The sequence below is a fragment of the Pan paniscus genome, chromosome 18 (assembly GCF_029289425.2).
Source record: "Pan paniscus chromosome 18, NHGRI_mPanPan1-v2.0_pri, whole genome shotgun sequence".
In the NCBI taxonomy this organism is placed as follows: Eukaryota; Metazoa; Chordata; class Mammalia; order Primates; family Hominidae; genus Pan; species Pan paniscus.
Window position 1 is genome coordinate 41,387,382 of NC_073267.2, and position 144,179 is coordinate 41,531,560.

At 40.7% G+C, this 144,179-nt stretch overlaps 1 protein-coding gene and 2 pseudogenes across 1 annotated transcript; 1 reads left to right on the plus strand and 2 right to left on the minus strand.

Annotated features, from left to right (window-relative positions):
* The first annotated feature begins 26,693 nt into the window (after nt 1–26,693).
* LOC134729377 (vomeronasal type-1 receptor 45-like) lies at nt 26,694–28,970 on the plus strand (annotated as a pseudogene).
* LOC100995754 (tricarboxylate transport protein, mitochondrial-like) lies at nt 28,919–31,367 on the minus strand (annotated as a pseudogene).
* Nucleotides 31,368–50,756: 19,389 nt separating this feature from the next.
* Nucleotides 50,757–111,198, minus strand: LOC129394125 (zinc finger protein 85-like). The gene is given in 11 exon segments (XM_063598081.1): nt 50,757–50,921; nt 51,461–51,589; nt 51,671–51,784; nt 56,303–56,451; nt 74,277–74,580; nt 92,339–92,520; nt 92,523–92,807; nt 92,841–93,380; nt 93,383–94,498; nt 110,096–110,191; nt 111,034–111,198. Coding segments are annotated over 11 exon segments (3,192 nt in total). The 5' UTR covers nt 111,146–111,198.
* Nucleotides 111,199–144,179: the final 32,981 nt, after the last annotated feature.

Below are 144,179 nucleotides of genomic sequence, written 5' to 3' on the forward strand. Positions count from 1 at the left end.
TTCTTCAACCTCTCAACTCCTTTGGCCTTTAAAGGTAGGTTTACATTTACCTACTTATGACAAAACAACATCATATATATGGTCTGTCCATTTCTAGAACATTGTTATGTGTTTAACCAGTGTAATATTTAGCACAAAGTATAGTTTTGTATACGAATAGTATATTTTATATAGTGTATTTTATGTAGCTACTTTCTATTACACATCACTAAAATACATATTCAGTAAGTGCTCACTTAACGTCATTGATAGGTTCTTGGAAACTGATTTTAAGTGAAAGAAAAAACTATATATTATAGGAAATTAACTCTTATTTTTATCAATTAGCCAATGGTAAGATTGGTTTCGTTCACATAGTAATAAAAAGTCAGTTTCCAAGAATCTATCAACAAAGTGAGAATCCTGTAATTAGTATCATAGTATGTAGTACATTACAGCATTGCAATATTATAGTGTTATTGTAGTCTTAGCAGTTGGTTGCATAATGTGTTTCAGTTTCCCCCAAGATCACAGAATTATTCAGACCAACCAATAACAACCTCCTGTGGGAACCAGGAGCATCTCACCCTCTTGATATTACAAAGCCTTCCCCTGACACCTCCTGTTTGTTCTCTCTGCTCCCAGGTGCAATCCCTGTGTAGGTCTGTTTACCTTACAGTACTTTCCTCCTTTCATGATTATATGTAATGAATAACTGCTGTCAATCTTATCTGTCCAGTGATTGGTGCCATGGTTTTAACCCTTCCAGTAGCCCTAGGGTGGTAATTTCTCCCTCACTAACGGGGTAAAGGGGAGGCTAATCAAACAATTCACAACACAAACTGGATTAACCAACCATAACTGAGGACACCTGCTCAACTTTAACTGCTTTTGGCCTACTGGTTTCATGATACATTAAAAGTCAACTCAGTCAGAGCCACCAGTTGGTGGTGGGCTTTTGCTTTGGTCTAAATAGCAGTTTATGGCCTTTATCATGAGTTGCCTTCCCTGCCCACACTAAAGCACACTCATCACCTAGACATAAATGGTCAATTGACTCTGCTCCGGCATGATGTGTCATCAGGTTTAGCCTGTGTTTCGCAGGCAGTTTGCAAGACACTTGCCTGTCAAGGCAGTGAAAAGACAGAACCTTGATCAGTCAGTACTTCACTCCTGATTACCAACAGTCAGGGTATATCTCTGTGGTCACTTCATCTGGTCTGGTTATTATTACTAAATGCCTGGGTAGTCATCTGAACATTGTTTATTATTGCACAGTCTCAGGACAGGCTCAGGGATGGTCTTTTGTAAAACTGCAGAAACAAAAGGGACTTTTACTTTGGAGAGAATTATGCATGTCACTTGGTTGCTCTGACAAGTGCTACTGTCATGCAAGCAAGAATAGTGGCCTTTTCTAAGTTGCAGCTTCCTTTGCTGCTGTCATGTGCACTCTCATGATGAGGTGCACATTCCTTCTGCCTTATGGTTTAGAAACTGATGAGTAATAAAAAGAAAAAAACAGCATTTAACATTAGCCCCTCTCGAAACATGGTGTGTAATTCTCTCACTGTAAAACCCCTACCCATCGTGTCGGCTTTTAGCACTGCTGCTTACCAGTATGCCAAAGGTGCAATCTTAGGATCAGGAGTTTGATGGACTCAAACAAAATGACCATAGTGCATATGGATGCTAATCCCAGTGAGACTGAGTGGCAGTAAACACCTTCATCAAAAGAGAAGACAGATCACAATTAAACAAATAATGATATAACTTAAGAAACTAGAAGAGAAATAAATTATCCCAAAGTTACTAGGTGATTAAATTAATAAAAAATTAGAGCAGGAATAAATGGAGACTAGAAAAACAATAGAAAATGGAGAAAAAAGTAAGAGTCTTTTTTTGGAATCATAAAATTGACATATCTTCAGCTACACTAAGAGAAAATGCTCAAATAAAATCAGAATTAAAGGGGAGACATTACAACTGGTATAACAGAAATACAAAAGGTGATAAGTCTATTATGTACATACACTCCTATGTACAATTATATCCCAACAAATTGGATAAGGTAGAAGACATGGATAAATTTCTAGATGTGTACAATCTACCAAGACTGAACCATAAAGAAATAGAAAATATGAATAGATCAGTAGTGAGTAAGGAGTTTAGATCTGATGACTTGACTGCTGAATTTTACCAAACATTTAAAAAGAACCAAATCTTTGAAAAAATTGAAGAAAAAGGAATACTTTCAAACTCATTTTATGAAGCCAGCATTACCCGGATACCAAAGCCAGAGATGGTCATTACAAGAAAAAAAAATAAAGGCCAATATCCCCAATGAACATACATGCAAAACCATCCACAAAGTTGCAAATGAAATTCAAAAGCACTTTAAAAGGATCATTTATTATGATCAAGTTAGATTTATTCCTGAGATGCAAGAATATTTTAACATGTGGAAATTAATGAATGCCATAAATTTTATTTACACAATGAAAAGATTAAAAATCATGACTATTTTTATGGATGCCTAAAATTATTTTGACAAATTTTAAAATCCATTTCTAATAAAATTCATAACAAATTAGGTATAGAAAGAATATACCTCACAATAAAGAAGTACTTTCCCTATTAACTATAGGACAAGCCCATAGCTAACATTACAGAAAATGGTGAAATGTTGGAATCTTCTTTTCTAAGATTTATTTTAAGATAAAGATGCCCACTCTCACTACTTCTTTCAACACTTTAGTGGAAATCCTACTCACAATATCAGACAAGAGAAAAAAAGGGAGGGCATTTAAATGAGAAAGAACAAGATCTTATATTCATGGAGATTAACGCTCAGGTTTTTACAGATTAGATTTAACAGCATGAAAGCTGGTACCATCCAAGAATAAAAGGAACTGTCCCTGAGGACATGGGGCTTTAGGGACGTCAATTAGTAAGAGTCTCCATGAAAGCAGAAATGCTCCTGGATGTTTCCATTGTTTAGACATAAAGTTTCAACAGTTCAGCCCCAGCAAGTAAAGGCATATCCTGACTGCTGTGAGTGATGAGCTTTTCACCCAAAGCAGAGATGTGAAAACTGACAGGTATCAAAGACCCCCCACCCAAGTGCTCCATCCCTTGAAAGTCACTCCCACAAAGCTGGAGCACCATCTGTTCCTGGGGGATCAGGTCATCATCTGTGTCTTTGAGACACTGGCCAGTTAGGCTTCAGTCGACATGAGGCCAATGATTTTAAGTGTAAAATATCTAAACCATCATAATCTTTAGGTAGATATTTGGGGGCTTGCGTACTTAAATGGGTTGGTGAAATGTCACACAAGACACAAGGCTCGGAACTGGGATTTTCTCCTCTGCTCTTAGCAGCACCTCGGTAACCCAATAATTACCCTCCCTCATGCCTCCACTTCCACATCTGCGAAAAAGGCGCTGGTGAGGGTGACATTTTCAGGAAGCCACCGCCCATGCTCACTCCCTGCAAAGCTCTGAATTTGTGCATCCCCAGGAAAGGCAGTAGCTGTGAAGGGGGCCTGCCCCTCCACACCTGTGGGTATTTCTCGCAAGATGGAGGCGAGAGACTGAGAAAATAAATAAGACACAGAGGCAAAGTATAGAGGAAGAAAAGTGGGCCCAGGGGACTGGCGCTCAGCAAGTGAGGACCTGCACCGGCGCTGGTCTCTGAGTTCCCTCAGTATTTATTGATCACTATTTTTACTATCTCGGCGAGGGGAATGTGGCATGACTATAGGGTGATGGTGGGGAGAGGGTCAGCAGAAAAACATGTGAGCAAAGGAATCTGTGTCATAAATAAGTTTAAGGAAAGGTGCTGTGCCTGGATGTGCACGTAGGCTAGATTTATCTTCAACTTTACATAAACATCTCAGTGCAGTAAAGCTTAGCAGAGCAGTATTGCCGCCATGATGTCTCGCCTCCAGCCATAAGGCGGTTTTCTCCTATCTCAGAATAGAATGTATGGTCGGTTTTACACTGAGTCATTCCATTCTCAGAGACGTGCAGGAGACAGATGCCTTCCTCTTATCTCAACTGCACAGAGGCCTTCCTCTTTCACTAATCCTCCTCAGCACAGACCCTTTAGGGGTGTGGGGCTGGGGGGCTGTAAGGTCTTTCTTTTCCCAAGAGGCCATATCTCGGGCTGTCTCAGTGAGGGGAAACCTGGACAATACCCAGGCTTTCTTGGGCAGGGGTCCCTGCGGCCTTCCGCAGTGTATTGTGTCTCTGGTTAATAGAGAGTGGAGAATGGTGATGACTTTCACCAAGCATACTGCCTGCAAGAACATTTTTAACAAAGCACATCCTGCACAGCCCCAGATCCATTAAACCTTGAGTCAATACAGCACATGTTTCTGTGAGCACAGAGTTGGTACAAAAGTTACAGATTAACAGCATCTCAAAACAGAACAATTTTTCTTAGTACAGATCAAAATGGAGTTTCTTATGTCTTCCTTTTTCTACATAGACACAGTAACGATCTGATCTTTCTTTTCCCCACATAGGTGTCTTTCAAAGACAGCTGAACTTGCGCTCTGCTTGGAGAGAGTGGAGGACAGCAGCACGGTGGATAGCGTCTGGGACCTCAGGCCAGTTCCCACAGCCACTTAGGAAAGCAGGCGGCTCCAGGGGCTGGAGGAGGCGCGATGCTCTGGAAAGACCCCGGGTGCAGGTGGGAGAGAAAATCGCGCTAAGCAGCGAAAAGGCAGGTGAGTGAGGACAAGACACTCCCGATTTGGGCAAAGGCGGGGTGCACTTCGCAGCAACACACCCTCCTCACTGCCCAATCCAGACCTGCTCCTCAAGTTCCTCTCCTGACTCAATTCCCTGGGCGACGGTTTGGCATGGAATCAATGGCCAGCAAAGCTTTGGAAGTGAAGCCGCCTACGCCGCCCTGCCCCTCCCTCCAGGGCTGCGCCCCGCGTCCTCTCCTGTCTCAATCTGGGTTGTCATCCTGCAGCCCCGCCATCCACCTTGGGGAACCAGTGAAGACACTGCAACTCCTAGCATGCCCCGCGAGGCGCGCACCGCCCTGCCCCTCCCCAAGAGCTCCGCACTCCCCCAGCCCGGAGCAGGCCCACATCGCAGACCCTCAGCCCTGCGACCAACCGGCTGGGAGCGGACCAGACACTGTAACTCCTGCAATGCACTAAGACCTTTCTGCTCCCTGCCCCGCCCTTCCACGCAGCCCAGCCATTTCGCCCTGCGGAAGGAAGCCTGGCTGTTCCCAAATCTCTCCTGCCTGGTGAGACAGTGCAGCTAGGGCGGCTAGTTTCACCTTGAAATTGAGGCACCCTGTCTCCCGGAGCTGCGGGCTTCGCGCTTGTCATTTTGGAAGTTCGATTTCTCCAGACCAACATAGGGCGGGTCGCCTCTCATGGCCTCCGCGACAGGGTTGCCATACTAATGTTCCTTGGCCGGAATTGGGCACGCCCCGCCCCTTTTCTCGTCCCGCCTCTCCGCTCGGCCCCGCCCCTTCTCGCTCCTCCCCTCGCCACGCCCTTTCAGACACACGCGATGTAGCCAGTCCCTAGCGGTGGGGTAACTGTCCTGCCCTTTCAGACATGCGCAGTGCACCCGTCCCTAGGGTAATGGTCCTGCCCATTCAGACATGCACAGTGGCAGGGCGTCTCTAGGGATGGGGTACCGGGCCTGCCATTTCAGACATGCGCAGTGCACCCCTCCCTAGAGGTTGGCAAATGGCTGCGGACGCGACAGTTATCAGGCTTCTTGGGATCCCCTCGAGAAGCCCCCTCGCGAGTGTCTGAAACCGTCAGTTCACCGCCAGAAATGAAAACATCCTGTCTCTAGTCACCTGCCATTTGCCTTTTCAAATCCTCTGTTCTCTGGGCTGTCACAAATCCTCCTCTGCACCCCAGGAGCGCCCCTTGGATCCCCGGGCCGGCTGCAGGGCCCACGCCTGGGTCGGGTCTCTCACGGGGACGCTCCCGCCACTGCAATAAAGAGGAGAAAAAGTCCCAGGGGAAGGGCCTGACCCTGCTCTATTCAGTCAGAAAACAGCCACAGGAAGGGGCTTTGGGAGCTACATCCACCCCTTCTCTGACCCAACCCAGGCTTCTTCCTAGTCCTCCGGGTCCTAGTGTGAACCTCCCGGCCGTGATTGATCCAGGTCAGCAGGGCTACAGCGCCCCCTTGTTCCCTCCCAACACATGAGCGAAGTTTGTGTGGTGAGGTCAGGGACAGTGTCTGCGTTTCTGCCCTGAATACGGCTCCCTTGGAAAATCTTTTAATATCTCTTTTTAAATAGCCCCTTTGGACCACTTTTAATAATTTGCTGATAGAACGAAACAGTGATCATTCTCTTAATTCATGTTTCCATTAAGTTTTTCAGATTAAGTACTCCAAGACTACTCGCTGTTGAAACTGTCATAGGCACAGCCTCAGCTCCCTGAGGGTGGACGCATAAGAGCAGAATCTCCGTGGGGATTCTTTCTGGAGCATCAATATTACTGCAGGATTTGGAAGAAACAAATATAAATAATTTCTAAGGTAAAAAATGGAACATTTAAGACAAGGATAGAATAGTCATCTACCTTTAAAAACTCATCTGTGCCTCACATGTCAGACTTTCTCCGAGAAAAAAACTCTTAAGGAGAACCTATTTCCATTCTTATAAATAATAAAAATGATAAAGCATATCAAGTCAATTGACAGTCCTCCCCTGCTAGTTTCCTAAATCACAATATGACCTTGGTATGGTTTTATTTGTATTTTTGTGGGGGGTGGGGGGTTGGGGGTGGACCTTTGGATACAAAAATTTAGGTTTTTGAACAATTTTTGGAAATTTTGAGGTATTAGTTGTTGATTTACTTTTGTATAACATCTAATTCCTGTGTCTCTCTGCTCTCCTTCTCAGACGCAATCATTCCATGGGTCTCTAAGGCTCTGTCTATTTTCTCTAAATTTTGTTGATTTACTTTTGTACCCATTTAATTTTTTCTGTCTCTTCCCTCTTCTCAGACTCAATCATTCCACAGATCTGTAAGGCTCTGTTCATTTTCTTTAAGCTTTTTCTTTTTTTTCTTCCATCTTCAGATCAGATAATTTCTATTGCTTTGTTTTCTGTTTCTGATCTATAGATAAGCTCAAAATTATGACTTCATATTTTTATATTTGACTATTTTTCATTTCGCTGCTGAGGTTCAACATCTGTTCATTTATGGAATCTTTTCCTCTCCCCCCATGAGCATACTTATAATAGCTGCCTTCAAATTCTTGTCTTCTGATTACATCTTGGAGATGTCTACTGCCTGCTTTTTATCTTGTGTATGTATTACATTCTCATGTGTCTTCACACATCTCATATATTTAAAAATTGTGCACTAGAGACTGCATACAAGAGTTATAGAGACTTTGGATTCTGTTGCGTCCCTTCAAAGAGTGTTGTTTTTTAAAGAGGGTGTTAATTGGGCTGAATTCTAACTTCAATACTTATTTCTCCTACGGAGGGCACAGCTGAAATCCTCATTCAGTTCTTATATACATATATCTCATACATGTATTCTATATAGAAGTGTTTCTATAATGATATATACTATTTTATCCAGGATTAATCATTTTTCTCTATGAGAGTGTTACTTCAGCTAGCTGCTTTACCATTAGTGGAAGCCAGACCCTCAGTTTTGATTTTTGGATTTAATATAAATGAAATTATGTAGTATGGATAATTTTATATCAATTTTTATTGCAAGATTATATTCATGATACTCATTTACACTGTTGCAGATTTCTATAATCCTTGTTCATTTTAAAAAGTCCTTTTTTACATTGTGGTAAAATATACATAAAATTAATTATATTAACAATTTTTTAATGTGCAGGTCAGAGGAATTAATCACAGTCACATTGTTCTGCAACCATCATTTGCATTCATAGGGAATTTTATTCATTTTGCAAAACTGAAACTCTGTTCCTGTCAAACAACAGCCCCCCTTTACCTTCCCTTTGGCCCTTGGGAGCTACTCTTCCACTTTGTGTTTCTATGAATGGAACAACCATATGTACCTCATATGAGTTGAATCATACAATGTAGTAAAAAAACATGAGGAAGAATAATACACGCTGTATAACATATTTAGTAAATTAAATAACATGTTTTTTTAATTTAAATGAACACAGAGATCGGTAGCACATAGAGAAAGATAGATAAAAAAGAAAAAGCAGTTAGAATGCTGTGTTAAATTTATGACTATGGTGTCTCAAATTCCAGAACAGTGAGGCCCCTGCCCCAGACACAGGGCTGGTCATGGTGCAGCTGGGAGCCCAGTGCAACTGTCTGACTCCCAAAGCCCATGCTCAGCCTAAATGTCACGGAGCCCTGAGGCACTCTACCCCTGCCAGCCCAGGCACTCAGTGGCCCTGAGATTCACCATGGCCTGTTCTTGGTCTTCAGGGTGTTGCTGGCCTACTGGGATGAGGGCTTAACTGACAGAACCAGTAGGAGCTTCAGGAAATAGTGGCAGCTGTGAGGCTACCATAAGCCACACCTCAGGCTTCCCACTGCCTGCCCAGGGGTCCCCATGCAACAGGGCCAAATGTTTACCAGGGAGCCACAGCCACGGTCTCTCGAAGCTGGTTGCAAGACTGAGTCTTCTGATACCCTCTGCTAATCTGCTAGGCCCTCACCTTTTATTCTGACTGTCACACTTCATGCACTGGAACAAAACCCCAAATTCTTCTTCAGTCAGAAGATGACAATTCTCTCTTGTCACTGAAGCAGCTGCATTTCTTGGAGGATTTTGATCTGGAGACAGAAGAAAGGACAGGATTCTGACAGCTCCTGGGTGGAAGATGATAAAGGAGAATTGTAGGGGAGGGAGGAGGCAGGAGGCAGTCTCTGAGGCTTATCTCTTAAGGGGTCCCATCCTCCCCTCCAATCCCATGTAGCCCCAACCTGTTCTCAGAGTTGGATATAAACAGCCCCTCCTCTAGGAGCTTATAATTGATTCTAGTCCCCTAATCAAACCCTCCATTGGAATGGTTCTCCTCCTTCTATGTGTAACAAACCTTCCCAATAAATCCTAGATGCGGAGGATGGAGCCAGGGAGTGTCCTCCCCAGGGTGGTCTCTGACTTTTACATCCTCACCCTCACTCAAAGTGATGGCCCCAGCTGCTCACCTCAATCCATTACTTAGTATCAATTATATTTTCCTAGAAGTTATACAGCCAAGATCCCTCAGAAAGGCCCCCTGGCCCATGAGTAGCCCTCATCTTCCTATGCTGCACCACCACCAGGGCCACCAGTGTCAGGGCATGAGCATAAAACAGGACTTTGACCTTCACCACATTCTGGGCTCTATAGAAGGGACACTGAGGCTCAGTGATCTTTTGCCCTGATTCTCTGTGATGACAGACAGAAAAACTGAGGGCTTGGAAACAAAGAAGGTATTCAACCACTTAGGAACTGTCTGTCTTAGGAAGGGCCCGATTTCTCTTTTCGCCAGTGGGCACCACCTGAGGCAGAGGCTGAGACTCAACTCTGAAGCTTCACTACTCAAGGAACAGGGATTGGTGTCTTTGCTGGAGCCTCCATCACTCATAGATAAGATGAACCTGACACCCCCATTCACAGGGGCATCTGGTAGGCTCTCAGGAAAGGAGGTTTGCCAAGTGCTGCAATCTCAGGGCTCAGTCTAAGACTCTCTCCTCACCACTTTCAGGATCCTGGTCCCCACCCTGCCTGCCTGTCCCAGTCTCACTCACATCCATATAATCCTCTGTGGCAACTTCCAGCATCTGCATGTCAGTGAGAAGTGTACCCAGAGAGGGCACAGCTCCTTGTGCCATCAAGGTGGTAGCAGTGATGAGCACCAATTATCAGCTTCCTCCATAAGGCCTGTCCTTTGAACTCTCACCAGCCCATATCTCCTTGACCCCCTACCCAAGTCTTCCGCTTGGAGCCACCAAGGACCCTTACCCTCCTTACCCAAAATATTTCCCTCCTTTTTCCACAGCTGGCCTCCAAAGACACCAAGCACATCCTAGTTACCTCTATGGTCAGGTTTTAATAAATCACAAAGTCAGGTTGTCCCCAGCCACACTCTTCCCCAAATCCACTCTGAGCCCAGTTCTCCCAGGCTCTTCCTCTGTTCTCTCTAATCAAGGCATTCCAAGCACTGTGGCCACAGGAGGGCAGGGCCGGAGGAGGAAGACGCTCTGCTCTCTTGATGTGGAAAACTCCAGCTTGGAGAGAGGAGCCCTATCTTGACTTCCTGGAGCCCCTCCCTGCCACAGGCCAACTCACCTGCTGCTAAAGCCCCATCTGGACTCTCTAAAAATGTCCCTAATTAGCAGAGTCGGGAACAGGGTCAGTGAGACTGTGCTTCCCTCACAGTTACACCTCTGTTCTCCTGACCTCAGATCTGAAATAACCACCTGAGTCAGCTGGTGCAATGCTCCCACCACCTCCAGTGAGCCCTGATTCGAGATTTACTCCCAGCTCCAACACTCAATGCGTTCATAACTTTGGGCATACAGCCGGGCCTCCCTGAGACTGTTTCCTCATCTGAGAAGTGTGATGGGAACAACACCTTCCTCACAGGGCCTCCCAAGGACTCAGTCGCATGTGGCTATCACCATTATTCTCACCATCATCCCTCTCAGGAAAAGTCAGCCACAAAAACTTTTAAATTTCTTTCCTCCTTTGCACCTTATCATGACCCTGTGAGGCCTGCACAACAGCCTTCCTGAATTTTCCAGAGGAGGAAACAAAAGCCCAAAGAGGGCAGTGACTTGCCCAGGGCCCCACAGGAGAGGCTGGCTCCTCCTTGCACCTGGAGGGCCTTCCCCAGTTGCCTTTATGCCACACACCAGCACCACCACTGACCAGGGGCCAATCCTCTGGGTTCTATGGGTGTCCACATCCCCATCCAGGCCCAGCTGTGATGGAAAAGGGACATGGTGTCTTGGGGGGCCTGGTTGAGCCGTGCCAGCTTGTCCTAGCTTCACTGGAATTGCTATCCCACAAGCTGGGTTTGAGGTCATGCCAAGTACTTCACCTCCCTGATGATCCATCAAGGGAGTTTTCCACACAGAACTCTCTCTTTATCCACTCCCCACTGTTGGCCTGCCAGTGAAATCGTGCCGGTGTGGTAGACGGGTCTCCCACTCCACCCACCAGTTGCCGGCCTCCAGTGTCTCTGATACCCAGGGATGATCATGCCCGCCTTGGCAAGGCTACTGAGATTCAGGAGGACTTAAACAGATCTTTGGCTCAGATGTGTTGCTTCAACCTTGTTTCCTGGGCTGTCTCCCTTGGCCTTCAGAAGGCCCCTGCCAGCCTCAGTGTGCCAACCACTGACCCTAGCTGACTCTCCTTGGGGACCGCATCTCACCCACCTGCCATTGCCAGGGCTTCTGCTCAGCCCTTCTCACTTTCCCAGGACAAGCCTGGCTTCACACACACATCAAGATCCTGTGCATTTCTCTTTGTGGTGTTCAAAGAAATAGAATAATTTCCATTTTTTTCTAACTTGACCTACAACCTATTTATTGTGAAGATGTCCTGGCTGCAGGAGATCTTTACACACCCACCCAGAAGGCCTCAGCCCTTGTTTCAGTGCCTTCTTGTTTCACCTTGTCACTAAATGTTTATGACCTCAAGGAAATTGGGGGAAGCATGAGCAAATGCAATTCCATTGTTACCAGTGCTGTGTGGGCAGGGCCAGAAGGGTGAACCTCACTGGGATTATATAGAAATTTTATATAAGATAGACATTTCAAGTTTGCTTTGGAGAAATGCAGGGAGAACTAACTTTCATAAGTGACAGTATGCAGAAGTTAAGCTTCCTAACTGCCACGAGTTCTCAAGTCCCTCTTACTAAATTTGGCAGTGTGTGATGATGTCCAGATGGCCATAATATACATACATCAAATAATTTATAGCATTCATTTTGTGTTAGAAATTGTGCATTTCAGCCAAAAGTTTTTAATACATCATGGATAGTTTCCCACATTGCTTGAAGACTGGAAAAGAGAGCACTTTATGAAATGTCCTTTTGGACACATTTTCATTGAAGGTTCTATGTACCAACAGGCAATGAGACAAGTGATAGTTGAGCAGCCTCATTGTCTGGGGTGACACTTGAACTTCTTGGTCTCACAAGTGAGGAACTCCAGAATGCAGACATGCCAAGGGTGAGGTTAGATCAGAAATTCAGTAGGTGAAAGAGAATAGCTCTCTGCTGCAGAGAGGGGTCCTAAAAAAGGGTTGCCATTCTGCAGTAAAAGGCAAGGGTTTTTATACGTGAGCTAGTGGGAAGGAGTATTTTATCCACATAGGGTGTGAAAAACCGGTTAGGACCAGGCATGTCAGCTGCATAGAGCACAAATCTCTGACAGCCCACATCCCACCCTTTTATTATGCAGGCGGGTTCTTAGTCTGAGCTACTACAAGTTGCTCATCTCTTTCCTACTACACACGTGCAAAAAAGAGGGGTGGAGCCCCTCATGTTGCACGTGTCTGGTCCAAGGTGGTGGGTGCAGCTGCATGCATCCCTGTCGATGCAAGCTTTCAGCTTCCTTATCTGTGATTGCAGCCTGATCTTACAGGCTATTCTTTGTTAAAGAGAAGTGATTTCTTGGGCTGGTTTTTGTTAGAAGAGAAGTTCTGCCGAGGACTCTTTGCTCTATCAGCCTAGCTAGTTTCTTTCTTCATCCACTCTCAATGATAATAAATACTTGCTTTTAAGGGGATTCTGGGGGTGGGAACAGACAAATTTGAGACCACAAAGTACCTTAGAATAAGAATTCACCCTTCAGTCAGCTATAGTGTGAATTGTACATCTATTATATCAGCTTCATGCACTACTCAATATAACAAGAAGGGAAAATGTGTATCTTTTAAAAATCTAGATGACAAACGGACTTTCCACAGATTGTTTGTGTTTTCCTCTTTCTAGAACTTGGTCATTCCACTGTAGATTGTTTTCTCTGGAATCACAGATGATGAGTAAGCCTAGGCTGGCAAGCAGGACACAGTGGATTACTTGCAGGGGTGGTGTTTTTGCGGGGACCCTAAAGGGGCAGTCACTGCAGCCTGCAGGAAAGCCTTAGCAGCGATTCTCTCCCGCGCTGCCCCAGCGGGGTAAGGCAGCCACGCAAAGCTCTGATTCCCTGTCATGAAGGACGACCTTGGCCAGGCAAGCCCCAGCCTCCAGGAAAAAAGGGTGGACCAGGGAGCGCGCACCTTCCGGTCTTATCGTGAGCTGTGCCTACAGCCTGCACTGGGGCACGACTGGTACGCGGATCTGTTCTGGTCTTTTAGGAGGCGGAAGACAACTTTTCTCCCCAAGTCGATGCCCTGTTGGCCAGGCCTGGGATGGACTGCAGGTCTGCGTAGTGATTTCCGAGTCTCCAGCACCCAGTTGTCCCATTGTGATGACAAGGAGGATAGCCAGAAGTACCGGGGTGAGGAAGAGGAAGGGCTAGCAGGAGAAGGCGAGCTTCCAGAAAGAGACCCACTGCAAATGCTTAGTGCCTGGGTGGGCACGGGGATTGCTGGGTGCTGCTTGGGGGCAAGGCCACAGGCCCTGCTGGTGGTCGCCAGATAACCACCCCCTGCCAGAGGTCACCAGGGATTCTCTGAAAACCTTCGGAAATGGTACACGCAAACCTTCGGAAATGATCAGCCGCAGCAGATGATCCAGGCCAATGAGGGGTGCAGGGAGCCACACTGAGTACCCCTTGGACTGCAGCCTGTGAACGCAGCCTGGGTCTGGGGCACCAGCGGAAGTGCAGCCCACGCCTCCACCGCCCTCGCCCTCTCCTGCCTCTCTTCTTGTCTGGCTGTGCCAAGATTGTAACGGCCTGATCTCTGTACTGCCTGAGAAGTGTGCAAGTTTGGGGAGGCAGAGCAGAGGGACGTGACCGCCAAAAGCCCTGCTCCTGTGCTGGGCGCTGCGAGAAGACAGGGCAGAGGAGGTCATTTTGTTCTGCTCGGAGGAGAGGAGAGGCCAAAGCTCATGACACTTTTTTAGGGGGCCTCCCATTCAAATCCTATCCAGTCTCCACTGTCCTACACTTGTGCAGACGAGGAGATAAAGCTCTGGTAGATGGGCGTGGCCACGGAGGTCCACATGCCCACCTTGGCAGACCCACAGACTGACAGTGCTAGGGTCCACACCCGCAGGAGCTCTTTCCAGTCTGCCGGGTAGTGGACTCCCACATTCCCAGTAGGTGGCTCTTCCGCCCCATCCACCAGCCACCTGCCTCCAGTGACTAAGATCCTCATGGCTGATCAGGCCCCTCATTGGCAGGGCTGCTGAGATTCTGCACCAACTGGACAGATCTTTGGCTCAGATGAGCCACTTGAGCCTTCAGTGTACTGGGCCATCTTTCCGGGGCTTCAGAAGGTCTTTGCCAGCCTGAGTGGGCCAGGCCCTGACCATGGCTGCATCTCCCTGGGAGCCCCATCTCACCTGCCCTCCATCCCCAGGGCTCCTGCTCAGTGCTTCCCACTTTCCCAGGACAAGCCTGGCTCCAACAGACATGTCTAGACCCTGTGTGTTTCTCTTTATGGTGAGCAAAGAAAGAGAATGATTTCCATTTTATTTTTATTTTTTTCTAACTTTACCTATAACGTATTTATTGTAAAAAGTCTTAGACTGCCGGAGCCCTGACTCACCCACCCAGGAGGCCCCAGCCATTATTTCAGTAACTTCCCAACCCACCCTGTCTCTAAATATTTCCACCGTTAACAAAATAGGGAGAAGCACGAACAAGTGCAATTCCACTGGCACCAGAGCTGTGAAAATGGGTCCAGAAGGTCATGCCCATTAGGATTCTACAGGAATTCCTAGAAATAAAGAACTCAAGGTTTGTTTGGACAGATTGGCATGGAGAAGTAACTTTGCATTCACCTCTGGGTGCCCTCAACCCTGGAGCCACTTGTTCCTTGGAAGCCACATGCCCTGCTGTCCTCACATCTACAGCAGCCCACCTCACTGAGGGCCAGCACCAAAGTCCCCAGAGTCCAGCCGTGGCCTCCTCACTGCTCCTGGATCCCCCACAGTCCTGGGCCTCAGTCTCTCCTTCTGCAGTATGGGTGTCCCTCCATCATCCCCAGCCTGCCACCCAGAGCCCAGGCCAGGGATCTAGAAATCATTTTGATAGCCTGGCCTCTCTTCCACCCTGTTGGGACCTAGACCTTTGGTGTGACCTGAGGGAGATTGTCAACCAGGCATTGGTCTCTCACCTGCCTGTTGAGGACAGAGCCCCAGCCCAGCCTGTGAGAGGCACCTGGGGTTCTCCTGGGTCAGGTCAGGGTCTGAGCCCTGTGAGGGAAAGGCACATATTCCAGCAGAGAAGCAGCAGGCTCCTGGATATGGGCCATCATGGGGCCACTTCTCACCCCCACCCTCTCCTGCATTTCAGGTGCTCCATCCTTGGGAAGTGAGAAAGATGAAGAACAAAGCTGAAGACTCAGGTGAGACCAGCTTCCAGGCACACAGACTAGACAGGGATGGGTCCTGGGCCCACATGGGAGAGCAGGAAATGAGGTGAGGAGGACTCAGCTAGGGGAATGGAGTTGGGGGAAACCAGGGCAGCAGGTCCCAGGAGAGGAGCATACCCCGGGAGGGAATCAGAAATTTTGGCCTCAACTGAGCCCTCAAACCCTGCCCAAACCATACTCTCCAGTGACCTCACCCTGAGTTTCTACTTGCCCCTGCCCATCTGGCCATCCTAGGCAGGTGTTAGGTGTTTCTCCTATTGTGGACTTGAGCTGTGAGGGTTACCAGGCCACATTTCAGAAGGCACCATCTGGCAGTGGGCAGAGTTGAATTACTGTGGTATCCTTGTCTTAGAAAACAGCCCCTTCCACAGCCTGATAAGATGTCTCTGTCACCCAGGGGTCTCTGTCTCCCACCCCAGGAGGCTCAGGAGGGCAGCCCAGAGCCCTGGGAGGTGGCTCTTCCCAGTGTCTGCCACACTGCTCTCACCTGTGCCTCAATGTCCTCCTCCATGTGATGAGGATGTCCCTGTGGGTGGATGGCAGTGAGGCCAACTTGGGGAGGGGACTGCCTCCCTTTTCTTTCCTGGGCTCCTGGCACCTCCCTCCTGAGGGATGATATGCCAGCCTCCCCAGGAGTCCCAGCAGGAAGGCAGACCCCAAGAAGGAACAAACGCAAGTTGAGCTGTGAGGAAGTGGGTAGTGGCAGCCCTGGACACCGGGAGAGGAAGAGGTGGGGCCTCCAGGATGCCATCCTCACTCACCTGGTGCCTGTCAGGCCCTGGAGCTCTTCAGAGAGTGGGGTAGGGTCTCAGATCCTAGTGGGCTGATACCTCTTGGCTGCCTCTAAGTCTCCCAGCTCTGCAGGCAGCTGGGCTTCCCCTCCTAGCAAACTGCTTCCAAGGCCTGTCCTGCCTCATCCATTCAGCTGAACTTACCACTGGGTCCTGGGCCTGCCCCAGTGTGATTTCCTGGGTGGGAGGGAGCTCCCTAGGGAGATACCTCTATGCCCAGAAGGTTCCCAGGCCGGGGGGGAGCACATTGACCCTCTTCACAGGAGAAACCACCTGGGGGAAGCAGGCTGGGAGGGGTGGGGATACATGGCCCAGCTCTGAGAAGGCTCGAAGTTGGGGAAGGGCCATGCTGCAAAAAGCTAAATATAAACCAGATGTCCCTCAACAGGTCGATCAATAAACTGTGATGTAGCCATAGACTCAAATCCTACTTTTCAACGAAATGGAACTATTGCTTCACACCACGAAACTGATAAATCTTAAGTTTACTTCTATAAATGAAGGAAGTCAGATCCAAAAGGCTACATATTGTATGTTTCTATTTATATGATATTGTAGAAAAAGAAAATTATAAAGATCAAAAGCGATTAGTGGATGCCAAAAAGTGGGATGAGGGGAGGCATTGGCTATGAAGGGACAGCATGAGAGAATCGGAGGGTAATGAAACATTTCTGTATGGTACTGTGAAGGTGGATGTTACTCTGAACAGTTGCCAAATCACATTGAACTGTAGACCACAAAGAGTAAATGTCCTTGATGCAAATTGAAAAAATAACCAGAAAGTTGGGACATTTAGATGAAATGCAGTAGGTGATAAATGAGTTTAACCTTACTACAAATGTATGGCCTAACCCTGTTGAAGATGGTGGGGACGAAAATTCTTGACCTGAGTCACTTAGGAAAACAGTGTTTTGATTGAATGCTGTAATACTCAAAAGCTGTACACCAACACTGTGTTCTAGTTGGTTTTTTTTCCTGTAAAGCTATGGATTAGCAATTTTGAAACTACTTTACATATTAGTTTATATATTTATATATGATTGATTATTAGTGCCTGTTTCTCACTCTTGTTGAAAAAAGTTGAAAATAAAAACGGTATGCTAGAATGAACCCTGTTGTGCTGATCTGGAGCTGGAAATATCAGAATAAACATTTCTATTGCAATATATCCATCCAGAGAGAGAGAGAGAAAAGGAGATATGTGTGCACACCTTAGTTATATGTTTCCAAACCCTGTCTGCTAGTAGGGCCCAGAAGCAGTGACATTTCAGTATCAATGAGCACACCTAACTTTCAGATCTTGGTATCTAAATACTGTTCTTCAATAAGAAGAATCAGCGCTACTTGTAATAGTGGATAATTCTAGGGCAGGAGATAGAAAATACAAGTTGAGCCTCAAGTATCTTATACAGCCAGAAGGTCAAAAAGTGCTTTAAAAACATATAAGGGAGCATGTCAAAAGGAGCCACCCTGTAAGACCTCCCAATGGCCCAAGATGGAAAAATGTGAGCAGCAAAATAAATAATGATAGCATTAAATTATAACCAGATAATAAAATATATATCCACACATCCATACCAATATAGAAAAGATGAAATAAGGAAAGAAGGAAGAAAGTGCGGGAATGAGGAGGGGAGGAAGAAAGAAAATCTTTACAGAATTCCAAGTACTACATCTACCAATGTAGATGAATAATTCAAAACAGAAAATCACTACAAGAACACTCCAGTAATAACAACTGTAGGCAAAAGTTACTAAATAATTTTTAAATTGTGGGTAAAATTTAAAGGAGAAAAAATGTATTTGCATAGCCCCAAAGTATTGGCTTCCAAATGTTTTCAAAACACTATTTTCTCTTAATTTTATAAAAGACCAGTAATTACTTAAGGCAAAAAATTAACATTGTATTGTGAGATTTGTAATGTTTCAATGTAAAATTTACAAGAGCAGCACAAAGGATAGAAGGAGGAAAATGGAACTGTTCTGTAGGAAAGTCTTTATGTTTTACATGTATTAAAATGTATTAACTCTAAGTAGATTGTGATATGTTAAAGATGCATATTGTAATCTCTGGACCAATCAATAAAAAATGCAAAGCGGTGTCACTTAAATGCTGATACAGAAATTAAATTACATATAAAAAGTATTGCACAAGAATGTGTATAGACCTTTTAGTCATAAAAACCCAAAACAGAAAGTAACCTAAATGTTTTTCATAAGAAAATGGGTGAGCAAATTGTAGAGCATTCATACAACCAAGTACTACTCATCAACACAAAGGAACAAACTACTGAAGCACGCAGCCTGGATGATTCTCATGAACCTGCTAAATGAGACAAGCTACACATAAAATAATACATATTGTATGATTTCAGACAAAATGAACCTATGATTTAAAAAAATCAACAAAGAAATAAACTCTGAGGGAGAAAAAAATGCCCAGAAAGGAGTAGGAGAGAATTTTTTGGAGATGGTGAAAAATTCTATTCTTAAAAGTTATGAATGTTATATTGGGTATTTGTCTGTCAAAGTTGTACATTTAAGATTCATGCCTTTCAATGTACATATGCCCTCACAATGAAAAACAGAACTAAAAATAATAAAGTAGGGGTGAGCTAGGTTGAAGTATAGATAAAACAAAATGGCACATGATTAGTAGTTGTTGAGGTTGGGTGACTTTGTTTCTGTTGTACATGTTTAAAATTTTCTGTAATAAAACATTTTGTATAAAAATACAAAGTTACTGTACAATGTAGGCTATTAAAAGCTTAGCTGTCATTGGAAGGAGGGAGGGAAAGACTAATTGCCAGGGCATGAGTGAAGCTGGTTCTCTTTCTTGGCCACACAAGTGTATTTGCTCTGCAATAATTCATGGAGCTTTGCATGAATACTTTGTGCATGTATTTTTGTATGCCTGTTGCACATCACAAAGTGATGAAAATATTACATATTTTCACACAAAATCGAACCCAAAATCTCAGAATAATGACAGTATTTTGTTTCGGTTAAAGTCAGACATGTTCTCTCATGACATTATTAGGTGAGTTTGAATATTCAGAAGTCTATTCATGCCCTAATTATTGAGTAACACAAGGTCTTTTTAGTTTTACCTCAATTTGAAAAGTGGCAAGGTGTTAATTTTTTGAATGCAACACTTTTTTCCAGGAAATTTCTTTCCCCACAGTGATGCTTACCGAGGCCAGGGCATCTAGCACAGTGCCCTGCATATTATATGTGCTCAGTATATGTAGAACTGGGTTATGTTAGGAACAAAATGAGTCATAGATAGTGCTTACGGATAAGAGCCAGTTGTAGCAGAAGTAGATGCAAATGTACTTGATCTTTCTTTAATGAGAGATGCTCTTTGTTGTTTCAGGTGATGGGCTGGTTTGTGAAAAGCCCAGTGCCTTTATTTCCCCATTCACCCAGGAGGGGACAAAGCTGGGCAGAGATGAACCACCAAGCTCATCTATGAATACCCCAATGATGAGCACAGACACTAGCCCTGTTGGGGGTGGCTGAGAGAGGTCCTGGCGAGGCTGCAGAGGGGAATGGAGATATATCAGCTACATATCCTAAACCAAGCTTGTCCAGCCCATGGCCCACGAGGTACATGTGGCCCAGTATGGCTTTGAATGTGTCCCAACACAAATTCATAAACTTTCTTAAAACATTGCGTAATTTTTTCTGCGATTTTTTTTTTAGCTCATCAGCTGTTGTTAGTGTTACTGTATTTTATGTGTGGCCCAAGGCAATTCTTTCAACCTGGCCCAGGGAAACCAAAAGATTGGACACCCCCATACAGGAAAAAAAATGTGATCTGCTTCCTTATCAAACTTCTGTTCTAGGGCTCAAGACTCTCAGTTCAGACAGACACTGTCATCTTTCTCCAGAACACAGCGTACCTGAGAGCCACAGAAAACTTCTGTTCCACAGTTCTCCATGGGAGTGGCTATGGGGCAGAACCTATTAACTCAGCCCAATACAGACATTTTTGTGGTTCACCTGATCTTCCAGGCAGAGATGTTGCTGCTTTCTTTAGAGAGGCTGGGCTCTGCCTTTTGCCACAAGCAGGTGAGTGTCAGCTGTGGTGGTGTCAGTTGGTAGGGTCAGCCTAGCCAAAGACCCTGAGGTGCGTGATAAGGTGCCAGGAATGGTGGACTGGGCTAGGCAGTCTCCCAATCTTCAGGCTTCTAGATGGTCCTTTATACAGCATGAATGAGTCCTGGAGGTCCTTGACCTGAACTGGGCCAGTGAACTTGTCCTCAGGTCTTCAGAGTGCAGGTGTTGACTGTGACATGGAGAAGCAGGCTGGTCCCTAGGTCACCAGCAGAACTCTCAGGCAGGGCCAAGCAGAGCACTCAGATGGTGGGAACTCAAGGGCAGATCATAGGCCTGTGAGGGCTGGGCTCACAGAAAGTCTCCAGACCATGGCTAAAATCATCACATGGGAGGAGGGCAGCTGTGCTGTTGGCCTGTCCCAGGGAAGGCAGGGCCCCCTCAGGGGGAGCAGTGGAGGCAGGCAGATGCCAGGCACATTGCCCACTCACATTTTTCTCCTACAGCAGCAGCAGCAATATCCTTCATTGGGGTGTGTGACAGTACCTGGTCAACCATTGCCTGCCTGGCCCAGCAGTGGCCATGGCAGTGGCAGCAGTGGTGATGACAGTGGGGGCCCCAGGACAGAATGCAGACCACTGCCAGGCTGGAATCTCAGAAGACCACTGGGCAGCAGCCAAAATTCCTGGGTGCAGGCAGAGCAGCTGTGCTCCAGGGCTGTCACTGGTGAGCCTTGCCCCACTCCGTTGGTGGGAACAGTGAAGAGTGACTTCTGTGGGCATGTGACCCACTCACACTTCCCTCTTGCAAAGCCAGCCATGGATTTCACTGCTGGGTGCATGAAGGTGCCCAGGCTCCATGCTTTCTTTCAGGCCTGGTGGCAGCAGTGGTAGCGGCCACTATGACTGCAAGGGGAGCCTCAGGGACTATCACTTGCCTCTGGGAGCTGAGCTCTCAGAAGAACACTGGGCCAGAGCCAAAATGCTCAGGCAGGAACATGTCAGCTGCACTGTGTGCCAGGCCCTGTCTAGTGGGACTCACTTATCTCACAAGTCTCTAAGCCTCTGTTTATTTTTCTTCAAACTTTTATATTTTCCTCAGACTGAATAATTCCTATGGCTCTGTCTATATTTCTTCAATTTCTAATCAGCTGAGAAGCTCAGCAGTATTTTTTTATTTTGTTATCTTTCTATTTAATTATTTTATAATTTCTATTTCTCTACCAAGGTTGGATGTCTGTTCATTCATTATGAGGATTTATCTCTTTGAACATATTTATTATTGCTGCATTCAAATCCTTGTCTTCTAATTGCAACATCTTGGATATCTTGGGGATCATTTCTACTGCCCATTTTTTGTCTTGCGTATTGGTGACACTGTCCTGTTTCTTCATACATCTTCTACATTTTAAGCTTGTGTTCTAGAAACTATAAATGACAGCTGTAGAGATTTTGGATTCCTTTGTGTTTTTTTGAAGAGTACTGTTATATTTCTAGGATGGAGTTAACTTGGCTGGACTCAACTCCAATCCCCATATCCCCTACAGTGGACCAAGCTAAAATTATCATTCAGTTCTTACCCTTATCATGTCATATGTATTACACGGAGGGATGTTTGTATATTACTACATATAATATTTTATCAAGAATTTATGTTTTCTGTGAATGTATTAGTTCCACAAGTTATTCCACCCTTACTTGAAGACAGAAACTGAATGCTGTTTGCTTTTTGAAGTTTTAATAAATGGGATTAGATAGTATGCATATTTTTAATCTGGTTGAATTTCTGTAACATTATATTTGTGATGTTTATCCATCTCATTGCATGTGCATATAATTTGTTTATTAATCAGCAATACTACATTTGGTAATATTATATAAAAATAAAAAATGTCTGAAGTTATGATTATTCTTTAATTTTCGTTTTATTGATGAGGACTGAGCCCAGACAATGCACCTTACTGGGCAATGTTACTGAAGAAAATGAGCTCACTCATTACCAAGTTTAGGATCCTGCTGCTGCCACTCTACTTTTCCAGGAATTAGGTAAGTTCAGTTTTCTATTTGGTGACTCCCATTTCTACCAATCCCAGAGCCTACTGTCTTACTTCTACAGGTGACATGACAGTAATAAGTCCAGAAAGAAATGAAATGACAGCATTTATTCTTTATACCCATGTCTCAGGGACAAAAATTCATATACACAGAATGATTCCAAGACAAACCTCGGTATCTGTTTCTTAGCTTCATTACTGATGAATACTCAAGACTCAGGTGGAAAGTTGGAGGAGGCAGAATTTTATCAATGAGGTCTGTAATTTTCTCATGATTTTGCTCTCGTATCTCATTGAATTATAACTAACTGGTAGGTGTTTCTACATACCAGTTAGTTTATGTTATGAAAACATAAACTTAAAGATTTGTGTAAGAAAATGTGTAATTTTGTAATGTTATACTCTATTTGTAGTTTTATTTGACTATTTCTCATTTTACAACAAATTGTGCATTTATGAAAATTTTTATCTTGACATTAAAATATGAGCTAATTTATAATGATTTAATCGTATTTTAATTTTAATTTTATTTATTTATTTTTTTGAGACAAGGTCTCGCACTGTCACCCAGGCTGGAATGCAATGGTGCGATCCTGGCTCACTGTAACCTCTGCCTGCCGGGTTCAAGCAATTCTCCTGCAAGTAGCTGGGACTACAGGCACCCGCCACCACACCCGGCTAATTTTCTAATTTTTTGTATTTTTAGTAGAGATGGGGTTTCACTATGTTGGCCAGACTGGTCTAGAACTCCTAACCTCATGATCCGCCCACCTTGGCCTCCCAAAGTGCTGGGATTACAGGCGTGAGCCACCGCACCTGGCCATATTTTTATTTTGTTAAGTTTGAAGATACTTTAATATATCTCTAATACTTAAGAACTGTTTGAATAATTACGTGATAAAACAAAATTTTAAAATATTTTACAATAATGATATTTTAGCAAATGGCCATAAGGAACATTATGTTTAATTGTATTAGCGTAATTGCTAATAAACAGTTTTTTTTTTCTACCACAAAACTATCTGAAAACATTACCTTCTGCTGCGTCTGCTATAACTCTGTCAAGTGACTGAATACCTTGTATGCATGGAGGCTGGTGATATTAAGAATGATTTCAAAAATTTTCTTTTCTTTTTTTTTTTTTTTCCGAGATGGAGTCTTGTTCGGTCACCCAGGCTGGAGTGCAATGGCACAATCTCAGCTCACTGCAACCTCTGCCTCCCGGGTTCAAGGGATTCTCCTGTCTCAGCCTCCCAAGTGGCTGGGATTACAGGCATGCACCACTATGACCGAATCATTTTTACATTTTTAGTAGACACAGGGTTTCACCATGTTGGCCAGGCTGGTCTCGAACTCTTGACCTCGTGATCTTCCCACCTCGGCCTCCCAAAGTGCTGGCATTAAAGGCGTGAGCCACCATATCTGGCCCCAATATTTTCTTAAATTCAGTTTAATATTTTGTGTTTTGGAAATAGTCTAAAACTCATAAAATGTTTTATGTATTAGCTTGTATGAGATTGTTTAGTGTTGAAAGAATAATAATTTGCAAACTTGAATGACAGTATTTCCTCTTATAAAAATTATCCTTGAAACTTAGTAATTCTTTTTCTCAAATTTTCAAATCTTGCTTAGCTCAACAAAACACGTATTTACAAAAAGTGACAAGTGTATTATAGTTTAAATGTTTGAATTCACAAGTTAATGTTTTCTGACTTCAGTAGGATTATTGCCTTCTAGTGTCTATATGTTCTAAAATGGAAGACAGCGATGATGAAATTAGGATACTATTAAAAACAAAGAGGAATAAAATAATGATGTTAGAAATTGTCCATTTGTGGCTCATGTGGGCATCAAACCTTAAAAAACTTTATCAGTAGAAAACTCCTCTGTTCCTGAACACAAGACAATTTTAAGTTTGTCTTTAAATATTTCGTGTTAAGAGCTCTACATTTCATGTAGAGGAGAAATGTCTGAGATGATGAATCTGAACTGATCTTGCTCAGAGTTTCTGAGCAAGAAGGACATGCCCTCCATTCCTTTCCTAATACAATATTTTACACAGTTCACATGACTCTCATCTTCTTGTTACTTTGATACACACAGGTGTGATGGTAAAAGACGTCCATGACTTTAGAGAAAAAAGGTGTTCTATTTTGCTCATATGTTTTGGGTTTCGTGGTCAGAAAAATGTACTTGCACACAGGATGTTAAGGTTTCCAAAAATTTGTAGCACAAGATTTGTGATGAAGCCCCTCCAGTGTTTTTCTGTCTGCTACCTCTACAGCTACACTTCTGCCTAGGCTTTTCTTACATGAGCTGAGAATAAAATGTCTGGAGATCATGAATGCTGTCAGTAAGCATTGTGCTTTCAGCTGCACCTTACTCTAACTTAAATTTCCAGTGAGTAGTAGGTGCGTTTCAGTTTGTCAATGGTATCTGGAACTTGTCATAATAATTATTTTACTATTTGTACATTATACAAACAATTTTCCTGGAAGCGTTCGAGCTGGGAAAGATTATCCCCTTTCCTGACGATGCTAGCTGTGTTTCTCAGGTTGCCAACTATTGTCACCGAAAACAAACCTTCCTCCCTCTGAAGAGATCATCTGCAATTCTCACAATCACTTTGTGCTGTTGATGAATGGTCATATGTTTTATAATGCAGCTCACAGAATATGGTGAAAGTGATGATAAATATGACACTTTGATTACTATAATAAAACATAGGATGCTATTTTGTGATCTATATTCATACTTAAATGTATGTCAGGCAGAATGCAAAGACCTATATTAAAATGAGGTTGCTCATGAAGTATTACAATGCTAAATATTAAATAGTATTATAAAAATGAGGAAATGGGTTTTATCAAACTTTATATTGTTCAACATAACATTTTCTAATGCAAAACAGCGTTGGATTTGTATTGTACCTTTCTGTCTTACTTTACAATTTTTATTCAGACATCAGATCTTAGCCCATAAAGTCTATGATGAGTCTGTGATGCCTGTTCTATTTAGTGGTGTTGTTTTCTCTAACATTTCTGTGACTGTGCACATGACATAGGGTTTCTACTACTAAAAACTATGATGAAGTGAGAATAAGGAAGATGAACTTGATCTGCATTATCTGTCTCTAAGAGTTCTCAGGACCTTCACCCTAAGTCCAAGGACAAACTCACTGCTTCTAGCAATCTGAGGAGTAAATTCAGATTTGCACATATTTATGGTGTTAGATAGAACCCAATTCTTTTTTACTTTCAAACAACCCATATGACTTCTGTGAGTTTTTCTTCTGTTCAGTTTCTCCCAAGTCTATGTAATGTTTTTGGATGTCATGATTATTTCTTTGGTGAGGTAGTGAGATTCATAAAATAAACATAGAGGGCAAAAAAAGTTTAAAATTTAAAAAGACAAGAAAAAAATTTTTTAGTATAACTATAAAATACTTAGATTCTTAAGTATATGTTAAAACCATAGTCCTCCCCAGTCCAGGCTCAGCACCAATGCCCTCCAGCATCTCACCGGAGAAGGAGGCCATATGAAGATCTGGCAGAAACACACCTTTTTTAATAAGCAGCTGAAATTATAATAGAGAAATTATCCTGCATTATCAAAGTAGGCCCTACACAATTGCTAGTGTACTTAAATGAGGGAGAAAGGAGAACAATTGTCAGAGTACTATGATATAAGATCCACTTAATGGGTCATTTTTTCCAAAATGTTTTTGGTTATTCTTCCTCTATTAGCATAAAATTTACTTCAGTTCACTTGCAGAAACACACTTGATTTATTTTTACATGCACTCACTATTCTTTGTCATTAACATTGAATAAAGGAAAGTAAAATCTTAAAGTTTTCTAAATGAATGTTTCTTAGGCAATATAGGAGTATAGATAATGTGACTATACCTCTAATTGTTCATATGTGGGTGCTTGATGCATTGTATTAATAATTGGGTGTATGAAATAATTTCCAGGCCATATTTTTAAGAAATTATATGAGATACTCAAGATTAACCAAGATAAATGATTGGTAATAAAATAATGCTGGTGAAAATTTTACTACGGAATAAATAACATTGATGATGGGAGTTTTATTTGTTTTTGTTTCAGATATACAAAATGCTTCCTATTTTCCATTAAGATGAACACACTTGCTACCTATATTATCATTAAAAGTGTCTTCTTTTCCCAAGCTGGTATTGGAGTCTCAGCCAATGCCTTCCTCCTTTTCTTCTGCATCTTCACAGTTCTTGTGGATCACAGGCTTAAGCCTACTTACCAGACTACCAGTCACTTGGCCTTTGTCCATATCATGATGCTGCTCACCATTGTGTTCTTGCGTCTGAAGACATTTTTGAGTCACTGAATTTTCAAAATGACTTTAAGTGTAAGATGCTTTTCTACATGAACAGGGTGATGAGGGACCTCTCCTTCTGCACCACCTGCCTCCTAAGCGTGCTCCAGGCCGTCACCATCAGCCCCAGCAAGTCCTGGTCTGCAAGGATTAAGCAGAAATTCACAGGTTACATCTTTCACTCCTTCTTCTTCCTATGGGTTCTCAGTTTGTCTCTCAGTAGTAACCTGCTCTCCTCCACTGTGGCTTCTCCTAGTGGGACCAAGACCGATGTGCTAAGTATTAGTAAATACTGCTCACTTTCTTCCATAAGCTACATCATCCGGAGCCTGTCTTTCATGCTGCCACTGCTTACGAATGTCTTCTTTGTAGCAATCATGTTGCTCTGAAGTGCATACATGGTGATTCTCTTGTCCAGGCATCAGAGATGATTCCAATACCTTCACAGCACCAGCCTCTCTCCAAGAGCCTCCCCAGAGAAAAGGGCCACCCAGACCATCCTGCTGCTGGTGAGCTGCTTTGTGGTCACGCAATGGATGGACCTCATCATCTCATCCTCCTCAGCCCTGTTATGGGCTTGTGACTCAGTCATCGTGGGCTTCCAGAGGCTTGTGGGTAATTTCTATTATACTGTTAGCCCTTTTATACTAATTAGGTCTGATAAAAAATAATCAAAATTTTGCATAATGTGCAATATAAATATCACAGATTTTAAATAAATTATGAAAATAATTACCTGAAAAATAGATTTTTGACATCAAGTTATTCAAGAAATAGATAATTTGATACATAATTTGATTATACTTTTATTTCATCTAAATGCTTTTGAAACCTATGCTGCCAAGGACTTGGTGATTTCTTTAGTTCCATGTCCAGCATCATAGTCCCCTGTGTCCACAAGTTCCTTATCTTTAATTTTGATTCCCTAAACTTTAATAAGACAACTTTTCTATCTTCTTGAAGTGTACACTTAAGATGCTCCCATTCGTAAATAAAAATTTCTCTTTTTTTTTTTTAAGACGGACTCTACCTCTGTCACCCAGGCTGGAGTGCAGTGGCACTATCTTGGCTCACGGCAATCTCTGCCTCCCAGGTTCAAGTGATTCTCTTGCCTTAGCCTCCCGAGTAGCTAGGATTACAGGCATGCACTACCACGCCCGGCTAATTTTTGTATTTTTAGTGTTGGCCAGGCTGGTATCAAACTTCTGGTGATCCATCCGCCTCGGCCTTCCAAAGTGCTGGGATCACAGGCGTGAGCCACCGCGCTCAGCCAGTTATGAAGGTAGTTTAGTTTACCATTATTTATTTAAAATATGCTAGCTATGTATCCATGTTCATGCCTGGCTTTTAATTTTAGAAGTTGGTAAATAATTAATTTATTAGTGTGATTTATTATTTGTATGAATTCAAGTGAAATAATTGTGCTTTATTCCTTGTCATTCTATTATTTATATACAGATAATTACATTCATATTGCTATTATTTTGTTTCTCTTTGTTATATTCATTCTGCTGAAAATTCCAGTTCACTAATCCAGTTCACTAATTCTCTCATCAACTCAGCCTAATTTTATATTTAACTCACATCTTGTATATGAAATTTGTTTAAATTATTTATTTCTATTTGACTCTTTTCAAAATGTGCTTGCTCGGTTTAGTTTCCTGCTCTTCCAAAATTATTGTTTTGTGAGACAGAGTCTCACACTGTTGCTCAGGCTGGAGTGCAGTGGTACAATCTTGGCTCACTGCAACCTCTGCCTCCCAGGTTCAAGCGATTCTCATACCTCAGCCTCCTGAGTAGCTGGGATTACAGGGGCCTGCCATCACATCCAGCTAATTTTTGTATTTTTAGTAGAGATGGGGTTTCACGATGTTGGCCAGGCTGGTATCAAACTCCTGACCTCAAGTCATCCACCTGCCTGGACCTCCCAAAGTGCTAGGATTACAGGCGTGAGCCACCATGCCCGGTCTCAAAATTATTTTGATATTCTATTTTCTCCATTTGTTTTTACCTTAACATTTAAAATATATTTCCAATATGCAAAGTTTATGTGATGTCTAATTTCTTCTGACCCCTTTTCCTCAAAACTTATTTTCTTCTGTGCTTCATAATTTTCCAATTTTTTTCAACGGGATTCGGTTTATTCTGCCTTGGCAGGGTGGTCCTGAGAGTCGTGGGTGCCACCCTGTCCTGGGCCAACGGAGGTCCAGAGGGCCAATTAAGGCCATTGGTGGGTGAAGGTGGGGGTGCAGCCCCTTGAATGCAGTGAAAACAGGCCGAGGCCCGGAGGCAGCCGTGATAGGCCAGGGCAGGGTGGAAGGCACCGGACTGGGACCGGGTCAGACCTACAGAGCCAAGGACCCAGGCCACACGAGTACCCCCGGCAGGCGGCGCACAGTGTCACATGACACAGAACATGAAACACAGGCCCAGGCTCACAGTAAGCACATGGACAACTGGGCACAGATTCACAGGCCAGATGGACAGCCAGCCATGGCTGGGCCAGACAAGTGTACACAGTGGTGGTTTCACACACAGACCACAGGGAAGACATGGCACTAGGGGACACAGGGACTCGAAGCTGCAATGCACAGAGCAGGCCGCAGAGCTCAAGGGAGGTGGGAAGGGGCCTTTTGGCACTTCTGCCTTGGAATCCTGGGAGACAAGGGTGGCGGCCACTCTGGAGGTGCCTGGAGCGTCCCCTCGCAGCCCCTCTGGGCTTAGTCCGTTTTCCACACTTTGTTGAGCAGCTTCACCACCTCATTGTAGATGATAAATGCTATGGCCACATCCAGGCAGACCCGGTCAGTGACTGGCGGGGGCCAGTGCCCTTGTGAAGGCGTTGAGCCCCTCCTTCCTCGGGATCTGCAGCTGCAGTCCACTGTTCCAGTGTTTGTGCACGTCCACGCCGCGCATCCGGGTCTCTATCCCGTCCACAGGGGCATTTCCAAAGACGCTGGCTGCGCCCGCAATGGCTCAGAAGACCCCAGTGATCAGCGGGTTCATGGGTTTGTCCCTTCGGTACCAGTTGCTGCAGGGAGTTCAGGACGAAGAAGCAATGGCCTGGTTCCAGCCCTGCTTAAGCGCGGCGGCCGTGAGGCCCTGGTAAGTCCCCTCAGCTCTTGTTCCCGCACAGTCTCCCTAACCCCAAAGAATTCTCTGTTCTTGGGTTTGGGGAGGTCTGGTGGATGACCTTCACTTTGATGGTCTGCATGGGATGGACGACCACCACGGCCTCGGCCACGCCGGCGCTCAGGCCGCACAGCAGCCCGCGCCTGCTGTTCAGCTGTCCCTGGGCATCCCGCATCTGGGTGCTGAGGAACTCGAATGTCCGGAACCTGACGCTGCCTCGAGGATGGAGCCGCAGAGCAGGGAGTTGAGGCCGCGGTCCAGGCCCAGGATGCCGTGGCTGTGACTGTACCCCACAGGCCCCCATGCCCGGTACCCGGAGGGGGCGAGCGCTCGTCGGTCCTCACGTGCTCGGTGGGAAACGGAATATAGGTGTAGATGCCGCTGGCCAGGCCGCCTGCCGTGATCGCCTTCCCCGGGAGCATCCCCTCGGCCTTCCAGGACTCCGCGCGGCTATGGCGGGCGGGAGGGGTGACGCCTCCTGAACTCCCCACTCCTACCTTAATTTGGTTTTGACACAAACAAAGATCTCGCATAAACATAAAATGGGATGTCGTGGCTTGTAATTTTTGTTGAAAGCAGTAGTATTGTTCTACAGGATAGTGCATTGGGGGTAAATAGGTTTTTTATTTTTATTTTTTTCATCAGCCCACTGACATTGATAGAGGGTAGTTTTTAGGTTATTGATGAGCAGTTTTCCCTTAGGTACGCCTTAGGGTAGGGGTTTGTGGTAACGTAGTTGAGAGGTAGGCTGGGATTAGTTTGTTACGGCAGCAATATCCTTCTGAGAACCAGGGGATTCAAATCTTTCTCATGATACTTTGCTAATATCGCCCAGGTTTGCAGTGCCTTCCCTTTATGCTGCTTACCAGAGATGGTCTCTTGCACTTGGCCCAGCTATAGCATGTTCCACTGTTTTTATTCCGTGCTTCTTAGCCTGGTAGCAGGGGTGAGGGAATGAGGAGATATCTGATGTTCTGAGGAAGCCTCACACTCAGCACTGTGAACTGGGGTGTGGGGTTACTGACCTTCACAGTTTCCTGCCCCTCCTGTAGATGCAATGCCAGGACAAGAGCACATTCCCGTCCCTCCCTCAGTGGTAGAGAGGCTCCTGGTCCATGTTCCTAGCTTCTAGTTGAAGTGGGAGTGGGTCTGCAACGGTGCCCTGTAAAGTAACGCTTTAGTTTCTTTATGGGAGATGTATCTGGGCAGAGATGTGGGTGTTGACCTTGTTTCTCCACCATCAGCTGCAGTGAGTTTTTTCACAGTTCCCTCTGGCTCAGGTTTGGATGCTCTTTCCCGGGGCCTTGTGTTCTATAGGAGAGATGGGAAAGCTATGTCTCCAGAGTTGTAGCAGTGGGTGGGATAGTAGTCCCTCCCCATCAGCACCATGGGGGAAGCATTCTCAGGATTGTACCCCACCCTTCCTGACAGGCCTTGTAGGGTTCCTAGAAAAATTATATACAAAGGTGTAAACCCTATGTCTGTAGACTCCAGGATTTCTCATTCCCCTTCACCCACCCACCCACACACAGCCACCAGGAGCTAGTTCAAAAGTCCTGCTTTACTTTTACTAGTTTCCATGGTCTTCCAGGTACACATAAAAGCCTGGGGCCTGTGTGACCTGCAGGCTCCTGCATGCCTTGATGTTGGGTTTGTTGTCTCCTCTGTGACCTCAGTTCTCCAAAGGGCTCAGAACAAGCCATTCATTCATTTGCATTTTCTCCAGCTTTTTTGTTTGTTTATTGTAGAAGCAACTCTTTGTCAGGTCTCTACATCTATAAACTTAACTCAGAAACTAATATTTCTAAATACATTTCTTTCCTATCATACTTTCAGTGCTGCTCTACCTATGCTAATTGTTCTTCAGTATTTTTCTTATTTGTATGTCTCTATTTTAAAACCAGGTTTAATTCCTTCTTAAACTAATTTGTAACTTTTCTATTTTCTTCCATTTCATTTATTTCCCTCTGTGACTTTAATTCTTTTCAGACATTTAAAGCATTGATGCATAATTCCAGTGTAGGAGGTCAGATTATACACTGACATTTCTCCTTGATCACTGGTTATAACACTTCAGCCCTGATGAAAGTTATACCTGAAGCCAGAGACACTCTTGACATGTATTATTTTACTATTCAATAAAAATTAACTCATCATGAACTGTATTTTGTTAATATTTGTAGGCTTTATGGATCTGAAAATACAACAAATAAAAACCAAATTACATTACCTCAGGGGGTAAAATTTTTTTGATTAAAACATTTGTCTTCCTGTGATTTGCAATCTTGAGTGGTCACCTTGAAATAGGAACCAGAGTTGAAAATAAAGTAGCAGGTGTTGGTGATATTTGATGGATAAGAACATAGAGCTCATTTTGTAATTGAAAGAGAAATAAGAACACGTGTCACCAGTTCCATATGATCACAATGCATGGCAACAAGTGACTTACATTTTGAGAGAGAAGAATTGGAAATAAAATGACCAAGTATAAAGCTGACCCAAGGGCTGGGAGTGGTGGCTCATGTCTGTAATCCCAGCACTTTGGGAGGCCGAGACAGGTGGATCACCTGAGGTCAGGAGTTTGAGACCAGCCTGGCCAATAAGGTGAAACCCCGTCTCTAATAAAAATACAAAAAATTAGCCAGGCGTGGTGGTGGGCACCTGTAATCCTGGCTACTTGGGAGACAGAGGCAGGAGAATTGCTTGAACCCGGGAGGTGGAGGTTGCAGTGAGCCAAGATTGCACCACTGCACTCCAGCCTGGGAGACAGGGTGAGACTCAGTCTCAAAAGGTGAATGAATGAATGAATGAATGAATGAAGCTGACCCAGTCTGACTTGGATCTTTGTCTTTAACATATATCTGCAATACTCATGTAGGAAGTGTATAAATAACTTATCAGCAATATTATTAATGCCCAGGTTCTTCTTGAATTTTCAGGGTTTGGTTTCTCCAGTAGTGAGTGTGTTACTGAGCAAAAGGGGCGTGCTATCCAATGCACTAAAGTCAATACTATATGACACTGAATTTTTCTTTTTAGAAAAAAAAAAAAAGCTTTTTGTTGTAATTTTTGTTTTGTTTTAAAATGTTTTTATTTCAATATCCTTTAGGGTACAAGTGATTTTTGGTTAAATGGATGAATTATATAGTGGTGAATTCTGAGATTTTAGTGCACCCATCATCACCTGAGGAGTACACATTGTACTCAATAGGTAGTTTTTGTATCTCTCATCCACCTCCCACCCTCCCCTTCTGAGTCTCCGAAGCCCGTTATATCACACCATATGCCTTTGTATACTCATTGCTTAGCTCCCACTTATAAGTAAGAACATATGGTATTTGATTTTCCATTCCTGAATTATTTTACTTAGAATAATGGCCTACAGCTTCATTCAAGTTGCTTCAAAAGACATTTTATTTCTTTTTATGGCTGAGTAGTATTCCGTGTGTATGTATATCACATTTTCTTTATCCACTCATTGGTTAATGGGCATTTAGGTTGGTTCTCTATCTTTGCAATTGTAAGTTGTGTTGCAATAAACATATGTGTGCATGTGTCTTTTTCATATAATGACTTCTTTTCCTTTCAGTAGATACCCAGTAGAAGGATTTCTGGTAAATCTACTTTTAGTTCTTCATACTGTTTTTCATAGAGGTTGCACTAATTTACATTCCTACCAGCAGTGTATAAGTGTTCCCTTTTCACCACATCCACGCCATGTGTTGTTTTTTGACTTCTGATAATGGTCATTCTTACAGGAGGTGCAAGCAAGGTGGCATCTCATTGTGATTTTAACTTGCATTTCCCTGATGATTAGTGTTGTTGAGCATTTTTTTCATATGTATGTTGGCCATTTGTATATCCTCCGTGAAGTCTCGGGATACAAGATCAATGTACCTACCCTGTTGGTACATTGTACCAACACCAAGCTGAGAATCAAATCAAGAACTCAATCCCTTTTACAATAGCTGCAATAAAATTAAATAACTAGGATTATACTTAACCAAGGAGGTAAAATATCTCTACAAGGAGAACTACAAAACACTGCTGAAAGAAACCATATGTGGCACAGACAAATGGAAATACACCTCATGCTCATGGATTGGAATAATCAATATTGTGAAAGTCACTACTGCCCAAAGCAATCTGTGGATTCAGTGCAATTCCCATCAAAATATCATTTTTCACAGAGTTAGAAACCAAAATTTAAAAATTCATATGGAACTAAAAAGCAGCCTGAATAGCCAAAGCAATTCTAAGCAAAAAGAACAAATCTGGAGGCATCACATTACTGCCATTCAAATTATACTACAAGACTGTAGTTACCAAAACAGCATGGCACTAGTATAAAACTAGGCACATAGGCCAATGAAACAGAATCAAGAAAACAGAAATAAGCCAAATACTTACAATTAACTAATATTTGATAAAGCATACACGAATATGAATTGGAGAAAGAAGACTCTTAAATAAATGGTGCCAGGGAAACTAGCTAGCCACATGTAGAAGAATAAAGCTGGATTATTATCTCTCACCTTATACTCAAATCAACTCAAGATAGATCAAGGACTTAAATCTAAGACCTGAAGTCATAAACACTCTAGAATATGACCGGGGGGTGGGGGTGGGGGCGCTTTTCTGAACATTAGCCTAGACAAAGAATTCTTGACTAAGAGCCCGAAAACAAGTGCAGATAAATAAAACCTTATTTAAAAGCTTCTGCATAGCAAAAAAATAATCAGAGTAAACAGAAAACCCATAGAATGGAAGAAAATATTTGCAAACTATGCATCCGACAAAGAACTAGTATCCAGAATCTACGAGGAACTAAAGCACATCAGCATAAAAAAATAATTCCATCAAAAAGTGGGCACATGACAGAAATATATATTTTTATTGTTATGTGACTCACAAGTAGACAGGAGTCCATATCTTTCTCTCTGTGTAGGCCTCAAGCCAGTATTTTTACTAGAAAAGGTTCAGGAAGTGGATTTGGAGATTAATTGGTGATTGGTGGAAGGAAAGGGGAGGCCTGGAAAGTCCTTGAGCATGCGCAGTTATCTCTTCATGCTACATCATGGGTTGTATGTCAAATTCAGGGGGAGTTAGTACAAAACATTTGATTGAAATTTGGGCTGCAATGTTAGCAAACTTGTTCTGTGCAAACTCCAGCCACCTTGGTTCCAACCATTTTCAGTTAATTTTTTCTTGATATCACAAGTGGAGGGAGTTCAGCATTTCAGAAAGTTCTTTCCTTTCTTATCTGCTATCCTGCAAACTCAAGAATACCTGTTAATCATTGGTTTCTTACTCTTTGGGGCACAGTTTCAGTTTCAGCTTTTCAGCACATTTTCTCTGTTATCTGCTATCCTGTAAGCCCAAGAATTTAGTCATATATTTAACTATTTGGGGTATGGTTTTATCTGCAGCCTCCCTGCCCTAGGTACAAAATCTGCCCAGGATTTTGGACCCCAATAGGGCAGAGTCTATCACTGGAAGAGCCATGAGATGGGGCCTTTATGGGTAGTGGTGGAACACTGGCCTCAGTAAAAATCTGTCCCTTAACATGGGTCCAGGCAAGAAGGGGCTTCATCAACTCAGTCTTCAGCTGTGGTCACTGTGGGACCCACCAGACATGTGGGGTCCCCAGTCTAGGAGTGGGGAGCACTCTGCCCTCAGACATTCATGGACAATAAAATAGCCCTGGAGGAATGGCTGGCAGGCGAAGGGTGCCCTCCCCATTGGTCAGGAACAGGGGCTCTTTCTGCATGGCCCTCTCTGTCCCATCCTCTGGAGACATCATGCTCCCTCTGCCCCGAGTAGTCCCTGAAGGAACAGTCTCTCTGGGTGTTCTCAAGGACCACACCACTAGAGCTCAAATTTGCTTCTTTCTGGTAACCTGGGCAAATGAAGCCCCTTCCTGTACTGACAGCCCAGAACTGGGGAATCTGTTGTCCCTTTAACTAAGACATGATCTCCATGAGTGCAGAGGCTGGTTTGGAATAAACAGATCATTTCCCCCAAACCAAACATTTTCTCACTCAACTGGTTTTATTTCTTAAGCTGATTCACCAGCCACAGGGAGCTTTGAGTAGACCAAAGCTGTCATGAGATTTGTTTTCTTCAGAAAACTGGGAATTTTGTGGTCCCTGAATGATCCCAGGAAGCTGATCGTATAGAGGTCTCTGGCCCTTGACCCCACTGTGCCTCCAGGTGCCCAGAACAGCCCATCATAGGCCCTTTCCCCTTGGCAGGTGGACATTGTTCATCCTCCTGAAACAAGCATGTGCCCACCTTGGCGCATTTGAAGACAACAGACCTTACTGTCCAGGCCCCCCTGTTCTCATATCCTCAGGCAGGAACCCACCCTTGGACAGGGGCAGAGACTCTGGAGACTCTGGTCGGGGGTGAGGACTGGGCCTGGGCTTTTGTTCCTTGTGGTAGAATGTGCTCACCTTGCTGGCTTTTGAGACCCAGGCAGGACCCTCGTTTGGGGTGTTCTCTGAAGTTCTCCAATGCAATGTAATATTTTTTTCTTGCAGGTTGGACGTGGAGGAGGATGTGGATACCCTCTTACCCAGAATCAAGGGGAACATTATTGCCCTTGAGTATGAGTGGGTACAGGGCAGGCTGCTGCTTCAAAGGGCTAGGGAGATCACCACTCCTTCTGTGCTGCAGTAAGAGGGTCCTGGGCCCACTTGGGACACAGGGCAGGGAGGGGCTGCACACACTCCCATGCCTCTACACTCCTCAGCTTGGCCCCCCTCACCCTGACCCCTCTGCATTGCAGGGATGCCAGGCCAGTGTGCCAGTGGACATAAGGCAGGAAGATTTTTTAATCTAGAAAATCAGCATTTGTCTCCAGATTCTATAGTGTGTCTTCTGTCTCCCGAGCTCCCACTCCCAGCAATCTCATCTCAGTGATAGATTTTATTTTGAGAAAGGCCTCTCTGAGGAAGGACATATCTCAAGTGCACCTCCTTCCCAGGATTGGAACTCCTCCCCAGGTGCCCTGCAAATCCAGCCCAAGGTCAGTGTTGGGCCAGAGCTCAGTATCCCACTTTGGGAACTCAGAGAGCAAGTGGAGACAGAAATATGGCTGGGCTAAGCCCCTGGGCTCTCCAAGGGGGACAGCAGTGCAGTGTCCAAGTCAACAAGAGAGGAGAGGGCCAGCCTGAGGGGCCAGCCTGCTCCCTTGGAGCCTGCCCTGGAGATGTGCAGGGTCTAGACACAGGACAGAGGGGTGCCTGGAATGGCCTGTGGGTAGTTGTCCAGCAGGTCTCTGAGGGCTAAGGGAGCCCAGCCCTGCCACCCCACAGGGAGGGGTATGGGGGCAGCCAAAGCTGTGGCCCTGGGAGGAGAAGATGGTCAGGGCCCTGGCTTGGGCATCTCATGGGAAAGGCAAGGAGGTAGCAGAGCTTGCAGCCAAGGTGATCTGACCAAGGGTCTCATGGTAAGAGGGGATCTGGGATCTGGTGGGAGGAGCCCAGTATGGAGTCTGTCCCTGTAGGGGTCATTGGAGGAGCTGAGGTAGCAGTGACCCAATGGAACTGATGACTTTGGGATGCATCTGGATGGAGCCAGCCTGTAGTGGGTGGATGGAGCTGGGTGGGGGCAGGAGATTGAGGCCAGGAGCAGGGACTCACCTGGGACCCCTCAGCAGAGAAGCTTTGGTCAGTCCCAAAGCTCTGGAACACCCTCTAGAGACCCAGCTCCCTGCTGGCTTGGTCAGCACCATGGCCAGAGGGAAGACTGGGGAGACTGAGTCAGAAAAGAACAGTGGGAGGAGGACAGCCAGGTGCCCCGTGTCAGGGCTGCTGCAACAGGAGGGAGGAAGCTGCTGGCTGAAGACCCTAAGTACCATCTGAGGCTGGGGACTGGGTACAGGGCCATCATGGCTGCCTGTGAAACCCTCAGTCACCCTCATTGTCCCTGGTGTCCACCAGCAGTGCTGAGCAGCCCAGTTAAAAACTGGACAAGGCAGGCGTGTGGATGGATCTGCGGGGTTCTTGCTCAGAGGTTCTGACAAAACAAGGATAAAAGATGAACTGGAGTGCCTAAAGAGACAGTCATGGCTTCCAGGGCAGACAGGCTAGGGAAGTGAAGTAACAGGAAGGGTGGGTAGCCAGAGTGCAGGGAGAGGCAGGTTAGATGGTCAGACCCTGCAATGGGTGTGGGGCCATCGGGCAGACAGGCTCCAGGTGCATCCTTAGCGCACTGAGCAGTTCTCAGGCCAGGCTCCCTGCACCGCAGCCTGGGGATGTGGTCACTTCCTGGGGTCTTCTCTCAGGGTCCAGACACACAAACCTGGGCAGCACTGGCCCATCTCAAGACTAGAGTTTCTTGGTTCCCAAAGAGGACGCTACCTCCAGTCCAGGAGAGGCAACCCCATTGTGTAGCCCAAACCCCCATGAATCCCAAGCAGCACCTTCCCAGCCCTGTGCTTCCTCTGTTCCCATTTCCCAGCCTCTCCTGGGTATCAGCCAGCAGAGAGGCTGAGACCTGGGGTGGATGGAGATGGGGCTGGTCCTTCCCTGGGGACTGCTTAGGGAGGGGGATGGCCCCTGGCCTGGTGCAGGTCTTCAGCTCTCCTCACTACCTTACAGTGACAGAGCTTCCCTTGTCAGTGCCCTGGAGGCAAAGGTAAGAGCCTGTCCCTGCTGCATGGGAGGCTCGTCCATCGATGGGCAACTTGGTGGCTGGTCAGTGAAGCAGATGGTGTAGCCTGTGGGCATGGGTGGTGGTGAGTGGGAGCCACATGCCCTCAATGGGAGAGGCCACGATTCCTGCTGAATCTCACCCCAAGCCTTGTCCCTGCAGTTGTTTTACCAAATCCACCACAAAGATTCAGGGTAGTGGCTCGGGGGTCACTATCCACTGGGCATCAGGACCCCACCTTGAGGCTGAGACCTGATTAGGGAGTCTGTGGCCTGAGAACAGTGTGTCCTGTGTTCCCGAGTTTAGGCCACTGGTAGCTACTCAGTCGGAGGGTCTCGGTCCCAAGATCTGCCCTTTTCTGGCTCCTTCCAGTTCAGTCCCATCAAGGTCCCTGATGACTGACCCAGCAAGCAAGAGAAGCAAACTTCTGCAGAGAAAAAGCCTCCTTTCATTCAGAAGCACTGACTATGTTATGTTGCTGTGTGTGGCAGTGAGTTTCATGTCTTGTGATGAGGCTGGTTCCTCCTCATGGCCCTGCCATACTGGAAATGAAGGAGCAGGGCAAGAAGTCCTCAGTGATGACACGACCCAGCATCCAAGAACCACTCCCAGAAGCCTGGCAGCTCAGCTAACTCCATCGTTTCTCATTTATGGCAAAAATATCAGGATATCAGATGCAAAGATAAATGGCTACAAAGGCTTAACCACTGAAATAAATCTAAGAGCAGCAAGAAGGCACAGTAGACAGTGAGGGTCCCCTGTGACCACTCTCCAGAGTTAGGGCACAGGCACCCCTTGCTGTTACTCGGTGCTGCCTGCCTCTCAGACAGCAGGTGGCACACTGTCCTCACCCAAAAGACAACAGGCCTGGTCCCCAACTTTCCTTCCCATCTCTGCAAGGGTCACCTTTCTGGAAGACAATCTGATGCGAGAGTTCTTGTTCACTCTTGATTCATGGGAAGGGAGGCCTGGTCCTAGGTAGACTCAACCTCTCCTGAGGAACCATAAAGCCAAAGGCTGGAAGGTTCCAGAATCCTTAGGGTCTTGTCGTCCGTGGGGTCATCCTGACACCTGTCTCACCAGAGCATTCTTCTGTCCACAGATGTCTCGGCAGGTCTACAAGGGAATCCCCCCACAGGTATGGGGTCCAGCGTGGTCACTCCTGCTGGATGTCAAAAAGGTGAAGGCCAAGAATCCAGCGGTACACCAGGACAGGCCCTTCCACGCCCAGCCAGAGCAGGGCAGACATGCCACACCATGTCAGGAGCCCACTTAACCGGCTGGAGGGAACATCGAGCCTGGCGGTTAGGGGGTCAGTAGCACATCCTGGTCACAGACAATGACATGGACACCACAGGTAAGCTGGGCTCTGGTGATGTTCTGTGGCTTCAGAAACAAGCAAGAGAAACAACTATCTGCAGAGAAAAACCCTCCTTTCCTACAGAGGTGCTGACTTTGTTATGGTGCTGTGTGCAGCAGTGAGTCTCCTGTCTGTTCTGAGCCTGGTTCCTCCTCTTGGCCCTGCCCTATAGAAAATGAAGGAGCAGGGCAAGATGTCCTCAGTGAAAATGAACCTGGATATGAGCCACATTTTGAGAAACCATTTCAAGTTCTGGGAGGGTCCAGGGGAGGTGGGGAATCCAGAGGGATCGGGGCATCTGGGGGAATATGGGGAGGTCTCATGGCAGAGGTAGGGGTCTCAGAGAAAGGAGTGACAACTCAGGCCACTGCCTGGAGTGGCATCCAGAGGGGTCTGCAGAGGGACCTGGAATAGAGAGGTTCTCAGGGCAGCCCAGGGGCCTGTGAAGACCTCTGCTCCTTTCATGAGGACAAGGAAGTGCTGTGCATCTAGATTTTCACCTTAAAACAGCTCCCACAGCACATGATCGATGGGGCAAGGATACACAGGAAGACCCTGGGCCAGGAACGCTCCTTCCATACAGTGTCTGGCTTCCCGGGCCAGGGGTCTGGCTCCCTCAGAAGGCCCCAGGTCCCTTCCTTCCAGCAGGAGGCACAGGCAGGTCCCTGAAGGGCACACAAACCAACAGTGCCCCTGAGAGGGGGCATCCCATGGAAGAGGCCAGTGCTCAGGGCGAGTATCATGGGCAGATTGGGCCAGGACTCATCTTGGGAGAGCCCAGGAAAGCCCAAAGCCCTTGGGGAGCCCCTTCTTCCGGGAGCCACAGCCCCGTGAGATGAGTCCATCCCCATCAGGAACTACAGGACCTTGTCTAATCCAGCCTCATAGAGGAGGGGGTCACATCCCATGCAGAGGGAGCCCCTGGCACTACAGACGGAGCCCCTAGTAGACCACTGGCCTCTAGCCTTGAAGGGCCAGGTCCTCCCATGCCTGCTGTCCACACGTACCCCCTTTGGGCTCATCCTGAGGCTCTGGGATGTCTGCCTTCTAAAGGACAAGTGCATGCTCACAGCCGGGGCATACACAGTCAGTCAAGGTGCACAGAACCCATGTGCCTGAGGGAGCTCTGGGGGAACACACAGGAAGACACCAATTGTCCTAAGGGCTGCATTCACACTGTCCGTATGACCCTCTGCCCTGGCCTGGATGGAGGGTCAGGCCTGGTGGGCTGGGCAGGGCACTGTGAGTCCTCCCAGACACCAAGCCCATCCCCGACATGGCACAGATGAAGGGCAGGAGTGTGGCGAGCACCTCCCTGTGGAGATCTCCCATCCACCATGGCCTCGTGTGCACACCTGGATCTCATGGGTGACAAAACATGACCCAGCACTGCCCAAAGGGAGGTGTCTAGGAAGGAAACAGAGTGCAGGCACTGATCCTTCCCAGAGGACCCCTCTCCCAGCATGACACCCACCTCCATCCCCAGAACGCCTCCTGAAGCTGTCCCAGTTCAGCTTGGGGGAGCTCCTTCAGGACATGCTGTCCTGGGCCTGGGGTCTGGAGGATGATGTGGTGCTGAGGCACCTTCAAGTCCTCCATGTTGCCTTGGAAAGGGACCCAGGAATCCCAGAGAGGATTCAGGGAAACGGCACAGGCAGGACCACAGCCTGGAGCCAGACGGAGTTCAGCTGAGCATGGGAACTCATGGCATGGAGTGGATAGTGCTGGATGGCTGAGGGACCCAGTGCCCAGGGGCATCCCACTCACTTATGGAGACAGGCCATTATATTAGGTGGCAGGAGGCCAGGTGACAGTTAACAGTTTCTCCTGCCTGAGTTCTGGACTAGGGTTCAAGCCCAGGCCAAGCAGGCCCTGGGGTGAGGGTGTGACGCAGGGAGCCCGAGCCAGCCCGAACCCTGAGAGGCCATCCCAGGAACACCCTCAGGTGCTTTGACAGCACCCATACCCCAGACTGCACACATCCCTTGCTCTAAAGTTAGCAGCCTGCAGGGGTATCCTCGGTGTCAGAGCAAGTGGGCCACACAGGGCCCTCGAGGACTCCAGGGACCCAGGTTCGTGAGGCCCAGCCTTGCAAAGGCCAGATGGCTGGATGGAAACGCTGACCAAGTCTGTTTCCTTTCAGCCAAATCTGTGGGGTTCCCCAGGAGGGCCCCTTGCCTGGAGTGAGAGTCCGACACCCAGGCCTCTGTGAGCATCCCTCAGCACAAAGGCCCTCTCCAAGGGGGATAGGCTGACCCTCCCAGGCCAGCAGCCCAGATCCAGAAGCCCAGGGGTCATCACCAACCTCACCTGGCTGGCGTGTCCCTGAGGCTATGGCAAACAGCATGCAGGGAGTTCCACAGAACCCAGGGCCGTAGGCTGCTCTCTGGGGTCCCAGGGGATCAGGGTCTGGCCAGCCTGTCCCTGGCTCAAGACACATGCCTGGGAATTGGGGTTTTCTCCTCTGCTCTTAGCATCTCCTGGGTAAACCAACAGTTACCCTCCCTCATGCCTCTACATTCACATCCATGAAAAAGGCACCGGCGAGGGTGACCTTTCCAGGAAGCCACAGCCTATGTCACCCCTGCCAAGCTCTAAACTTGTCCGTGGGAAGGCCAAACGGTGAATTCTCCCAAAAGCGGCAGAACTGAGGCTCTGGCTGGAGAGAGGGGAGGGCAGCAGCAAATAGTGTCTCAGTTCCACATCAGCTTCGGAAAACAGTCAGCTCCCTGGGCTTGGTGAGGCGCGATGCCCAGGAAGGACCCCAGGGGTGCGGGTGGGAGAGGAAACTGAGCTGAGCAGTGAGAAGAGAGGTGAGGATGATTGGGCAGAGGTGAAGTGCACCTCGTAGCATCAAATCTTGCTCATTGTCCCTCAAGTCCCTGTCCGGACTTACTCCCCCTAGCCAGGGGTGGCACAGAATCGGTGAGCAGCACTGCTTTGGAAGCAGAGGTCCATGCTGTCTTCTTACCCATCTCTCCCGTGTAGCACACCACCCCGGCTCATGCTGGACTACAGTCAGCGGCCCTGAGACCCAAGGCCAGAAGGAGTTAAGAAACTACTACTCCCTGCATGCCCTGCGAGGAGCGCACCACACTGCTCCCACCTCCAGAAATGCTCACTGTCCACCGCATGCTGGGAAAGTGGTCCAGCTTCCCTCAGACCAATGGTCAAAAGCGGTTAAGAGACATTATTCCCTGCATGCCCCGCGAGGAGGACAAAACTCTGTGCCTCCGTCAAAATACCTGCACCACCCCCAATCCCGGTGCATACTGGAATTGCAGTCTGGCTTCCCTACGACCAAAGGCCAAAAGCGGTTAAGAGACTACTACTCCCTGCATGCCTGGGGAGGGGCACACCACGCTGCCCCGCCCACAAGGTAATGGCACCACCCCAAATCCCGATGCATGCTGGGATTGTAGTCTGGAATGCAGGCTACAAATAGCCAACAGCGGTTAAAAGATTACTACTCTTGGCCAGGCGCAGTGGCTCACACCTGTAATCACAGCACTTTGTGAGGCCGAGGAGGGCGGATCACCAGGTCAGGAGTCACGAGGTCAGGAGTTCGAGACAAGCCTGCCCAACATGGTGAAACCCCGTCTCTACTAAAATTAGCCGGGCGTGGTGGTCCATGCCTGTAATCCCATCGCAGGAGGCTGTCAGGAGAATCGACCGAACCCAGGAGGTGGAGGTTTGCCGAGGCTGCAGTGAGCCGAGAGCCGAGATGGTGCATTGTGCCACTGCACTCCAGCCTGAGTGACAGAGTGAGACTCTGTCTCGAAAAAAAAAAATTACTACTTTCAGCATACCTGGCAAGAGGAGCAAAGTGCCGCCCCTCCCTCAAGGTACCCGCACGACACTAACGACCCCCCCAACCCTGGTGCATGCCAACTCACGTGCATCCTGGGGCCAGTGCTACCCATACGACCGCCAACGACACCCTAACCCCAGTGCATGCTGGGACCAGTGCATGCTGGGATTGTAGAGACTACTTCTCCCAGCATGCCAGGAGTGCACAGTGCTGCCCTGCCCTCACAGCACAACTTCCAATCCCAGTTCGGCATTGTAGTCTGGCTGCTTGCCAAAAGGGGTTGAGAGACTACTACTCCGCATACAGCAAGGAGCGCACAGCGATACCCCTCCCTCCAGGAATCCTTATGGCCCCCAATCCTGGTTCATGCTGAGAAGGTACTCCCCCAACTCTGTGACCAACAGGCCAGGCACCTATGCTCCCAGCATTCCCAGTCCTCTTCCGCCGCTTCCCTCTATGCATCCAGTGCAGTTTCACAGTGCAGAGGGAGAGCTTAGCCTCCAAACCAAGCTAAGCTGGGAGGAACAGCGGGAGAAGAGCCTGGAAAGCAGGCCCACCCAGAAGCAAAGGAACCGGATGTCCCTCAAGAATCAGACAGGAAGTGCAGATAAAATGCAGCATCACCTTTCCTAGAAGGCAAAGGCCAGCCACAGTCGCCTACCGCTCATCCTAGACCGAAACGACCCACGCAGCCATCAGGTGGGACATGGAGACCAAGGGAACTTCCCTGTCCAAGACAGGTATGGAAGCCCAGAGGATCATCACACCTGCCTAATCAACCAGAAATAGGTTTGGCGAGGGAAATAACCATGAAACGGATCTCCACGAAGTTTCTCCAAAGTGTTCTTTGTTGAAGACATTAAGCCAGACCAAGCCTCTAGGCCCCTATGGCAGATAAAGCAAGAGGGAGTACAGAGCAGAGGCCAGAGCCCAGGCAGGATACAGCACAATGCCACTGCCATGCGCATCCGGGAAGAAGTGCCAAATGGGAGACTGGGCCAGAAAGGCCAGCATTTAAGTCACAGAAATCCTTGCCACGTCCCGTTCCCGGCTTCTTCTCCAAGCCTGTGTCGCGGTGGGGCTACATTTCTTAATGAGAGGAGAGGGCGGGAGGAGTTAGACCCATCTTCTTTGATGTTGGTCTGCACGCCCTCCTGCAGGTGGACAATAAGCTCCTGGGAAGCTTTGGTCCTTGGGTGTGGTTGTCTTGATCCTCGAAAGGAGGACGCTCAGGATGGGGAGAAGGTTTCAATCCCTGTGGGTCCAACGCAGCTCCCCAGGTCAACCAGGCCTTCACAAACCTAAAGTGGAACCAGCAGGAAAACGACTGACAACCGGCCACACCACCCAGGCAGAGAACCAGAAAGAAGCTCACCAAACACAGGCCGACATGCAAGAAACCACCCTCCAGCACAAAGGGAACATTCGTCCCAAACACACACGCACACGGGCACACTCATAGAGAAAGAGAGACAGAGAGACAAGGAGAGAAAGGGAGACACACACACACAGACATACAGCAGTGGCACAGAAACAGTCACTCCCAGGCAGCCCGTGAGGCTGCCAGGTTCTGCTCTCCGTGAGGACGTCTCTCAGGTAAGAGAGTAGCCCATGGGCCCACAGTCAGGCCTGTCCTCGAGATCACAGGGGGCACGACCTGTGGGGAGACTCACTGCACACCGTCTGGGCAGGCCTGAAGCTGGGATGGCGCGCTGCTTCCCCGGGACTCCTCTGCCTGAGGTTTCTTCACCGGGTCGGCCCTCCGCGACTCCTGGCGTCCGGAGACCATCCATTGACCCCTGGGAGAGGTCAGGCCGGAGCCTCGACACCGACACACTGTCACAGAGGGCTCCTGCTTCGCCCAGCCTCAGGGACCCATCGCTCGGGTGACGGTGGGGGTCACTGTGACGTGAGAATCGGCTCTTGCATCGCGCATGCGCATTGGCTAGGCCGACTAGCGCTCCGCCCACGTAAGTCAGGCTGCTGCCCCTTTAAAGAATGGTGACAGGTGTATATGTGCCACATTTTCTTAATCCAGTCTATCATTGTTGGACATTTGGGTTGGTTCCAAGTCTTTGCTATTGTGAATAATGCTGCAATAAACATACGTGTGAATGTGTCTTTATAGCAGCATGATTTATAGTCATTTGGGTATATACCCAGTAATGGGATGGCTGGGTCAAATGGTATTTCTAGTTCTAGATCCCTGAGGAATCGCCACACTGACTTCCACAATGGTTGAACTAGTTTACAGTCCCACCAACAGTGTAAAAGTGTTCCTATTACTCCACATCCTCTCCAGCACCTGTTGTTTCCTGACTTTTTAATGATTGCCATTCTAACTGGGGTGAGATGATATCTCATAGTGGTTTTGATTTGCATTTCTCTGATGGCCAGTGATGATGAGCATTTTTTCATGTGTTTTTTGGCTGCATAAATGTCTTCTTTTGAGAAGTGCCTGTTCATGTCCTTCACCCACTTTTTGATGGGGTTGTTTGTTTTTTTCTTGTAAATTTGTTTGAGTTCACTGTAGATTCTGGATATTAGCCCTTTGTCAGATGAGTAGGTTGCGAAAATTTTCTCCCATGTTGTAGGTTGCCTATTCACTCTGATGGTAGTTTCTTTTGCTGTGCAGAAGCTCTTTAGTTTAATTAGATCCCATTTGTCAATTTTGTCTTTTGTTGCCATTGCTTTTGGTGTTTTGGACATGAAGTCCTTGCCCACGCCTATGTCCTGAATGGTAATGCCTAGGTTTTCTTCTAGGGTTTTTATGGTTTTAGGTCTAACGTTTAAATCTTTAATCCATCTTGAATTGATTTTTGTATAAGGTGTAAGGAAGGGATCCAGTTTCAGCTTTCTACATATGGCTAGCCAGTTTTCCCAGCACCATTTATTAAATAGGGAATCCTTTCCCCATTGCTTGTTTTTCTCAGGTTTGTCAAAGATCAGATAGTTGTAGGTAAGCGGCGTTATTTCTGAGGGCTCTGTTCTGTTCCATTGATCTATATTTCTGTTTTGGTACCAGTTTGGAATACTATGCAGCCATAAAAAATGATGAGTTCATATCCTTTGTAGGGACATGGATGAAATTGGAAACCATCATTCTCAGTAAACTATCACAAGAACAAAAAACGAAACACCGCATATTCTCACTCATAGGTGGGAACTGAACAATGAGATCACATGGACACAGGAAGGGGAATATCATACTCTGGGGACTGTGGTGGGGAGGGGGGAGGGGGGAGGGATAGCATTGGGAGATATACCTAATGCTAGATGACGAGTTAGTGGGTGCAGCGCACCAGCATGGCACATGTATACATATGTAACTAACCTGCACAATGTGCACATGTACCCTAAAACTTAAAGTATAATAAAAAATAAAAAAAGAAAAAAAAATAAATAAATAAAAAGAAAAAAAAAATTTTTGATGTCCTTCTAAGCTAGATAAATAGAATAAAAATTCTATTTTGTATACAATATGTACATAAAAGAGATTTTGTCACATGTTCCTAATTTTGGTAAGATAGGAAACTCTAGTGTTCCATAATTTTTATTCTGTAATTCTTTGTGTGTGGCTTATTTAGTAATGATATACAGTATCTTTTTCCTTTAACAAGTTATAGAATCTATGGCTTGAACAGAAGACAATCTTGTAAGGGAATGGGGTGGTCTTTGAAAGTTTAGTAGTTGGTAAGTCCTTGGTTCAAATCTCAGCTCTGCCACATTTTAATGGTTTATCCTTGGACAAGATACTAAACTTTTCTAAGCTTCAATTTCCAGTTATCTAGAATGGGGATGATTCACCTAAATACTCTTATGCCTTGTTTACTTCAGGGTATTATATTAAGAATGTATTTTGACTTTGTCAGGCAATGTTGCTATAAGGCCTAATAATAATAATTAATAAAGAATATGTTCTTAGTGTTTGTATTTAAAAAAAAAAAAAAAAAGAATGGTGACAGGGCTGGGTGCCACCATCCTGGCTAACCAGGTGAAACCCTGATTCTACTAAAACTACAAAAAATTAGCCGGGAGCAGTGTCACGTGCCTCTAATCCCAGCTACTCAGGAGACTGGGGCAGGAGAATCGCTTGCACCAGGGAGGCGGAGGTTGCAGTGAGCCGAGATCATGCCACTGCACTCCAGCCTGGGCGACAGAGCGAGACTCCGTATCAAAAAAAAAAAAAAAAAAAAAAAAGGCGACGATGCCGGGGCGGTGGCTCACGCCTGTAATCCCAGCACTTTGGGAGGCCGAGGCGGGCGGATCACGAGGTCAGGAGTTCGAGACCTTCCTGACCAACATGGTGAAACCCTGTCTCTACCAAAAATACAAAAATTAGCCGGGCGTGGTGACACCCGCCTGTTATCCCAGCTACTCAGGAGGCTGAGGCAAAAGAATCGCTTGGACCCGGGAGGTGGTGGTGGCAGTGAGCGGAGATCACGCCACTCCAGTCCAGACTGGGCGACAGAGGGAGACTTCGTCTCAAAAAAAAAAAAAAAAAAAAAGGCGACGGAGCGGCGCGACGCAGGCTCGGGCTGCGGTGGTGGTGACAGAAGCTGGGGGCTGGTAGGGGTAAGCATGGGAGAGGGGCTGCACGCGAGCCAGGACCGGGCCCCAGATTCCTGTCCTCAAGGCCTCTTTGAGCCATCTTCTTGTTCGGTGCCCAGTGGAGGAGGAGCTTCAGGGTGTCGGCAGGGATCTCCGGACTCCTCTTCGGATTCTATTTTGGACCCCACCGGATGAACAGGGATGGGCTCACAATCCGATGAGGCAGGGAGGGCATCGCTGGGGCACAGAAAGATCCCATGGGCCTCAAGGTGTGGTGTCAACTGAAAATTAACTGACCCATGAGCCCGCCTCCTCCCTCCTCCTTGCGTGGAGCAGTGGCCTGCCCAGGTCTCCAAAGCCCAGGGGCTCCTGCATCCTGACACTGCTTTCCGGGACACATGCAAACAGGGACAAGGGCGAGCCTGACGTGGAGCAAATCTGACCACACGTGGCACTGACGTCCCCTAAGAGCAGATGGAGTGAGCGTGTGTCTCTGAAGCCATATGGGGCGATGGCGAGACAGACAATTTTGTCCAGGCATGCGCCCGGAGGGCACAGGTGACCTGCCCAAGGAAGCCAAGGAAAAGCAAAGCACACCTGGGAACTAGGAAAGGGCCTGTGCCACAGTACAAGCCACATTCAGGGATGCCTGCCTTAGGAGCTAAGAGGTTTATGCAAAGTACACCCCGCCCCCACCCCTCCACTGGCTAGGTAGCCCTGACGCATCCTCCCCTGCACCCAGCCCAAGCCCTGTCCCTTTGGCTCCCTGACACAATGCAACCTCCCCTGCACCCAGCCCAAGCTGGGTCCCTTTGCCTCCCACTCCCACCCAGGAGTAGAGCAACTGGATGTCCCTCAAGAATGAGACAGTAAGTGCAGATGAAATGCAACACCGCCTTTCCTAGAAGACAAAGGCCAGCCACAGTTGCCTACTGCTCATCCTAGATCTAGATGAACCATGCAGCCATCAGGAGGGAGCTTCCCTTTCCAAGACAGATATGGAAGCCCAGAGCTCCAGGATCGTCACACCTGCCCCATCAACCAGAAATAGGTTTGGAGAGGGAAACAACCATGAAACGACCTCCACGAAGTTTCTTCTGATGGTCTCCAAAGTGTTCTTTGTTGAAGACATTGAGACAGACCAAGAAGACTCTAGGCCCCTCAGAAACATGGCAGATAGAGCAAGAGGGAGGAGAGAGCAGAGGCCAGAGCCCAGATGGGATACAGCACAATGCTACCATCATGGGCATCCAGGAAGGAGTGCCAAACAGGAGACTTGCCAGAAACGCGAGCGTTTGAGTGATAGAGGCCCTTGCCACGTCCTGTTCCTGGCTTCTTCTCCAAGCCTGTGTTGCAGTGGGGCTACATTTCTTTTTTCTTCTTCTTTTTTTTTTTCTTTTGAGAATAAGTCTGGCTCTTGTCCACCAGGCTGGAGTGCAATGGCGCGATCTCGGCTCACTGCAAACTCCACCTCCTGGATTCAAGCGATTCTCCTGCCTCAGCCTCCCGAGTAGCTGGGACTACAGGCGCCTGCCACCACGCCCTGCTAATTTTTGTATTTTTAGTAGAGATGGGGCTTCACCATGTTAGCTAGGCTGGTCTTGAACTCCTGACCTCAGGTGATCTGTCCACCTCGGCCTCCCAAAGTGGTGGGATTACAGGCGTGAGTCATGGCGCCCGGCCGGGGCTACATTTCTTAATGACAGGAGAAGGCATGGGGACTTAGAAACAATTTATTTGATGTCGGTCTGCACCCCTCCCTCAGGAGGACAATGAGCTTCTGGGAGGCTTTGGTCCTTGGGTGTGGTGTGGTTGTCTTGATCCTAGAAAAGAGGCCACTCAAGATGGGGAGAAGATTTCAACCCCTGCGGGTTCGACACAGCTCCCAATGTCGCTGAGGCCTTCAGAAACCCAAAGTGGCATCGCCGGGAAAACGACCGACAACCGGTCACATGACCCAGGCAGAGACCCAGAAAGAGGCTCACCAAAGACAGGCTGACATGCGAGAAACCACCCCCCAGCGCACAAGGCACATTAGTCCCAAACACGCACATAAGCACACACAAAGAAAGAGACACAGAGAGACAGACAGAGGAGAGAAAGAGAGACACATACACACAGAGACATACAGCAGTGGCACAGAAACACCCACCCCCTGGCAGCCCCAGAGGCTGCGACATTCTGCTCTCGGCGAGAATGACCCTCGGGTAAGACAGCAGCCCACGGGCCCGCAGTCAGGCCTGTCCTCGAGATCACAGGGGGCACGACTTGCGGTGAGACTCTCCCGCACACCGTCCGGGCAGGCCTGAGGCTTGGATGGCGGCCTGCTTCCCCGGGACTCCTCTGCCTGAGGTTTCTTCATCCCGGTCGGCCCTCCGCAAATCCTAGCGACCGAAAACCATCCTGTGACCCCCGGGAGAGGTCAGGCCGGAGCCTCAACACCGAGGCACTGCCACGGAGGGCTCCTGCTTCGCCAAGCATCAGGGGCCCATCCCCCGGGCGATGGTGGGGGTCACTGTGACGTGAGAATCGCCTCGCGCCTCGTGCATGCGCATTTTCTAAACCGACTCGCGTTGGGCTCTTGGAAGTCAGTTTGTGGCTTCCTCAAAAATGGCAGCGCCTGCGGCGGTGGCGGTGGCGGTGGCTGTGGGGGCTGTGGGGACCGCAGCGTCCGAAACTGGGTGGGGGGCATGTAGGGGGATGTGTGAGAGAGTGGGCTGCCTTGCTACCCAGTGCCAGCCGCCTGGGAGTCCTGTACTTTGGACCTCCTTGAACCTTCTTCTTCGGTGCCCGGTGGAGGCGGAGCTTCAGGGCGTTCCAGACTCCTCTTCCCATCTGATTTTGGGTCCCGCAGAGTGAGCAGGGATGGGGTTACAATCTAGTGAGGCTGGGACAGCCTCCCTGGGGCACACAGAATGATCCCATGGGCCTTAAGGCATGGTGTCATGAGCTCACTGCCTTTCTCCTCCCTGACCGGAGCAGTGGTCTGCCCGGTCTTCAAAGCCGGCCTGCAAGGACACAACTTGGCCAGATCCACTGCCTGTGACATCTCATCTTCCCAGCATTCCTCCTTCACGGCTCATTTCCAAAGCTTGATTTTCCGCAGACCAGCATGAGGCAGGGAGCCTCTCACAGCATCAGCAGTAGGGTTGCCAAGTAACGCTAATCATCTGCTGGGCTCACCCCGCCCTTGCCCTCTGCCCCCGATTCTCTCACCTTTCCGATTGCCATGCCCCTCCGGACATGTGCTGTGCAGCCCCTCCCTATGGAAGGGGTTAAGACCCGCAGGCTGGCCACTTCTCTTGGCGTCTTTCGATCCCACGTGGGAAGCTCCCTTCTGGGTATCTAAAACCGTCAGTTCACTGCCTGAAGTGAAAACACCCAGTCCCTGGTAACCTGGCACTTCCCTTTTCAAAGCCACCTAACTGTAGCTCTATCTCTCTGGGGTGTCACAAATCCCCCAGCACCCCAGGAGCACCCGTTGGACCCCGGGCTGGATGCGTGGCCCACACCTGGCCTCTCACAGGGATACTCCCGCCACTGTTACAAAGAGGAGAAAACGTCACAGGGGAATGGCCTGACCCCTGCTGCATCCAATCAGCAAACAGCCCTAAGCAGCTTTGGGGTCCACGTCCACCATTTCTCTGAGACCCACCCCGGCTAGTTCCCAGGCCTTGGGGTCCCAGTGTGGAACTCAGCATAATTAACGCAGAACAGGAGGACCAGAGGGCCACTTGGTCTCTCTCCACACATGAGGGAAGTTTGTGTGGTCAGCTTATGGACAGTGTCTGCGTTTCTGCCATGAATAGGGCTCTAGTGGAAACACTTTCATAATCTCTTTTTAAATATCCCTTTGTACCACTTTTAATAGTTTGCTGGGGGACCTTATTATAAAATATTATATATGGTTACATAGTGATAACAGTGATAACCCTCAATTCATTTTTTTCATTTAGTTTTAAACATTAAGTACTCCATGACTACATACTAATGAAACCGGTATAGACAAAGCCTCAGATTAGGAACCAGGGTCACCTGTGGAAGGGTCCTTGCTGAAGCCAGTCAGCCTATCAGCCTGTCCCTCAGGCCCAGCAGTATAAGTTGTTCCTCCAAGTCATTAAGTGGGCTGGCAGTAACCCCTGGTAGGAGTCTGGAAGGCATCTGCTTTTCATCTTAGATTTCAACAGAAACTCGGGTGAAAAGTTTTCAAGACTTAAAAGCCCAAGTCTCATATTTATAGTGTAATTTGGGGTATTAGAAAATCAGTATTTTCAGCATCTCTGAAATCACAATGCAAAAATAGCCCCAGTTTCATAAGGCCAACCCCTGGTATCTCTGTTCTGCAAAGTAGGGTAAGATGATGCCACAAAAGGCAGGCTGTATGCAACATAATCCTCACTCCAACAACAGAACTATCTCACTTTAATCCAGGGGGGTCTTTAAATTATAAGACATAAAGAAAACCTTTCTTGAGATGGAAAATTTTACAAATCAGAGAAAAAGCTTCTAGAACATTTACATCTTATAACAAATAAATTATATGCCCTATTATTTCCCTATGAATACATTAGTTTTTCCATAATACTTTTAATATTTAGCTTGAAAATACCAGTAGCTTAAAAAAAGAGACAAAACGAAACCCCAGAAATTTTTTTTTGTTTTGTTTTTGAGACAGGGTCTTACTCTGTCACTCAGGATGGAGTGCAGTGGTTGGATCTCAGCTCTCTGCAGCCTCAACTTCCCTGGCTCAAGCCATCTTCCCACCTCTGCCTCCTAAGTAGCTGGGACTACAGACGTATGGAACCACACCTAATTTTTGTTTTTCTTTTTTGTAGAGATGGGGTATTGCTATCTTGCCCAGGCTAGTCTTGAATTCCTGAGCTCAAGCGATCCACCTGCCTTCACCTCCCCAAATAATTACAGGTATGGGCCACCATCACTGGCCTAATTTTTTTTTAAGCTGATAAAGAAATAACACACCAGTGCCTTCTGGGGAAAAGCTTTCAAGCAAAGCAGCCATTTTTGCTAGAGATTATAGAAGATGCTATCATGGTGAAATGGTGGAACTAATCCAGAAAAATTCATCATCTCTTTTTCAGATCTTCACTCAAATCAGCCTCATGTACAAACATTCCTGACCCTCACTTCAGTAATAACTTTTGCCTCTCTCTCTTTTACACCTTCTCCCTGTAGCTGGTTTTTTTTTCTTTGTGACTCCCTGGCAGGAAAAAACATGCTATTTATTGAGCACAATTATGTGTCATGGACTATGGCAAATACCTTCAAGAAGAAAGTCTGGGCTAAAAGGGCTTCATCTCAGTCTAGAGGATATACCTCACAGGGTCTTTGAACATTTGGTGACAGGCATTTTGGGCATGTCTTCTAGGCTGAGGTGTAGCCCTTATGGGACAGACTCACTCTGGAAGAAGCTCAAGTCTCACCTCAAGATTTCTGTCTCCTCTGTCTGGGGCTGTCAGGGGGGACAGAAGCCAAGGGAACCCTGCACTTGGGGATCAGCCATAGGAGCTGCTCCCCAGGTGGGAAGATGGGAGTTAGCAGCTCAGGATGGGGACACAAGGTGAGTTCCAAACAGCTCTGTCTCAGAGAGTGTCAGCAGAGCTTTGTGATGTCAATTGCAAAGAGAGGGGGCATGTGACAGAAGAAGCCCTGAGTCACAGCCCCATTCTGAGGCAAGGGAGAAGCAAGTAGCATCCTGAGGCTCTCTTGCCTTATTAACCCATTGCATTTATTCTCAGAACCTCCTGCCTAAAATAAAGACATTATTCCACCTCCATCTCCTTACATTCTAAGCCAGAAATACGTGTGAGTTATCACTCAAGTGCACAGAGATCTCTATTTTCTTCCTCCTTAAATGATACTTTTAATACTAATAAATTCCTCAAAATTTTTACCACACATAGGGGAGGCAGAAGAAATAGAGCTTCAACACTGATTTAATTAAAAATAATTCAAGCTAATTATTATTAATGAGATGCTTGCTTGGCTGCTTAAGCATGTATTGTTATAACACCCAAAAAATAATGAAAACACTGTTCAAAATTTATGGTGTGAAGGAAAATAATTAGCTTCAATTGTTCAATAATTATTTTCCTTCACACCATAAATTTTGAACAGCGTTTTCATTATTCTTTGGGTGTTATAACAATACATGCTTAAGCAGCCAAGCAAGCATATCCTCAGTCTTTACTAATGATTCCAAGGAAAGGCAACTCTACTTCCTAAGGGTAGTCAAAGTATGTGAAATGTAGAGGGTGAGGGAAGAAAAGGTGGTAGCTGGAGGTTCCAACATTCAATCAGGTTTAATTTATTTACTTTTGTCCTGGTATATAATTCTATTATTTTTATTCTTGTTTGGTATGTTTTTTCAGTTTTATTTTTGATTGACAAATAGTAATTTTCATATTTATGGTGTACAATGTAAAATTTCCATACATGCATACATTGTGTAATGACCAAATCAGGGTAACCATGATATTCACCACCTTAAACACATATTATTTGTTACAAATATTTATCAAATTAAAATGAAAATGTTTATCAGTGGTGTCCTTCTCTCAATTTGTTTTACACACACTAGTGTCTAAGGCTATGTGCTATCCACTTGTCCACTTCAGTGGGCTCTTTCAAGTTAAGTTTTTGCTCTTCGAAAGAAATACTTCTCCTATCACTTTCTTCAGTCTCCAAATGTAAATGCACAATAAATGTTCTGGACAGTATAGAAAAATTACTAGACTGCGGATTGTGGTAAATTCCAAATCACATTAAATAGCAGTAAAGGGTATCCACAGGCTCTTCCTTTATTCATGCATATTTATTTCTTAGCTGTGGTCATCAACCTTTGGAATTCTCTAATTGACTACTCTTTCACTTTGTAATAAATGTTAAATATTATCTATATGATATTTTATTTGAGTATTCTATTACCAAGGAGATGAATACTCTTTCATATATGGTAAATTATTTATTCATTTATTTTTAACCGTGAGCATTAATTTTTTAATATTGTATGTATTGCAGATTTGTGTGTCAGTTTTTTGTCTCTAATTTTAATATGTTTTAAATATATTAAATAATGTATTTAAAATATATCTAATTTTAATATATTTGAATTTGTTAGTTTCTTGTTTCCTCTTTTCCTTACGTCAAAAACTGCCTATTCTTTGTCAAAAAATAACCCCACGGTGACTTCTGCAAGTTTGCCAGTTGTACTTTGCACATTTGAATCTACAATCGATTATTATCTATAGAATAGAGAGGAATGAATGCATTTTACCGATTAAGGCCAGGCACAGTGACACACCTGTAATCCCAGCACTTTGGGAGGCCAAGGCGGGTGGATCATGAAGTCAGGAGTTTGAGACCATCCTGGCCAAGATGGTGAAACCCCGTCTCTACTAAAAATGCAAAAATTAGCCAGGTATGGTCGTGGGCGCCTGTAATCCCAGCTCCTTGGGAGTCTAAGGCGGGAGAATCGCTTGAACCTGGGAGGTGGAGGTTACAGCAGGCAGAGATGGCGCCACTGCACTCTAGACGAGCAAAACCATGTCTCAAAAAAGATAAATAAAATTTAAAAAAAAGAAAGAAAAATCTTAAAAGTAGGGAGATAAAAAACAGAGGTAAGCCACAAATTTGTAGGTACCATCCACAAGGCCCTGATAGAACCCAGAAGAAAAAGAAGTAGATAGTGAGTATAATAATTAATATTTAGTGAAATATCGTTAATAGATAAGGATAAAAATAAAACATTCTCAAAAATATGAAGACAAAGAGATTTTATTACCAGATATTCTTAATATTATGCTTCCAAAAGAAATGAAAAAGAGACACTTGTAAACATACTGCAATATCTATCATGTATATTAAACTAAAAATGAGAGAATTGGCAGCATTAATTTCAGAACTATTTAGACACATCGAAACTGTAAGTCCATACATTTAAGTTAAATTAGATGGCAAGTTCTGTACTACTTAAATAATTTAAGTGGTGACAGAATAATCTGTTTTTAATAAAAATATCTTGTTAACTTTCTGTCTCACAGTTTTCATCACACTGATTATCTTTTTATCAGATCTGAGTAGCACAAAAGGACTGACAGTGGCATATACATTGTTCACAAGCCTCTGGACACCCAGGACAACAAGGTCATATGCCCACAGCAAGGTTGAGGTGAATGAGATGATGAAATCTACCCAGTAGATGACCACAAAGAAACTCACTAGGAGCAAGATGGTCTGAGTGGCACTTTTCTCTGGGGAAGGTCTTGGGGAGAGGCTGGTGCTGTAAAAGTACTGGAATTTCTTCTGGTGCCTGAACAAAAGCACCACCATGTATGCACTTGAAAGCAGCATTATTCTTATAAGCAAAACATCTCTGGATAATGACAGAGTAAGAAACAGTCTTCTGATGATGGAGTTCATGGTGGAAAAGCCAACAGTATTTACTGATATGCAGAAGATTGCTCAGGGTTACACTGGAAGAAGCTATAGTGTACAAGATGAGATTACTACTGAAAAAGAAAAAAACCTGAGAAAACATAAAAAGAAGAAGAAATGGCAGGTGAAAACGGTGGGTTTATGGTTAAACCTCACCAATCAAGAGCTGCTGGGGCTGATAATTATGCCCTGAAGAACACTCAGGAAGCAGGTTGTGCAGATGGAGAAACTTCTCATTATCTTGTTTAGGTAGGATAATACTTTACACTTGAAGTCATTCTGAAAATACAGTGACTCAAACACACCTGGAGAAAACAATGACAGCATAGTAAGGAGCATCACTATGTGGATGAGGGCCAGGTGATAAATGGTCAGGTCAGTGGGCTTAGGACTGCATTACAGAAGTGTGAAGAAAATGAGGAAGCTGATGGTTGAGATTCCAATGCCAGCTTGGAAAAAAGAGGTATTCTTCAATGAAAACTTAAGTGGAATATAATAATATAAACTGTGAAAGAGAAACATTTTGAATATCTCAAAATAAGACTTTACATCATAAATGTTATTTATGGTATGTTCAAATCATCACTAACATGTTTTTATCTCATAAAATTCTTAATTCTAGTACATAAAACTTCAAAAATAGTCTCAGCATTATTTTATACACTATAGTGTATAAATATATATATTCCAAGAATATTTGTGGGTATACATATTTAAAAAATTTTTTTTTAAATCTGACTCTCGCATCACAGCATTTTCTCAGACTCTCTTTCATATTTAAGAACTTTTGTGATTACCTAGGCTCACACTCAATTCAGGTAAGATCAGGTGCATTCAGGGTGGTATGGCTGTAGACACCAAACTCGTAATTCAAATTAAGCTCCTTATTTTAGAGTCAACTGATTATCACCCTTGGTTGTATCTGCAGCCTCTGTTTGTCTTTGTCATATAATATATGGCTGTGGACACCAAACTCGTAATTCAAATTAATCTCCTTATTTTAGAGTCAACTGATTATCACCCTTGGTTGTATCTGCAGCCTCTGTTTGTCTTTGTCATATAATATATTCCTAGTACCCACGGGTTAACACTTGGGCACTTTTGTGGGGCATTATTTAATTTATCACAACTCCTATTAACTGTATTTTATTAAAATAATCCTGGCTCTGTCCAGCTCGTGTTTCCATCCCAGAGAACCCTTATGTAAACTTTTTTTCTTGGAAGAAAATTGCAACCCAGTGCAGTGGCTCACACCTGTAATCTCAGCACTCTGGAAGGCTGAGGTGGGCAGATCATTTGAGGTCAGGAGTTCAAGGCCAGCCTGGCCAACATGAGGATACCCTGTCTCTACTAAAAATACAAAAATCAGCCAGGAATGGTGGCACGTGTCTGTAATCCCAGCTACTCAGGAGGCTAAGGCAGGAGAATCATTTGAACCTGGGAAGCAAAGGTTGCAGTAAGCCAAGATCATGCCACTGCACTCCAGCCTGAGTGACAGAGCTAGAACTTGTCAAAAGAAGAAGAAAGAAGAAAGAAGAAGTGTAGCAGGACAAAACGGAGTGGGCAAGTTGCAAAGGCCAATCTTACCAAGTTTTAGATCTCCAGACTCCAAGTGCGCATTCCTTCCTGGTGTTCAGCCACTGTGTTGATCCTCCATGGGGGCCTGCCACACACTGCTCTGGCAAGGCATCCCACTGGGGCAAATGCCTACCTGGGAGCGCTCTCAGGATCCACGTTGCTTGGGCTGGTCGGTGTCCCCCACAGGGATGTTCCACAGGGCAGGCTTAAGCCACCTAAGGCGCTGCCTCGACCATCTGCCAATCACCTCGCTTCCTGGTCAGGGAACCAAGAAATGTAGCAGGACAAGCCACAGACAAAACTCCTCAGACATGGAGTTAAAGAAGGAAGGGGTTTATTCAGCCAGGGGCATCGGCAAGACTCATGTCTCCAACAACCGAGCTCCTCGAGTGAGCAATTCCTGTCCCTTTTAAGGGCTCACAACTCTAAGGGAGTGCGTGTGAGAGGGTCATGATTGATTGAGCAAGCAGGGGCTACGTGACTGGGGACTGCCTGCACCAGTAATTAGATCGGAGAAAAACAGGATAGGGATTTTCACAGTGCTTTTCTATAGAATGTCTGTAATCTATAGATAACATAACCGATTAGGTCAGGGGTCGATCTTTAACTACCAGGCCCAGGGTATGGTGCCAGGCTGTCTGCTTGTGGATTTCATTTCCACCTTTTAGTTTTTACTTTTTCTTTCTTTGGAGGCATAAATTGGGCATAAGACAATATGATGGGTGGTCTCCTCCCTTATTCCCCTCCTTTGAGACTCTCACTCAGTAGTGGGAGTTCTCACTTTTATTTTTACTACCCATGTCTTCTTGCAAGACACATTGAGAGTAAATGACACAAGACCAGTATTTACATTTATTTCTACACAGTCCTAATTTATGACAGATGTACTTATTTTCTGCCATATAGCCTCTTTTCTAATTAAGAGAACCACACCTTATTCCTAATTTATTACTATTAATGACAGCACAGGCATCAAATTTTAAGGTGACTTGTTTGGGCACCCCTTTTTCTTCTGTTTTGGCTAACACTTTACTCATATCATTTATGAGCCCCCACCAGTCCTCAGTCCTTAATCTTATTTTAAAAACTGTGCTCAGGGGAGGCTCAGATGGGTCATAACACACATCAGGTTGGTCATTTCCTGGGCTACATAACTTGTATAGAATAACATTATACAAACAAATTCTTTTTAGAGTTTTCTCATGCTTTGGCCGTGCATGGACCAGTCAGCTTCCAGGTGTGACTGGAGCAGGGCTTGTCATCTTTTTCAGAGTCACTTTGCAGGGGTTGGTGAAGCTACTCCCGTACACGTACTGCTCTCAGTCTACTGAGGTTTAAGGATGGTCTCGGAGGTTGGGCCTGCTAGAATGAACTGAATCCAACACCTCTACACAGTTATGTTTAACTGGGCTCTCTGATACAGGGAGCAAGGTGGTGGGGTTTAGGGTGTTGCAAACTTCAATGGTTATGTGGGGATTTTCACATAGCAAGCTTTGGTACTTGGTTAGTCTAGCATTTGTTAACCAATGATGTCTTTTGGTAGTCATTAAAGTTACCACAGCATGGGGGGCCTTTATATTCAGGTTATTCCTAAGGGTTAGTTTATCTGCTTCTTGTGCTAACAGGGCCGTTGCTGCTAGGGCCCTCAGACCTGGGGGCCAGCCTTTGGAAACCCTGTCTAGTTGTTTTGAGAGACAGGCCACTGGCCTTGACCAGGGCCCCACAGTCTGGGTTAAAACTCCAGCTGCCATTTTTTCTCTTTCTGACACATAGAGTGTAAAGAGTTTTGTCAGGTCAGGTAGCCTCAGGGCTGGGGCCGGCATGAGTTTTTCTTTTAACTCACGAAAGCTCGCTGCTGGTGGTTGTAATAGATGTAGTTTATCTAATCTACATTTTTATTAACTGTCATCCACCAAAATATTGACTCAAATCCTCAGCTATTTGATTTCAAGCTTTAAATTGATCTGGTATTCCTCGTGGGACTCCAATTGCATCTAAATAGAGATGAGAGTCCAAAGACCGATAAGGGACTTCTCTCGCTTTATGATGTCTTATTTCTTTCCCTTCTGGTTGATGAAATGCCAGGGTGAAAGGGATAGCCAATTGGACTAAAGTACAAGTGCCACTCCAGTTATTCGGCAGAGTGCCCAGTAAAGGTCCACCACAATACCACCACACATCCACTCGGAGAGGAACAAGGGCTGACTGATTGATAAGCTCTTGAAAATTCTTAAGCTCACTGCATCCTTTCAGGTCTCCAGGGAATGTTAAGTTTTCTCCCTGTCGTGAGAGACACGAAGTGAACTTAGTATTGGGAGATGGAGGCTGGATGGCCCTCGGGGGCTGACCCGCAGGGTGCCGGACTTTGGGATATAGCAGAGAGAGCTTGGCATGACTTATTACTCCAGGCTGTAGAATCCTGGAAAAGAGCTACCATGCAGCCTACACCTGGTCGACTGGAGGACCACCTTAGTGGAAAGGGGACAATCTGGGCCTCTGGCCTGCCATGTGCACAAGCGTAACAATTGCTTTTGTTTAACGTGCAGATGGAATATTTGATCCATTTTAACCAGGCATTTGCATCTTGGTATCCTGTCTTAACTGCTAAAGTTTGTTTTAAGTCTTTAACTTCTATGATTCTCTAGTAAAATGAATGTATGGTTTTAGGAAATTACAAAAACCAGTTGGGGTAGTCCATCCTTGCTCTTTAGTGGTCCACAGAATGTTGGACTAACTACAGCATGAAAGCTCTACACCGGGGGGCAAGACTCCTGGTTGGCACTGGGGTCTTTATTGAAAACTTCCCAGATTAAATGGTCCTAGTTTACTAATGCCCAGTCTGAGGAGAGTCAGGAGGGACAGAAGTACTTTTCTGAAGTAGAAAGCTGTCTTTGACTCAGCAAGTCCTTTCAGGGTATAACAAGGCAAGCATTAAATGCAACAGTTTGAGGTGAAATTGACTTGGTTATGTTAATAACTAGATGGTCAGCAATACAATGAGGAAAGAAGAAAGAGTAATAGAATAGATGAAAAGAGTTAAATTTGTCTTAGCTTTAGTTTGGTAGGGTTTTCCCCTGGGATTATGGCCCACGACTCTGGAGGGGGTGGCGCTTTCTTGACTCAGTTGTGATGAGTCTATCTTTTTTTTTTTTCGTTGTATGAACAGCAGTCTTGGTGGTTAGCAGCACAAGGTAGGGTCCTTCCCAGGCTAGCTCGAGTTTTTCTTCTTTCCACCTTTTGATGAGAACATGATCTTCAGGCTGGTGCTGGTTTACCAGAAATTCTAGGGGGCACATGTGCTAAAAGACTTTTAGTTTTTGAGAGAAAGGAAAGTGGAAGATAAATCAAGTACATACTTCTTAAGAAATTGACCTTTTGTTTAAAATGTGGGGACCTTGGCAGTGGACTTTATAGTCCTTAGTGCCTTTTTACTGAGAAATTTCCTTTAGCACCTATTTTTATTCGTTTTTAAACCAAAGAAAGTCAAATACCATTTTACATTTAACAATGCTTCTTGTATGATTTTTATACCAGATAAGCTAAATTTTATCTTTATATTAGTGTGTTATTAATGTTACATCTAATTTTAATAAAACCTTGTAGACATATTTATCTAATTTTTAATGTTTGACCATAAGGTAAGATTTTATAGACTCTTTTTAACCTTTTATCATTTTTGCTAAAGAACAGGTTGGTGCTTTAAGTAAAACCATTTATGCTTTTACTTTAATGTCCAGTTCACAGAAAAACTGGATGATACTTCTTTAACTTTAGCTAATATGTTTACACACAGAATTTTCTTTACAATTAATGTTTTTAAAACTTGCTTAAACCTTCAAAACAATATTTTTTTTAACTTTTTAATGTAGGTAAAAATGTACATCCTTATGCCTCCTTATAATCCTTTTACCAAAGGTATATTTTACTTTTCTTATACACCTTGCATATAAACTGTTTTTTTAAATAGTTTTACATTCTGGAGGCCTAGTTACTTTTAAATTATACAACATTTTTTGCATAAATTCTTTTTTATAACACTTTTCTCTTTCATGACTTTTGCAGACAATTCTTCGACATCCCTCAACTTTCTGAATTACAAATATTTCTTTCTTTAAACAACAGTTAATTTATTTCAGGACAAGAATTTACCATACAATACTTTCATATAAATTCTGCCCCCCCGTTTTTTTCCCTTTTTCTCCCCCACTTAAGATACTTCTGAACTGGTGAGGTGTGCTCACAATGAGGTTCCCTCTAAAAGTTTTTTTTTTTTTTTTACTTTCTTTTTGTTGTTGTTGTTAGTAAAGCAGTTGACACTACAGATTGAATGCATTTGGGCCATCCGCGGGTTATTGGGTTAAGGATTTTTGATAGGAAGGCCTCAGTGTTTTCGGGATACACCCTTGTTTACACTGACAACAAAGTGGTATTGGAGTGTTACAGGGTTATGGAGAATACCTTCAATTATGAATTATAGGTTTTAAATTTACCTTGGCTTTTAAAAGAATAGGGTATGCTTTTTTTTTTCCTTAACTACTTGTATATCTCTCTCTCTCTTTGACTTTATCTCTCTTTCCTTTTGCCTCTGTCTCTGCTTCTTTCTCTCTGCCCCTTTCTCTCTCTCTCTCTCCTTGACTCCCTCTTTGTCTGTCTCTTCCTCTCTATCTCTTCCTCTCTCTCTTTGCCTCTTTTCCTCTCTGTCTCTTTCTTTTCTCTCTCTCTCTGCTGGTCTTTCCTTGACTCTGCCAGCCGCTTATGCTGCTGTTCTCTCAACCACTGTGTGCTGGCACGGGGGGGTCTAAAACCAGCTGTAACCAAGTGTCCATGTATGGGAACTGGTCTGGGTTCCTTGACTTACAGGTTACCTTGTGCCATACCTTTGAAACAAGGGGCCTGTCCAGGCTTCCTTCTAATGGCCAACCTACCTCTAATGCTGGCCAGTCTATCTTACACAAAGTTTTAAGTTTTCCTAGTGTCATAGTACTCCATAGTCTCCTTTAATTGCTTTTTTGAAAATTTTCAACACAGTTCCTAGTAGGGTGGGCTTATTGTACCTGACCTATGCTTCTTTGAGACAAAAAACCACGCCTCACACCACACACACACCACAAAACAAAGAATGGGTAAAAAGGGCACACACACACTTTTGCAGTTTGCAGCAAACCAAAATCAAAATCAAAATCAGAGTATCCAGAAATCCAAGCCAGGTCAAAACCAAAACCAAAGCATCAAACAATCCAAGTCAAATCAAAAACAAAAACCAAAGTGCCAGTACAGGCACACCGTGGGTGATCAGGCCACGCTTCCACTCAAATGGAGTAGGCAAGTTCCCAACCAATCCTGTCAAGCAATTCAAACCAAGTCAAAACCAAAACCAAAACCAAACTGCCGATAAAGGCACACAATGGGTGATCAGGCCACGCTTCCACGACAGAGTGGGCAAGTTTCAAAGACTAGTCTTATCAAGTTTTAGATGTCCAGACTCCAAGTGCCCGTTCCTTCCTGGTGTTCAGCCACTGTGTTGATCCTCCATGGCGGCCTGCCACACACCGCTCTGGCGAGGCGTCCCACCAGGGCAAATGCCTACTTGGGAGCACTCTCAGGATCTGCATCTTTCCGGCTGGTCGGAGTCCCCCGCCGGGATGTTCCACGGGGCAGGCCTAAGCTGCCTAAGGAGCTGCCTCGACCATCCGCGATCACCTCGCTTCCCGGTCAGGGAACCAAGAAATGTAGCAGGACAAGCCTCAGACAAAACTCCTCAGACACCGAGTTAAAGAAGGAAGGGGTTTATTCAGCTGGGAGCATCGGCAAGGTCAGGGGTCAATCTTTAACTACCAGGCCCAGGGTGTGGCGCTGGGCTGTCTGCTTGTGGATTTCATTTCTGCCTTCTAGGTTTTACTTTTTCTTTCCTTGGAGGCAGAAATTGGGCATAAGACAATATGAGGGGTGGTCTCCTCCCTTAGAAGGAGAAGGCGAAAATCAAGCTCTCAGTATTTAGAGGACCTACACTACCATTCTCTGCCTTTTAACATCAAAAAAGTTGCATTAAAATGATGACATGATCTTTGTTGAGACTTCAATTATTACAGAGATATCCTTCCATGCCTTGGAAAAATACTAAGGTCTTTAATACTGAAGATAATTTGCTATATCTTAAAGAAAATATCTCTGTATCAGAATACTTTATAAATTTATGGAATACTTTTGCAATTACTTTTTCTTGTTACTGTCCCTGAATATAGGCACTATTATTGTATCCAATTAAGTTAATCCAAGGCTTAGAATAATTTAGCTTTATAACACACACACACACACACAAATTAACAAACAAATTACTCAAACTTTATGATAAAAATGTTAAATTATGATTTCAAGGTCACTTACAATTCTACCAACCTATAAATGTAAATATGTAAGACAATGAAGATAATTTGACAACATTTTTTGGTTATACTGAGAAATTCACATCTGAGTTAGAACACTGCTCTAATACCAACTGATGTGGATGTTTTTACAAAATAGAAATTGTGTAGTTGATATAATCATTGTTGTTTTATCTCCCAGTGCATAATCTTGTACAGGTACACATTTATCGCAATGTCCAAAACCAAACAACAGACCACTGCCACCAATATATACTGGTGCCTTCAACATACTTGGATTTTGCTTTCATGTTAGATCCAGAAGCTCCAGTATTATGTCAGATTAAAGGAATAATAATCTCTCCATTTAAAGTACAACAGTTTTGTAACAATAAAACAATAGTTGTACTTGAACTACTGACATATAAATAATCATTTAGTAAATATATAGCAATCACTTTACAAATATACTGCATGTATTGTAAGTCATGTCCCAGAAACAAATAATAAAATTAGAAAAAAAGACACAGATAAGAATTCTAGTATTCTTTGCTTGCTCAATGTTGTATCCAGGTCACATATTTTAATACATGCTGCACATTTTTTAAATAACTACTACCTACTACAAAAGAGTTTATCTGTTAAATTATCATTTTTTTTTTCTCTAATGAGGATTTTGAGGACGTTGGTCCTGAGTCTAGAGGAAAGAACAGTGATTTTCACAAACTAGGCATTTAGTTCAATTTGAATTTTAAGTAAATAATGGATAATTATTTTGCGTAAATATCTTCAAAGAATTGCTTACACATACTACACACAAATATGCATAGCTATACAAAAAAGTTTTTTGTTGTTTATTCTAATTTTAAGCTTAAGTGTGTTTTCTGTATTTTTATTTGGCAAATCTGTCACATCTACCATAAAATTATCATAAAATGTGAAATAACATATTATAGACCTAAGGAAGACAGAACAGAACAAAATTCATACAGGCCATATGATTTGGTCAATGTAAAAGAAAATTGCTTCCTAAATAATATATAAAAATATAAATTGAGATGTATATGTGAGCTCTTGCTATAAGATGTGGCAACCAGGTATTCCTTGGGCTGAGAATAAAGACCCTATGCAATCTGAGAGACATACAATACAGGTCAAGTACATTCTCATTTTACTTGATTTATCTTCTATATAATGCAAGTTTCAATACACACACATGCGTGCACGCGCACACACACACACAATGGTGGGGAAGGTAACACCAATTTTAAATGGACCCAGAATAAGAGACTGATAACAAATTTTGCAGGTTTAGATCATAAAAGAAGACAGTGTTTTAAAAGACATTAGCCATACACAAGAACCCAAGTGCTATTATGCATAGAATAATATTCTATTTTGGACTGGGTGAAGGGACTTATGGCTACAATCCCAGCCCTTCTAGAAACTGAAATAAAAGGATAGCTTGAAGCCACGAGTTCAAGACCAGCCTGGTCAAAATAGTGAGTTCCTGTCTCTACTTTTTTTTTTAGTTTAAATTAACTGGGTGTGGTGGCACATGCCTATAGTCCTAGTTCCTAAAGAGAACGAAGCAGGTGAATCACTCAAGCTCACTGAATTGTGGCTGTAGTTAGCTATAATCATACTACTGCACTCCTACCTGGGTGACAGAGCGAGAGACCCATCTCTGAAAAAAAAAAAAAGATATAAAGTCTATTTCCTCATTTTTATAATAATGTCTACAGAATTTTACACTGTACCTGATTTGGATTAAAATTACATACAGCCTAAATAATGAAATAAAATAATGCACTTGTTTTATTATTGTATTGATAGCTTCATGGTCATTACCAATTTTATCATATTCTATGAATGGCACTTAACAACTATGACTGGTCACTGACAACATAAAGTGGTTATGAGAATTGCAACTGACAAGTGAGGGGGTTGGATGATTTAGTGGTAATAGCTGAAAACCTTAAAAATAGAGCTTGGCATTGTAGAAAAAAACACTTTTCAACCTAGATTATTGCATGAAAACTGTGAAATGCAGCAATGCCAAAGAAAACCCAATTATGATAGGCATGAAATGACTGAATAGATTAAGTATATTTCAATTTGTTTGGCTATTTAACTTACTGTAGGATGCAGGTAGGACATTTGCTAACATAAAATTTTATGATCTCAAGACACTTAATTCTCAGGTCTCTGAGTAAAAAAAATATAGACTGAAAGTGTCACTGAAGAAACAGGAAACAGAAAACACTTGAGGGGCTTTGTCACAAGCCATGGGCTACAAATTTGGGGAAATTCTAAAATTCTGCCAAGCAGTGGTGTGTGTGTGTGTGTGTGTGTGTGTGTGTGTGTTGGGGAAACCAGCCCCACTCCACTCAGCGGGTACCCCAAGTCCAGTGGAGACAAAGGAGTTAGAAAGAGACAGAGTAAGTGTTTAAAGGGTGGGTCCAAGGGACCGGAGCATCGGCTCATGGCCCAGAGCTCTTGGGCTCCACCCAATTTATTGGTTTATAAACTCTTTGTTCTTACAGCAGATGGGAGCAGGAGGAATGGATGAGGAAAAGGATTAATCAGTGAAGGAGAACTCATGAGTCATTTGATAGGATGTATAGCAGTGGCAGTTTCTGTGAATTTCCTTGAGCAACAGCGTGTGTCTAAACTATTTAAGATCTTTAACTTACCGGGACTGAAATGGTTGGGAGTGGGTTTCAGGAGGAGCCAAGATGTTTGACTATACTCCACTGCTTCAAGGGAGTGTTATTTCCCTGAGCAACCTGTAGCATGCCACTGAGCAGTTATGCTCTCGGGACATAAAGACATGAAGGCGGTAAGGAGACGTTTCTCCTCAGAGGCGGCCCATGGCTTCCCATGGGTGTCTCACACAGGGGAGACCAACTCAACTGGCACCCCAGAAGCTCTCTTTCCCACGTGTGTGTGTGTAGGGGTGTGTGTGTGTGTTTTAATCTCTGGATGAAGAGTATACATGAGCAAAATAAAAATATAGCACTTTTATTTTTTAAAGCTTGTGAGGTTTTGCACTATTATATCTCTGTGCATCACTCCAATGTGAAGAAGGCTGTATCTAAAATTCAGTTTGAGAGGAAAGACATCTGTGTCCTCTGTACCTCAGGTACACTGATCAGGATCAGCAGAGGTCCCTCGCTTCTGACTTTCTTACTTCCGAATGCATGAATGCAGAGTTTGTTATCATAAATAATTTTAAGACAAATTAAAATAATCTGATGTTCAAGGACACAGAGGTTTACTGTTATGTTTTTAAGACTTTTGTAACCTTGTGTGCCACAATCTCTATCAGCATTATTTTGTGTTTTTATCCTACCCTAATTTCATCCTGTCTTTCATTTTAAAGAAACATAGACACAAAGAACACTATTTCTACTGAACGTAGAAATAGCTAACTTACTAATTCAACAACTAACTTGACATTTACTAGTTATGTTTATGAATATATATTTTAATTAGATGGCAAACTTGGCTGGGAACAGTAGTTCACTCCTGTAATCCCAGCAGTTTGGGAGGCCGAAGCAGGCAGAGCACTTGAGGTGAGAATATCCAGACCAGCCTGGTCAACATGGTGAAACCCAGTCTCTACTAAAAATACAAAAGAATTAGCCAGGCATGGAGGTGGAGGTTGTAGTGAGCCAGCACCATGCCACTGCACTCCAGCCTGGGTGACAAAGTGAGATAGACTTTGTCTCAAAAAAAAAAAGAAAGAAAGATAGGAAAATAAAATCATAAACTTAGAAGTGATAGGGATACAAGAAGACCCTTTTTGAAAAGGAAATACTATAATCTTAATATTTCTGTAAATTATTACTCATGACTAATCAATCTCACCTAAAGAAATATAAAACCAATTTTATCAGTTTAGTTTACAAAACACAGTAATAAAACTGAATTAATTTAAGACAGTATTTAAAATTATGATGAATACTGCAAGTGCCCATTCAGGTAAAATTTTAACTCTGTAAAGATTTAATAAATAGTAAAATGTGACATTTTTAGATAGCTATGTGGTAATCAGAAAAAAAAAGAAAAAATTTTATAAAACAGTAAAACAAAAGGATCTTTGTGGTTTCTGATAATTTTTATTATAAAGTATTGCAAACATCTAATATATTAAGATAACACAATTTGAAGCAATCCTAAAATATTATAAACATGCTAATGATTCTCCAAACTAAAAAGAACAAAGAAAACTAAATAATCTCTCAATTGGCTTATGTTTGCTTTAAAATATAAAATTTTACATAAATGAATAAAATAAGGTATAATATAGCTAATTCATTAAATACCAACTCAAACACAACACCATGAAAATACAAAGGTCTTTCCACAAATCTATAAATTTATGTCCTCATAAGAGTAAATTTATATTTTATCTTGAAAAATGTTCTGCTGTTAGCAGTGATTCAGTGATAGACTGATTATGAGAAGCAATTCTCCTAACATACCACTGAGAAAATGCTGCCTCATGCCACCACCCACTTGAGTCTTCAGTTCTCACTGTTTATGCAGATGAATAATAGACACTCACCCAGCAGAGTCTTTCAGTTGAATCTTTGTATGGAGGTTGAGGCCCACAATATGTTATAAGGAAATGATGCCGAGAGCTCATCTCCCTTTAATTGTCATCTCCCAATAATTGTCATGTCACCTGCAGAAGCAGGATAGCCTAGGGATAAAGATTATTAGAAAGGAGCCAACAAGGGGAAAACTAAACTTAACTAAATTTTAACTCCTGAAAAACAGCAGGTGAGGAACAGATGGGCTTTAAACTTTGTCACATGTGATCTCACTTTCATGGTAACCTTGCCCAGGCAGGTTGTCTGGTCTAAGTCCTTGTCAACAAAACAGAAGTCAAACAATATTTTTACTTAAAAGAAACAGAATATAATATTGGGTTTCTTGATGTAACCCCATTGGTTCCAGAGTGTCCTGTGGTATTGATACATGTTCCTCAATGGTCTCAAAATTCCTCAATGATCTCAGGGTAACAGATAGACTATAAGCTACTTGAGATGCAGTTTTCCTCTTGTTGCCCAAGCTGGAGTGCAATGGCGCAATCTCAGCTCACTGCAACTCCACCTCCCAGGTTCAAGTGATTCTCCTGCCTCAGCCTCCCGATTAGCTGGGATTATAGACACACACCACCATGCCCGACTAATTTTTTGTATTTTTAGTAGAAACGGGGTTTCACCATGTTAGCCAGGCTGGTCTTGAACTCCTGACCTCAGGTGATCCACCCACCTCGATCTCCCAAAGTGCTGGGATTACAAGCGTGAGCCACCACGCCTGGCCTAAAATTTGCTCTCTTAAAAAAAAGAGGAATTTTTTTTTTATTACACTTTAAGTTTTAGAAAAAAAAAGGAAATTGAAGTTAATGACTGCAGAAAATTTGGGGAAATTACGTATCTGTGGAAATTGAACAACACACTCCTAAATAACCATAATGTCAAAATAAAATAATTGGATAATATTTTCAGATAAATAATAATAAAGCAACATATTAAAACTTATGAGATGCAGCAAAAACCTGCTCAGATAAATTTATAGCAATAAACACCTACATTAAAAATGAACAACTATAACTTAAAATCAATAAACTAATATTTGGCACAAACATGTAAAGGCAAATTACACATCAAAACTGGAGGAAAAATATCAGTTGGAAAATACAAGTCATGTAGAATAGGAAGACTGGAGAATAAAATGCCTGGGGATAAGGGTTCTGAAAACTGTCCACATATTTCTGAGAATCTAGAAGCCCATATGCATGCTCAGGAGTAGGCACGGGTAAGATCAATGTTCAGAAAAGCTCTAAGAAGATCTTATCAGTCATGACTGCTTTACCCTCGAATATGGTTTGGCTCTGTGATCCAACCCAAATCTCATATCAAATTATAATCCCCACGTGTTGAGGGAAAGAAGTGATTCAATTATGGTGTGGTTTTGCCCATGCTGTTCTCAAGATAGTGAGTGAACTCTCACAAGATCTGCTGGTTTTATAAATGGTAGTTTTTTCTGTTCTCTCACTCTCTCTCCTGCCACCTTGTGAAGAGGGTACTTGCTTCTCCTCCACTTTCTGCCATGATTGTGAATTTCCTGAGGCCACTCCAGTCATGCAGAACTGTGAGTCAATTAAACCTATTTCTTTTATGAATTACCCCATCTCTGGCGTTTCTTTATAGCAGGGTGAGAACAAACTAATACACCTTCAAACTCAGCATAAACAGGGAAAAGAAAAGGCAAAGATCTAATCTTCCTGGTTTGTAAGCTGAGCTGCAATAATTAAGATGTTTTGGGCAAGCAAGCATTTGAGAAAATCTCTGTCAAATTACTAGCTCATAAGATAATGAAACAGAGGCTTTTATTCCATACACAACAAAGAATACAATATTTACATTAATATCTTTGAAAAGTCATTAAACAAATATAAATAGTCATGAGAAACAAAAACCCAAAGGATTAAAAATATGATTTCAAAGTTACCATATTATAATATCAAAATGTAGTTTTCAAAAAAGCAAAACACAAGGCAGGCAAAAAAATATCACTCATTAACAAGATAACAAATTAAAAGAAACAGTCCTAGAGATATCCTAGACATTGAAAGACATTAAAAAGTCTTTAAATCAATGGATTTAAATATGCTGAAAAAGAGAGTAAACCATAAGAAAGAAAAAAAATTGGGAAAATGATGTCTCATCAAATAGAAAGTATCAATAGAGATAGCAATTATAAAATAAACAAAAAATTCTGAATTCAAAAATTAAAATCACTGAAAAAAAAATTTGCCAGAAAGCCTCTACAGTAGAATGAGTAGAAAGAAAAAAAAAAGAAAAGAATTAGCAAAGTTTAGTCTGTTCAATTTTAATGATTTAGACTGACTAGGAGAAAGAGAATTCAGAAAAATTACAAGGCCCTAAGATACTAATGACAAATCGTTACAATGCCATCACAAGGATTATGGAAAATCCAAAGAAGAGGGAGATAGTAAAATGATCAGAAAAAAAATTGAAGGAATAGTGGCTGAAAAATTTCTAAACATGATAAAACTCATGAATCCACACATCCAAAAATATAACTGAGCTCAAAATTGTATACCCTCAAAGACCTCCACCAAAGACACATTACAATCAAACTTTCAAAAGTTACAGACAAAAAAAATCTTAAAAATAGTCATAGAGAAAAGACCCATCATATACAAAGATATCATAGCAAAATTAGCAGCTAATTTCTTGCTAGATAAAAGTCATGAGACAGCAGGATGACATATTTAAAGTGATAAAATAAAACAACAACAAAGAAGTCTATTTCCAGCAAACTATTCTTCAAAGATAAATGAGATATCAACACATTTCTATATTTTAAAAAAATTATACAGAATTTCTCACTAATAGATCCATTCTGCAATACATGATAAAGACTATCTTTTTGGCTGAAATAAAAGGACACACTGTAAAATAACTTAATGCCATATTAAAAGAACAAATAACACCAGTAAAAGTATATATATACAACAATTAAAATGCCACTATGAACATATTTTTATTTCATAACTTATTTAATCTTTTAAAATTCTTTTATATATGATTCAGAAGACTAATGCATAAAAGTAGCTAAAAATCTGTGTTAATTTCAGGCTATGCATAATTATATAAGCTGGAAACACATATAGTTGCAGAAACAAATCTGTGTGTAATCAACCCAAATTTCAAGTGGTATTGATTTATTATACATGGTCATACATTCATGAGATTAGTTATAATCCTTAATCACTAAAACAATAACTTTAAATAGTCAAAAAGGAATTAAAGAGGGAATAAAAACTGTAGACTTGAAAAATATCAATAGAATAAAGACGTCAGCAATAAACTAAATTTGAAAAAGATATATGACAGAAAAATAAGTAGCAAAATGATAGAATAGAATCTTTTGTAAATACTTTAAATAGAAATAAACTGTACAATTACAATGCAAACATTGACAGAATGGTTTAAAAATCATAAACATAATCCAACTTTGTTATCTACAAGAGACTCTCATTAGTTTTCTCTTTAGATCATAAGAATTCCAAAAGATACTTTATACAAACAGTAGCCAAAAGAGCTGGGGTGGCTATACTTCAGCAAAATAAATATTAAGACGAAAGTGTTACAAGTGACAAATGAGGACATTATATATTGAAGAAATGTAAACCTATCAATAAGACATAACAATTGTAAATATGTATGCACCCAACAAAGATCCCAACACATGAAACAAAAAGACAGTTAATGACAGAAGTAGAAAGTTATACAGATTTGTTGACCTAAATATACCAACTAGACCTAGCAGTCAAATACAAGTACATTTCTTCAAAAAGAAATTAATTTGGTTTTCAGATTTTGTGAATAGTTTTTCAGAAATTAATTTAGCAATATTATCCTATGGAATGTTTATTTTTTAAAAGCCATTATTTTAAACTTTGCATAATATCACACTCAATTCAATGTTTCTAGTATATTTATCATTATGAAACCATAAAAGAATAACTTTAAACTATTTCTACTTTCATTAATAGACCATCATGAATCTACTCTCAGACTCTATTGATATGCCTTTTATGAATATTTTTTAAAAACTACACTCTTGTAGTATAATTAACATTTTCTCTCTATGCAATGGTACATTTGGCCATATTTCCAGCTGGTTTCTTTCATTTACTATAATGTATTTGAGACAGTCTATTCTTCCTTTCATTATGTATTAGGAAACGTATTTAGGAGAGAAAAACAGAAACAACCTATGTTGCTTCATATTTCGGCCTCTTTTTCTTTTCCTTAGAAATGTTAAGTCAACTACCAGCAAAAATACTAATTAAGCATTAAGAATTATAAAGTTGGCCAGGCATGGTGGCTCATGCTGAGAAGCCAAGGCAGGTGTATCACTTGAGGCCACGACTCTGAGAACAGTCTCGCCAACATAGAGAAATGCTGTTTCTACTAAAAATACAAAAATTAGCTGGCATGGTAGTGTGTGACTGTAATCCCAGCTACTCATAAGGCTGATGCACGAGAATCTTTCAAACACAGGAGGTACAGGTTGCAATGAGTCAAGATCATACTACTACACTCCAGCCTGGGTGAGAGAGTAAAACTGTCTCAAAAACAAACAAACAAACAAAAAAAAACAGTTAAAAAAATGAGATCTAGGATTTGGTAAAACAATAGAGTCAACAGTTAACGATAATTCATTGTATGTTCCAAAATAGCTAAAAGAGAAAATTTGGAATAAATATTTGAGCTGATGAATATCCCAATTACTAAGGTTTATTACATATTGTATGCTCATATGAAAACATTACATGTACCTTACATATATGTACAATTGTTACATATCCATCAAAATTAAAAATAGGCCAGGCACGGTGGCTAATAGGATTTGTTACATAGGATCTGCCACAGTCTTCACATTTCTAGGGTTCTCTCCAGTATGATTTCTCTTATGTTTTGTAACGTCTGAGGACCACCTACAGGCTTTGCCACATTCTTCACATTTGTAAGGTCTCTCTCCAGTATGAATTCTCTTATGTTGAGTAAGCACCAAGAACCACCTACAGGTTTTGCCACATTCTTCACATTTGTAAGGTCTCGGTATAGTATGAATACTCTTATGTTGAGTAAGTTCTGAGAAGCTTTTAAAGGCTCTACCACACTCTTCACATTTGTATAGTTTCTCTCCAGTATGGATTCTCTTGTGTTTAATAAGGTTTGAGGAGCAGGTAAAGGCTTTGCCACATTCTTCACATTTGTAAGGTCTCTCTCCAGAATGAACTCTCTTATGTTTAGTAAGGTCTGAGAAGCTATTAAAGGCTCTGCCAAATTCTTCACATTTGTAAGGCTTCTCTCCAGAATGAATTCTCTTATGTTGAGTAAGCTCTGAGAAGCACCTACAGACTTTGCCACATCCTTAACATTTGTAGGGTTTCTCTCCGGTATGGATTATCTTGTGTTCAATAAGGTTTGACGAGCAGCTACAGCTCTTCATAATTCACATTGTTAAGGTCTCTCTCCAGTATGGATTCTCTCGTGTTTAATAAGGGTTGAGGAGTGGCCAAAGGCTTTGCCACATTTTTCACATTTGTAAGGTTTCTCTCCAGTATGAATTCTCTTATGTTTAGTAAATTCTGAGAAGCTTCTGAAGGCTCTTAATTTTTTTCAATATGGAAGAAATGCATTAACCATATTCCCAGCAATCATTCTGCACACAGCATTCTCAGTTCTCAGTATTTACCCCGAGTTACTCAGGGATAATTTGTATCTCTGTAAAGAGGCAGAAGAAGGTGCTAACTGGATGTGCAGCACATTTCACATAAATGCTTTTCACCTGCACATACTGGGGATTTAATTTAATTGGGCTGTCAAATGCATAGCTAGATACTTACTGAATATAGTCATACTATTTTTTTGGCAGCTAATGGCATCTGTTATCCATTAGTTTTATAGAATTATTTGCTTGACTGAAAAATAAATATTTTTACTCTATGTTGAGATACTAAATTTTCAATCTTCAATTTTCAATGTTAAAGCAAATCAGAGAGGAGAAATTTGTGTACTCTGTAGAATGCATTTTTCTGGCCTATCAAAATTCTTCTCGTATTGCATTGGAAACCCTAAGAAGCCACCTGAAAAATATTCCCTTCAAATCCTTTTGGCAGTATTTTAGATTTAGAAGGTCAAATACTTGATGATTGGGCAAAATCAAAATCTTTTCTTTGCTTTTTATTAGTAAACTAGCCATTTTAAAAAACAGGTAATTATACCAAGCCATTCAAAGATGTGAATTTGATTAATTTTTAAAACATTTTATTTGTATACAATTATAAATTACAAACATGTTATTATGGTTTTTCTTACTTTTTTAAAAAATTTATTTTTAATCAACTTACTCCCTTTTTATTTATTTACCATCGGTTTGCTCTCACAGAATAAATTACAAACTATTGTTTTGCTTAATCCTTTTAACCACCATGTCAGGCAAACAGTTGGAGGATATTAGCTCCCATTTTATAGAAAAGAGTGGAAACACAGTACCCATATTTAGTGTAAGACAGAGCTGGGATATAAGCTTTGGGCTTCCATAGTCACAACTGCTTTTTCCATAAGTTTGTAATACGTCATTTTAAAGTAATCTGATTTCACAGTGTTTTACAGTATAAGAGTAACATCTATAGCATCTCTTCTTGGCAGGTTACCTCTGGAGAGAACCAATCTAATTATCTCATAAGTGGGCATCTTTTAAGGCAGTTACACCTCTAACTTGATTTCCCAGCTGTGCTTGAGGGTCCCAGGAGCCAAAACTGCAGCCTAACTGATCTGAAAGGAGCAGGGAATAGAATGGTCAAGCATGTTTCCAAGTTTAACCTAGGCCTGGCACATCCTCACCAACTGCTCAGATGGCAAGTGGGGGGTAAATAAGAGAAGATAGTAGCAGGAAGGCCCACTTGGGGTGGACACTGATAAAAAACACAAGCAATATCAGACCCACTGTTTTCAGGATGAAAATCCCCAGATGCCCACTTGCTGGTCTACTAGCTACTATGTCATTATCAGCAGGACAAGGGGCAATACTTCTGGAGACTAGAATATGCAAGGAAAAAATTAAGGTGCCTGCCTGTCTGGGGCCTACAAAGACAAACTGGGCTAATTTCATTCATGCCAAATGAAGAAAATTGTTAATTCCTTCATGATTTGTGTTTTAAGGGAGAGTGCTGATCATCAGAAAAATCAAGTAATTCTATCCTGAAGCCCAGGGGGAGAAATGGTGGGCATCGACGGTGGAGGGGGCAATGCTATCTGCCACCATGAAGGGAAAAAGCTATCTTGGTAAACTTTGGTCTTCCACAGGGCATGGAACCAGAGTAGCAAGATCAGGGTCTGCATGACAGATCCTGATTAAGAGCAGGACTTCCTCACATAAGGTACACGAGGGCTGGGTGCGGTTGCTCACGCCTGTAATCCCAGCATTTTGGGAGGCAGAGGTGGGTGGATCACTTGGGGTCAGGAGTTCGAGACTAGCCTGGCCAACATGGTGAAAACCCTGTCTCCGTCTCTACTAAAAAAACAAAAATTAGCCAGTCATGATGGCGCATGCCTGTAATCCCAGCTACTTGGGAGGCTGAGGCAGGAGAATCACTTGAACCCAGAAGGTGGAGGCTGCAGTGAGCTGAGATCACACCACTGCACTCCAGCCAGGGCAACAGAGTGTCTCAAAACAAAGACAAAAACAAAAAACAAAACAAACAAAACCTGTAAGGTGCACAGGTATCTGAGAAGGGTCTAAACACCATAGAACTGCAATCAACATTTTGAATTTATACATGTTTTTCTGGTGAAGGGGTCCCCATTCTCAAATCTTGAGCTTTTAGGAAAAAGTACTAAGCCAGTTTCAGCTTAGAATACAAAAGCCACCAGATACACTTAGAGCCAGTCAAGTCTGAGAGCTCTCAAAGCCATCACTGAAAAGTTGGAACATAGACTCACAGCAGAGACAAGTGAATATTTATTTTTGTGCCTTTCTTCCTATGTGTATTTCATGTCTTTTTCAAAACAAGTCCCCAGGAATCTCCAGATTCAGTTACATCCCTGTGCTTGGTTGCCTGCTGCAGGAGTCTTAGGGAGCCTTGTACAAATGCTAGAGTTACTCATTTACCAACATTAAACCCTAGAATAGAAGATGGAACAAAGCAGGACTCCTTCCTCCATAGAATGTGCTGCTTTCAGACGAGGTGGCAGCCAATGTAGAAAACTCTGGAAATTTTCCTTGGAACTGGACTGTGATGAGAGTTACTTGCCATGAACATAAGCTACTGTCTTTTCTTTGACCCTTCCTTTCCAGTTTTTGAAGATAAACCAGGAAATAATCTTCTCTGAAAATACTTGATAAAAATTCTCCAAAAAACCAAAAACATGTTTCCACTTCATTCATAAAAATTCACTGCAGTTTTGGAACCTGGGTCTAGTTCAGCTGGCGGGTACGCTGCTTGATGCGTTCATCTTGATAGCCAGGTGTGCCAATCTCCTTGAGGAAGCCTATTCTATTTTTGGTAGCATGACAGGCTACTGAGAGGTGGAAAGGGCACAGGAAGAAGAAATTGCTTATCTGGAAAGGCAATTTCATGACTAGTCTTCCAAACAAATGACAACAAACTTCCCCAGATGCTCCTCAATCACTGTGTTGTCTGTCAGAGGGATGGTCTTATTCTTGACCTTGGCTTGTCCACGTTTCAAAATGAGTTCCCAGACAGACTTCAGATTTGGAAATACTCAGGTCCCATAAGGTTCCACTATATAAGCTTCCACTATAAGCAGATTTTTAGATTCTGGGGGGTGACTTTTACAAACACACCTCTAAAAATTTTCTTTAGGTGAAGGCTTGCAATGGTTCTCTGCACCAGTAAACTCACGCCATCAATCCTTTCGATGAATACAACAAAGGCCAAGGAATGTTTATCTGGCAATTCCAAGGCATAAGGTTTCACTTCTAGTCATCTGAGACACACCTGCTTTGACACAAAATATCCTTAAATAGCACACGATTTTTTCAAACCAATAGATGAATATATTACCATATCTAAATTAATTTTCTTAAATGTGGTGGTATAGATACACAATGGAATACTCTTTAGTCTTAAAAAGGGGTAAATCCTATTATTTAAAACAATATAGATAAATTTGGAGGACATTATGCTAGATGGAATAAACCTGACAAAAAAGACACATACTGCATGATCTCATTTATATGTAGAGTCTAACAAAGTTTAACTCAAAAAAGTAGAAAGTGGCATAATGGTTATTAGAGGCCAGGAGTGGTGGGAAAAAAATAAGAAGTTGTTGATCAAAGGGTACAAGGTTTCAAATAGACAGGGAAAATAGGTTTTGAGATCTATTACACAGCAGCATGACTATAGTAAGCTGTATTATATATTTCAAAATAACCGAGAGTAAATTTCAAATATCTCACCACAAAAAATGATTGCTAAGTGAGCTGATAAATATGTTATTTAACATGGCTTATTTCATATTATATACCTATATTAAAACATCCCATTGTATCCCATAAATGTATACATCTTTGTCAATCTAAAATACTAGTAATTAAAAAAAAGAGAAAAACTAAGAAATTAGGCTAGAGAAAAAATGTTTTTTCATCTTAAAATTCCAGGAAACATACACATATATATTTTTATTTCAACTGGCTTGCTCATTTTGTGATGTAGGTAAGTAAACTTTTAATATCATGAATAGTCTGAACCCAACACTCAGGAATAAAATGTTGATTTTTAATGTTCAAAGCAATATAATACTTTAAAAGACTCTAAAGCAACTGTTTAAAATTCTCTAAATGTCTAAATAATTTACTTCACTTTTTAGAGAAGTTATTTGAATTCATATTTTTAAACTACATTTAAATTTAACAAATGAACATAAAGAATTTATTAAATAGATGAAAAAACAATTTGCCTCCTTCTCTAAATTTAAAATTGACAAACACCCAGCATTTAAATGCTTATTTATCTAGTGTTACTGGAGTGTGAATAGTACTCAATAAGAAATCTTTTCATATTTGTATCCATGCTGTATATGAATATATGGGAATTTGCCAAACTCTATTATACCACAGACTGAATAAGAATGAAAATGAGTTAGAAACTGCTAATGTGGCCACCTTGTTTTCAGGACCAGCATTTATTATGATCTAACAGAATCAACAAATAAGAGCTTATAAATTGTCCATACACTTGCTATGTGCTGAGTGCTCTTCTGGCACCTTTATTTGCATTAATTGCTTCAATTTTACCAAAACCCTAGGATTTTGGCAGTATTATCCTCAGTGTACAGCTGAGGAGTCAAGCACAGAGAGGACATAAAACTATTCAGGTCATACAGCCCCTAAGTGGCTGACCTGGGACGCAATCGGGAACCACCTGATACTTAGTTTCAATCTTAACCATTATGCCAAACACACTCTAATCCAATGCTTGTTTTCATTCCTGACCTCACATTTTGACTTTAAGTTTTCTAATTTAGTAGAAACAAAGAGAAACTTAAATACCATTTTTTTAACCCTTAGCTAGTATGTAGAACTTGATTTTCAGTTTAAAGTACTTATTATTAAGTCTAAAACAAATACTTTGGTAGATGAATTCTAACAATGATGTCGCTGTTCTGACTTAAAAAGGCAATAATTTTACGTTTAAAATATATTGAATTTTTACATTAAAAGCTAACATGAGCCTATTATTATATAGAATATTTGTGGTCTGCAGGCACATCATCATCCATTGAGTTTCTGAAAGTTTCAAAAAGAATAATATAAAAATACTTTTGTTGAATAATTAAATAATATTAAGTTTTCTCAGTGACTAAAATAAAATAGATTGGAATTACTGGTCAGTCACTTACAATGTGGTTTTAAATGTTATTTACTGAACATATGTGAAGTTTTTTAAAAAACTCATTTTAACAACTTATTTTCATTGCTTTTTCACATCTATTAAAAAATCAAAATTTCTGTTACTTGAAATCTATAAATTTTGTCCAGATATAATCATAGTGCTAATCTTAAAAGAGCTGTATACTTAGGATTATGGAAAACCTGTCCTCTATTTATACTTAGAAAATAAACTACTGCTTTCAGGTAAACCCAGTGAGGCAACTGTGACTCAAAATCATACGCTATTAAAATATTAATGCTATCATCCAGATGAAATTTTATGTATCTGCATGTTCAAGTTGTTTAACTTAATAATTCAGAAACTAAATTTTTATAAACTATAAAAAATAAACTAAAAATATAAAGAATTGTTTTTTCTCAGTTTTTAAATACTATCATTATTTCTAGTTGACTTAACAGTAGATTTTAGATGCTGTCACTGTAGAAACTAGAAATGTCATGATTGACTCTGCTTTACTTTCTGCCTTCCTATTTCACACAAACAGAGCAGCACAAGAAAGGCCAGAAGTGCTACATTTTTGTCATTGTTGTTGTTGAGAGGGAGTCACTCTTGTCACCCAAACTGGAGTGCTATGGTGCAATCTTGGCTCACTGCAACCTCTGCCTCCTGGGCTCAAGCGATTCTCCTGCCTCTGACTCTTGAGTAGGTGGGATTACAGGTGTGCACAAACGTGCCAAGCTAATTTTGTATTTTTAGTAGAGATGGGGTTTCACCATGGGCAGCCTGATCTCATTGACCTCAGGTGATTTGCCCACCTTGGCCTCCCAAAGTGCTGGGATTACGTGCATGACCCATTGCGCCTGGCCAGAAATGCTACATTTCGATTCAAACACATTAGTACCCTTCTAGGGAGAATATATGTGTGAGCATATTAACTTGAAATTCATGGCATCTTTTGTTGAAGTACAGACTTCTATATGGCAAATAATAAAAACAGAAATCTAGCACTGCAATTCAATCAGAAAGGTATTCTAAACCTTCTTAACCCATTGTTCCTTTTTTTACCAGAATGATTGTGATGGAGTAAGCATTTGCAGCAATGTAGGTCTTGAATAACCCACACTGTCTGTTTCATCATTTTTGAGCTATGGCAGTAAGACTTTTATGCGTTTTTTAAAAATGTTTCCTTTTCCTAATTCAGCAATTTAGCATGATTTTCACAGCCTCACATTTTCAAAAATGGTTCATTCTGAAAAAAAAAGGGGGATTAAACATACCATTTTTCCCTAAAAAGAGTTGAATTACAAATTAACTCTATAGTGTATGGTACAGAGAATAAGTGATAAAGATGTAGAGTCATTTATTTTGCTGCATACTTAGGAATAAAACACTTCTCAGGCTATAGGCCAAGAGCTTTCAGAGACAGTAGCTTATAGAATGCAAAGAGACCTGGTAAACAAACATTCATTCCTATGCCTTAAGGAGTAAATAATTATTTCACCACTAATTACAACTATTAACCCAGAACTGGAGAAATCTAACATGTCATTATACCACAAAGGATTTTATTATTTTATTTTAAATTCAGAAAGTACATATGCAGATTTGTAACATTGGTATATTGCATGACGTTGAGGTTAGGGCACTTAATAATCCCATTTCCCAAGCAGTATATATCATATCTGATAGTTTCTCAATACTTGTCTCCCTTCTTTTTTTCTTTTTAAAATTCCCAGTGTTTACTGTTTCCATCTTTGTTTCCATGTGCACCCAATGTTTAGTTCCCACATATAAGTGAGAACATGTGGTATTTGTTTTTCTGATTTGTGTTAATTTGCTTAGAATATGGCCTTCTGCTGTATACATGTTGCTGCACAAAAAATTACTTTACTATTTTCTGTGGCTGCATAGTATTGCATGGTGTATAAGTACCTCATTATTCTTATCCAATCTAAGATTCCTAAGTATCTAGTTTAATTATATGTCTTTGCTTTTGTAAATAGTGCTGCAATAAACATGTGATTGTTTAGTGTCTTCTTGGCAAACTTCTTTATTCTCCTTTGGCTATATACCCACTGATGAGGCTGATGGGTCAAATGGCAATTTTATTTTTAGTTATTTGAGATATCTCCAAACTACTTTCCACAGGAGCTGAATTAATTTGCATTCTCACCAAGTGTATAAAAATTTCCTTTTCTTCAAAACTACATCTGCTTTTTCACTTTTTAATAACACCAATTCTAACTGGTGTAAAATGGCACCACACTGTCATTTTGATGTACATCACTCTGATGATTACGAATATTGAGCAATTTTTTTTGCATGTTTATTGCCAGCTCTTAGGTCTTCCTTTGAGAAGTGCCTATTTCATTTGTCTCCCTTTTTCTTATTAAATTTCTCATAAATTCTGTATATTAATCCTTTCTATATGCAGTTTACAAATTTTTAATTCCATAATGCAGGTTGTCTGTTTACTTGGCTAATAGTTTCTTTTGCTGTGTAGAAGCTCTTTAAGTAGACGGAATTTTTGATTTTTGTGTTGCACTCACTTTTAAAATGTTAGTCATAAATTTTCTTTAGGGGCCAGTATCTAGAATAATTTCTAGGTGTTCACCTAGGATTTCTATAGCTTGAAGTCTCACAGTTATTAATCTATCTTTAGTCATGTTTCTTATATGGTAAGAGGTAGGGGTCCAGTTTTCTTCTTCTGCACATGACTAACCAGTTTTCTCAGTACCATTTATTGAACAGGGAGTTAATTCCCATTCATCTATTTCTGTTGACTTTGTCAAAAATAAGTTGGTTGTAGAAGTGTACCTTTATTTCAGGGCTCTCTCATCTGTTCCAGGGGTCTACATATATATTACTGTAACAGAACCATGTGATACTGGTAACTGTAGCTTGTAGTACAGTTTGAACTCAGGTAAAGTGAGGCCTCCAGGTTTTTACTTTTTGCGTATAAAGTTGCCTTGGCTATTTGGGTCTTTTTATTCTTCCATATAAATCTTAGAATAGTATTTTTTTCTATAAAAATGGCATTGATAGCGTGATAGAAATAACACTTAATCTGAAGGTTGCTTTAGTCGGCCTAGACATTTGAATTATATTGATTATTCAATTCAATGAGCATGGAATGCTTTTCCATTAATATTTATGTTGTCTCTAATTTCTTTCAGCAGTATTCTGTGGTTCTCCTTGTAGAGATATGTTACTTCTTTGATTTAATGTTATTTCTAGGTATTATTTTTTATTAGTGTCTATTGTAAATAGAACCATGTTCTTAATTTTAGTCTCAGCTTCAATGTTATTGGTGTGCAGAAATGCTACTCATTTGCCTTTATTGATTTTATATTCAGAGACTTTACTGAAGTCATTTTTAGAATTAGGAGTCTTTTGGTGAAATCTAGGTAGAAAATTATGTCATCAGTGAAGATAATTTAACTTTCTCTATTTTTACATAAATGCCTTTTATTTTGTTAGATTGCTCTGGCTAGGACTTCCAGAACTATGTTGATAGGAGTGTTTACAGTAGATATTCTGGTCTTATTTCCATTCATGTGAAGAATGCATCCACACTGGCTTGTTCAGTATGATATTGGCTTAGAATTTGTACTAGATGGCTCTTACTATATTGAGGTATGTTTTGCCATTGCCTAGTTTGTTGAGAATATTTTCATAAATATTGGATTTTCTTAAGTGCTTTTTCTGCATCTATTTTGTTAATCATATAACTTTTTGCTATTATTTTTACAAGGTAAATTGCACTTATTGATTTGCATATAATGAAACATTCTTGAATACACAGAATAAAACGATTGTGGCAAAATACTTTTTTATTTGCTTATGAACTCAGCTTGCTGGTATTTCATGGAGAATTTGTATTAATGTTCACAGGAATATTGGCTTGTGTTTTTCTTTTGTTATTGTTGTGTCTTCACTAGATTCTAGTATCAAGATAATACTGATTTCATATAATGAGTTAGGGTGGAATCTCACCTTGATTTTCCTGGAATACATTCAGTAGAGTTAGTACCAGCTCATCTTTGTATATGTGGTAGAATTTGGCTGTGAATTCATCTGATCCAAGGCTTTTTATTATTATTATTATTCTGAGACAGAGTTTCATTCTTATTGCCCAGGCTGGAGTGCAATGGTGTGATCTCAGCTCACCACAACCTCCACCACCCAGGTTGAGGCAATTCTCCTGCCTCAGCCTCCCAAGTAGTTGGAATTACAGGCATGTGCCACCACACCTGGCTAATTTTTGTATTTTTAGTAGAGACGGGGTTTTTCTTGTTTTTCAGGCTGGTCTTGAACTCCCGACCTCAGGTGACCACCTGCCTCGGCCTCAAAAAAGTGTTGGGATTACAGGCATGAGCCACCACACCCAGCCATCCAGGGCTTTCTATGATTGGTATGTTTTATATTACTTATTCAATCTCACCATACATTTTACACATTTTTGCTCTGTTCAAGACTTCTTTTTTTTCTGGTTCAATCGTGGAAAGCTGTGGGTATTCAGAAGATTATTTATTTCCCATAAATTTTGTAATTTGCATGCATAATGATGTTCATAGTAGTCTTTAAAACTTTTTTTATTTATGTAGGATTAGTTATGATTTCACAACTCTAAAATTTAAATAGTTGCAGAATAAAAGTTTGACATAATTTAACATCCCCTTATGCTAAATCTCTGAAAACACTAGGTACAGAAAAAATCATCTGAAGCCAATAAATCTCATGTGTAGCAAAAAACACCTAAGAACCTACTAAACAGGAAAAGTTGTAAGTTTTTACTCTATGAGCTAGAACATGGATGTCCACTTTCTTCAGTCCTACTAAACAATGGTACAAAATGTCCAAGACAGAGAAATTAGAGAATAAAATCAAAGGAATTCAGATTGAATAAAAGAAGTTAAATTATCCTGTTTGAAGATGACATAATCTTATGTATAGAAAAGTTGAACACTTTACTAAAAACTATCAGAACTATTAAACAAATTCATTAAACTTGCAGAACACAAAAGCAACATCCTAAAGTCAGTAGGACTTCTATACCCTGACAACTATCTCAAAATGAAATTTAAAAACAATCTTATCCACAATAACTGTAGTAACTATACTTTGAAATAAATTCAACCAAAAAGTTGAAGCACTTTACATTATACACTAAAGAACATTAAATAATACAAAAATGGAAAATATTACTCATTCACGAATTGGCATTAATATTATCAACTATCTGTATTACACAAAATGATCTACAGATACAATGGAACCTCTATCAAAATACCAGTAACATACTTAAAAAGGTGACAGTTTCTTAGGGAAAAGACAGTCTTCAATAAATGGTGTTGAGAAAACTTTATATCCACATTCAAAGCAATAAAATGAGATCCTCATCTCAGAATTCAAAATAAATTAGTTACTTAAATGGAAGACTGGAAACTCTAAAACTACTATAAAAATATAGACTAAAAGGCTCACAACATTGGTCCTGGGCAATGACTTTTTAAATTAAATGTCAAAATCCCAGAGAACAAAAGAAAAAGTGGAAGAGTCAGATTATTTCAAATTAAAAACCTGCTGCATGGAATCTAATACAATCAACATTACAAGACAACTAAACAATGGGAGAAAGTATTTGCAAATTATTGAGTGACAAGGGGATAATATAAAAAATATGCAAGAAACTCAAATGACTGCACAACAAAAAACAACTATGAGCAAAAGGCTTAAATATTTTTCAAAAGACATGGCCAACAGATACATTAAAAAATGCTCAGTGTCAATTATTGTCAGAGAAAGGCAATAAAAAATACCTATGAGCTATCAAATCACTCCTGTTACAATAATTCTTACAAAAATGAAAAAGAAAAAAGCATTGGTAAAGATGTAAAGAAAATGCTTGCACACTGTTGGTTTGAATGTAAATGAGGACAACCATTAAAAAAAGAGAGATTTCTGAAAAAAATTTAAAATCAGTCTACCATATAATACAGTAATTGCACTTTTAGATATATATTGGGGAACCTGCCCCGATAGTCACATAGGTTCTTTTCTACTTTCCCTAAGTGTCGGCCGGTTTGAGAAATAAAGGGACAGAGTACAAGAAGAGAGAAATTTTAAAGCTGGGCGTCCAGGGGAGAGATCGCATGTTGGTAGGTTCCATGATGCCCCACAAGCCGCAAAACCAGCAGGTTTTTATTAGGGACTTTCAAAAGGGGAGGGCGTGTGCAAATAGGTGTGGGTCACTGAGATCATGTACTTCACAAAGTAATAGAATACCACAAGGCAAATGGAGGCAGGGAGAGATCACAGGACCACAGGACCGGGGTGAAATTAAAATTGCTAATGAAGTTTCCGGCACCATTGTCATTGATAACATCTTATCAGGAGACAGTGTTTTGAGAGCAACCATTCTGACCAAAATTTATTAGGTGGGAATTTCCTCTTCCTAATAAGCCTGGGAGCGCTATGGGAGACTAGCGTTTATTTCATCCCTACAGTCTCAACCATAGAAGACAGCCCCACTCAAGAGAGCCATTTCAGAGACCCACCCCCAGGCACGTATTCTTTCCCAGGGATGTTCCCTGCTGAGAAAAAGAATTCAGTGATATTTCTTCCATTTGCTTTTGAAAGAAGAGAAATATGGCTCTGTTCCGCCTGGCTCACCGGTGGTCAGAGTTTAAGGTTATCTCTCTTGTTCCCTAAACGTTGCTGTTATCCTGTTCTTTTTTAAAGGTGCCCAGATTTCATATTGTTCAAACACACATGCTCTACAATTTGTGCATGTAACACAATTATTACAGGGTCCTGAGGCAACATACATCCTCCTCAGCTGACAGGATTAAGAGATTAAAGACAGGCATAGGAAATCACAAGAGTATTGACTGGGGAAGTGATAAGTGTCCATGAAATCTTCACAATTTGTTTAGAGATTGCAGTAAAGACAGGCATAGGAAATTATAAAAGTATTAATTTGGGGAACTAATAAATGTCCATGAAATCTTCACAATCCACATTCTTCTGCCATGGCTTCAGCCAGTCCCTCCGTTTGGGGTCCCTGACTTCCCGCAACAGATATATATTCAAAATAGAATAAGAATGAACAAATACTTGCACTTCTATGTTGTTTGCAGCACTCTTCACAATAGCCCAAATGTAGAATCAACGGTTCAATATCTAATACATAAATGAATAAATGTTATATATACAAAATGGATTATTTATCTTAAAAAAATTATATTATTTTCAATGACATGGGTTAACCTAGAAGAGATTAGTTGAATTAAGTCACAGAAAGACTAGTATCTCACAATTCCACTTACACATGGATTCTAAAAAACTTAATCTCATTGAAGTACAGAGTAAAATAGTGACCACCAGGTGCCAAGGTATTTAGAAGAAAAGGGGGGTTGGAAAAATGTCTATCAAAGAATACATAATTATGGTTGCATAGGAAGAATAAGTCCAAGAGATTTATTGTACAGCATGGTGACTATAGTGCATAATAATGTATTTGTATTTTTGAAAAATACTAAGACAATGCCATGTGGTCTCACTGCAAAAATGTTAGCTCTGTGAATTAATGCATTTATTACACACGATTAAGCATTTGACAATGTATATATACTTCCAAATGTCATATCTTAAAGAATAAATACCCATTTCATCTATCAAGTTAAAATTGTATTTTTAAAACTTTATAGAAAGTTAACAATATTTCAAATATGTTCTGTATGTCATAAACTTGCCTGAATAGTACTAACAATATACAGCTTTGTGCGGTTTTGTCATTTGTCAATTATAACCATAGAATCTCTGATAGTTAACATCATGTTCTGGACACAGCACAGCACAGTGCCTGGGAGAAGCCAATGTACTTTAGGGCTTTTACTTGAAGTTTGGGACACCTGGAGTTTCTGGTGATGATGGTAATGAAATGAAAGAGAGTAAAAGTGCAAGCATTGCTGGTGGTCCCATGACTGGCCACTCTGTAAACACAGTAAACAACTTCGCAAGCAAAATAACAGAAAATCTTTTAATTCAAAAACGCATAACCTTCACGTTTTCCAGAGAAAATAGCCAGGGAGTTGGCTACAGTTAGGTGACAAAGTATAAAAACTGTATGCTAAACTTCACCCAATAACAAAAGTATATAAAATAACAGTGAGAAATTCCTTCAAATTGTAATATCAATATCAAAAATTATTCAAATTTAAAATCTACACAGGTAATTTTATTATTTTGCAAATTTTAACATTCACACTTAAATACAGAAAATTCGGCATGGAAACATAAGTTGTGCTATATCACAAAACATTAAAAATTCCTTACCATTAACTGTTAGAAATTTAATTTTGAAGATATATTTTATATTTGACACACTTTGTGTAAGAATCTTTTAAAATTTTACTTTTACAAACAAAAACAATGGTAAATGATTTAATTCTCTCCCCTGTGGATACTGTATGCCTTTATCTTTATCTGATGTCAAAGTTATATTGATAAGCAAACTCTCCAGTTAAAACGAACTTTTAGTACATTAAAAATACCAACTTTCGGGCTGTGAGCAGTGGCTCACGCCTGTAATCTCAGCACTTTGGAAGGCCAAGGTGGGCAGATAACCTGAAGTCGGGAGTTTGAGACCAGCCTGACCAACATGGAAAAACCCTGTCTCTATTAAGAATACAAAATTAGCCGAGTGTGGTGGTACATGCCTGTAATCCCAGCTACTTGGGAGGCTGAGGCAGGAGAATCACTTAAACCCAAGAGGCAGAGGTTGTGGTGACCCGAGATTGCCATTGAACTACAGCCTGGGCAACAAGAGTGAAACTCCATCTCAAAAAACAAAACAAAAAAACAGCTTTCTCATCAAAATCTACAATACTATGTGAAATGACATGGCATAAAAATAAAAGTGAGAACACTGTAGCCACAACACAGAAAGAAAAGGTCTGTGATGCATACATAGTTGGAATACACATAAGACAGAAAAACTGAAGATAATCAGAAAATAAAGGCAGAATTTATCTTTAAATTCAAGTGTCAGGTGTGCAGCCTGGAAAAAATGTTCTCTCCACATGAAGAATCAATGTTATTTCTTCACCATTGATATTTTCCATCTCTGACTTGAACTTGCAAACTAACTACAGCAGAAATTATGGAGCATCTGTTACATGAGAAGCACTGTCATTTTTGTTTGCTACACTCAATATATCAAAACATCTTTGCCGGATGTGGTGGCTCAAACCTGTAATCCCAGCACTTTGGGAGGCCGAGACTGTCGAATCACCTGAGGCCAGGAGTTCAAGACAAGCCTGGCCAACATGGTGAAACCCCGTCTCCACTAAAAATAGAAAAATTAGGCAGGTTTCATGGCAGGCACGTGTAATCCCAGCTACTGGGAAGGCTGAGACAGGGGGACTTGTTTGAACTTGAGAGGTGGAGGTTGCAGTGAGCCGAGATCATCCCACTGCACTCCAGCCTGTGTGACAGAGTGAGACTCTGTCTCAAAAAACAAAACAAAACAATGACAGAAAAAAACAAAAAAAGAAAAACCCAAAATCCTCATGACTCATAAAGCCTCCCAAGTAGTTACCTGAATAAATTGGCTCAACAGATAAATTTACTTCTGTCAATTTTAAAAAGTGAAAGGAACAACAACTGTATAGTAGGCTTATAGAAGGTTCTCCAATTGAACACAATGAAGTGCTCTAACTAAAAAGTATAAATATACTAATTATGGAATTGCATCTAAAAATTATTTCATGTGCCCTACTAAATTTTATGAAAATTAATTACTAACCAGCTCACAATGAATACTTCTTATACTATAAAACAAAAAATTATAAGAAACAGGAAAAGTGTGAATCTGTACAGTAATGAATTAAATAAAAAGTATAGGTCTGTATTCAGCATTCTTGGTTTTTAGTTTTCTAGTAAATTAGACACCTTCTTAAAATAATTTGTTTTGTTCTAGTATTTCTTTTTTTCTGAAAATAAGTAAAACTCATACATACACAAACACACTTACTCTACAATTGTATTACAATTAAAGTATATCATTAGACTACCATGTATATTTAAATTTATGTGAATCAGAACTCAAAGTCTGTATGTGTTTGCAGGCAGAGAGTTCACATGTTCAAAGAAAAATATATAACAAATTTTTAAAAATACTTATTCAGGACTTAGATAGGTATGGATTTTCTTTATATTTTTCTGATTTTTATTATGACCATAAAAATAAAAGATACAGCATGAAGTAATTTGTGAGTTGAATTATATCATTACTAACTTCCCCCCAAAAAAGCTTAAGTTTTTTCAATGAAAATAGCATATTTTGAATGCAATTGTTACTCTCCAATTTTCTTATTTTAAAGTTATATACAAATAATTTATCTAACAACTTTAGTTTTGGGTAATTTTCTACAGTCAACACTCTGATTTAGTGTAATGTCTGGAGGGTCAGTGTCTTAGTTATTTCAATTGTGAAATATCTGAGGCTGACATAGACTTAATTTTGAAGTAAATGTCTTTTTCATATTTACTGCATCTGTAAAAATATATTTTATTATGAACTCTCTGGGTTTTTTAGCTGTCATTTTTTAACAACTCTTCAGTCAAAATCATTACATTTATTAGGTTTTTCTCCAATATAAATTCCCTGATGTTGAACAAGTTTTGAGAAACTGCTTCAGGGTTTTCCTCTAATACCAAATCTGCACAATAATATCTATGACACAAGTAATCATACTACAACCTCCTGTATATTTGTAATGTTTGTCTTCAGAATGAATACTCTTCTTCACTTTAACAGCTTATATTTTCTGAAAGATATTTAGACAGTAGTTGCACTTACAATGCTTTTATTAAGTATGAGTTCTTGGATGATGATTAAGATATGAGCAGATATCAATGGCTTTTCTACGTTCTTTATAATTGTACAATTTTTTTCTCAAGTATAAATGCTTTCTTGTGCAATAAAATGTGAGCACTAGTTAAAGGTTTTGTCACATTCTTCACACCTGTAGTTTTCTACAGTATGAATTATCTTACCTACAATCAATAGTGACAACCATTTAAAGTCTTTGATACATTCTTCACATTTCTGGGGTCTGATTTATGATTTATATTTTCAAAAGTTTGAGGTGGGGCAGGCATGGTGGCTCATGCCTGTAATCTCAGCACTTTGGGAGGCCAAGGCAGGAGTATTATGAGGTCAGGAGATCGAGACCATCCTGGCTAACACAGTGAAACCCCGTCTCTACTAAAAAATACAAAAAATTAGCCGGGCATGGTGGCGGGTACCTGTACTCCCAGCTACTTGTGAGGCTGAGGCAGGAGAATGGCGTGAACCCAGGAGGCAGAGCTTGGTGAGCTGAGATCATGCTACTGCACTCCAGCCTGGGTGACAGAGCGAGACTCCATCAAAAAATAAAAAATGTTTGAGGTGTTGTTAAAAGCATTGTCCCACCTTTTAGGTTTGTAGAGTTTTTCTCCAATATAAATTATTTTATGTCTGCTATGAACTGAGGACTCGTAAAAGGCTTTGCCACATTCTTCGTGCTAGCAGGGTTTCTCTCCAGTATGAATTGTGTGTAATAAGTGTTGAGAACTTGTTAAAATCTTTGTCACATTTTTCACATTTGTTGGAATTCTCTCCAGTATGAACTACCTTATGTTTAGTAAAGGTTAATAATACACTAAAGGCTTTGCCATGTTAACATTAGCAGAGTTTCCAACCATTACGCATCATCTTATGTTTTGTAAGGCTTAAGGACCAGTTAAAAACTTTCCCACATTTATCACAAGCATAGGGTTTCTCTTCAGTGTGAAGTCCCTTATGGTTAATAAGGGTTGAGGACTGGTAAAAAGCTTCCTACATGCTTCAGTATGAATTCTTTTATGTTTACCAAGGGCTGAGGATTCACAAAAGCCTTTGCCACATTCTTCACATTTGTATAGGGTTTTTCTTTAGCATGAATTCTTAAGTAAAGGCTGAGAATACACCAAAGCCTTTCCCCACTTTTCACATTTGTAGGGTTTCTCTGCGGTATGAATTGCCTTATGTGTAATAAGGATTGAGGACCAGTTAAAGGCTTTGCCATATTCTTCCCATGTGTAGGGTTGCTATCCAGTATGAATTCTCTTATGTCTAGTAAGGTTTGAGAAATAGTTAAAAGATTTTCCACATTCTTCACATTTGTAAACCTCTCCAGTATGAATTATCTTATGTATACTAAGGTTTGATGGCTGGTTAAAAGCTTTGCCACATTCTTCACATTTGAAGGGTTTTTATTCACTATGAATTCTCTTACGTGTAGTAAGGGATGAGGAGTCACAAAAGCCTTTGCCACATTCTTCACATTTGTAGGGTTTCTCTCCACTATGAATCTCTTATGTGTAGTAAGGGATGAGGAGTCACAAAAGCCTTCGCCACATTCCTCACATTTGAAGGGTTTCTCTCCACTATGAATTCTCTTATGTGTAGTAAGGGATGAGGAGTCACAAAAGCCTTGGCCACACTCTTCACATTTGAAAGGTTTCTTTCCAGTATGAATTCTCTTATGTTTAGTAAGGGTTGATGACTGCTTAAAAGCTTTCCCACATTCTTCACATTTGTAGGGTTTCTCTCTAGTATGAATTCCCTTATGTTTTGTAAGGGTTGATAGGTGGTTAAAAGCTTTGCCACACAGGGATGAGGAGTTGCAAGTGCCTTTGCCACATTCTTCACATTTGTAGGGTTTTTCTACACTATGAATTCTCTTATGTGTAGTAAGGGGTGAGGAGTCACAAAAGCCTTTGCCACATTCTTCACATTTGAAGGGTTTCTCTGCACTATGAATTCTCTTATGTTTGGTAAGGGTTGATAACTGTTTAAAAGCTTTCCCACATTCTTCACATTTGTAGGGTTTCTCTCCAGTATGAATTGTCTTATGTTTAGTAAGGGTTGATAGCTGGTTGAAAGCTTTCCCACATTCTTCACATTTGAAGGGTTTCTCTCCAGTATGAATTCTCTTATGGTTATTAAAGATTGAGGAGTGATTAAAAGCTTTGCCACATTCTTCACATTTGTAGGGTTTATCTCCACTATGAATTCTCTTATGTTTAGTAACGGTTGATGGGTGGTTAAAAGCTTTGCCACATTCTTCACATTTGTAGGGTTTTTTTTTCCCACTATGGATTATCTTATGGTTCCTAAGGATTGAAGAGTGATTAAAAGCTTTTCCACATTCTTCACATTTGTAGGGTTTCCATTGTGAATTCTCTTGTGTACAGTAAGTTTATAAAACTGATTAAAAGCTTTGCAACATTCTTCACATTTGAAGGGTTTCGCTCCATTATGAATTCTATTATGTGTGGTAAGGTTTGAAAACTAGTTAAAAGCTTTGCCACATTCTTCACATTTGAAGTATTTCTCTCCATTATGAATTCTCTTACGTGTAGTAAGGTTTGAAAACTGGTTAAAAGCTTTGCCACATTCTTCACATTTGAACGGTTTCTCTCCACTATGAATTCTCTTATGTTTAGTAAGGTTTGATGACTGGTTAAAAGCTTTGCCACATGCTTCACATTTGTAGGGTTTCTCTCCAGTATGAATTATTTTACGTATAGTAAAGTTTGATGACTGGTTAAAAGCTTTGCCACATTCTTCACATTTGTAGGGTTTCTGTCCACTATGAATTCTCTTATGTTGCGTAAGGGTTGAGAAGAAACAAAAGCCTTTGCCACATTCTTCACATTTGAAGTGTTTCTCCCCAGTATGAATTTTCTTATGGGTTGTAAGGTGTGAGGACTGGTTAAAAGCTTTGCCACCTTCTTCACATTTGTAGGGTTTCTCTCCAGTATGAATGTTCTTATGTGTAGTAAGCTGTGAGGATCAGTTAAAGGCTTTGCCACATTCTTCACATTTGCATGGTTTCTCTCCAGTATGAATTATCTCATGTGTAGTAAGGTATGAGGACCAGTTAAAGGCTTTGCCACATTCTTCACATTTATAGGAATTCACTCTAGGATGAATTCTTTTATGTTGAATTAGATGTAAAAACAGGCAAAATGATTTGTCACATTTGTTACATTTAAAAGGTTTCTTTTTAGTATGTCTTATCTTACATCTATTTGAATTTGAAAATTTATAAAAGACTTTGACATATTTATAACATAGAAATGTTTTGCTCTGGGTAGCTGTCAAACATTTGTTAAGTTTCTCATAAAATCTTTGGTGCATTTTACAATCATCCACACTTTTACACACTTTTCTTAGTGGTAAATTCTCATCTCCACATTTTCCATATCTTCTCAGTATCACTTTTTGAAATGAATTTTTTATGTTCTGCTCTGGCCAAAGGTCTTGGGCAAAATAAGAACACATAACTGAAAAAAATAAAAATTACAAATTACTCCACTTGCTACACTAAGATTTGTATACTCCATATATCTAAACTATAAAATTATACAAACTACATAAGCAAGACGGCACAGAAAAGTACCACAGACTCTAATTCCTTCATAGACATATAAATTCAACAAAAGCACACTGAAGAAAATACATTTGTGAAAGATTTATAAATGAGTTACTTGTGTGCAGTACCCCAGGAGAGCACAATGCAGAGAGTCAAATAGAAGGAAAAGCCTGTAACATTTACCCAACAAAGCTCTTCCTGCTCCCCAAACATAATATAGTGCCTTTAGAAGTAAATTGTCAACTCCTGGTTTTTTTTTCCAAAAAAAAAAAAAACAGAATAATAGTGACACACATATTTCTATTTGTGGCTTTTCACACACTGGTTTCTGTCTCCCATGGCATTAATTACTAAAGGAAGTGGTGGCTAATATGGTTTGGTTCTGCATCCCCACTTATACCTCATTTTGAATTGCAGCTCCCATAATTCTCATGATTTGTGGGAGAAACCTGGTGGGAGATAACTGAATTATGGGGCCGGGTATTTCCTATGCTGTTCTTCTGGTAATTAACAAGTCTCACAAAATGTGACAGTTTTTATAAAGGAGAGTTCCTCCGCACATGCCCTCTCTCTGTCTGCCACCATGTAAGATGTCATTTTGATTTTCCTTTATTTCCTAGCACGATTGTGAGGCCTCACCACTTATGTGGAACAGTGAGTCCATGGAAGCTTTTTTCTTTATAAATTACCCAGTTTTGGGTATGTCTTTATTAGCAGCATGAGAACAGACAACTACAGTGGTATTCTTTAGAATGACAGTTTGAGTCTGCTAAGACCAGACCAAAGGTAAATGCTACAGCAGTAGACAGACTGCAGTACCACAGAGAGAAAACACATGTAGAAAATGATGACTGGCCATTAAGAAGAAACATTAATAAATTTATTTAACTAAACAATGAACACAAAATTTCAGACAAGATACATTCTAAGAACATGTTTGAGAGATTCCCATAATCTCTAGCTAAAACAATTGGTTTCAGGCTATGGCAGAAAATAAGCTACATTATAAAGACTGTGACAGATAGCTCTTTTAAAATGTCCAAATCTCAATCAAAGATTACAATGCATACAAAATATTACAGCAACACAGCCCCATATAAAAAGTATAAAATGTTCAGAAAGCAACCATAAAATATGAAGATGCATAAATTAATTTTAAAATTTTTAAATAAATTGAATAGTGAGTGAAATAGGAAAACAGACAACTATAAAAATGGAATAACAAAAGCATTAAAATATCAAAAAATTGTACAGGCAACAAATACAAAAAGAAATAATAACTAAAAATCCTAGAAGAGGCCAGATGTGGTGGCTCACGCCTGTAATCTCAGCACTTTGGAAGGCTGGGGCAGGCAGATCATGAGGATAGGAGTTCGAGACCAGCCAGACCAACATGGTGAAATCCCGTCTCAACTAAAACTACAAAAATTAGCTAGGCACGGTGATGTGCGCCTGTAATCCCAGACACACAGGATGCTGAGAAAGGAGAATTGCTTGAACCCGGGAAGCGGAGGTTGCAGTGAGCCAAGATTGTGCCACTCCACTCCAGCCTGGACGACAGAGTGAGATTCTGTCAAAAAAAAAAAAAAAAAAATCCTAGAAGAAAAAAATGATGTAAAAATGTAGAAGCTCAACAAACAAACTAGGATATGCATAAAGATATTTATAACAAACATATATATGAACACAATTTCAAAAGTCACAGACAAAAAGAAAATTTTGGGGGCTACAAGAGAAAAGTGATGTGCCATTTACAAGCATAGTCTTATGAGATAACCAGTGAATTTGCCAACAAAAAATTTGCAGGCTAGAAGGGAACTATGTGTTAATAGTCTAAATCCTGAAAAACATATCTGTCAAGTGAGAATAATACCAACAACAAAACTGTTCTACCAAATAAAAAGAAAAAATCTTCCAAAATAACCAAATTCTGAAAGTATATTGGCACTGCATGTGTCCTACATATCAAAGATGATAAAAAGAGTTCCTTTCACTGAAAAAAAATGATGCAAGAAACAACACCTAATTATATGAAAACACATCGTTCTGAGAAAGACATGTACATACACAAAAATAGAAATCCATAACACTATCATAAAGTTGCAAAAAACATTTTAAATTATTGTTTAAAATTTTAAAGATAAAAGCAGAGAAATTTTTATAAACATCTGTTAATGAATTTACAACATAAAGTGATATAATTAGCAACATAAATAACAAGTGAGAGCAAATGTAATGAGGAGGAATATTTGTTTGCAACTGACGTTAATTTTTTACAAGATTAAAGTATATTGTTGTATCTTTTAGAGGTTGTATGTAATCCCCAAGGTACCACAAAGAAAATATCTGTATAGATACACAAAAGAAAATAAGAAAGTAAAAGCATATTAATACAGAAATTAAAAAGACACAAAGAAAGACCAGAAAGAGAGGAAATGAGGAACAAAGATACAAGAATTAAATAAAAGAATTAATAAAATAGCATTAGTCTTTCTATTTAATTATATATATACACACACACATATATATAACTTTCCAATCAAGAGACATACTTTCAATAAAGAGATTTATACAACATATTTTAAAAACAAAGACCCAACTTGCCTTTCTACAAGTCATTTCAGATCTAATGGCAGAAAAAAAAACAAACAAACAAACCTGAGAGCGGCAAAATAGAAGTAGATGTTCCATGCAAATATTAAAAAAAAATGGTAGAACAGCTCAAAATAATATACAAGCTACATCGTAAGTCAAAAACTATCATATTTTATAAAACTTACTTGAAGTCCAAACTCCAAAGATATAAAGAAAGATATTAAGTAATAATAGATTCATTCACTGGGAACCTATGACAAATTTTTATGTACATTTGTGTGTGCATATCTCACATTAAGGTTCGAAGTATATAAAGCAAATATTGACAAAACTAAAGAATCACAGAGCATATATTAGTAGGATACTTCAATACCACATATTCTATAATAAAAATGAAACAAGACACAATATTAGTAAAGAAACAGACGACTTGAAGGCAGTATAAAACAACTATTCCTAACAGAGGTGTAGAGAACACTCCTCAACAGCATCAGGATACACTCATCTCAATACCTCATACAACATTCTCCTTGATAGACCACTTCTTAGGCCAAAAAAGAAGTCTTAACAAAATTTTTAAAACTGATTTTAAAAAATTACTATCATCAAAATAGAATGAGAGTATAAAACCGTAAAAAACTGAAAAATTCAGAAATACATAGAAATTAAATAACAAACTTTTTAACATGCTGTTGCTGAAAGGCTGAAATAATTAACATTATGAAGATGTCCAAACTGCTCAATGTAATTGACAAATTTAATGCAATGCTTTTGGAAATTCACATGGCATTCCTGAAGTAATGCAAATTTCTGTCACCAAAATCATTCAGTAGATATAATTTGAAAATACTGGAATATCATTTGGTTTTCAAACACCAGAAAATATTCTAACTATAAAGATAAATTTTAATGACATTATGCAAAGAGAAATGAGCCAGCCACAAAAAGACAGAGATTGCATAAAATACATAAAGTAGCCACTCTCTCAGAAACAGAAAACAGAGTGGTGCTTGAAAAGTGCCAAGAAATGAGAAAAATTCATGTTGTGTAATGTATTGAGATTTGGCTTTGCAAGATAAAAACATTCTAGCAATATGTAGCATAATAATGTCAATGTAACATGATCAAAATGAATATTTAATAATATTGTATTATAAATTCTGTTTTGTGTTTCTGACAAGTAAAAATGAACAATACCTAGAACAGATTCAGATATGTGATAGTTTTAAAATTATCTTCAAATCTAAGATTTTCTCCCGGTCAGGAGCAGAGGCTCACACCTATAATTACAGCATGTTGGGAGGCCCAGGTGGGTGGATCACGAGGTCAGGAGATCAAGACCGTCCTGGCCAACATGGTGAAACTCCATCTCTACTAAAATACAAAGAATTAGCCGGGCGTGGTGGTGCACACCTGTAGTTCCAGCTACTCTGGAGGTTGAGGCAGTGGAATCACTTGAACCCAGGAGGCAGAGGTTACAGCGAGCTGAGATTGCACCACTGCACTCCAGCCTGATGATAGAGCAAGAGTCCGTCTTAAAAAAAAAAAAAAAAAAAAAAAAGATTTTCTCGCACACAAAAATAATACAGATTCACAGATAGGTGTTGAAATTAGAAAAAGTTTCATGACTACTCACTTAGGGTTAAATAGTCATCCACAATAAACCTACGCAACAAATATACTAGTCATAAAATAACAGAGGGATAGTATTTATCCAGGCAAAAAAAAGAGATAATTATATTGGCAATAGACATATAGCTGATACATATTTGATTTTGCTCCATACTGTCTTAAATTATAAAGAGTTAAATATTGTCATACACTATATTATAAACTAATCAAACCACAATTAACCGGTGTGAGGTGGCATACCCTAAAATATATAACACAAAAATATAACTGTCAAACAAAATTATAAATGGAATGTAAAACTGATTGGACACCATCAAGTGGATCAATATATTCACAAAAGGAATCTTAGAAGACTATAGGGAAAAAGTAATATAGAGGTTACTTGGAGATAAAAATGTCAAACAACTTTCCAAATTTTGATGTAATAAAAAAAAATTCTTAGCACTAATTCTTGATTCTAAATTATTTTACTTCAAAAAGAAGATACAAGTAAATACTTTCCAAAATCAAAGGTAAGGGTACCATACTCCTACAAAACATGCTACATGGTGGACAGGCACAGTGGCTCATGCCTGTAATCCTACAGCTTTAGGTAACCATGGCAGTGAGATCACTTGAGACCAGGAGTTCAAGATCAGCCTTAGCAACACAGTGAAAACGCATATAAAAAAAGAAATGCTAAAATGAGTCAATTTGCTGAAAAATAAAATGATAATGAACAATATTATAAAACCGCATACAAATTTAAAGCTGTCTACTAAGTGTAAATATAAAGACATATAGAATTCTTTACTATCATAATGATGGTGCATAAAACTCTTAAGGTTGTATAGAATATGATAAAATATAAATCTGTTACTAGGTACACAATATAAAATAATTTTCATTATCAATAACACACTGGAAAATGAAGAAGTATACTTTTTGTGTTCAACTGAAGTTGTTATGAGATTAAAATACATTATTTTAACTTTAAGATGTGTTATGTAATCTCCATATTTTAAGATTACAAAATATTCATAAAAAATATGCAAAACAATATTAAAGAATCAAAACCACTGCAAAATTAAAATAAAAATTAAGGCGGCAAAACAGGAAATGAGAAAACATATCTACAAAAAATACTTAAATCAGTGCTAATAAAACTGCTAACAGTGACTCCATGTTTTAAGCAATTATTTAAAATATAAATTAACTAAACCACTTAATAAAAAGAAATGTAATCTCAGGACTTTGGGAGTATGACATGGACTGAACATTTGATCCCAGGAGTTTAAGACTAGCCTGAGCAAAAAAAAATCCTGTCTCTACAAAAAAATACCAAAACAAAACAAAAAAACTGGCTATGTGTGATGGCATATACTTATAACCCAGCTACTTGAGAGACTGAAATGAGAGGATCATAAAAGTTTCAGAGATTGAGGCTGCAGTGAGCCACAATCACACCACTGCAAACCAGTCTGGCTGACAGACTGATACCCTATCTCAAAAATAAATGAACAAATAAATAGATAAATGAAATTATAAAAAGAAATAGGAATAAAATGCCTGAGTGTTTTAAAAAATGCATACAATATGGTGCCTACAAGAGACTTATTTTAGCATTGAGTCAAACAGGCTGAAAGTAGCAGTGGAAAAAAATTTATATTTCAGGCTAATAGTAAGTACAATTTGTTTAGGTGGTCATAATTATATTAGACATTATATGCTTTGACTCAAGTACTAGCATGAGACAAAGACTTATATAACGGCAAAAATGGGTCAAGTTACCAGGAATCTATAACTATTATATTTATCTATCTATATATAACATCAGGTCTTTAAAATATATTAAGCAAATGTTAAGTGAAGAAAAAACTACATAGGAACATAATAATTGTAGACATCAAGATCGCATTTTCAATAATAAGTAGAACATTCAGATGAAAATTCAGTAAGAAAACAGAAAACTTAGACATTATAGACTGCATTAATTACTTTGCATATAGCGGAATACCTGAAAGTGGATCATTTATAAAGAAAAAAGGTTTATTTGGCTGCCAAATAAGCAGACTGTACAAGAAGTGTGTGCCAGCATCGGCTTCTGGTGAGGGTCTCAGGAAGCTTACAATCATGCTGGCAGGCCATGAATAACTGGACATATCACATGATAAGAGACAGAGCAAGTGTGAGTGAAGTAGTCATGTTCTTTTAAGGAAACAACTCTCACTTGAATCAATGAAGTGTAAACTTATTGATTACCAAAAGGATGGTGTCAAGCCATTCATGAGGAAATTACCCCTATGACCATGACCCAAATACCTCCCACCAGGTTCCACATCCAACACTGAGGATTATAATGCAGCACAAAGTCTGGAGAACATGGACACCCCTACCATATCATAGACCACCTAGGCTTAACAGACAAGTATAAAACTTTCCAGTCAAAAGCAAGAGAATAAACAATATTCTTATTTGCACCTGGTATATTCTGTAAGGACACACAACAAGTCTTACAAAATTTAAGAATACTGGTTAAGTGCAGTGGCTCATGCCTATAATCCAACACTTTGGGAGACCTACGTGAAAGGATCACTTGGGACCAGAAGTTTTAGACCAGCCTGGGTAAACTAGTGAGACCCTGTCACTACACATAATCAAAAAATTAGCCAGGCATGGTAGTGCATGTCTGTAGTCCCAGCTACTTGGGAGACTGAGGTGGGAAGGATCACTTGAGCCCAGGAGGTTGAGGCTGCAGTGAGCCAAAATCATACCACTGCACTCTGACCTGGGCAACACAGTAAGATGTGTCTCAAAACAACAACAACAACAAATAAACTAAAGACTGTATTAGTCTGTTTTTACACTGCTGATAAAGACCTACCAGGAACACAGAATGAAAAAAAGGTTTAATTGGACTTACAGTTCCACATGGCTGGAAAGGCCTCAGAATCACGGCAGGAGATGAAAGGTACTTCCTACATGGTGGTGGCAAGAGAAAATGAGGAAGATGCAAAAGCAGAAACTCCTGATAAAACCATCAGATCTTGTGAGAATTAATCACTACCACAAGAACAGTACAAGAGAAACTGCCCCATGATTAAAATTATCTCCCACCAGGTACTACCCACTACATGTGGAAATTATGGGAGTATAATTCAAGATGAGATTTGGGTGGGGACAGAGAGCCAAACCATATCAAAGACCAAAATAATACACGTGTGTTTTCTGACTAAAACTGAATGAAACTAGGAATGAATAGCAAAAGTAAAACTGACAAATCAAAAAACATATGAAATTAAAACACACTCTTCAACATATTCTTGCTCGAGTCAAAAACTTAAATTTTTTAAAGATGTTAATGCAACCTACAGTGATACACAAATTCAGTATAATCCCTATAAATATCCCAATAGCAGCTTTTTACAAGAATATTGGTTGAAATTTTAAAATTTGATTATGAACTACAGCCAAACACCCATGAAAAAGAACAAAGAGGCATTATACTTCCTGATTTCAAAACATGTTAAAAGCTACAATAACAAAAACAATGTGGTACTGACACAAAGACAGATAAACAGGTGAAAGAACAGAATAGAGATCACAGAAATAAACCTTTCTATATATGATCAAATAATCTTCCACTATGTTGCCATGACCACACAATAAAGATAAATAATATTTTATCAAATTTGATTAATAATTTGATTTTATAGTCAAAATATAATGTTGAAAACTGGAAACCTACATTGATAAAATAAAGTGGATCATTTTCTTGAGCCATATAAAAACAATAGTTTAAATAAAATACTTAGACACAATAAAGTAATAAATATCTTAGAAACAAAATAAGGGAAAGACATGATATTGCTCTTGGCATTATTTTCTTAGATATGACATTAAATGCTTGAGCAACAAGGAAAATAACAGAAACATTTAACTACACTATGCTTCAATATTTCTGTACATCAAAGAAAACATTCAATAGAGTGATGATGCCTTTTAGGAAATGGGTGAAAATATTAACAAATCACATGTGATAGGAATTAATATTCAGAATATATAAACAACTCAACATTTAAAAATAGAGTTGAATAATTAGATTTAGAAATGGACACATAACTGAACTAAACTTTAGAAAGCAGCATTTGAAAGGACATACAAAATTACTAATTTGTAGAGAAATGCATAAAAATTATAATGAAAACCAAAATCACCTCACACCAATTAGAATGGCCATTACAAAACTTTTAAAAGAAGCAAATCCATTGATGATGCAATGTAAATGAAACCCATGCTGATTGTTGGTGGAAAACAAAAATACAGCCATCACTGTAAAATGTTATGTTCCTCAAATAATTAAATATGGAAGTATCATCAAATACAGCAATCTCAATTATGAATCTATATCCAAAGTATGCAACTCAGGACCTGGAAAATACATATTTGACCATCTATGTTTATTGTACCAGTATTCACAAAAGCCAAAAGGCTGAAGCAACTCAAATTTCTTTCACTTACAAACACATAAAAAAAATGTAACATACACATACAGTGGAATATTATTTAGCCTTAAAAAAATCTTGTCACATTTTAAGATAAACCTTAAGAATATTATATTACCTAAAATAAGCCAGTAACAAAACAATGAATACTATATGATACCACTTATATGAGATATGCTAAGCAGTCACATTCATAAAAACAAAGTGGAAGAATGTTTCTCAAGGGCTGAAGAGAGGGGAAAGTGGGCAGTTGTTACTTAGTGGGTACTGAGTTTCAGTTTTACAAATGTAAAATCTCTTTTTTGCATAACAATGTGAATATACTTAACATGCCTGAAGTGCAGAGTTTTTTTTTTTTCTTAAGATAGGGTAAGGCCGGGCACGGTGGCTCACGCCTGTAATCCCAGCACTTTGGGAGGTTGAGGCAGGTGGATCACCTGAGGTCAGGAGTTCAAGACCAGCCTGGCCAACATGGTGAAACCTGGTCTCTACTAAAAATACAAAATTAGCCAGGCGTGGTGGCACACGTCTCTAATCCCAGCTACTTGGGATGCTGAGGCAGGAGAATCACTTGATTCCAGGAGGCGGAGGTTGTGGTGAGCCGAGATCATACCATTGCACTCCAGCCTAGGCAACAAGAGTGAAACTGTGCCTCAAAAAAAAAAAAAAAAACCCAACAAAAAAACCAGGGTATTGCTCTGGCATCCAAGATGAAGTGTAGTGGCACAATTATGGCTCACTGTAGCCTAAACTCCCAGGCTCAGGTAATCCAGCCCCATCAATCTCCCAAGTTGCTGGGACCACAGGGGCACACTATCATGCGTGGCTCTTTTTAAAATTTTTTTGTAGAGAGCGGGTCTTTATATGTTCGCCAAGTTGGTCTCAATCTTTTCAGCTCAAGCACTTAGATCAAATACTTTGAAAGTATTAAAGCTATGATGCCTTTTAGTTCATGGCTATCACTCTAGTGGAATGGTTAGCATAGGGAAGTGTGGTTTTATACAGCTCATAGTAGGCCATTGCCTCTGGAAGGAAAACATAAAGCGACACCAGTACCTACCTAAGATCACAGACATCTGACACTGTAAGATTAGATCCCAAAGGGGACACCACAGGGGTTCCTCTGGACCTCAACGTCTCTGAAGGGGACACCCCTGGCAGAAATTCTGAGGTCTAGTACTAAACCCTCCCTAGAATTTTCTCTCACATTTGCCATACCGTTTGGCCCCCAACATTGTATGGAATCTGGAGTTTACTATTGAATGGGAAAGTGGAATGGCATTGCAAAAATACAGGCTGTTGTGCTCTGGTTCTAAGCAGGGGGCCTGGTTAACATGTGATGCTCTCCTTTGGTGCTGTTTGGCCCCAGTGTTCTTTGGAGTCTGCAGAGGTTGGGCCTTTAAAAATTAAACTGCCATGGAAACTGTTTTACCCAAAATTTTGGTTCACAGCCTTTATCGGATTATCTACTGGGGCAAACAAAATAAAACCAGTGAGCTTGTATTGCTATGTCATGGCTAGGGTTCTAAGCTATTAGATCTTCATTTGTGTGTATACATGTCTAGATGTGTTTGTTTGTACACTTATTGTTACATGTTGTGTCTACCAAATTAGCTTGTAAGTAAGAGCGCTCAAGTAGTAAGTATAAGTAAATTTCAAATACGTGTGACTTAAGTATAACTTAATAAGCTAGCTTTAAAATTATTGGTAAAAACAGAAATGTCTTCAAAATGTAGATGTATGTCCTAAATTATGCAAGTCAGAAACTAGGTTGGTTAAATGCTTTAAAGTCATGAACTGCTTCTTTGGCTTTTTAAAGTTGTTCGACTTTCCTGCTTTACAGGTTTTTAAGGGCTGGGGACATATGCCATGCCCCTAGCTAGGCGGAAACAGACCTGATCTGCACCTAAGTACATAGCTAAAATAACTTACCAAGTATTTCACCAAAATTAATCATTGCTAACAGTTGCCATTTTAACATGTAATTGAGAACACTGAAAACAGATTTATATGCAAGGTGCATAAGGAAGTGAAATATGTCTTTAGTAAAATGATATAAGGCATGAAAATGAAAATTTTTGCCTAGTTTAGAGGGTTAAAGGATTGTTTTAAATAAGATACAACTAAAGGTTCAAATAAGTTATAGAAAGTTTGTAAAAATTGTAAAGAGAATCTGTATGTGAACATATTGACTAAATTCAAAAGGGTATTGTTTGGTTTTTCCATAAATTGAACATTGGAATAAAAGCACAACAAGTGTGTGTTGAGGCACTGACCTACCCTTTAACACAAATACGTAAAGGGTTATAAAACATTTTTAAGAATCACACCTCATGATCAAACTGGTCAAGATTGGATAAAATTATCTATAAGGTTTAATTTAAACAGTTGAGGTTGACAATAATAGCCTAATGCAAGTGTGAAATTTGGCTTTCTCTCTCTTGAAAAAGATTTTTCTTTGACTTGAATAAACTCTCAAAAAAGAAGGGAAGGACAAGAAACACACTGTTTGAAAAACTAGGTCTTCCCTCTTGACGAGTAAAGGTTTCTGCTTTACAAAAAACAAAAACAAAAACAAACAAACAAAAAAACACACACAACACTTTGAGTCATTTAAACAGATGACTTATGGTAACCTGAACTTCTATTAAGTGTTTTGAGCCCTTAGAGCTTCAAAATTGTCTCTTCTAATCCCTAGCTTTTTGATGCTACAGAGGGCCCCTGGGACATCCAAGGGAGAGGTAAACAGGATAATTTGACATGTTTACTTACATAGGATTGATCAAGTGGTGTTTGACTTTCAGGTTATATTTTAGTGAAAAATGTTAATGTGTGTTCCAAAAGTTGTATGGAATTCCTAGAGTTCTGATGTCTGAGTTTGTATTATCAATCATAATTAAAGTTATGTGTTAGGTTATTATAAATCACAAAGGTGACTAAATTTCTTTTGTCAATCATGTCTTTCACTGTGACTATCCTAGGACATTCTAACATTCATAGATAATTGTTGTTTTGATCATCCTCAAAGAATGGATTATCACCCTTGAGTGCAGGTTTCTGATAACTTTGCAGATTGCGAACAGGAGTTGACTGGGTGAACTGAATAGAAGACTAATCCTGTCTGACTTTTTGCTTGGAGCATTGCAGATCCTTATGTTTTGTTTTTCAAAATCAAGGAAGCTTTTGAGTTATTTGTACCGTTTGACAATCGTGGAAGTGAACCAACCAAAGATCTCTGACTATAGCTCAAAAAATATAAGCGATGGGCTGTCAAACTTCAAATGGTATACAAATACAGCCTCAGTAGATAGATCTCTTTTACTGGAAACCCTTGGATAGGCCTCTGAGAAAGAACTATTGTTTTCCCAGAACAACACCCCATGTCAGCATTAAGCAGTTAAGAATGGTCATTGTCCCTAACGCCCCTATTCTAACAACAGTTAGCTGTACCTCTTCAGAGGGGGGATTGATGGAGTAGCTGCTGCCATTATGCTGGCTGCAGCAGAGAGGCGCAGCTGGGGTTCCACACTCCATGGAGCTGGTGAGATTCCGCCCCTTCTGAGTAGGGCAGGAACTCCTTGGTTGCTGCTGAAGACTCAGGCTTTCTGCTCTACAAAGCAAACAGGAACCCTGCCCTCCTGGGTGGGGCAGCAGCCACCCAAGCTATGGCTGTGGATCTGATCCTCCTTGTGCTTGTGGTGGTGGTGGTGGTTGGGGGAACAGGGTCAGGCAGGAAAAGGCAATATCTGCCCTCCTAGGTGCAGCTGCAGCCGCCTGACCCATGGCTGCAGACCTGGGCCTCCTGCTCCACAAGGACAAGCAAGAGCTCTGCCCTTTTCAAGTTGGTGGGGTTGGAGCTCCCCGGGTGCAGCTGCAGCCACCCTCTCAGGCAGAAGACTGGACTTCTCTAATGCCTACATCCGTGGGGTCCTGGGAAGACCCTCCCCATTTCTGCTGGCTTGGAGGTGTCTGCTCCTGCTGCATGGCCTCTCTTCTCTCCCAGCACCCATGCACTTGGAGCTCAGAGCAGGGTTGGAGCCAAACCCTGGGGACATATAAATGGCAGCGGGAAGAAGACAGATTCCTTGGCAGAAGAGAGTGAGTCCCTTGTAGGGCCCAACATTCAGGGGCCCGCAGACCAGAGTGGGGACTTCTGGTGCCTCCTCCAGGCCTGACCAGGGCCACCCAATGGACAAACTGGAATGCACTTTCTCCTCTCTGCAGTCCAGAAAAGCCCCAGGATCAGCCAGAGAGGGCAGAGGACACAGAAACAATGGGATGACCAGCGCAGAGAGGAGCTACCTTCTCTGCTGGCAGCTTCAGAGACCTGCAGAGACTGCAGAATGATCTGTCTGCACAGAGAAGCCACCCCCTCCAGGGCCTCCTCTCTGCTGAGAGCTGAACACTCAATGGGATGACCTGCCTACAGAAAGGAGCTACCCACTGTGGGTCTCCTCTGAGCTGTTCTAACACTAAATAAAGATCCTCTTTGTTTTCTTCCCCCTTCACTTGTCTGCATACCTTATTCTTCCTGGATGCACGACAAGAACTCGGGCAAAGGTGCCACTGGCCACAGAGGTTTCCAGGAAGAAAACTGACACCTCAAAGATTCCGTAACACTAATTATCTCATTTACTTCAGGCATAACATGTAAACTCTAACATATTGTCCTAAATGTCTAAATCTAATGTTGCAGACATATTTGAAATAGGAAACAGAAAGTAGAAATGTACAGAGATAGTGACATCAGTAAGATGGAAAAATAAAAGGTGCTCTATTGTCTTATTCCCCCACAGCAAGAAAATTTGTCAACTCTGTTCCTGGCTAATGACCAGGAAATGGTCCATCCAACTTGGTCTCACTGAGAATTGTGAACTTACTCTGTAACCATCCCAAACTCCTCCCAGCCACCGTCTGGGAGAGGTCCTGCCCTTCCAGAGGCCTGGAGGAAGATACAAATTAATAGCCATGCAGGCAGGCCTGCAGACCTTGGCCTTTACTATGATCACTCAAGCAGTTCAATGACTCAGTTTCAGCTTACTGGACCACAGTTCATGGCGAGTTAGGCCTACATAGAAACCCACACAGTGACCTAGGAAAATCATCTTTGCTATTCTGTGAAAGTCATACTCATCCACATCCTGATATAAGGCCCACCATATGCAGAGCCAACTGCAGAAACTCCACTTAGTGTCTGTTCTAAAGATCAAAGTCGTGAAGGATATTCAGTCTGTCTAAAAGTAAAACGGAAATTATAACTACCCAAGCTCCTTGTAACAAGCCAACTAAAGGTGGACCCTAGTGTAGACTCGTAAGTCTTGTGACAAACCAAACTATAATCCTTCTCCACTACAAATCCAGAGAGCATCCCATCACCCTGGGGGCCCAACAACAACAAAAAATCTTTACCTTCTGAAACCAGTTTATAAAAACTTGGAGAGGTGTTTGCTCCTTCAAATTCACAGACACCAATGCAAAACTATATTGTGTCCATTGTCAATGCTTCTATTTTAAGATAGCACTGAAAGTATGTGGCAGAATAAGTAGTCAAAAAGTTTTCAAAAGCAATTGAGATTGAAGACAAATAAGTAAAAAGTTGCTGTTTCTAGATCATATGATCTTATGAATAAAAAACTATAAACAGTATATTAAAACCTGTCTAAACTAATAAATATACTGAGTAGATTAGAAAAATAAAATTAAATTACAAGTATAAGTTATGGTTCCATACACTTTAAACAAACTCTTTGATATAACAGAAAAACACTCTATTTGGAAGAGCATTAAAATAATAAATTTCTGATAACAAATTCAACCAGATGTAAAAAGTCTTCACAATGAAAGATATAAGATATCAATGAAAGAAATTAAAGCCACAAATAAATTTGAAATTTTTTATTTCTATGGATTCGAAGATTAAATTTTTTTTTTTTTTTTTTTTTGAGATGGAGTCCTGCTCTGTTGCCCAGGCTGGAGTGCAGTGGCGTGATCTGCGCTCACTGCAAGCTCCCTTTTTGTATTTTTAGTACAGATGGGGTTTCACCGTGTCAGCCAGAATGGTCTCGATCTCCTGACCTCGTGATCCACCCACCTCAGCCTCCCAAAGTGCTGGGATTACAGGCGTGAGCCACCACGCCTGGCCAAGGATAAATATTTGTAAATTGCCATATTATCCAAAGTAATCTATAAATTTAATAAACATCAAAATTTCACTGGTATTTTTCTCACAGTAATGAAACATACGATTCTAAAATTTACATGAAACTACAATAAACTTTGAATAACCAAAGCAATCTTAAGGAAAAAGAACAGAGCAGAAGGACATCATACTTTATAATTTCAAACTGTATTTCAAGAGTATAGTAATAAAAACTGGATGGACTGTGTAGAAAAATGAACAAAAAAATGGAACATAAACCACTACTCACCTGTTTCAGACATGATGCTAAAAGAGAATATAAATAGTTTCACATAGAGGTTTCTCAAAATTATGCAGATATTTGTGTGTCCCCCAAATCAATGGAAAAGCAGTCAGATTTTGCAGTCTCTTATACTTCATGGAGAGGACTTTGGTTATCATTGTAAACTTGAAGAAAGATCACCAAAGAGAAAGTCGAGTCTTTAGAAAATTTAAAAACATAAGACAGAAGGTGTCCCTATGTGACAGTAAAATAAAAAAATCCTCAGGCATCCCAGAAATTCTTTCCTTTGGAACACAGCTTCCCAAATCACATTTTAAGGACTGACTTTCTCTTTGACGTTTGGACCTCTCTTCTGTTGCATTCATTCTCACATACCTAGGGGTTTGGCTACAGTCTCATGTCTCTTCATATTCCAAGGCTGTTTTCCTTGCTCCAGATAGGTGATCACATCTGGCTCAGAGAAAGCAATACCTGTTTTATTAAAAATAAATAACATGAATATTGCTCATATTCTTCAATTCTCAAGCTAGTAATTTGCTCAGTAAAGATGATGTAATAGAATATTCTAGTAAATTAATCCCAAAATAGTAATTTATAACAGAAATTTCTAAATCTTTAGAAAATATTTTAAATTTGTATGTTCTTAATTTCACTACCCAGTACTACTGAATCAAAAACTGGTGGTGGAAGGCTGGGTGCAGTGGCTCACACCTGTAATCCCAGCACTATTGGAGGCTGAGGCAGGCAGATCACCTAAGGTCAAGAGTTAGAGACCAGCCTGGGAAAAATGGTGAAATCCCATCTCTACTAAAAATATAAAAAAAGTAGCTGGGTGTTGTGGTGTGCGCCTGTAATCCCAGCTACTTCGGAGGCTAAAGCAGGAGAATTGCTTGAACCCAGGAGGTAGAGACTGGAGTGAGACAAGCTTGCACCACTGCACTCCAGCATGGGGATAGCGCAAGATTCCGTCTCAAAAAAATAAAAAAACAAAAAAATACAAAAAAAAAACTGGTGGATTTTAAGGTGTAGCAAACAATATTTTATGCCACAAACCTTCTGGCATTACCAATAATCTAGAGTGAAAAACACAGATCAGCTCAGGAATGTGGAAAATTCAGATCAAGATGAAACGTCTTGAAGATACTCCTCTCTACACAGACAAATCCTCCAAATCCCCAAAATTTATTTCCAAACAGGAATCTGTAACTCATTTATATAAAGGAAAAACTACCAAAAAAATTCTACAAAAAAATAAATAAATAAAATAAAACCTTTGGAATATATTATGAAATGTGTATTGAAGTTATTCTCACCGAGAAAGACCAGGTTTCTGTAGTTCTCTAACATCACATCTCTATATAAATTCTGTTGTGCAGTGTCCAGGCATTGCCACTCTTTCAGAGAAGATTCTATGGCCACATCCATAAATGTCAATGGTCCCTGAAAACACACACATATACATATTTTACCAAGCAGCCATGGGCAGAATTTTTAATTTGACTTAAGATGAAATGAGAGAGTAAAGAGAAGTGCTTCTAACTTACGAGTGAATGAAATTCATAAAATAATTCTCAACACAAAAATATTTACTAATATATTCTTTAACTCTGTGTAAAGAGAGTGGCATAATCCACAACATCAGTGTATATATAATAGTTTTCTGGATTATAACATATAAAATTCAGGGCATAAACACAAACATACATTTTTGAGTGCTGTATTTACATCACACAAAATGAGCTGTGTATATTTTTTAGATGGAAAAGACGTTGAGTTAGAAGGCACCTCTCAAATTTCAATGCATATAATGAACTGGAGATCTTGTCTTGCAGATTATTTTTTTCAGAAGATTTGGAATAAAGTCTGAGTTTCTGAATTTCTAACAAGTTCACCAGTAATGTAACTGTTTTTGGCCTAATAAGAATATTTTGTCAAACATCCAGTAAATGAAAGAACCTGTGTTTTTCCATTTTTCTGGCCCATAAACACAAGTAAAGACATTTCTGCAAATTGGCCATGTAAACCTAATTAGAAGCCTAGGCTGATAACCACTTAGTTAAGAATTACCTCGCATGTTTGAATGACCTTATAAATCTCTTGATAATTTTGGGCCCCTCTAGGTAATGTGATTCCGAAGGTTTGCAAATGGTCCATAAATGTGTGTTTTAAACAAGTCCACTGCCAATGCTGATGGTACTCCCCCTGGGCTCATCATTAGATTAGTTAGAGAAAGCAGGCACAGCACAGAATCCCTTACACTCAGCACTCTTGTCACAACACAAATAATTTTGGTACAAATGAAGACAACCAATCTCCATCCTACAATATCATATTCTTTGCTGGCTCTTTAAAGTTTACAGAGAAAATAGGAGGCAGCAGTGTCTGAATAAGTCTGCATTTGGAAAACAACCTGTACACATGAACTAATGCAATGTTTATGAAGCAAGTACTATGTGATCAAGAGTATGTTACAGAGAACTGTGTTGGGAATAATATATTATGTAATTTAATCCTCATAACACCCCGGAGTTGGTACTGTCTAATTATTCTCATTATTAAGATAAAGGGCCCACCATTTTTATTTACTTTTCTGTTTCTCAGTCACTGGTTGTTAAAAAATGTATAGAGTAAAAGCTAAATATAGACAGATGAGAGGGATACAGAAAGGAAGGGTTAATGTAGTTCAGTGAAATTTTTATTGTATTTATATTTGCTTTCTTGTGACTTGTGGAGCAACTACTGGATCTGAATGAATAGAAAACAAGTTGCTAAATGGAATGTCTCTGCAAGCACTGGTTTTAATGGAAACTTTACAAATTAATACCTTAAAATACATACTTGATTTTTTCCATTTATCTCCTTCTGGGTTTCAGGAAATTGTGCATAACAGCTCTAGAAAGGATTCAACACCCAAAACTCTGATTTTTTAAAATCAGTTCTGTGAGGCAAGACTCCATGGTGGGGCCAGACCTAAATGAAGCCCCCAAATAAGGTGAATCTGAACAGAACTGGGTCAGGGAGAGGACCCTATGTAGAATTCTGCTCTCTATGACTCCAGGGTTATTTTCAGTTCTGTTTTTCCTAAGTTTATCTAAGAGAAACTTAAATGCCAGAGTTTGTGTAATTTTAATCTTTTTTGGCCACTGCCCTGTCAATTTTATAACATAAACTAATAAGTAATTTAAACAAATCTCTTAAGGTTTTCTAGGGTAATTTTAGTATAAGATAAATATGTATTCTTAGCAAGGTAATAGAAATACAAATAGTAATAACAACTCTTTTGTCCCTAAATATCTCTTAAGATGATGATATCAGAAGTCACAAAAATATAAAGTGGCCCAAGCAAAGCCTAAGGTTTTTTGTACACATCTAATCATTGTACCAATCACATGATGCTTAATTCAACAATGTATCTAGTTGCTAGTCTAGACTAAAAGTTCCTGGATGGTAAGAACCATGACTGCTTCAACTAGTTTTTGAATGGCCATAAAAAATTTAAAAAATTACTTTATCTGTTTGAGTCTCTACACCTCGTTTTTCACCCAAGTGCCAGGAAACTGGAGAAACTCTCATCTGGCTACCAACCAAAGACATATTTTGTATGAAGGGAGGAACAAACACAGGCTGACTCATTTCTCTTACACTGAGACTTGGCAGAATTAACTGCTCTTGTCTGACTGACACAATTCTGCTCTGGACATCCTCAAATTTCTCAGCAACACCAAGCTGATTGTGAGAGAGTTTTCAGTGAGCCTGGGCTGATGGCCCAACGGTAAGCGAGGCAGGAGAAACTCAGGCTGATTCCAAATAGAAAATGGAACTGCCCTGGTGGAGTTCCAGAACCTGGATCACCTGTCCTGACTAGCTGGCTCTTGGGTGAGAGGAAGGAGAATACTATACTCCAGAATCACATTTTACGGGTAGGTATAGTTGTGATCATGCTGTGGATACTTTGTGGTCTTGATCTCGCACTCCTAAGATGCTTGTTTACACCTGCAGAGTTTCCCTTCAGATTGTTTACACCTGGAGCCTCTCACATAACTATAGCAGGTCACTGGATAAGATCTGAAAAGTTCAAAGAGCCACACTCTCAAAAAGAAACTTTAAGATGTCAATGTTGACACCTCACAATGCAGAAAATGCCTCTTGTTGGTTTTCTGTACATTTTCAATCCAAAGTCTAACCCTGTCTTGTAATCCCAGGCAGAGGCCAGAATTTAGGTGCAGATTCTAGGTGGGATCAACCTGGCTCTACATTCTTGGGTGTTACAGCAAGTGGAGTACAATCAACGGAAAAAGCCCCTCACATGGGTTGCTCTAGCATTCTAAGTAATATGTCTACCTAAAAGGAAAAAGCTGAAGAAACATGAATATGAGTAGACAAGTTTATTTGGGCCAAACATGAGGACTGTAACCTGGCAGCAAAGATTCAAGTTGCCTGGTATCTACACTTTAATTAGCAGTAGTTACCAGTGGATTTGTAAAGGTAAAAAAAAAAAAAAGGACAGAGAGTGGGCTGATACAAAAATTCTTATTTATTTACAGAAATAACATTAATTATTGGTTGGATATACATTGTGAAGGTTTAGGGTATGGGTTATAGTGTCCAGTGTGACATTATTATAGCTACTAATGGCAACAGTGAACAGTTTTAAGAGATGAATATACTTTAAAGGGGAAAAAAGACATAATTGTGCTCTAATTTTAATGTCTCTCTGACTTTGACAACTGAAAGAATTTGTATTCCTCAAATAAAAGGTTTTTTCCCCCAAATCTCAAGACCAACATTCAGAATATGGACCTGCAGGTTTAGGTCCTGGATTGTTGGAATAGCAATAGATGTTACCTGCACCTTTGTGGGCATAAAGAGGAAATTTGTGGGCATTTTAGCAAGAGGAGGAAGGGGAAAGTGGAGAATTTCATGTCTACATGTCATTACTCTCATTGGGTTTTTGGGCCCCATGGTCTGTGAATTAGTTTCAGGTCTGAAAACACAAGAGTCACTGAAAGAGGTAAAATGATTGATTGCTGCCCTGTGAAGTTTGTAAAAATCTGATCTAGCCTCTCTACAAGTGACTGTACAAGACAATAAACAGCAAATAGGCAGAGACACAATTCTGCCTGCATATTTAGGGAACAGCATGCACTTTGCAGCACAATTATGAGTTTGCTGGAAGGCTGAGGGGGAAAGTCCTTGCTAGAGTAAAGCTTAGTTGGCACCTTATATATTTATATCATGTCTAGTAATTCTAGACAGTGTTTGGGAACTATAATTAAGAGAAAAATTCCCTTCAGCCCCAGAGAAACTCCACGATAATAGAAAAGAGAAAAAACTGTTTTATTACACAATTAAACTAGAACATGACATAAATAAAAGTTAATCTGCTTCAGAGATTGCAGACAGAAAAACAGTCACCATAATTAGTCCACAGGTAGAAGAACGTATAGCACCATGTCACACATAGCTCATTCTAAATTCACCTGGTAATTAAGGTGCCCATGATGTATGCTAATTTGTTATATTCAATGACAAAATAAACTTTTCATATCTCCATGACAGAAGGCAACTTTGCAACTTGAAGCCAGGTGCCCGCTGAAGGTAGGCTCTCGCCCTCTGACATGAATGGTTAAATAGGGTGCTACCTTTTTGGCTATTTACATTTTAAAGCAATGGCTCTCTACTCCCTGAGCACTAGGCTATAGCCCACTCCTGGTGGCTAGTGTCCTCTCTTGACTCCTACCATCCAACACACAGGCACAGCTCACAGCACAGAGCTTACAGCTGGCAGCTCACATCTTACGTGAACCTCAGCTGCCAAAGCAGCACTCCAGTGCCACATTAGAGAGTGAAGCCTGAGCTGCAGGAGGAGAGCCTGCAGGCCTCCCAGGTAGAACTGTAGCTTCAAAATAATGGGAATAGGAGCGGTGTTTCAGCCTCAGTTTCTATTTATAATGGTGTCATAGAAAAAAATACTGCTGGATTTCTAACATGAGTCCAGATAGAGACAGATCCAAGAGCTCTCACTGTGACCACCCACCTCATTCACAGACGCCATCAATACTAATATGGCTTCTGAAAGACACCCAAAGCATTAAAGAGAAAAACAGCTTTCAGTCTAAGCAAGATTACATTGAAAAAAAAAGTTAAAAGCATCTTAAGAAAAAACTCAGATTACATGTAAGATTAAGTCAGCCAGAAAATATTTTCCTAAAAGGAATTTCTCTCTAAACACCCAAAGTGTACAGCTACTCTCAGCATGAGAAACATAAGCACTATGAAGAAACAGGTCAAATTCTCAGCAGAATTTTATAAGTTTCTCTTTTATCTCTGGTGCTCTCTCATCTCCTGCCATTGAATGGGGGGGTCTATATTGGAATACATCTGACAATTTCCACCAGCACTTTTTGATGAAGAATTGGAATTTGACTTTATTCATATAGTAGAATATATTTGAGTTGGGAACACAGCTAAGTGAAGAGCTATTATAGTGTTTGAGTGGCCACATCACTTGTGTTTATTTGTCCTGTAATAGCGGCATTCAAATTTAGTGAAATAAAAGACACTAAACTTATGCTTACCTATAGTTATTCCTATTGGATAAATTAATAAGCATGTCAGACTAACATCTCCTGTAACAATTTGGTAGTAAATTTATTCTGGATACTAGATATAAATATCTAAGTATAAATAATTTTAATGTAGTAGTCATAATGTATGTAGGATTTTTAAAAATTGTCTGTAACCATAATTCAATTAAGACAATTTATACTTCAAAAGTATTAATAAGAATATTAAAATAACTATGTAAGAAATGCATTCAGGCCAGGTACAGTGGCTCACGCCTGTAATCCCAGCACTTTGGGAGGCTGAGACGGGTGGATCACCTGAGGTCAGGTGTTCGAGACCAGCCTGGCCAACATGGTGAGACCCTGTCTCTAATAAAAATACAAAAAATTAGCCGAGCGTGGTGGCAGGCACCTGTAATCCCAGCTACTCAGAAAGCTGAGGCAGGAGAATCGCTTGAACTTGGGAGGTTAAGGTTGCAGTGAGGTAAGATCTCGCTATTGCACTCCAGCCTGGAAAACAAGAGCGAAACTCCATCTCAAAAAAAAAAAAAAGTATTCAAAGTAAATATTGTGACCTTATATTCATACTTTGTCAAAAATACTGTTTAATTTATATAAATGAATGTTGTCTACAAACACTACACATAACTATGCTAATTGTTATGAAGTAATAAACAGAAGCCAAAGTACACTGTTCAGTTTATATACTGAACTGCTTTTGCTTTTGCAGTGTACATACTTCAGCCAGCAAATATTCAATAATTACCTTGGATAATCAGTTTCCATCAAACAAACTTAGTATCTTTTAGTCTTTATCATTCTACAATGCTAAATTTAATCTTATCTTTGTGCTCAACTTTTTTGTGCTCTTACAATGAGCTTTAATCTAAACAAATCTGTGTCTACTTTAAAAGACTAAAAACATGAAACATGGGCTAGGTACGGTGACTCACCCCTGTAATCCCAGCACTTTCAGAGGTCAAGGCGGGAGGATCACAAGGTCAGGAGTTTGAGACCAGCCTGGCCAACACGGTGAAACCCCATCTCTACTAAAAATACAAAAATTAGCCAGGTGTGGTGGTGCACACCTGTAATCCCAGCTACTCAGGATGCTGAGACAGGAGAATCACTTGAACCTGGGAGGCAGAGGTTGCAGTGAGCCGAGATTGCACTCCAGCCTGGGCAACAGAGTGAGACTCTATTTCAAAAAGAAAAGAAAAGAAACACAAACCTTTGCCAAAGCAAAAATAAAGAGCAATGAATCTGAGGTCCTAAATGAATACAATCTTGAGTCAGTAAGAATGAAAAAAGGTTTATTTAGCTGTTACAATTATTTACACATATTTTTTAAAAAGCACAGAAAAAACCTACATATAATCTAAATGCTTTAAGGGAGATAAACAAAATATACTCCCTGATTTTCAGGTAGGAGAATAAAGTCACTTATTTCTCATTTATATTTTCTCCTAAAGCAGCCACGTCTCTGGACATGTTTTTGAACTCTTGGACATCTGAATTTTAGTAAACACTGGATTCACGCATCTAAGGAGTAACCATGGGCACATGGTGCACTTGGAAGAATGTTTATGGGGTAAAAAGCTGAAGAGGAAAAGTGTTATATAAAGTCCATGGGTGCATATGAATAAAGCAAGTTCTCAGAGTCCTATAAAGAGGCTTAGATTCTGACACAATAACAGTGGCAGACTACAACACCCCACAGACACTATTAGACAGATTACTGAGGCAGAAAATTAACAAAGATATTAGAACCTAAACTCAACACTTGACCAAATAGTCCAAATAGACATCTACAAAACTCTCCACCTAAAAACAAGATAATATACACTCTTCTCATTACCATGTGGCACATACTCTAAAATTGACCACACAATCAGAAATAAAACAATCCTCAGTAAATTCAAAAATCCCAAAATCATACTAATCACACACACAGACTATAGCTTGATAAAAATATAATTCAATTTAAAAAACCCACTTGGGCTGGGCATGGAGGCTCAAGCCTACAATCCCAGAAATTTGGGAGGCCGAGGCTGGCGGATCACCTGAGGTCAAGAGTGCAAGACCAGCCTGGTCAACATGGCAAAACCCAGTCTCTACTAAAAATACAAAAATTAGCTGGGTGGGGTGGCACACACCTGTAATCCCAGGTACTTAGGAGGGTGAGGCAGGAGAATTGCTTGAACTTGGAGGCAGAGGTTGCAGTGAGCTGAGATCGTGCCACTGCACTCCAGTCTGGGCAACAGAGCAAGACCCCATTTCAAAAAAAAACAAAAGAAAAACAAAAACAAACAAACAAAAAACCCACTTGATACCATAAAATTACATGGAAATTAAACAGCCTGCACTTAAATGACTTTGGGGTAAATAATGACATTAAGGCAGGAATTAAGAAGTTCTTTAAAACAAATGAGAACAAAGATATAACATAACAGAATCTCTGCAACACAACCAAGACAGTGTTAATGGGAAAATTTATACCATTAAATGTTCACGTCAAAAAGGAAGAAAGACCTCAATTTAACAACTTATATCATCAGTAAAGAATGACAGAAGCAAGAGCAAATCAACTCTTCAGCTAGCAGAAGACAAGAAGTAACCAAAATCAGATGTGAAATGAAGGAGATTTAGACAGTAAAAACAACACAAAAGATTAAGAAATCTAGGAGTTAAATCCTTGAAAAAATTTCTAAGTTAAATAAACCACTAGCTAGATTAATGAAGAAAGAAGATCCAAACTTGAAATGACAAAAGAGATATTATTTCTGACCCCACAAAAATACAAATAACTATTGAAGTCTACTATGAACACCTCTATGCACACAAACTAGAAAATCTAGAAAAATGGATAAATTTCTGGACTAATACATCCTCCCAAGAGTGAGAAAAAAAAGAAATTGAGTCCCTGAATTGACCAATAACAAGCTCCAAAGCTGAATTTGTAATAAATAGCCTACCAACCAAAAAAAGTCCAAGACCAGAGAGATTCACAGCTGAATTCTACCAGATGTACAAAGAAAATCTGGTACCATTTCTACTATAACTATTCCAAAAAAATTGAGGAGGGACTTCTCACCAAGTAATTACATAAGAACAGCATCATTCTGATACCAAAACCTGGCAGCGATAAAACAAAGAATAGAAAACTTGAGGCCAGTATCTTTGATAAACATTGATGAAAAATCCTCGACAAAATACCAGCAAAACAAATCCAGCAGCACATCAAAAAGCTAATCCACTAAGTTCAACTAGGTTTTATTCATGGGATGCAAGATCGGTTCAACACACACAAATTAATAAATGTTATTAATCACATAAACAGAACTAAAGCAAAAATCACAAGATTATCTCAATAGATGCAGAAAGAGCTTTCAATAAAATTGAACATCTTTCATGTTAAAAGCCCTCAACAAACTATGCATTGAAGGTACATACTTCAAAATAATGAGTTATCTATGACAAATCCACAGCCAACATACTGAATGGAAACAAGCTGGCAGCATTTCTCCTTGAAAACTGGAGGAAGACAAAAGTGCCTTCTCTCACCACTCTTCTTCAACATAGAATTCGAAGTTCTAGCTAGAGCAATCAGGCAAGAGAAAAAATGTAGGGCATTCAAACAGAAAGAGAGGAAGTCAAACCATCTCTGTTTGCAGATGACATAATTTTATATCTAGAAAATCCTACAGTCTCAGCAGAAAAGCTCTTTAAACTGACAGGCAACTTTAGCAGAGTTTCAAAATACAAAATAAATGTACTAAAGTCAGTAGCATTCCCGTACATCAACAACAGCCAAACAAAAAGCCAAATCAAAAACAATCCCATTCACAATATCTAGGAATACAGCTAACCAGGGAGGGTGAAAGATCTCTATGACAAGAATTACAAAACATTGACTAAAGAAGTCAGAGATGACACAAACAAATGGAAAACCATTTTATGCTCATAAATAGAAAAGATCAACATCATTAAAATGGCCATACTGCCCAACGAAATTTACAGATTTAATGCTATTTCTATTAAACCACTGTTAACATTTTTAACAGAACTAAAAACAAACAAAAAAACAAAGAACTACTTTAAATTTCATATGGAACCAAAAAAAAAAAAAAAAAAAAAGCCCAAATAGCCAAGGCAATCCTAAGCAAAAAGAACAAAATTGAAGGCATTACATTACTGACCTCAAACTATACTATACTACAGGGCTACAGTAACCGAAGCAACCTGGTACTGGTACAAAAAAAAACAGACTTATAGACCAATGCAACACAGTAGAGGCCTAGAAATAATCCAACACACCTACAACCATATGACCTTTAACAAAGCTGACAAAAGGAATTTGGGAATAAATCCCTATTTAATAAATGGTGCTGAAATAACCAGCTAGCACTACGTAGAAGATTGAAACCAGACTCCATCCTTATACCATATACAAAAAAAGACTTAAGATGAATTAAGATGATGTAAAGCTTAAAGTTGTTAAAAAAAATAAAAACACTGACAGATAATCTAGGAAATACCATTCTAAACATTGAAACTGGCAAAGATTTCATGAAGAAGGTACCAAAGCAATTTCAACAAAAGCAAAATTTGACAAATGGGACCTCATTAAACTAAAGAGCTTCTTCACAGAAAAGGAAACTATCAACAGAGTGAACAGACAACCTACAGAATTAAAAAAAAAATTGCAAACTACACTCTGACAAAGGTCTAATATCCAGAATCTATGAAGAACTTAAACAAGTTTACAAGAAAAAAAGCAAACAACTTCATTAAAAAGTAGGCAAAAAACATGCACGGATGCTTTTCAAAAGAAGATATACCTGTGGCTGGGTGGAGCCAAGATGGCCAAATAGGAACAGCTCCAGGCTACAGTTCCTAGCGTGAGCGACACAGAAGACGGGTGATTTCTGCATTTCCAACTGAGGTACTGGGTTCATCTCACTGGGGAGTGCCGGACAGTGGGTGCAGGACAGTGGGTGCAGCGCACCATGCGTGAGCCAAAGCAGGGTGAGGCATCGCCTCACCCAGGAAGCACAAGGGGTCAGGGAATTCCCTTTCCTAGTCAAAGAAAAGGGTGACAGATGGCACCTGGAAAATCGGGTCACTCCCACCCTAATACTGCGCTTTTCCAACTGTCTTAGCAAACGGCACACCAGGAGATTATATCCTGCACATGGCTCCAAGGGTCTTACACCCACGGAGCCTCGCTCATTGCTAACACAGCAGTCTGAGATCAAACTGCAAGGCGGCAGTGAGGCTGGGGGAGGGGCGCCCACCATTGCTCAGGCTTGAGTAGGTAAACAAAGCAGCTGGGAAGCTCGAACTGGGTGGAACCCACCACAGCTCAAGGAGGCCAGACTGCCTCTGTAGGCTCCACCTCTGGGGGCAGGGCACAGACAAACAAAAGACAGCAATAACCTCTGCAAACTTAAATGTCCCTGTCTAACAGCTTTGAAGATGGTAGTGGTTCTCCCAGCACGTAGCTTGAGATCTGAGAACAGGCAGACTGCCTCCTCAAGTGGGTCACTGAACCCCGAGTAGCCTAACTGGGAGGCACCCCCCAGTAGGGGCAGACTGACACCTCACACGGCTGGGTATTCCTCTGAGACAAAACTTCCAGAAGAAGAATCAGGCAGCAGCATTTGCGTTTCACCAATATCCGCTGTTCTGCAGCCACTGCTGCTGATACCCAGGCAAACAGGGTCTGGAGTGGACCTTCAGTAAACTCCAACAGACCTGCAGCTGAGGGTCCTGACTGTTAGAAGGAAAACTAACGAACAGAAAGGACATCCACACCAAAACCCATCTGTAGGTCACCATCATCAAAGACCAAAGGTAGATAAAACCACAAAGATGGGGAAAAAACAGAACAGAAAAACTGGAAACTCTAAAAATCAAAGTGCCTCTCCTCTTCCAAAGGAACGCAGCTCCTCACCAGCAACGGAACAAAGCTGGATGGAGAATGACTTTGACGAGTTGAGAGAGGTAGGCTTCAGAAGATCAAACTACTCCGAGCTAAAGGAGGAAGTCTGAACCAATGGCAAAGAAGTTAAAAACTTTGAAAAAAAAATTAGACAAATGGATAACTAGAATAATCAATGCAGAGAAGTCCTTAAAGGACCTGATGGAACTGAAAACCACAGCATGAGAACTACGTGACGAATGCACAAGCCTCAGTAACCGATGCGATCAACTGGAAGAAAGGGTATCAGCGATGGAAGACGAAATGAATGAAATGAAGCATGAAGAGAAGTTTAGAGAAAAAAGAATAAAAAGAAACGAACAAAGCCTCCAAGAAATATGGGACTATGTGAAAAGACCAAATCTACGTCTGATTGGTGTACCTGAAAGTGACGGGGAGAATGGAACCAAGTTGGAAAACACTCTGCAGGATACTAACCAGGAGAACTTCCCCAATCTAGCAAGGCAGGCCAACATTCAAATTCAGGAAATACGGAGAACGCCACAAAGATACTCCTCGAGAAGAGCAACTCCAAGACACATAATTGTCAGATTCACCAAAGTTAAAATGAAGGAAAAAATGTTACGGGCAGCCAGAGAGAAAGGTCGGGTTACCCACAAAGGGAAGCCCATCAGACTAACAGCTGATCTCTCGGCAGAAACCATACAAGCCAGAAGAGAGTGGGGGCCAATATTCAACATTCTTAAAGAAAAGAATTTTCAACCCAGAATTTCATATCCAGCCAAACTAAGCTTCATAAGTGAAGGAGAAATAAAATACTTTACAGACAAGAAAATGCTGAGAGATTTTGTCACCACCCAGCCTGCCCTAAAAGAGCTCCTGAAGGAAGCACTAAACATGGAAAGGAACAAATGGTACCAGCCACTGCAAAAACATGCCAAATTGTAAAGACCATCAAGGCTAGGAAGAAACTGCATCAACTAATGAGCAAAATAACCAGCTAACATCATAATGACAGGATCAAATTCACACATAACAATACTAACCTTAAATGTAAATGGGCTAAATGCCCCAATTAAAAGGCACAGACTGGCAAAATGGATAAAGAGTCAAGACCCATCAGTGTGCTGTATTCAGGAAACCCATCTCACGTGCAGAGACACACATAGGCTCAAAATAAAGGGATGGAGGAAGATCTACCAAGCAAATGGAAAACAAAAAAAAGGCAGGAGTTGCAATCCTAGTCTCTGATAAAACAGACTTTAAACCAACAAAGACCAAAAGAGACAAAGAAAGCCATTACATAATGGTAAAGGGATCAATTCAACAAGAAGAACTAACTATCCTAAATATAAGTGCACGCAATACAGGAGCACCCAGATTCATAAAGCAATTCCTTAGTGACCTACAAAGAGACTTAGACTCCCACACAATAATAACGGGAGTCTTTAACACCCCACTGTCAACATTAGACACATGAACGAGACAGAAAGTTAACAAGGATATCCAGGAATTGAACTCAGCTCTGCACCAAGCAGACCTAATAGACATCTACAGAACTCTCCACCCCAAATCAACAGAATATATATTCTTCTCAGCGCCACACCACACCTATTCCAAAATTGACCATATAGTTGGAAGTAAAGCACTCCTCAGCAAATGTAAAAAAACAGAAATTATAACAAACTGTCTCTCAGACCACAGTGCAATCAAACTAGAACTCAGGATTAAGAAAGTCATTCAAAACCACTCAACTACATGGAAACTGAACAACCTGATCCTGAATGACTACTGGATACATAACGAAATGAGGGCAGAAATAAAGATGTTCTTTGAAACCAACGAGAACAAAGACACAACATACCAGAATCTCTGGGACACATTCAAAGCAGTGTGTAGAGGGAAATTTATAGCACTAAATGCCCACAAGAGAAATCAGGAAAGATCTAAAATTGACACCCTAACATCACAATTAAAAGAACTAGAGAAGCAAGAGCAAACACATTCAAAAGCTAGCAGAAGGCAAGAAATAACTAAGATCAGAGCAGAACTGAAGGAAATAGAGACACAAAAAACCCTTCAAAAAATCAATGAATCCAGGAGCTGGTTTTTTGAAAAGATCAACAGAATTGATAGACCACTAGCAAGACTAATAAAGAAGAAAAGAGAGAAGAATCAAATAGATGCAATAAAAAATGACAAAGGGAATATCACCACTGATCCCACAGAAATACAAACTACCATCAGAGAATACTATAAACACCGCTACGCAAACAAACTAGAAAATCTAGAAGAAATGGATAAATTCCTCAACACATACACTCTCCCAAGACTAAACCAGGAAGAAGTTGAATCTCTGAATAGACCAATAATAGGTTCTGAAATTGAGGCAATAATTAATAGCTTACCAACCAAAAAAAGTCCAGGAACAGATGGATTCACAGCTGAATTCTACCAGAGGTACAAGGAGGAGCTGGTACCATTCCTTCTGAAACTATTCCAATCAATAGAAAAAGAGGTAATCCTCCCTAACTCATTTTATGAGGCCAGCATCATCCTGATACCAAAGCCTGGCAGACACACAACAAAAAAAGATAATTTTAGACCAATATCCCTGATGAACATCGATGCAAAAATCATCAATAAAATACTGGCAAACCGAATCCAGCAGCACATCAAAAAGCTTACCCACCATGATCAAGTGGGCTTCATCCCTGGGATGCAAGGCTGGTTCAACATATGCAAATCAATAAACATAACCCAGCATATAAACAGAAGCAATGACAAAAACCATATGATTATCTCAACAGATGCAGAAAAGGCCTTGACAAAATACAACAACCCTTCATGCTAAAAACTCTCAATAAATTAGGTATTGATGGTACGTATCTCAAAATAATAAGAGCTATCTGTGACAAACCCACAGCCAACATCATACTGAATGGACAAAAACTGGAAGCATTCCCTTTGAAAACTGGCACAAGACAGGGATGCCCTCTCTCACCACTCCAATTCAACATAGTGTTGGAAGTTCTGGCCAGGGCAATCAGGCAGGAGAAGGAAATAAAGGGCATTCAACTAGGAAAAGAGGAAGTCAAATTGTCCCTGTTTGCAGATGATATGATTGTATATCTAGAAAACCCCATTGTCTCAGCCCAAAATCTCCTTAAGCTGATAAGCAACTTCAGCAGTCTCAGGATACAAAATCAATGTGCAAAAATCACAAGCATTGTTATACACCAATAACAGACAGAGAGCCAAATCATGAGTGAACTCCCATTCACAACTGCTTCAGAGAGAATAAAATACCTAGGAATCCAACTTACAAGGGATGTGAAGGACCTCTTCAAGGAGAATTACAAACCACTGCTCAATGACATAAAAGAGGATACAAACAAATGGAAGAACATTCCATGCTCATGGGAAGGAAGAATCAATATTGTGAAAATGCCCATACTGCCCAAGGTAATTTATAGATATAATGCCATCCCCATCAAGCTACCAATGACTTTCTTCACAGAATTGGAAAAAACTACTTTAAAGTTCATATGGAACCAAAAAGAGCCCACATTGCCAAAATCAATCCTAAGCCAAAAGAACAAAGCTGGAGGCATCACTCTATCTGACTTCAAACTATACTACAAGGCTACAGTAACCAAAACAGCATGGTACTGGGACCCAAACAGAGATATAGACCAATGGAACAGAACAGAGCCCTCAGAAATAATGCCGCATATCTACAACTATCTGATCTTTGACAAACCTGACAAAAACAAGAAATGGGAAAAGGATTCCCTATTTAATAATTGGTGCTAGGAAAACTGGCTAGCCATATGTAGAAATCTGAAACTGGATCCCTTCCTTATACCTTATACAAAAATTAATTCAACATGGATTAAAGACTTACATGTTAGACCTAAAAACATAAAAACCCTAGAAGAAAACCTAGGCAATACCATTCAGGACATAGGCATGGGCAAGGACTTCATGTCTAAACCACCAAAAGCAATGGCAATAAAAGCCAAAATTGACAAATGGGATCTAATTAAACTAAAGAGCTTCTGCACAGCAAAAGAAACTACCATCAGAGTGAACAGGCAATCTACAGAATGGGAGAAAATTTTTGCAACCTACTCATCTGACAAAGGGCTAATATCCAGAATCTACAATGAACTCAAACAAATTTACAAGAAAAAAACAAACAACGCCATCAAAAAGTGGGTGAAGGATATGAACAGACACTTCTCAAAAGAAGACATTTATGCAGCCAAAAAAACACATGGAAAAATGCTCATCATCACTGGCCATCAGAGAAATGCAAATCAAAACCACAATGAGATACCATCTCACACCTGCACAGGAGGCTCCCCAGAAAGAACTAATTGGGCATTTCATAAAATCTTTTTGCAGGCTCAATATTAGCCTTAGCTTAGAGTAAATGGGCTCAAGCTTTAATTTGCATCTCAGAGTTATTCACCTGGCTTTTGAAACTGTAAAATCCAACAAAATTACTCAAACACAGTATTCATATAAGGGAAGGAAATTTTAAGGTGTCTACATTTCATACCTCAATAAGAAAATCAAAAGTGTCTATTCTTTTCAAACAATAAATTTATTATTGAATTATTTCAATTAAAAATCATGTAGTAAACAGTCACATGGGAACACTTCTAGGAGGTGCCAAGTTTCATCTAATAAAATTTAGCATGAAACTCAGAAATCAAGATAAAGAGATATAGAACAGAGATAGTTGCTGTCACAAACGTACCCTGAAAGAAGAGGAACTAATGTTTTCATGAATCTATGTAACTCAGTTATCTACCACATTTTCTTGTGGAAATGTATTCATTTTCTACAGCCAAAATGGAAGATTTTTTCCTGTTCTTTTCCTTCATAGCTAGCATTCTAAAAGCTAAGCCTTAAAATTCTGTTTGAAATCACCAAGCCATAAAAGACACACCTGAGAAAATTTCAAAACTCAACATTGGGAAAGAAAAAGGTAAATGAGAATTTTCAACAAATGGAATATATGATTAGATATTATTTTTTTTCTGAAACCCACCTCTTTTATGCCATTTGCAAATATATATATATTTTTTTACCTTTCAAGCCCTACTAATATAATGCAACTTAAATTAAAAACTGAGGTCCAAATAAGTGAACAAATCTTTTACAGGTGATAAGCCTAGAGAGTGGCAGCACTGATTAAAAAACAAATGTGCCTTACTCATGTGTCAAGTAAGGCCATTCAATCACTTGAGAGATTCTCCCACCCCATCCTGCTCAATTAAGTGCTCAATAACCACCATCTCAGGAGACACTGCACTATGTATGCCCCAGTGAGTGCCTCAGATGCGTTTTATTTCCAAGTTCTTGCACCATCTCACTGGGGTCAGGTTGTTTTTGACTTTTGGGATGCCATATTTTTCTTTCACAAATTGTTCACTATTTTTCTTTAACTATTTATTTCACTATTCTTCTGTCTCCTTAAAAAAATCCAGGGGGCAGAAATTATTTCTATGTTTTTCCCTCAATACCAGCATCTGATTGGCTGACCAGCAATGTGTCTCCAAGAAATGGAAGCTGGGTTGGGTAAAGACAGTTTTAATGTCTCAAGGGGTTAGCTTTTCAAAAAACTAAGTACACTAGGTGATTCCTGTCAGCCCTAGGGCATGCACCTGCTTCCTTGAGAGGCTACACGCCATACACCTCAGGTTTTCCTTGAGAGGCTACACGCCATACCTCAGGTTTTCCTATGAGAGAATATAACCCAGGAGCTGATATTTACTAGACACTCTAGCAGACATAACTGTGGTGGGTATCTTGGTTTATCCCCAAACAATACTGAAACCCAAGACCAGGAAAAACTCAAGGGTGGCTGAAAACAAATAATCCCAAAAGTTTCCCAAGGGAAACCTTGACCCAAAAACATTCTGATAAGACCTCTGTACATAGAGAAGATAAAAGAGAGACAAAGTTTTTTTTGTTTGTTTGTTTTGTTTTTTTTTAACAATACAGTGTCAGGGGATTATACTTCACTTTCTTCTCAGGGGAAATATTTTTCAAACACATCTTTGCAAAAGCCCCATCCAATGCTTTGTCAAAAAATGATTAATTCATGGCCGTGTGCAGTAGCTCAAACCTGTAATCACAGCACTTTGGGAGGCCAAGGTGGACAGATCACTTGAGGTCATGAGTTCGAGACCAGCCTGGCTAACAAGGTGAAACCACGGTTCTACTAAAACTACAAAAATTAGCCAGGCGTGGTGGCACGCGCCTGTAATCCCAGCTACTCAAGAGCTGAGGCACGAGAATCGCTTGAACGCGGAAGGCAAAGGCTGCAGTGAGCAGAGATCCCGCCACTGCACTCCAGCCTGAGTGACAAACTGAGACTCCATCTTAATTTTTTAAAAATGATTAATTAAAATACGATATCTAAAATGTACACTAAGGGACAAATAGTTGATAATGTGAATTAGGGAGGGGAAATTGGCATTTGGGAATGTCAAAAAGAAGAGGAAATTTAGTATTTTACTGCAAGCCAGAGTTAGGAAGAAGGAATGCAGGGTGGTGGGGGGTTAACTTGAGAGGTTGCTTGGGACGCATGTGAAAAACGCAGGGAAAATCATTCCCCTGTGGAGTGCGAAAATAGCTAAGTGGCAGGCAATGAGACTGATGTGGCTCTAGTTTTTGGATTTTGACTTAAAAAAAAATCTAACTGGAACATTTTTTTTTTTCTGTAAATTACTACTACATTGGGGGAAACAAAATTCAGACCTAACCAACTATTAACTGCCAAGTAACCTGTGATTGCATAACCAGGCAATTAGTACGCTCAGCGTGGAAATTAAGAAAGTACCTAACTGTGGCCGGGCGCGGTGGCTCACGCCTGTAATCCCAGCATTTTGGGAGGCCGAGGCGGGCGGATCACGAGGTCAGGAGATCGAGACCATCCTGGCTAACACGTTGAAACTCCCTCTCTACTAAAAATACAAAAAATTAGCCGGGCGCGGTGGCGGGCGCCTATAGTCCCAGTTACTCTGGAGGCTGAGGCAGAAGAATGGCGTGAACCCGTGAGTAGAGCTTGCAGTGAACCGAGATCGCGCCACTGCACTCCAGCCTGGACGACAGAGCGAGACTCCAACTCAAACCAACCAACTACCTAACTGTACCTAACCGATTAATGAATGTGGGTTTTTTTCATCATGCACCTTATAAAAGTCTTCTCTTAAACCCTCTACCATAGACCACAAACTACAAACCATAGCTGGGTGCTCTACAATTTTTGAACCACTGTTTGAATAAATTATTTAATATGTTTGCGGTGACTGCCATAAACTTTTCATAAGAGAAAAGAGGGAACGAAAGCTCTCCGCTTCATGAACCCCGCACCCCGAGTCAGGATTCTCCCCTGACTACCCTCCCGTGGTCCCTGCACAATCGGGGAGAGATGTGGCGCGGTGGGTGCAGAGCTGCCCAGAGAGGACTCCAGGCCGGGCATAGTTACTACGCAGGTAAGAGACAGGACGCCCGGGGTCCCGCCTGTCCGCCCAGCCGCCATCTTACGGCTGAAGGGGACTGAGGGCCGAGCTGCACCAAGGTGAACTCGGCGCCTCAGATTTTGGAGCTGACTGCTGGAAGGCCTGAGTCCCGCTACAGCCACTTCCGACAGCTTTCAACCAGCCCCTTCCCCCTCTCTGGAGATGTCGGACCCGGCACTCTCACCATTTCTAGGTTTCCTAGTGGGTCCTGGCGTCTTAGCTGTGGATCTCCCAATACTTGCAGGTCACAGTGTCACACAGACTGGGTCTCCAGAAGCGGAGGACACAGAGCAGTGAAGACGAGACCAGGAGCTCTGGCTGCAGGAAGAGACAAATGACCCGACAAATCCCGGAAGCCGTCCTGTGCCTTCCAGCTGCGTGTCTTACTGGACTGTTCCTAGTTTAGAGTCTCTGACTGGATAACGCGTAAGGCCCGCCCCTTCAGTCCCTGAGTGACAGAAGACTTGACCAGACACTGGGCTGAATGAAGAAAGAGTGACAGCCTGGGCTGCAACCTTTTCAGGCAGGGCTTCCTCCCTGAGCTGAGCTAGGACCAACCGGGAGTGTATTTGCATTTAACCTTGTGTACAAGGTGATGTGCATTTATAAATAACATATTATATGGCTATTCGCAAATGAAAAGAATATAGTAACGATTATTTAACAATTTCAGATTTTATGAACTTCCTAGCTTCTGGTCCTTTGAGCAGGCAGCCTGAGATTTTTAAAAAGGAGACAATCCTCTAAAATAAAATGTGAGCCAAATGTAAATTTTAAAATTTCAAGTAGCCAAACTTTTTTATTTTATTTTATTTTATTTTATATTGAGACTGAGTCTCGCTCTATCACCCAGATTGAGTGCAGTGGCGGCGATCTCGGCTCACTCAAACCTCTGGAACTCCCGGGTTCAAGCGATTCTCCTGCTTTAGCCTCCCAAGTAGCTGGGATTACAGGCGCCTGCTACCACGCCCGGCTAATTTTTTTGTATTTTTACTAAAGACAGAGTTTCACCATATTGGCCAGGCTAGTCTCGAACTCCTAACCTCAAGTGATCTGCTCGCTTTAACATCCCGAAGTGCTGGGGTTACAGGTGTGAGCCACTATGCCCGGCCATCCCTGTCAGTTTTCTAATAGTAAAAAATAATAACCATCAACAAAGGAATTATTTTTTAATTCGTATTCTTATTAGTCAAAAAACATGTCCCCAGAATAATGATAATTTTGGAGTATTCTTATGGTAGCATCTTACTAAACAATATAGAACTGTTTTCCTCAATACCTATAAATAATTGTCAGTAAATAAAAGAAAAACAAGATGGCCTAATCACTAGAATGAACAGAGAACATTTCTTTAAAATACAATTAAAATGTTATTAAAGGGCAGTGATGTGTTTCTTAAATTCAGTTACATGCCATTTTACACAATTGTAGTTTTTTCTTTTTTACTATTCTTTTGATATTATAACAATAGGAACATATTGCAACTCTTCCCTTGACACGTTAGAGGAATGTTTACAGTTATCTCAATCTTGAGCTAGGGCACATTTTAATGCTTAAAGATACTATTTTATCTACTTGAAAAGAAAAAACCTGAGTTGTAAAAATGAAGAAATAGACCTTAAAATTTTTCACTATCCTTTTTTCTTCCAGCACCTTTTCTTCATGTTTCAAGAAAGATGGCTTTACATAGTAACTTAGAAATAATACCTAATGATTAACAAAATGACGGATGTGATGAATTACCTTTTTCTTGAGAAATAATACATCAACATATTCCTACTCATACATTTTTACTGAAACATGTAAAATATTAGCATCATATATTTATCAAGGTGTCATATACAAAAACTGTTGACAAAATGTCCTCAGAACCTACAGAATACATTTAAATGTTATGTTCCCTTTTTGGAAACAAAGTCATTCAAATGTAATTCACACTTTCTAAAATGTAGTAGTTTTTGAATTCTCATTTACTGTTTCATTTTTATTTTTTCTTTTTTGAGATGGAGTCTCGCTCTGTTGCCCAGGCTGGAGTGCACTGGCGCCATCTCGGCTCACCACCACCTCTGCCTGCCGGGTTCAAGCGAATCTCCTGCCTCAGCCTCCTGAGTAGCTGGGACTACAGGTGTGTGCCACCATACCTGGCTAATTTTTGTAATTTTAGTAGAGATGGGGTTTCACTATGTTGGCCACACTGGTCTTGAACTCCTGACCTCGTGATTCTCTAGGCTTGGCCTCCCAAAGCGCTGGGATTACAGGTGTGAGCCACCGCACCCGACACTCATTTACTCTTTTAATTATAAATGTAAGAATAATCTCTTTGATCACTAGCAATACTATACCCCAAGGTTAACAGTAAAATCTCCCAAACTAGAATATTTCACTCACAAAAATTTTGGTTAAACTTTAAGACTATAAAAAATGAGTCCTGGCACAGTGGCTCATGCCTGTAATCTCAGCACTTTGGGAGGCTGAGGCAGGAGCATCACCTGAGGTCAGGAGTTCGAGAGCAGCCTGACCAACATGGAGAAACCCCGTCTCTACTAAAAATACAAAATTAGCCAGGCGTGGTGGCACATGCCCTGTAATTCCAGCTACTCTAGAGGCTGAGGCAGGAGAATCGCTTGAACCTGGGAGGCAGAGGTTGCAGTGAGCGGAATTCGCTCCACTGCACTCCAGCCTGGGCAAGAGAGAAACTCCGTCTCAAAAATAAAATAAAATAATAAAAATAAATTAATTAATTTAAAAAACTGAAATACTTCATAAGACCATGTTTGTCCTTTTCATATGTGTGTATATATATATATATATATATATATTTTTTTTTTTTTTTTTTTTTGAGACAGAGTTTCACTCTTGTTGCCCAGGCTGGAGTGCAGTGGTGAGATCCTGGATCACCGAAACCTCTGCCTCACAGGTTCAGGCGATTCTCCTGCCTCAGCCTCCCAAGTAGCTGGGATTATTGGCACCCACCACCACATCTGGCTAATTTTTGGTATTTAGTAGAGACGGGGTTTCACCATGTTAGTCAGGCTGGTCTCAGTCTTCTGACCTCAGGTGATCCACCCGCCTTGGTCTCCCAAAGTGCTGGGATTACAGGCCTGTGCCACCGTGCCTGGCCTTATGCAGCACTTTTAAAATGAAACCTTCCTGTGGTTTCATTTTTAGGCAGACTTTACACTGAATAGTGTTTGGATTTTTTTTGGAAGGCTCTTTGAAGGATGAATTTGTGATTCCGTTAAAAGGTTAGTTGGTTGCCAGTTGCACAACCAGTTTGCTTTATTTTCATTTTGGGGGTCTTTTCCCTAGAGCAGCCATAGTGTACTGTGGGAAGTGGAGCTGGACAGTGTCCTTCCCTGGCTGTATTAATTTGCGGTTGGGCTGTGTGCAGTGCTGAGAAAACCTTGGGCCTTGTTGATTATCTACACAGTGTCTCTGGGCACATTATTGACCCATTGCTGCTGACTGCCTATGACTCTTGAGTTTTAACACGGTCTCCATGACATCCATAATAAAACATGCTTTCTTATTGCTACTCACTCTGGGAGCCAACTGATTCAGCCTTGGAACACCACAGTGTTTCTGTTTATTGCATATGGGGTAAAATGTTATAGCAATTTTAGGATTCTGTCCTGTGTCATTTAATAGCTACCTCTATAGCAAGATTCTACACACAGTTAAGTTTTTATTGTCTTTTAAAAAGCCTGTGCTAGCTTTGTATATATTGTCAACAAGAAATTTAACATAATTAATATAAAATATTATACTTTTAAAATATTGGGCTACTGAAAAGAGTATTTTGTATTAACATTAGACTTGACATGTTGCTGTATCATGTATTTTCAAAATTAAATTGTAAAACATTTCCCAAGGATTATGCTGTGATTTGCTACTATGCTAAGTATTTGTTACAGTGAATGGGGAGGATGTGGGGCGATTAAAGTTTCTGACTGTGTTTGATTAATATGTTTCTAATTTGCCATCGTCAAAATGTCTTTCAAGATCCGTTTTAACTTCTCTATATCAATTTACATGAAATCAAGTAAAACCTTTCATTAGTTACCTTGAAAGATTTATTTAATTGAAGCATTAATTAATGAAAAATGGGTTTCTTTGTGTATGTATCTTTTTGTTTTATATTGGAGGCTTCATGTATTTTATTAATATTATATTATTTTAATTTTTATTATTTCCAATATATTTCCTAATCCACAATTAGCATTAATAGGGTACAATAATTTGTACCCTAAGTATTGATGGAAATTATAGCACTTCAAAAGGAGCTCAGAGATCCTAAGAAACGGGCTTTATTCTGTTGAAAGGCTGAATAAAATGTACATGTTTCTTAAAGATAGTTTAAATATTTTAATGTATTTAAACTACTATTACTGTAGGAAAGGCCGTATAGCTCAAAAAGGGCAATTAATACTTGTGTTGGACAGTTTTATAGAAAAGATAGGTCACAAGTTAGGTTAATATCGTTGTTGCTTTTTAGTAAAGTTGTATAGAGTGTTTTCATTAGAACAAAGATTTCTTTAGCAAACCTTATTTTCAATAAATTCAGACTTTGGGGACTATAATAGAGCTAATTTCTGCTTATTAGTATATGTTCAACTTCATGAAAATGGCTACTATGCCATTGATAGCAGTATGTTCAAATGATTAGTAGCTCACCTCTTTAAAATATTTAAAATTTGACAATTTATATCAGTGAATTTTGCAATTAAAAAAAGAGAAAAGGATCTTGCTTTTAAGCTGTCATGTTATCAAACTACCAACACTCTTCAAAAGCATTTTGAAATGCTCATTCCTTTGTTCTGGTTTATGGATTTAGTTTTCATGTTTTATCAAACTTTAGTAGGTAGATTTTATGTTTGAGGGATACATAGTTTTCTGAAGGTATGCTTTTAAAAATATCAAACCATCGTAAAATGATAATTTTTAAATTAAATATTTTGCAAGGATGGCTTCAGAGGGTGGGGTGGTATATAGTGCAGCCTTAGTGGGCTGCCTCTGTTTGACAGATCTGTACCTGACCTCAGGTGATTTGCCTGCCTTGGCCTCCCAAAGTGCTGGGATTACAGGCGTGAGTCATTGCGCCAGGCAATATGATTTTACTGTTGCAGTTTTGATACGTGTTTCCAATGTGTGGATCCATCATTGCACGTATCTTTGGGTTGAACAAGCCCCACCCGTCCCCAAGTGCTGAGCACTCCAAGCCGTGGCCCTGCCTTGGAAGGCAATGCTTCTGAAGGTTCCCGGCGAATCTCTAAGAGACCACAGTTGGAAGTTAGTGTTTCTGCCTTTACCAGCAACATACTCATCCTATTTTAAAAGAGTGAAAGGTCACTAATTAATCTTTTCCCTTCCCTTGGGTAATATTACCTTCTGGGAGGCAGAGGACAGATTTTAAAACCCATGGTGCAAAGAACACAAGAGCCATGGTTTGCAGTACTTCATCAGACCACTTGATAAAACAAAGGGACTGTTTTCAGGAAAGGGATTACTTACTGGCCAGAAATGGAAAAAAGGCTAACGGAAAGGTATGATGGAAATAATTTCTCCAAACCTTCCTTGTAGCCCAAAAAAGAAGAAAAATAAGCCACACATATATGAGATGTAATTTGTCTAGTAGTTAGACTGATTCCACAAGCCACACCTAAAGCCAGCTTTTTGTCACAGTACAAGGATGCCTTCTCTTATCTTTGATGACTGGCTGGTCTTTGGTGGAATAGGGATTTATCCCAGAGCGCCCCTCTTATCTCTAGGTTTAGCATTTCAGTGTGATGTGACATAAGTACCTTGGACAGGGTAGTCAGAAAATTCAGGTTCCAGGCAGGGCCCCGACCACAGAGGGGTTAACGGGCTCTGGGCAACCGCTTACCCTCCTTCATGCTCAGCTGCCCCACCTGCAGAATGAGGGGTGGGACTGAGTATCCTCTACAATAACTTTTAGCTTTTAACACTCTGTGCTTTCCTAAATCCAGGGCTAGGGGAAGGCATTGGAACTGCCAGTAGGGAGGTGTGAAGCCCGGGTTTGGTGATCTGCAGTCCAAATTGTTTTCATGTCAATTTTTGGCCTTTGGGTCAAGTGGCAAAGAGTCCATGCAATTTGCTTTATACAATAAATGAAGTGTAAATGCAATGCTTCTAAATAACACAGTATTTTAAATTCACCATCTTATTAGACAAAGAAATCTGGAGGTAAATATTTCTATAAAACAAATACCTTCGTGGTAAGATATCTTTTTAAAATAAATCCAGACTTTCATATATTAGTTTTATATAAAGCTAAGGGCAAGCATACTAGGAACAAAATAAACGATATAATATTAAGTACATTTTTAGCTAGTTGCCACATGGTGCCAAAACCCTGTACCACTCAGTTAAAACCATCTGTTAAAATGACTGTTATGTATCACGTAGATAACTGATTGATTTTCTCACCTTTTAATTAGTTATTTTGTCATTGTGTTGATGCAACTTAGGTGAAAGGTTTTTCTTTCCTAAAAACTCATAGGTCATTTGCACTTAGTTACAAATGGCTATCTCGGGAGCACTGACGTCATGAATGATTTCCTCTAACGGGTCAGAGCTATACTTCTCCCAAAACAACTTTTCATCTTCTAAAATGAGGAAGGTCTAATTAATCTTGGCCTTCACAATTACTCTCTCAGCACTGGAAAGAGCCATGTTCCTTTATACTGCATCTAAGCAATTTACATTAAAATAAATATGTTTCAAAGCTCTGTATATTCACACTGAGGTACGGAATGAAAACAGGGAAGAGAGAACTACTTCTTTTTAATGGACAATGAACTCACTGAATCATATGCTGGACTTTTAAAGGGTAACAAATCAACCCTAAAAATGATTTTAAAAATCTTATATCAAATTGGAGGCTTGATTATCACACATTACAAAGAAAGTATATAAAACAATTCAAACATGACAGGTAAGCTTGACAGAACACCCACACTTTGCAGGAACCTGAAATGCTCGGTGGATCTTTGCGAAAATTCGAACGGAAGTTACATATGCCACTGAACAATGTCACTAAAATCAAAGTCTAGGCAATGAAACCTGGTTCTGTATCCTCCATGTTTTCTCTCTTGGTGTCAAATATATTACCTACAATAGAGACAAGAAAATGCAGGGGGAGAGCCGCTTCTCTAAGGAAGAGTTGTACATGTTTCTGTGACATGGCTGGAGGTGGGTGTTCTGGACAAGTAAAGAACTTACTGGGGAGGTGTCTGTGTTTCACAGTTAGTCACTAAGTTTTTAGCCAAGGCTTTAGTTGTCCTCCATGGGCAATTGTAGAAATTTGAAACTTGTAATGATGATTTTTTATGACAAAGCCCATGAATGTGTGTTACTATTAGAGTATATCCACATATTATCCAGTAATAGAAAATGGCCTAATAAAATATAATTTACCCGCAAAACAGAATTATCATGCAGCTATTAAAATAATGCATATGGCACCACTGCACTCCAGCCTGGGCAAAAGCAAGACTCTGTCTCAAATAATAATAATAATAATAATAATGCATATGACTATTTGTCATAAAGTGGAAAAATGTTTGTTAGGTAAAAAACAAAGAAAAACTTAGGAAACAAAATTTTACATGTTTGATCTCCACCATATAAATAAATAAAATGGAGAAACATTTGCAAAAAATCATCCAATAATGGTTGTCTGTGGGTGGTAAAAGCAATTGAAATGTTCTTTCTTACACTTTTCTTTATTAATTTTTAAAAGAAAAGTATGTAAAATGCCAATTTATGACAATCGCCAAGTCCAGATCAACATCCCCCATTTCAAATTCGGAAGCCCCATTTTAAATTTTAGAAAGCATTGTTTTGATTTCACTTTCTCTATACTTTTTTAATGTGAATTGCCTGCAGCTCCTGGGTGGCTTTTCTTGAGTCCCAGACCCTTTCACACGTCTGTGCTATAGCATTTATGTAATTCCTTCTGCCTCTCACACTAGTCTGAGGGCATTTGTATACCAGCACCCAACACAGGGCTGATTCCTGGTAGGTGTTCCAAAAGGCTTAGTGAAGAGGGTTAAGGGAAAATAAAATGGATGCACTATAGAAGTGCATCCATTTTGTTAAAACATGAGGAATAGAAGGTTGCTTAAATAGAATGCATCCAAACAAATGTCCTCTGACCTTCTGCCTGTAACCCTGCCCTAGTCACTTCTGGTTCATAGAAACACTTAAGGATTTAAACCTCTTTCCCTGCCCTTCCCCAAACACACAAATTTGGAAGGAGGAAAAAAGAGCTTAATATACCTAATGCTAGATGACGAGTTAGTGGGTGCAGCGCACCAGCATGGCACATGTATACATATGTAACTAAGCTGCACAATGTGCACATGTACCCTAAAACTTAAAGTATAATTTAAAAAAGACCAAAAAAATGCAATAAAAGCATTGTTGAATCTTTGAAAAGAACGAACTGTTGCTAGCTCAGATAAATTGGGTAATGAGAGTCTGTATCAGAGCCCTTGGTCGCTCCTGTGGTTCTGACCAGTGAGGCTCAAATTCAAGGATGAAACCACATGTGCAAGAAAGGTGGGACCCTTAAAGGGATAAACATTTTTATCTGTCATGCTGCTTAGTGATTTGTATCAAATATCTATCAATAGTTTAGTAAAAAGACCTGCAGGTGTGTTATACTATTTTCTTCATTATGACCTCACAGCCTTGGGTAAAGTTTGAGAAAAGACTGGAAGAACTGAGTTTGAGCTGCAGTGAACTGGGCCGACTGATGACGAACATTTTAACTGTACTCCTAAAGGCATTAGCACATCCATCATCTCTTGGGATCTTTAAGAAACATGCAGAGAAAAGCTGGCTTTTGCTTAGGTATGAGAAAGCTATATGGTATCATGGCTGGGAGTCGAGGGACCTGGGTTCCGGCCAGGCCATCAACCAGCTGTGAGACCTTGGGAAAGTCACTTAATGTTTCTGGGCCTCAGGCTTTTCTTCCTGTAAAATAAAAGGACTGGATAAAAAGAAGGGATTGGACTAGATGAGCTCTCAAGTTCCTTCTCATTCTCAGATTCCTTGACTTTTTTTTTTCAGTTCGATGAGGCTCTTCTAGCACCCTCTGTGCTCAATTTTCTTATTAGAAACAATATCTCCATCTTCAGATGGGAAAATACAAAGGCATTCTGTACTCCACTTGGAGGTGTATATAAACTTCAAGGGGAGTGGTTTTCAAATAATAAAAGCTCACTGTGTCACATGACACGGGGAGGACAGGCAGTGCAGATGCCCAGGGCAGGGGTAGGGGAGCCCTTGGGTGAGGGAAACCACTTGGGAAGCACAGCTAGAAAGGAATGGTGCTCCCCTGAAGGGCCTTTTGAAGGGCAGGTCTATTATGATTAGGATTTCATAGATCTGCTGGGATTGGACCTGGGTGATAAGAATGAGGCTGATATAAATGCCCTGATATTCAGAGAATGACAAATTGGGAAGGAACAACAGAGATCACGTATTTCAATTATCTTAATTCACAAATGTGAAAACACAGTCAAATAAAAAGAGAAATCCCTTTTATATAATGACTATACATGGTAAGAACTTGATGTAAGCAGGTCTTTTTGCACTATGTAGCTCATTTCATTTATCTGTCCATCGATCTGTTGCTTAGCTACTCAGTGGCAGAGAAAGCAAAGTGTCACTTACACGGCTAAATTTTCCTGTTGCTCTGAAGCTCTGAAGTTCACTAACACATGCCCATCCTACACCTGTGAATGTGGCTTTCCTTGCCATTTTGGGATATGTGCTGTCCGTGAACACATGGCCTAGTGAAGTTCCTACACAGCCTAGATACTCCACTAATATTTGCTGAATTTAACTCAAACCGACCACCTGAAATCTAGAGGAAAAAACATTTGGTTGAGCTTTTTCAGTAAGAGGGTTTTGGGGGGTACCTGGGTTTTCTGGTCAGAGAATCTTCAGATATCCTTTTGAGAGCAGTCAGTAGAGTCCTGTGACCAATGAAGGGAACACATTGTTTTCCACAAGGCTCATTGATCAGTTACCTGCCCCTCTGGCTCTCAGATATGAACCCATGCACAGGTAGGAAGCCAGGGTCAGAAGCATTACTTGAGAGTCAAATAATATGAAGTTGGAATTATGTCTGTGGCTTAACACAACAGTGTGGCAGCTTTTGCTTTCATGGAAGGGGGTCTTCAGCTGATCTGGTCCTGGTATTAGGAATGTGCCACTCACGCCGGATGGCTGGGCTTGTTCAAATCACTCAATTAAAACACAGTAGTCATTGAGTGTCCACTGATTGATTGCTCAAGGCTCTAAGACCTTTTGGAGGAGGTGGGAGAGGATAGCCTAGCCATGAATTTGATCACACAAAATTACTGGTCCCTGTTTTAAAGTGAAATCTCATTTCATGTTAAAAATATTGTGTAATGTCCAACGGTTTGGGGAGGCAAAATGTTGTGATACTTAGCTCTCAGGATTTGCTCTTCTGAGATTTTTATGAAAATAAGAGTGTGAGAAAAATGCTTTTCTATTCAATACAAAATCATCTCTGCATATAGGGCCTTGAGAAGCTCCAGTGTCCGGGGCCTAGGTCCACTGCAGAAGCAGTTTGCTCAAGCGTCTGCATGTCTAACATTAAAATCATTTTCAATGCAAACATTTTTGTGGGCTGTATTTTCCAGGGGGTGATGAAAATGTAAATGCATTTTATTTACCTGTTGATGGTAGAGAAATGCCATCCAGTCTTTCATCACCATCAGCAATCTCTGCTGGTTACAAATATAAAACACAAATCTCGTTAGTTTCAGAAGGCACATTCATTTTACTGAAAACAGTGATAGAATTTTCAAAACTCCAGTATGCATAACAGTTTTCACCATTCTTTTCCCTTTTCAGCTATCATTGGTTCATATTATAGATGTTAATATCGTTATTTTAATACAATATTTTTTGATAATAGTGATATAAACTTTCCTGCATTATAATTTTTTTAATCTTATGAACCTCATTCTATTAATCACTGATGATTTCTGTTTATTTTTACTTATTTACATAGGCTTAAATATCGAACCAGCATGTGGGTTGAATTGTTTAAATAGGGTCATCGAGGGGATGTGTCAGTGAATTCCTGCTGTAGAACTGCACTTGGCATTGCTGGAACCACTCCTTGGGGGGAAGCTTAGGAAATCTTGAGAATGAACCTTTCTTTGGAGATGACTGATTCAGATCATAGAGCTGCCAATCTAACTCTGGCATCAATGTGGTCATGAAGAAGGAACAGGCATTGCTTCAACACATTCTCCATTTCTACATTTGAAAACGCAAACCTTCGCTCATCTCTGATAAATGTATCCATCTCCTTGGGAGTTTTCCAAAGCTAGATCCTTCAGTCACAAAAAACCTTCTGTTAAATGCAAAAATAAAAAGGTGCTCATGTGTCTCCTGATAATGGATGGGGTTATTAGTTTCCCTAACATGTGGGGACAGGGAAAACATCACATTATGGCCCTGGGATAGTTGTGGTGGTGCCCTCCAAGGCCCAGGGTCTGTGGTCCCGACAGGAAGGCCCCTGCTGACTGCATAATGTGTGTGGGCAGCCCTTGTGAGGCTGTTGAATGAGGTCAGCCTTGGCACCATGTTGTAACATTGAGTCAGTAGAAGGCTAAACCAGTACTACATACTTGTTTTTATTGTTGTTGCTTTAAACAAAATCAGGGCTTAGCTATGCCTAGAAACATTGTAAGGCTCCCCTGTCTCCTTCATCCTCCAACATCTTGTCCTCAGATGAACACTCACTGGCATTAGTGAAAGACCCCTTGTCTGCTGACCTGCTAGATCCACCACAAAAACAGGTCACTGAGAAGGGACGAAATATGCAAGACTAATCTAGGTTGGAGAAGATTAGCAATCACCAAAGATGATGTTGTAGGTGAATACTTAATAACATAAAAATATTCAGTCAAACCATGGAATAAGTGGTGTGATTAAAATTCTGGAAGCAGGTTTATAGAAAAAAATACAGGACGTACTAAAATGTTAACTGTGTTTCCCTCTGGATGAAAAGCTTTAGGTATTTTAAATTTTGTTCTATGGCTTTTAGAAATTATTTTATATATGAAAAATAATGAACATATGTTTATATTTAGAAGGCATTATTTTATTCTAATTGGTTTGAGTGAGTTGGAATAGACAGATGGTCTGCATGGTAGTTCTCTCATTGCCTAGGATTTTAAAAATCCTTCAATAATAATCATAATCATGATAATCTCCACCATTTATTAAATGCTTGCTGAGCACTTGACATGCAATGTGTCACTGAATCCTTAGGAAACTCTACAAGGCGGGTCTGTTGTTATGCCCATCTTAGCAAATGAGGAAAGTGAGACAGAGGTTAGGAAACTCACTCCAGGTAACACAGCTAGTAAGTAACAATGCCAAGGACATGAATCAGGTTAATGTCTGGGCTATTCATCTCTTTGCTATTAATAGTCCAAATATACCACATGCATGAATATGAGCTAATTTCTTAAATCTTTGAGTTCTAGTTCATTTTATATTTTAGCAACTTTCTTTACATGTATAATTGCTTTTCATTTAGTTATAACAAGATTGGTTTGGGGTATAAACTGATCTTCTTTTGTAATTCAGCTACCCTCCCTTTGAAAAGAACAGGCCTATGCCATTATGTGCTTTAGTATGAAGAGAACACATATAACCAAAAAAAATAGATGATTATATATAAATTAGAACATGCTAGCTGCGTGAATAGGGGCCGAGAGTCAAGGAGGAAGAGCATTGTTGTAATTGTTGTATTATTCAAATTTAATTATAACATGTATCTGCAACAACAAGCTCACATCTTTCTTCCCTGGTGACAATCAAGTTGTTAAATTTGGAAAAGATTGAGCAATCCAATAAACATTTAACAGCAGTGACATCTTTACTCTGAGATCTAACAAAATTAATATATTATGATTTCAGCTGTGAGAAAATCATCTAATGAGAAATGATAAAAATGCATACAAGGAAAGGAATCATTGGAGTTATAGAATAAAGATTATTCCACGTGATGAGAGCCCCAAATGAATTTCTATTTGGATTAGCACAATGGCCTTTCAAATCTGTGTGGGGCACTTCTTTTTTTTTTTTTTTCAGAGGCAGTGCAGGCCTACTTAAGTGATAGCCAATTAGCTTGTGGAGTCAGAGTCTCTACCTCATTCCAGGAATGGAGCTAGATATGATAAATAAGGTTGAAGTTATGCAATATCTATGTGACACTGCATTATCATTTAGACTGAAAATCATCAAGACAAAAAGCATGAGAGCAGGTAATATTATTGATCCAGACCTCTCGGTTCCTACTGGCATCATGGAAGGAAAGAAAGTGGCTCTAGTTTGAATTTGCTGGGGCCCCACTTCTGTGCCCTAGAGGAGAATGATGTGTAACAGAATTTGGCAAAATGAGGAGACGAACTGTATTTGGCAGGTCATTGCTGATATACTATCATTTGGGTCTGCATGTTAGGGTTGGTTTTGTCTTAGAGCCATCTTCCACTTCTCTGTTGCTAATAGAACCTGCTAGGAATGCAGAAAAGAAGGGCAAGGTGCCGATCACAAGCATCTGGGCAGATCATCTAAACCAGTGGTCAAAAGTTACAATGTTCGACATCAAATATTCTGATGTCTAAGGGGCAGGAGTGGGCAGCCTTCCAAGTGAGTGGAGGCTCCTCGAGGAGGGGAGGGGTGGGGAGCAGGCTATGGCTTGGATCTCATCCTGTAGAAATGGGCAAACCTGGGGGAAAATGGGCATTTGTGATATGAATTATTAATAGAAATGTGACATGGTTAGGGGATGTGTTCCCCGGCCAGTCTGCTTGTGGGAAAGAGAAGAGGGATGTGGTGGCATATCCCTATTGGGTGCGTGCCTCTTTGCTGGTGGAATGGGAGAAGGGAATAGAGACCAGAACTCATAATGATCGCTCTCAGCGTCTGATGACAGAAGGAAAATAAGGTGTGTTTATGTCTAAAATATGCAGCATAAGGAAGGCAACAGAACAACATTTAAATTGTGTTTCTTACTCAGTCATGTGATCCACTGCCAGCAAGGTCTCTCTGGGTCCCTGAGAATACCCTTCTGCAGAATTTCCCCACGATTTTTTTTTTTTTTAAGAAACAGTGTCTTGCTCCGTCACCAAGACTGCAGTGTTAGTGGCCAATCATAGCTCACTGCAGCCTCAAACTCCTGGGCTCAAGCGATCCTCCCATCTTAGCCTCCCAAGTAGGTGGGACAACAGTTGTGTGCCATCTTGCCTGGCTAATTTTTAAGGTGTGTTTGTGTGTGTGTGTGTGTGTGTGTTTTTGTGTGTGTAGATAGGGTCTCCATCTCCATA